Raw genomic sequence first — 144,179 nt, 5'->3', positions numbered from 1 at the left:
GGTTCTACATCTGAAAGTGCACACAGAAAACCTAGACTAAATTGTTAGTTGAAGGCAACCACAAATCCAGGGAAATCTTCAGATAAATTGTCTCATCTCATCTTCTTCAGCTAGCATGATCTGTGGCTGCAATGATGGGACTTACAAATTAATGCAACCAGGAAAGGACTTGATTGGGGAAGGCTGATGCTTATGTCCTCTTCCTGCTGACCCATCATGTAAAATATGCATTGTAGGAAAGTAGGGAATGGAAAGGAGAGCTTTGACTTTGACTTTCACTCCTACTTTCACGGACTGGCGAATGGGGTGGCTGCCTTTTATAACTATGTGTGCCACACAAATACTGTGGCTGAATCCTTTGCTCAGATATTAATCAACCACTATTTCTAGCCTTTAATGAGCTGCATTCTACACTGTAGACTCAGACTCCCAACCTTCACTGTTGTAGATCAAGACTAGGAAAACTTTGGATGGCTAAAATAGAGCCTTGGTGGAGCAGTGGGCTAATGCCTCCTTAAGTAACACCAGCTGCCTGCAATTAGTGCAGGTTCGCATCCCACCAGGCTCAAGGTTGACTCAACCTTCCATCCTTCCGAGCCGCTTGGGGGGGTGCAAAAAGCCCTAATAAGCAGGCATATACATAGAATGAAGGCCATTGCTAGGCACATTGATTTGTGCTTTAGTTTGTAAGCCGCCCTGAGTCTTCGGAGAAGCGTGGGATATAAATGGGATTAAAAAAAAATGTGCACCTTAGGGATGGTAGATGGTAGAATTGAGTGGGAAAGTAACATAAAGTGTGTACAACCAGGATTTTTGGAAGGGTCTTGCTTTGGGAGGGGTTTTTGGTAGTTAAACAATTCACTAAAGTATATTTTGAAATTTACGATAAACTTTGTTTTTAATTTCAAAATGGCAACAAGAACACCATTGACTTTCAGCAACTGAGATCAGATGAATTTCTGTCAGGGTTTGGGCAGGCACCCTGCATAGACCTAAAATCATATGCTGAGACCTCAGGGGCCCATCATCCTTGTCATTAGAGGTGCAATTCAAGCAGAAATGCAGGGCCTCATACAACAAGATGAGCTGAATAGCCTCCTTCCCATTGTCATATTTTGCAGTATGTAATATGCACTATTCACTTTCTACAAAGTTCTGTCAGACATAAATTGATCAGCATCTAGTCTACTGTTACCGTCCGGCCTGTTGGCTGCTCCTGCAGTACAAGATCAATCCCATCACTGGGCAGCCCTCATTATCATTCCGTGGCATCCCCTACCCAGGCCTTAGGGCCAAGATATTGACAGAGCTAACATGGATATTATTTAACTATTACTCTTTAAATAAAGCTTCAGTAAACAGAAGCACACACACACACACACACGAAAATATGTGGACAATACAATATGAGATAAAACATTAAATTAAGATAAAACCATAATAAAATCGTCATAATATGGAACCATAGTATTGCAGTGGGATCGATGTCATCACTTCTTATCTAAGGAAGCTAACCATCTAATTACTTCTGATGTGGTTGCAAGGAGATCATCCCAGGTGCCTTGAAATTTCCTGAGGAGACATTCCTGAACTATATGTGTTTATACCCAAAGGTGCTTTTTTCATGAGGTAACTGGACTTAGTTTTCTTTGAAGACGTTTCGCTTCTCATCCAAGAAGCTTCTTCAGCTTTGACTGGATGGTGGGAAATGGAAGTGGGGGATACATCATCCATTCAGAGCTGAAGAAACTTCTTGGATGAGAAGTGAAACATCTTCAAAGAAAAACAAGAAAGGCCAGTTGCCTCATGAAAAAGCATCTTTAGGACAACTATGATGTGGATGACTGAGAATCTCCATAGACATGTATGTGTTATATGAAAGAGCCTTGGTGGAGCAGTGGGCTAATGCCTCCTTAAGTAACACCAGCTGCCTGCAATTAGTGCAGGTTCGCATCCCACCAGGCTCAAGGTTGACTCAGCCTTCCATCCTTCCGAGGTAGGTAAAATGAGGACCCAGATTGTTGGGGGCAATAAGCTGACTTTGTAATAATGCCGCTTGGGGTGTGTGAAAGCCCTAATAAGCAGGCATATACATATAATGAAGGCTACTGCTAAGTTTGTAAAGCCGCCCTGAGTCTTCGGAGAAGGGCGGGATATAAATGGAATTAAAATAAATAAATAAAATAAATAAATATTTGTTCTGGTGCACCACAGTCATATTGCAAGCTCTCATTGTGGTACGAAGTGTAGATTACCTCCATGTTAGTATACCCAGGGCAACATTCTGTCTTAACAGAGTGGCTAAAAGTTCATACACACAGCAACCAAACTGGATATTACATCCCTCATGGTCAAAAACTACTGAGGCAGGTATTAGCTGGCATGGTATAGTTAATTTATAAATATGACTTGAATCAGGCCTCAATGCTATTTTTCATTTCTTTTTTTTAAATACATGTATTGTGTTCTTATTCTTGTTCATTACCCAAAGTTCCTGTGGATAGACAGGCACTCATATAAATCCACAAATAACCCATAGAGTCCCAGTCCTACCCAGGTAACCAGGAATTCCCGCCTTCTTCCCTCCCAACTCTGCAGTTGCCTGCCTGTCTTTCTGTGCTGGTATCTCCAAGTAACATGACCCAGCCCTGTTGCATCCACAGCCATGTCGGGTCGATAAGATGTCTTGTTGCTGCCAACATGAAGAATACTACTTCCATCCTGCAAAGTTTTCCTGTAACCTTCAAAGGAAGTTTTTTTGATTAATTGGCCTCTTTTTTACTTTATTTCTTTATATTCCACTTTTATTATTTTTACAAATAACTCAAGGAAGTGATTATATCCAACTCTTCTTTCTATTTTCCCCACAACCACAACTCTTGAGGTGGATTGAGCTGAGATAGAGCAACTAACCCAAAGTCACCCAGGCGGATTTCATGATTAAGGCAAGACTTGAACTCACAGTCTTCTGCTTTCTTGCCTGGAGCCTTTATCACTAGATCAAACTGAAAGTTAGGGCAGAATTTGAGAAAAATGATGGAATGACTGTAACCTTCCTTCTAACTTCTGCAGAATGCCCATTGAAATCATTAACAAAAATTGCAGGGGGCCGAGAGAGAGGGGCAGGTTGTTAAGATACTAAATACTTTCAGAGTATTGGAGCCAGGAATCTCAGAATTTTTGGAAAGAAGGAAAAGTAGAAGTAAGGCTTAACGAATAAAAGAAAGGCTCAGTGTTTAAAGATGGGTGAAGCCGACGATCTATCATCTGATAACCATCAAGGCACATGGGATGAGGATAATAGTCAACAGGTGCAGAAACCAAACTGCAGAAGGTGTGGTGAAATCTGCACCTTCAGGACCAGCGGGGAAGTTTTTGCTTCCCCAGAGAGAGACCGAATTAAGAGACTGCACAGTCCCAAAATGGACGAGGGAAGAAATTCAGAGTACTCTAGAAGAGGGGTCCCAAAACCCTGGCCACAGCCCTTTGGGAACCAGGGCGCACAAGCAGTGGGTAAGCCTGCAAAGCTTCATTTGCACATGCATGGAATTAGGTTGTGCAAGTGAAACATCCCCTCCCCCACTGGTCTGTGGTGCTGGAAAGGTTGGGGACCACTGCTTTAGAATCTCTCAGGAAATATCTAATAGGTTAGAAGGCTGTAGCTTTAGTTTGAGAAGACTTTGTCTATTAGGTGTAAGCAAATAAAAGATTGGACTTGACTGGACTTCAGAGTGTCATCACTGGGCTTAAACCTGGCAGAAGACTCCCTTAAAGCGGCTTAAAAATTAAATTATGGGGGAAGAGTAATCACAGGTTTCTCTGGCTGAAAAACATTTCTCGACTGCTTTAGAAAGTCTTGTTTCTTAAGATGGAAGCAAACAAAAACATCTACACCAAACTAGGCCTGATCCTCTTTCCACACATTTGTGTAGATGTGATACACTTTCAGGAAATGTTAGTGGAAATCATGCCTTATTTTCCTCCGGTTGGCACATCACACAACTTATCCACATACATGTACAAAGATATATTTGCATAGTTTGAGAGAGCTAACTCGGTTTATTGGTTAAGTCGTCAGGCTAAAATCTGGGAGACCGAATTCTAGACCCACCTTGCACAGGAAGTCAGCTGGGTAATCTCGAGCCAGACACTTTCTCTCAGCTCTAAGAAGGAGGCAGTGGCAAACCATTTCTGAAAACCTTGCTAAGAAAACTCTAGAGACTCGCCCAGGTAGTCTCCAAGAATTTTAATGATTGAATGAGAGAGAGAAAAAAATATTTGCACACAAACCAAAAAGGGTCCACAAATAATAGTAATATTATATTTTATGTGATAAATTTCCAGCAAGATATTATTTGGTAGAGAAACTTGTATTTCCTCAGCATGAGGAATACATGACAGATTATGTTCTCCAGGTGCACCACTGTCATAAATGCAGCCCATTTCTTTCACTAAAGTTAAATAAAAAAATTATTATCAAATAAACTTCATTTTATGCTACCTGTACCCAGATACCCAAACCTGGAACACACTCACTTATCTACATCTACTTAATTTTTGCATATATTTTAGCTGAGGAGGGACAGAGCTGAACTGAGGCACCGTAACCCTCACACGCATACAAGCACAAAGGGTGTTATTAGAATTCAATTTATTTCACACAGACAAACAGCTGTTCTATCACACTTGCACTTTTAATGTGTACACAAACCAAGTGTGAAACACAATGCTGTTACAAACAAACCTTCCCCTGGAAAGGCTGTTGATAGACAAGTTTCATGCCCGATGTCAGAAGCAAATGTGATCTCCCAGTAAGTATAGTAGATTAATATGAATTGCACTGTTCTATGCCTGTTACAAAATCAATCCATCTGCCTATGCCATGCTGAAGCATATCAGCAGGTCTGCGCACAAACAGCATGCTCTTTCTCTTCGGGGTACATTTATTCCCCTTGGAAGATACCCCATTCTTTCCAAAGTCCTCAAGGCTCTCATTTGCCAAAGGAGGCACGGCCTTCTCTGGCGTTGCTACCCGCCCCCCCCCCCCCGCCTGCCATCTCTCTTTCCAAGCTGTTGCCTCCCCTCCTCTTGTACACTCACTGGCACACAGGAGGCCGGTGCTGGCTGCGATATGTGCCCCTAATCACATTAGCAGCGTGTTGGCACAACAGCCGCCCCGGGAGGCTGGCCTATTGTCTGCGCCCTGACGTGCTGAGCCCTGCCAGCCGCCTCCTAATTACACCCTCCGCCTGGCAAGGGTGTGTGGATGAGGAAAGCCCCATAGAGTCAAAATGTGCTGCCCCCATACCTGGCCTCTTCATTCCTGCCAGCAGCACAGCTCATTCTTTGAATGGATGCAGCTGTTGTACATCCCCCTCTCTCTCAAAAATGCAAATTAAAACACCTGCTGCCCCCCAAACTTGTTCCCTTCGTTCCATTGCATCCCGTGCATGTCCTCGATCTCTCTGTCCCACCTTGATTTCTTTTGCTTCTCCATCCTCGGGACCTTCCCCTCTCATCTTTTCCACCTGACTCTGAACTCATACTAGGGCCCCACCGGTGCCTGCCTCCCGGGCCTGGATCCCGACCTCCACCCCAATCTTCCAGCTGCACCCCATCGCACACCTCAGCTCTCAGCTCTTCTCAGTTCCACCTACATGCCATGAGAGCCCCCTTCACCAGCTCCATCCCCTTTCCTTCCCCCCCCCCAAGATCTCCTCTCCCCAGCCACCCAACCCGTACCGCTTCTCCCATCCTGCACCTTTTTTCTTTTCTCTACATGGCAGACAAGCCCCTCCGTCTACCCGCCTTCACCCATATGCAACCAAGCCCCACTTTTCCTCCCTTTCCCCCTCCAGGCTCGATCACATCAAGCAGTAGCCTCCCTGCTCAGCCGGAAGGCGCAGCAGCGGCAGCAAACGCTCTTTTGTCTGCCCATATTGCCTGTTCCTTACCTGCAGAAGCGAGACGCCGGAGAAGCCGGCTCTGGGCAAAGGACAAGCGGCTGATTGCGCTCCACGACTGTTGCCTGCCTCGCCGGCTGGCCGCCAAAGCTGGTGCTGGGAGCTGAAGTCAGACCGCTAGAGGGCGCACGCAGAAAAAAAGGGACGGAGGAGGGACGAAGGGGGCGGTGGAGACGCGAGCGAGGAGCTGCTGCAGCCCCTTCGCCGGACTAGATGCGGTGGGTCGGGGGGCGTCACCGCAAGGGCTGGCGGTGGGAGGGAGGGGAAAGGAGACCTAGGGCTGGCCAGGCTAAGCAGTAAGGTGCTGGTGGTAGCGGCGGCGGCGGCACAGTATGTGGTCCCCGCACAATCTGTGTGCAGAGGGATAAAGGATGCGTGCAGCGGCACACCCAGCGGCTCCCGTGCAGTTTCGTGGCTGTTAGGTTGGGGGGCGGGGAGAAGGGTACCTCTCGTTTGCCCAAGGCTATTCTGGGAGGCTCGCAAGCGGAAGGACGGAAGCCAGAAGGGTGCAGTATTGTCGTGATGTATTCAGATTCAGAAAGGCAACGCCGTGGCGAACTTTCGAACTTGTCTAGAAGGAGGCGTCCTTTCATGGACAGGATTTAGCAGATGACCGTATTTCATCCCAACCTTCCTTTTGCTGGACGTTGCTCCTTAAAGCACACACCCACGGCCAGCAAATGAAAAAGACCATGGAGCATCTTCCCCCCTCAGCCTCGGAATCGCCCAAGGGAAGAAAGGATTTCTTTCCTTGCCCCTGGGCGCCCCTTACCCGAGGCCCCAGTGGCAGCCTTTTAGCAGCCCAGCAGCTGGCTTCTTTCTGCTACCAGATGAGAAAACTCCACAGAGTTCAGTTTCGCTTGTCAGACCCAGCTCATCCTTCCTCAACTGGGAGTCATCTAGAGGTGTAATTCCCATAATCCCCTGCCAGTACTGCTCTGACTGAGCAGTGGGAGGGGTGGTTTAATCATGGAGATGCCAAAATGGGGATGGCTATTGTCTGAAAAGAACTGGCTCTGCAAATGTCCCTCTTGGGCTAGATCCCTATTGCTGGATCTCTATGATTCCTTAAAGAAGCTGTACTGTATGAATCTAAATTAGTACAGAATCATAAGTTGGGAATTTAAATTTAAAGCAGGCGTCAAAATTCTAAAATTCCTTAAAACTTACTGCCATAAAAATCAATAGGACTAGGTTTTGTCTAGTGTGGCAGCATGGTTACAGATGAAAATCAGTGTAGTATGCTCTACTTTTCAACAGAAAATATATTGTTCTTTCTCATTATATGAGACGCAGCCTACCCTTCTGAAATTCATTTTGCCTTTTTTTCCTTTCTGCTTGCTAAAAACAAACAAAAAAAGGGATGATCACATGTTGTACTCATCTATTTTCCATGACTTACAAAGTCACTGGATGATTTAGCAATTAAGTCAAACCAAATAAATTATATTATGGCTCATCAATGACTAGTAATTCAAACTAGGTAATAAAAACATCATTTAGCATTCTCACCAATTATAATTGGATGTTTAACACACAGTGTTTATCACACTTTTTTAAGTTAAATGTTCATCTTTATTAGAATTAAATCATTTGAAGTGCACTTAGTTATGTGATCAGGATTCTGATTGTGCAGTTATTCTGTCAATTGAAGCTGCCTTTTCCACAAAAATTCTAGTTTTCTAGGATACTAGATCTAGGCAGCAAAAATTCAAGTGGCAGCAAAGGATACACAATTGTATCTTTTTGCTGTCATCTCCTGGTTGTCTGGATTTTTTTTACACATCTTGGGTCAGAGGTTTCGGAGAATTGCCATATCTAAACTTCAAAAATCTGGACCACCACTAGATATGCAATTGAGTTTCTGTATCTCTTTGCTGCCATCTTGTGTAGACTAAATTATTGCGACCTACAGAAATCAGCACAGTATGTGTAAGATGTGTGACATTTCCCCATAAGATGTTTCCATGACTGCCCCATTATAGTCAAGAAGAAATACACCACATGCTGATATATATATGATTGAGCTTATACACACTAGTACACTACAATATTGTTTCCTTGGTTTTGGCTTTGATCCTGACTACTGTAATTTATAAACTGTAGTTTATAACATGCCATTTTGTCAATCTAATCACTTATTCTAAAACCAAAGCTAAACTTACTAGGAAATCCAAATGAATATCAAGAGAAGCTAGTTTCTGCAATGTGCATGCATTAAATCCCTTGGGCAAATTAAAATACTTTATCTTATTTTTTAAATTTTGCATTTAAAAATCCCCCATACTATATTGCATAAAGCATTAAATTGTAGGTCACTGCAGAGTATTGTGGTTTTGCTTAATGGCAACATCTTGTTCATTCAGGTGTTTAAAACTTGCAGTTTCAAGAAATCTTCCCTATGCACTTGCCTGTCAAATAATGCTAGACAATTCCTGAAAGAAAGAACATTGGGATCCTCAGAAATCTGAATTAAATGCTCAGTATGGCATTTGGTGTTTCACCCTCCTCCCCCTGCTGAAAGATAAACACTCCCTGGTAATAGATGGGCCAGAATTACTATAATAATTCTTATTAGAGTTTATGTGTGTGTTTATGTGTGTGTGTCTGTTACACTAAAGAGCCATCTGTGCAGGCACCACATGCTGCAGTTTGATGGTGCATTGGGAAACCATCTGGGTATCTTTGCTCTATGGAACAAGGTATTGCTAACATCACACTATGGAAGGTATTCTTGTCTATCTGATGAAAACACTCGAGGGGGGGAGAAAGCAACAACTGGAAATGCAGCATCTCTATTCACAGACTCTGAGAACTCATAGCACTGAGCATGGGAGAAATTTATTGTGCCTTTGCACAGACTGCATAAATTAAATGAAGCACCGTCCCTTTGTTCCATACATCCTTTGGTATATAGTGTGGTTGGGCTAATATACTAAGCTAGTGTTTCTCAACCTTGGCAAGTTTAAGATGCATGAATTCTTGCTGGGAAATACTTAGAATTGAAGTCCACACACAAATGGTTGAGAAATACTGTATTAGACTAAGCTAAAGAGGGCATGTTTGGTTCCAGGTGATGGCACATGTTTGACCTCTGTTTTCTCAACCAGCCTTCACAGCAAAGGGAAAATATTGTCGAATCCATCCTCTAATGGACACTTGTCCTAAACTGGACAAGAGAAATGGAACTGAGAGAAAATGGTGTCCCCTCTTGAAGTTTATTACTCCTCCATTTGCAGAAAGCTACATCTGAAGAAACATATTTATTTCCTAATGGGTAAGTCCTAAGTACTGTAAAAAAAAAAACTATCCTAGAAACTTTCAAAAGAGAGGAAAGGTGTAAAATAGGCTTAGAGATCAAAATCATTTGAGCACATTTAATTACCTAGGTTATATTTAAGAAGTAAGGAAAGGACCTTTAAACCTGTAATTGTTTCGTGGAAGGCCTGATTTTTGTGTAATGTTCCTTACCCTTGCAAAATCTCCAGGTGAAAAGATCTCTCCTCCTGTGAGAGGCATTGTTGACTCATCTAATCCATGTGACATTTGTGCAGCCCTATGTGCATTTTGTTTGGTCATGAAGAGATGATGTGCTTTTTCCCAGTCAAGGGCTAGGAGACTGTAAGTATACAAAGACTCTGTGAGTCTTTCCAAAAATATTCTTTGGGCAAATCAAAGTCTCTTTATGAGACTTTCTGAATGGTAGAGATCACTGTGTGGGGTATAGCCATCAATTTTTGCCTGTAGAGGAGAGCTATATCCAACAGCAATGAGTTCTTGAACCACCTGCACCTACTGATGATTTTTAGAATATATGAACTAGTTAAATGTAGGCCCTGTTGAGTTCCTTCAGTGGCAGGTCCAATGCTATCATTACTGAAAGCATTGGGACATAGATTTGCAGGTGATATGAAACTGAAAAGTTGGAAGAAGCCACTGTGGGAATATATGGGGAAAAAAATCAGGGCCAAGGAACCAACCCTATAGAGGTGATGGACATACCTTGGACACAAACTAGATACGTGAGTGATAGGCATGGAATTAAAATTTGAGTGCTTCCAGGAGTTTAACTTAAACCTTCCAGTATGGCTTTCAGTTGGCTACTTAGACTTTGAAAACATAATATTCCTGGTTCCCCAGCTCAACCCTGCTAAGTAGAGTATCATAAATTGAAAGGACCAGCCAGCTTGATCTGACCAGTTAGATTCAGGATCAGACAATAGAGCAATATAAGGTAAAGGTAAAGGTTCCCCCGCACATGTGTGCTAGTCGTTTCCAACTCTAGGGGCCGGTGCTCATCTCCATTTCAAAGCCAAAGAGCCAGCGCTTGTCCGAGGACGTCTCCATGGTCATGTGGCCGGCATGACTAGACGCCAAAGGCGCACAGAGCGCTGTTACCTTCCCACCGGAGTGGTCCCTGTTTTTCTACTTGCATTTTTACGTGCTTTCGAACTGCTAGGTTGGCAGAAGCTGGGACGCATAACAGGCGCTCACTCTGTTACGCGGCACTCGGGATTCGACCCGCCAAACTGCCGACCTTCTGATCGACAAACTCAGCATCCTAACCCACTGAGCCACCGCGTCCCTTATAGAGCAATATACTGTACCAATACTCTTCTAGATTATCTGACTTGCCGGTCTAGGAGAACTATGGCAGACAGACCCAGCCAAAGAGTATAGATCATCCTTGACTAATAACCACTCATTTAATGACTATTCAAATTTATGATGGTGCTGAAAAAAGTGACTTATGACTGGTCCTCATATTTACAACTGTTGCAGTGTCTCCATGATCATGTGATCAGAATTTGGGTACTTGACAACTAGTATACATTTATAATGGTTGCAGCATCCTGCGGTCATAGGATCATCCTCTGTGACCTTCCCAGGAGGCCTCTGACAAGTATAGTCAATAGAGGAAGCCAGATTTATTCACTTAATGACTGCATCACTTAGTGATGGAAGTTTCAGTTCTAATTGTGTTTTTTTTATTTTTAAATTTTTTTATTTATTTTAATCCCATTTATATCCCGCCCTTCTCCGAAGACTCAGGGCAGCTTACAATTTAAAGCACAAATCAATGTGCTTAGCAATAGCCTTCATTCTATGTATATGCCTGCTTATTCGGGGGGCCCCCAAGCGGCATTAGGTTGAGGGCTACCTATACTAGCAAAAGCAATCATTGGTAGAGATCCCTTATTTTCTCTATTTCAGTTGCCATTCCCAAGTAAAGCAGTGCCTGTGCCAGGTGTGCCTTTTGTACATGTGTGAGCCTGTGGGAATGCTACCTCATATAAATTTCTCCCCCTCTTTGCTATGGCAAGCAGCTTCAAAATTCTGGGTTTCTGTCTTCTGGTAAGAACCTATATATTACTCTTACCTTCTGTAGCTGAACCCTGTGTAAAATGAATCACTTCTGGAAAAGTCTTGCTTCATCTCTTATCTCATTGAACTGAATGTGTTATTCTCTATACTCCTTGACTTTTTCTCCTTGAATTAGATAATTAAATTCATTATTGATTAAATGCTGCTTATTTGATTGCTTTGCATGCTAACCTCAACTTTTCTTTGTGCTGCACTCCTAAACATTTTAACTGTTTATTACTGTATTATCCTATATACTATTGGACTAGAATGTTATTTAATAAATTGTATTGATAGGTGTCTAATTATAGTTTTATTTCCAAACTTCCAGAAAATATTGCAGAATGCCCACCATCATACATATGTGCATAAACAGTCATGTTATTTTTGCATATACCCATTCTCTCTCTCTCTCTCCCTCCCTCCCTCCCTCCTTCCCTCTCTCTCTCTCTCTCTCTCTCTCTCTCTCTCGTTCATCTATCATAGTAAGCTATAGATCTTGGTTTACAGTCATAGTGGATGGAATCACACAATAGGTTAAAAACCAGGCAAATCTTTATGGCTTTGCACATAATCTTTGCAACTAGATTGTAATCAGCCTTCTCTATGAGTTTTCATGCATGCAGTTGTCACAGAGAACGTGAATATTAAATATGTATACTTGATCACACCCAAAGCTACTTTTGAAGGAAGCATCCTTTCTTGGATGAAGCCAAAAGCCAGAGCCTGTGCTTTATACAACTTTTCTTATTTTGAATTCATCGGCACCATACCTTGTTGCCCTTATTAGTTCTTTCTTCTTCCCTGCTGTCTTATTCCATAAAACTGGGAATAGATAAACATTTGGTGTATTGAATTGCAATTCTGGTCTTTCTTGTCCCTGGATCCCAATAACATCTGATTGTGCCCTGTGTTCATTGGAGTGAGAATTAGCCTTTTTTAAAAAAAATCAGCAAAAATGGAAATCCTGCTCATTATCCCCCCAACCACACTTTTTTTTGGTTCTTTTGTAGAATCCCATATGGTGGTTATTATTATTATTATTATTATTATTATTATTATTATTATTATTATTATTATTATTATTATTTATTAAATTTGTATACCGCCCTTCTCCCGAGGGACTCAGGGCGGTGAACAGGGCACATATAAATAGAAAATACAAAAATTAAAAAAGAATTAAATAATCGCCCAGATAAAACAATAACAATATAAAAACCCATTAAAAACCCTAACATTCCCCCATCAGGCCAGGCCAGCTTGTTCAAATAAATGGGTCTTCAGACCGCGTCGGAAGGAGCGAAGGTCCGGTGCCATCCGGAGCTCAACCGGCAGCTGGTTCCATAAAGCCGGAGCGCCCACAGAGAAGGCCCTCCCCCTGGGGGCCACCAGCCGACATTCTCTGACTGGAGGCACCCTGAGGAGGCCCTCTCTGTGGGAACGCACAGGGCGGAGGGAAGTTGACGCCGGCAGCAGGTGGTCCCCGAGGTACTCCGGACCCATGCCATGTAGGGACTTAAAGACCATTACCAGAACCTTGAATCTCACCCGGAAGACAACTGGTAACCAATGCAGCTCGCGGAGCAAAGGTGTAACATGGGAGTACCGGGAAACTCCCAAGACAACTCTCGCGGCCACATTCTGTACCAGTTGGAGCCTCCGAGTGGTCTTCAAGGGAAGCCCCATGTAAAGAGCATTGCAGTAGTCCAGACGAGAGGTCACGAGCACATGAGTGACCGTACACAGGGCATCCCGGTCCAGATAGGGCCGCAACTGACGCACCAGGCGAACCTGGGCGAAAGCCCCCCTAGTCACGGCTACTATATGGTCTTCCAGAGTAAGCCGTGAATCTAGGAGGACTCCCAAGTTGCGAGCCCTATCCACGATATGAGATATGAAATGAGTTTTTCTCCTATTTGTGCTTGTGATGCTGAAAGCTACAGCAGATAGAGATCTGTACATCTGAAGGTTCCTAGGCCAGAGAAGGCTACCTATAAAAATATATGACACTAGAATAGTAGCTGGTTGCATATTTAGTACAGAATTCATTGTTTCTGTAATATATATGTACAACGTTAATAACAAATTAGAACCTTTTATTCCGTTTATTTCTATGAGGTAAACACCACTGACAGGGAAACACGTGGGAACTTTGACAGCTGTCAAAGTTCCCCGCCAGGGCGCAGGTGCAACCATTTGACAGCTCGCGGCTGTCAAAACACCGAAGCCGGCTCACCATGCGGAAAGAAGAACTGTCAAGACGCGACGGCGGTGATTGGTCCAGCTAGAAACCTGGACCAATCGTCCCAAGTGGTCCTTCGGCTACTTCAGTTTCAAATTCATTTTCTCCTAAACACTGCATGATTTTCAAGGGGATCATTGCAACACAACCTTAAAGATTGTTTCTGCATTGCATAGTGCAGATATGCAATTAACTCTGCATTTGGAATACTTTGATAAAATTGAAAATGTATGTCACAAAATGAATAGAGAGTCACTATGGTGCAGCTACCAGATGAACCTAACTATATCAATGTTAATATTTTTCCCTCTTATTCCAATGCCACTGTCCAGGGCAGCCTCAAAGTGTAGAAAAATTGTTAGAACACAAGACATTTCAGTAAATTTCATGCTGGGAAAGATCCTTACCATCTCAAGAGCGAGCGAATAGTATTTCAAATCAACAGTGAGGAAAGGCTACTGATGGATTCCAACTTCAAAGTTAGAAGTTCAAGAAAAGAAATTTTATGACCTTTCCCCTTGGAATGTACAGTTTGCAGCTTGTAACCTTTATTTACGTATTGGTTGGCTTGATTGGTTTCTATAGTTGCTCTTCTCAACCAGTGATGCTGGATAGCATACATAAGACATAAAAGCAATTAAAATCATTTAAACAATTCAAACTAAATATATATGGCACCTAGTAAAGCTGTTACTGTGGGTGTTCATATGGCCAGGAAAAGGGGCACTTAATGCACACAGGGCCTCAGGCCCAGGCATACAACTAAGTCTTCATAGCCTTACTAAAGGCTGGCAGGCTTGGGATCATCGTGATTTCTGGAGGGAGAATATTCCAGAGGGCAGGGGCTATGGTAGAGAAGACATGTCTTCTGGTTCCTGCCAGCTAATGTTCCTTGGAACCTGCAGCAATCCCATCCTGCCTGACTCAAGTGGGTTTTAACTTTTTGGGTGTCTTTCAGTACACACAACACAATATACTTTTTGGGAGAATCCAACTTTAAAGAAATTGGTGTTATGTATATATGTATATAGGGGATGTTACACAGAGATAGCCATTGACACCACCAGATGGCAGGGTGCCCTGTCAGGATTGGCAGGGTAGTCTTTGGTGGGAAATCCGGACAATGGGATTGGTTCCTGGCTAGGTATATAAGAGGGGCAGTTGCCCCTTTGTTTGCCAAGTCTGTGCTTCATCAATAAAGAATGTTATGCTGAACCCGGTTGTCCTGAGTCCTCCATCTTGGCCATGCGGTCCAGAGCCCACAACATAATAATTGGCATCCATTCCATCATTTGTCAGCATGTTGGGTCTCATCAGAGATATTTCTCCTGATGCTCATTTTGCTGTCCCTTTTTGTGTGATTTGCTAAGTACAGCAACTGCCCTTGAGCTTTCTGCTGATTTACAGCATAAGGTTTTACTTTTATTTCACCATTTTCCAAAGCCCTGTGCTTTATGACACCCAGGGGACAGCAATTAATAGGAAGCAGGGTGACTGGGAAAGGCGGCACTGTGATCAGTTACATCCCCATAGGCCAACTACTTTGCACATGTGTGTGTGTGTGTGTGTGTGTGTGTGTGTGATTTCCAAAATGCAAGGGACAATGACATATGCTTGCTTAGAAGCCATCATTTTTAATCTAAAATATCACACACCTAACATCAGACATCTTAAAAGGCTTGTTATGGCTATTTTTTCAAAGCACTGGTTAATGAAAACACCTATTGGCTGATTTTGTACATTGCATTATGCAATGTTCCTGGCTTTATAATTTATTATTATTAAGCATGGCCTGATACATATTACTTTATGTTTATCCAATATAACCAGCTATCATGATCTGTAAACCATGATGTCTGGTTGAACATAATATGTAAATTTAGTTAATTTAGTAAATTTGCAATATTCAATAAACCTGGTTAAAACAAAACATGGTTAAATGTGTTGGACAAACCCAGTAAGTGACTGCTCCGAACTCCCCTGGTAGGTTTCTTAGCTGAGTAAGGATGTGAATTCAACATTGCATAAAGCTTCATTGCCTAGATGAACTTGTTATACTGCGGGTGGGATTCTGCTAGTACTAGAACTTCCAGAACTTCTCACTTGCATAGTCATAATATTAAAGATGTTGAGAGTTTGGAAAAAATTCAGAGAAGAGCAACTAAGATGATCAAAGGCCTGAAGACTAAAACATATGAAGAACAGCTGCAGGGCTTGGGTTTGGCTAGTCTAAAGAAAAAAAGAAATAGGGGAGACATAATAGCAGTATTCCAGTATTTGAGGGGCTGCCATCAAGAAGAAGGGGTCACGTTATTCTCCAAAGCACCGAGGGCAGGACAAGAAACAATGGTTGGAAACTGATCGAAGAGAGAAGTAACCTGGAATTAAGGAGAAACTTCCTGACAGTGAGGACAATCAACCAGTGGAACAGATTGCCTCCAGAAATCATGAGCACTCCATCACTGGAGATTTTTAAGAAGAGGCTAGACAGTCACTTGTCTGAGATGGTGTAGGTCCTCCTGCTTGAGCAGGGGGCTGGACTAGAAAACTTCCAAGGTCCCTTCCAGACCTATTCTATTCTAACAAGGACACAAGTTTGGAAACTGTTGGCTTAAAGGGATGCATGAAAATATTTATACTCTTAATCAATTATGCAATAGCAACAAAGCCTAGACTACTAGTGTTATGTATTGGGCTCAACTGTAGCACCACGTGGTAAGCTGGAGCAGCTAACGGCTCTCCAGCAACCCAGACTCCAGGTCTCCAGTGCTGCTATTGGCTGCCCCTAGGCGGCAATGGGTTGCTTCAAATCTATTGGCTGCTGCCTAGGGGCCTGGCTATAAATTGCTGTAAGCTGCAGCCCAATTCTCAGTTCAGATCCTGCAAGCAATAAACCATGAGCTTTGTTGAACTCACTTGACTCGTCTCCTTTCCTGCATGAAGAACTCACTACACAATACTGGTGACGAGGATGGAATCCTGCTTCTCCAAAAGAGCTGAAGTTCACTAGGGGAGAGGCAGCTCATGCCCGGAGGGAAAAGGCATTTCCCCCCCCCCTACGGTCGGCTAGCAAGCCACACTAGCGACCACATGCTCAGCAGATTCAGTCCCTGGGCCTTGGAGAAGCAGGATCGAAAACTGCAGGAACCAGCCGAAGACAGAATGCCGAAAGTTGGAAGACTACGCGAATTTGATGTCAAGCATCCAGGCATTGTCAGAATGAAAGCTTTAGCAAGAATCTACCTTTGGTGGCCTGGCCTTGACAAGGACATTGAGGCACAGGTACATGGTTGTTATACATGCCAGCAATTTAGGCCTAAGATGCCACACGCCCCAGTTTACAGGTGGGAGGAAACGCACACTCCCTGGTCTAGAATTCACATAGACTATGCTGGGCCCTTTCAGGGACAGCTCTTCCTCATAGTGGTTGACAGCCACTCCAAATGGCTGGAAGTAATCCCAGTTGCAAACATGACTACTGCTAGGACCATCCAGGTGCTGAGAAAACTGTTTGCCACACATGGGTTGCCAGATGTCTTAGTTTCACACAATGGGGCCCAATTCACTGCTGCTGAATTTCAGGCCTTCCTAATCAGACATGCAATGTCTGCCACTTTTCACCCATCCTCTAATGGTCAAGCTGAACGAATGGTGAGGACCACAAAGGAATCACTCAAATGCATCGTAACAGGTGACTGGCATCACAGACTGTCAGATTTTTTACTCTGCCAACATTCTACACCCTGCAATGCTACAGGCAAAAGTCCTGCAGAACTTCATTGGGGGAGGTGACTGATCACTAAACTGGACAGGTTGCATCCAGATAGAGTGGCAGCAGAAGCCTCTCAACCAAAACCCCCAAGGGGGCTGCAAGTGGGCGATTGGGTATGGGCCAGAAACTATGGACATGGGAATCTGTGGGTTCCTGGTAAAATTACCAAATCATCTGGTCCCTTTTTTATGAAGTGGGGCTGGAGGGAGGGCAAGTTGTCAGATACCACATTGATCAACTCAGAAAACGGTTTCCAGAACGGCCACTAAGCGAGGACTGCATCATAAGTCCCTCCCAAAGTCCCCAAGCTTGCAGCCAAGCCAGCCCATACATGGACTCTCAAGACTCTTCCTTCTTAAGCAATGAGGAACTGGGCGTTGAGGAGGGGAGTCCAGAAATGCAACATGGATCCCCTGAAGGAGCAAGCCAACCAGACTTTAACCGCTGTGCCAACTCTGCTGATCAGTCTGACTCTGGGGTGGGCCAACCTAGAGAGGCCAGCCAGAGAGCATCTAATTCATCAAATTTGCAGACGACACCAAGCTGGCAGGAATAGCCAATACTCCAGAAGATAGGCTTAAGATACAGGAGGATCTGGACAGACTGGAACACTGGGCACTATCTAACAAAATGAAATTCAATTGTGAAAAAGTAAGGTTCTACATTTAGGCAGGAAAAATCAAATGCAGAGCTATAGTATAGGTCAGGGGTCGGCAACCGGAAAAAGGCAAAGAGCCACTCAGAACCGGTTCCGTCACAAACACAAAAAAGTGGGAGCCGCAAAATGTGCACGCGCGTGCATGCACGCACGCGCATGCGCAAAACAAGGCAAAACGTGCACCAGCCCTGCCCCCATCCACCTCCAGTATGGATGGCTCTGCCAAAAGAAAAGCAGCCGAAGCAAGCCTCCCATTGAGAGAATGGGGCGGCGGAGGCTTGCAAAAGGCGGATCCAGCCTCTGCCGGCAGACACGCTTGCAGCTTGCAGAATGGCGGATCGAGCCTCTGCTGGCGGCAGAGGCTTGCAGAGCGCGGATCCAGCCTCTGCCGCCGGCAGAGGCTGGATCCGCCGTTTTGCAAGCCGCCGCCGCCCCATTCTCTCAATGGGAGACTTGCTTCGGCTGCTTTTCTTTTGGCAGAGCCATCCATACTGGAGGTGGATGGGGGCAGGGCTGGTCCCGTGACAGCCAGTCGGGCAAGCAACGCGAAGAGCGGCAGGGCTTTATTTTTGCACCGTGGAGCTCCCCCTCCCCCCAAACTCCCCCTCCCTCCCACTTCCCAGAGCTGAATACAGGGTATTAACCGGCGGCGGAGGCTTGCAGAACGGCAGATCGAGCCTCTGCCGGCGGAGTTTGGAGTTGGGTAAGGAAGCGCAAAATTCAGGAAGGAAAGCGGGGCGGCGGGCGAACGGGAGACCTGCCGACGTTTGGGGAGGTTTGGGGAGGTGCACGCCGGGGAAAAGGCTGGGAGAGGAGGGGGTCCGGGCTGGGGGGGAGGGATGGGGTGGGGGAGAAGGAGGCTTCCCGGGCTGGGGGGGAAGCAGAAGTGAGGGATCAGGACTCCTCCCGCTTGGCTGCTGCCGCCGCCGCCACCACTCCTACGGCCGCCGCCACCTGCTCTCTCGGCTGGTTGCTTTCTGCTTCTCTCACCTGCCCTGCCCCCCCCCCCCGCCTGCCCTCCTTCCTGCCTTCCTTCCCTCCGCCTCGCCTTCCCCGCTCCCGCGTTTTCCCTCTCCCCGCCTCGGATTCGGGGTGATTCCCCGGGAGAGGGCGATGGGATTCCAGCAAGCTTTCAAGCCTTCTCGGCGGTCTCCGGCACGGCTCAGGAAGCGTTTCTGTGCCGCCCGGCCGGAGCCTTTGCCTCCTTCCCTCCCCCAAGCGAGGCGTCCTTTTTCAAGTTGCAAAACCAAGCGGGGTGAAGCGGGCTGTCGGGAAAGACATTCAGGAGGGTCATCCTGGAGAGGAGAGGGAGCGGGAGAAGGAGGAGGAGGAGGTGATCGACTCGCCCGACCCAGTCCGGGCCGGCCAGCCCCGTAACATCCGAGCTTGCACCGCGGGCGGAGAGGCAGGAAGCCAAGAGGAAGAAGACCGCCAGGAAGCTGCCTCTGCAGCCGCCGCCGCCTCCTCCTCCTCCTCCTCCGCCGCCGCCTCTGTCTCTGCCGCTGCTAGGAAGGCTGCCGGTGCTGCGGCCGCCTCTGCCACTGCCTCCTCCGCCACCAGGGCCCGACCGGAGGTGTCGCCGCTGGAGGAGGAGGAGGCGGCAATGTCTTTCCCGACAGCCCGCTTCACCCCGCTTGGTTTTGCAACTTGAAAAAGGACGCCTCGCTTGGGGGAGGGAAGGAGGCAAAGGCTCCGGCCGGGCGGCACAGAAACGCTTCCTGAGCCGTGCCGGAGACCGCCGAGAAGGCTTGAAAGCTTGCTGGAATCCCATCCCCCTCTCCCGGGGAATCACCCCGAATCCGAGGCGGGGAGAGGGAAAACGCGGGAGCGGGGAAGGCGAGGCGGAGGGAAGGAAGGCAGGAAGGAGGGCAGGCGGGGGGGGGCAGGGCAGGTGAGAGAAGCAGAAAGCAACCAGCCGAGAGAGCAGGTGGCGGCGGCCGTAGGAGTGGTGGCGGCGGCGGCAGCAGCCAAGCGGGAGGAGTCCTGATCCCTCGCTTCTGCTTCCCCCCCAGCCCGGGAAGCCTCCTTCTCCCCCACCCCATCCCTCCCCCCCAGCCCGGACCCCCTCCTCTCCCAGCCTTTTCCCCGGCGTGCACCTCCCCAAACCTCCCCAAACGTCGGCAGGTCTCCCGTTCGCCCGCCGCCCCGCTTTCCTTCCTGAATTTTGCGCTTCCTTACCCAACTCCAAACTTTCTCTAGCGCCCCTGTGCTTTAGGAGGGGGAACCAAAGGCGGAGCCGTTTCTCTCTCTCCCCCCCCCCGCTTTTGCCGCTCCCCCACCCAACCAGTATCCCGCTTCTCCTTCCTCGGCAGCTTTGCAGATGGGCCACACACACACACACACACACACACACACGCACACACAAAAGCAGAGAGTTCCCCTTCCCCCTTGTACAGGAATGAAAGGCCCCCCGAAGGAAGCCCAGCCTCTTCACCGCACCGATCCGCTGAGGAGGAAAAAAGCTTATTTCTATTGCCACGTGCAAACTAAATTAAAACAACTTGGGAAGCTCGCCCGTGGGCTGCATTTAGAAGGATTTGGGGGCTTTTGTGATTTGCTTCGCCTACAAGTGCCTTAACCACGACTAGCCCATGGCTCCAATTCAACAAATTCCCCAAACAACGCAATTCCTTGCAGCGATGTGGACAAGAGGGAAAGGAAGCCCAGCGGCCGGACCGCGCTCCCGCCCTGCCTCCCCAAGGGCTCGTGCGCGTCCTAATGGCTTGCGCACGGCCTCTCGCAAGGTTGCTGCCCCTCGTGAGCCCGCTGGCTCCGTCTCTCTCTCTCTCTCTTCCTTCCTCCCTCCCTCGGTCTCCCCATCCCCTATTCCGGCTCAGCCCCACTTCACAAGGAGACCAAAACGGGGACATCATGGCAGAGCGGAGGAGACACAGGAAGCGGATCCAGGTACCGGGCTGGCTTATCTCCTCCCTCTTTTCGCAACCGCTCTGCGGGATGAGTTTCCCTTTTCCTTCTGGCTCACCCCCCCCCCCCGCCGGGTCACCCTTCCCTCCTCCCCCTCCGCCTCCTCCGAGGCCGCCGCCAGTCAGCATCTCTCCTACCGTTTCTGCAGCTTTTCCGTCGCCCCCGCCGCCGCTCCCCCTTCCCCGCGGAGCCGGCCGCATCCAGCGCCTTCTTCCTCTGGAGGGGAAATCGTGGCCCCTCCAGTTCCCGCTTCTTTGGGGGCCTTGAAAGTTTGGAGAGCTGCGCGCGCACCTCCACCCGTTCAGAGAGGTGCGCGCGCAGCAGGCGACTGGGAGCCGCAGGAGACGGCTCAAAGAGCCGCATGCGGCTCCGGAGCCGCGGGTTGCCGACCCGTGGTATAGGTGGTACCTCGCTCAATAGTAGTAACTGTGAGAGAGATCTCGGAGTCCTAGTGGACAATCACTTCAGCAGTGTGCGGCAGCTGCCAAAAAAGCCAACACAGTGCTAGGCTGCATTAACAGAGGGATAGAATCAAGATCACATGAAGTACTAATACCACTTTATAATGCCTTGGTAAGACCACACCTGGAATACTGCATCCAGTTTTGGTCACACTGATGTAAAAAAGATGTTGAGACTAGAAAGAGTACAGAGAAGAGCAACAAAGATGATTGGGGGACTGGAGGCTAAAACATATAGGGAACGGTTGCTGGAATTGGGTATGTGTAGTTTAATGAAGAGAAGGGTGAGGGGGTTGACATGATAGCAGTGTTCCAATATCTCAGGGGCTGCCACAAAGAAGAGGGAGTCAAGCTATTCTCCAAAGCACCTGAAAGCAGGACAAGAAGCAACGGATGGAAACTAGTCAAGGAGAGATGCAACCTAGAAATTTCCTGACAGTTAGAACAACTAACCAGTGGAACAACCTGCCTCCAGAAGTGGTGAATGCTCCAACACTGGAAGTTTTTAAGAAGAGATTGGCCAGCCATTTGTCTGAAATGGTATAGGGTTTCCTGCCTGAGCAGGGGGTTGGACTAGATGACCTCCAAGGTACCTTCCAACTTATTATTATTATTAATTCCTTTGACTCATGTGCATCAAGGGACAATGGTCTACCTGGCCCGATGGGTAAGCTGGTAGACCAGAAAGTGACTGGAACCCCAAGGCGTTCCACAAGGGCACGCAAGCCTCCTTATCTAGCTGATTGTGTTGTAAAATAAAAGAACTATAATGTTGTCTGTACTGTTAACTTGTCACTGTACTGAAACAGTATTGAAGCTATGATGTTAACTGTCCTGTGTGCTATGATGGAAGTCTACTCATTCTGGCTAACTGATGCTATAATGTTAACTTGTATTGTTTTACAAAAAGTTGCTATGATGTTAAGTCTTGTAACTTGTATTGTTTGCCAATTATTGCTATGATATTTGCCTGATCTAAGAGGGGAGGGGTGTTATGTATTGGGCTCAACTGTAGCACCATGTGGTAAGCTGGAGCAGCTAACGGCTCTCCAGCAACCCAGACTCCAGGTCTCCAGTGCTGCTATTGGCTGCCCCTAGGCGGCAATGGGTTGCTTCAAACCTATTGGCTGCTGCCTAGGGGCCTGGCTATAAATTGCTGCAAGCTGCAGCCCAATTCTCAGTTCAGATCCTGCAAGCAAAAAACCATGAGCTTTGTTGAACTCACTTGCCTCATCTCCTTTCCTGCGTGAAGAACTCACTACACAACAACTAGGTACCAATGATTCTTTAACTCCTGCTAGGCATTCACTGGCCAATGATAGGCAAGCCATTCTCTCTTGGCCTCATTATACCATCCGTAGTATGGAATAACTGATAATGGTCTGAGCTACTTTATAGCAAAGTCTCTCAAACTGGGTCACGCCCCTGGGGAGTTGTAAACATCTTTGTGTGTTTTGGAGCTTGTGCATTCAGAGCTGGAACATTGGCAAAACTTATTCCAGCTTTGCCTGGGCAATCCAGAATGTCCAAACAATATGGAGAATAATGCCCAAAGCAACTTCTGAGTGGCTTTACGTACCGACATCTCGTTTAGTCCAAGAGGTTCCATCTTTGATTATAGGAGGAGAGATGTTGATAGAGCACGCAACCTGGGCGTCCTCCTGGATTCACGACTCAGTTTTGAAGATCATATTGGAATCGTGGCTAGGGGGGCATTTGCCCAGATTCGCCTGATACACCAGTTGCGCCCCTTTCTGGACCGAGATGCCCTACGTACAGTCACCCACGCACTCGTTACCTCCCGTATAGACTACTGCAATGCTCTCTACATGGGGCTGCCCTTGAAGACCACCCGGAAGCTCCAACTGGTGCAGAGTGCAGCTGCACGGGTAGTGATGGGAGCACCCCGATACTCCCATATTACACCCCTCCTATGTGAGCTGCATTGGCTACCGGTTGCCCTCCGGGTGAGATTTAAGGTGCTGGTACTTACCTTTAAAGCCCTACATGGCTTAGGCCCGGGATACTTGCAGGACCATCTGCTGCCGGGAACAAATTCCCATCGCCCAGTACGCTCACACAGAGAAGGCCTCCTCAGGGTACCGTCGGCTAGACAATGTCGGCTTGCGACCCCCAGGGGAAGAGCCTTCTCTGTGGGAGCGCCAGCCCTGTGGAACCAGCTCCCCCCTGAGCTTCGGATGACCCAAGATCTCCAGTCCTTTCGCCGCGGCCTCAAAACACTCCTTTTCCACCTGGCTGACCTGGACTGACAGGGATTTTAATTATGTTTACAATTTTAACTCTAATCGTTAATTTATTTCAATTTTTAATTTTAATTTACTGTACATAGACCTTTAATTTTTGTTGTTGTTAGCCGCCCTGAGTCCCTCGGGAGATAGGGCGGGATATAAGTCCCATTAATAAATAAATAATAATAAATAAATAAATAAATAAATAAATAAATAAATAAATAAATAAACAAACAAACTTCTGTCAGTGCCATTTCTTCTAGAGCCCAGGACAGGAAGAGCACTATGTCTACCAGTGAGCCCTTGGCAAATATAGTGAAAATGTGCTCAGCCTGATCTTCTATTTGACCAGAAGCAGCCCTGGAGGTGCCACTGATGTCAGAGGAATATCTAGGGGCCAAATTGCTGCTGTGGGACCTCCAGCTTCCCTTTGCAGCAGCCACCCAGCTCCTGTGATTTCTAAGTCAGCCTCTGGATCACCTGCATCACACTCACTTAAGGCAGGCTTTTGTTAGTGAAGATGAATTGCCCCAACCTGTCAGGAGAGCCACTGGTGAAGACAACTGATAGGCTAGTATCTGTTTCTCCTAGTAATGCATCTTTGCCTACTGGAATGGGCAATTGTAAGGTCAGGCAACTTTTTTTTCCATTTATGCCCCAGCAGAATGTTGGGAAGCCCTCTGTGAAGCTACAAGTCAAGATCTAAAGCAGTGTTCCTCAATTTTGGCCATTTTAACATGCATGGACTTCAGTTCCCAGAATTCCCATCCAGCATGCTGGTCTACTCACTGATCTAAAGGCTCTTCTTTAACTTAAAGAGCAGCAAATTTCTTGTGTGGGCCTTGATCGGATGCTGAAATTGCTACCAACAAATAGCATCAGGAAATGCATAAAGAGGGAAGATGGGGCCAAGGAGATGAGATACTTTTTCCTGGATCACAAAGGTTTTGGCATTATTGTCAGTCAAATCTCACTACCTCCACCCTCAGACCATACATTTGGCAATGCTTTAAATGCCAAATTGCTTAGTTACAGTCACTGGTTAAGGAAAATATGTTGAATTCACCTTTAGTCTTAAACATAATTTTTAAAAAGGATTTGGAGAAACTGGTACAAGGTTGTCTGTGCAAAACTGGAAAGCTGTCAGAAGTAACTGCCACTTTGCTCCCTGCTTTACCTGGATAAACTGACAACTGTTTTACCAAGTAAAATGGTAGACAAAGCCTCATTAAACCTATCCATGATAAAGTGAGTAGTGAAGTAGGAACTCTGTCAAAACTTGTCACAGGTTTGTCTGGCCAAGCTTGCAATGAACTTCATCACACAAAGAGCCCCAGCAAGTATTGAAAGATGGCTAACCCTCCCGAGTATAGCTATCTGTCAAAACCATTTGCCAAGCATAGCCATTCCATTATTTATGACTCCGTTATTTATTTAGTTTTATATACGAATGGGGTCACCAAATGTACTTATCATTTAAGAGATAATGGTATCAGAAAAGTTTGAGAATTTCTGCAGAACTCAGTAAAATGCTTTGAGCCTTCCAAAATGAAATCAAATACTAAGGGTTGTAATTCTTGAAGGGCGCTGGGCTCACCTCCCTGTGTGAGGCAACTCATTTTAATATGCAAACTGGGTACAGATGATCTAGTTCTGTGGTGGCGAACCTATGGCACGCGTGCCCCAGTCCTAGGCCTTCAGTCCCGTCCATGAGCAATCTGAATCAATACCTGCACAGGGAAAAGTTGCCACGCCTGCCCCTGCCTCCCCCAAGCATTTTTTTACTAACCTGCCTTTCAGCTGCATTTCATTTCTCCGTTCACTTCTCAGCCTTCGGCGTGTGTTTGTGGGAATATCTGTAAAAAAAAAAAAGTTCCATCACTTTCTAACTTCTCGTGAGATCTCAAGAAGTTAGAAAGTCTGATGGAAGGTGTTTTTTTTACTGATAGTCCCACAAACACATGCTGAAGGCTGAGAAGCAAACAGAGAAATGGAATGCAGCTGAAAGGCAGGTTAGTAAAAAAAAAATGCTTGGGGGAGGTGAGAGCATCTGGGCAGGGGTGGGCATGGCAACCTTACCCTGCATGGTGGTGGGTGGGTGCATGCCCTTCCCATGCCATGCTAGCCTCTGGAGCCCCAGGGTGGCCATGCTAGGCAGCGGTGGGCAGGGTGTTGTGGTAGAGGCTGACAGGCTGGCCAAAGCAGCAGGTAGAGTGCAGAGGCTCAGGGAGGGAGGGTGCTGAAATGGGTGGTCAGGCCATTGGCAAGTGCAGTGCATCTGAGCCGAAAGCGGCCTCAGAACAAGTGGAGCAGGTAAGGAAAGAAATCCTCACTCCCTCCAGAAATTGCCTTTCTTTCCTTACCTGACTCCCATCCCGTTTCTCCTTCGCGATTCACCACCGCTGCCCATGCAAGGAAACAAAGGAAGTTTTTTTGGGGGGGAAAGGTTAATCAATCAATCAATTCCAACTTCTCATGAAAGAATTGGAATTGATTGACTGACCTTCCCCCCCCCCCAAAAAAAAAACCCCTTTGTTTCCTTGCATGCAGCGGCAGTGGCAGATCGCAAAGAAGAAACGGCACAGGGCTGGGAATCAGGTAAGGAAAGAAAAACAATTCTGGGGAGAGCGATGATTTCTTTCCTTACCTGCTCCGCTTGTTCTGAGGCTGCTTTCCACTCAACTGCATTGTTGTTGCCAATGGCCTGACCGCCCACTTCAGCACCCTCTCCCCCCCCCCAAGCCTCTGGCGTTCCACCTTCTGCTATGGTATCAGAGAAGAGAACTTTGCAACTCTGCCTACAAAGCCACCAAAGCTGTAGCTCAGAGGTCCTCAAATTATGGCTCAACCTGTCTTTTTATCCAGCCTGTCTCAACCTCCTGGGCAAGCTGTCCAGTTGCGAGGAAAGGGTGGGTGGATAGTGGCGAGAGCCCCAGCCAGTGGCAGGATGGCAAGTTGGTGGGAGAGGATGTTTTTCTCCCGGTTTCTCCCTCGTGCGCCCAAGGACATGCTTGCGCATTGGCCATGCCCCCTTCCTCTCCTCCTCTCGCCTATTCATGTTTTTACCTCAGGGCCATGCCCCATTCCTTTCCTTCTCTCCCCTATTCATGTTTTTACCTCAGGGCCATGCCCCTTCCTCTCCTCCTCTCGCCTATTCATGTTTTTACCTCAGAGCTGGGCTGAGAGGTTTAGACCACGCTTGCAGCCTCGACCTCACTTAGGGCAGCCAAGCCTGGAGTTGATGATGCCACTGCTGCTGCTGTTTCTGAGGCAGGTCCCTCCCTAGGTGCTACGGAATGTGAGCCCCAGCTGCTGCCACTGCTGCTGCTGCTGCCATGCTGGCCAAAAGGAAACTGGTGCCACTGGCCCTCCACATCACCCCCACCATTGCTGAGGGACCCAGCCACACTGGTGGTTGGAGTGGGGCTGCTGGAGTGGGGCGCCGGTTATGGGTCTGAGGGGAGCAGACGAAGGGCGAGGTATTTGTGAGGGGTGGCCAGGGTGAGCGAGAAAAAGAGCCTTGGTGGAGCAGTGGGCTAATGCCTCCTTAAGTAACACCAGCTGCCTGCAATTAGTGCAGGTTCGCGTCCCACCAGGCTCAAGGTTGACTCAGCCTTCCATCCTTCCGAGGTAGGTAAAATGAGGACCCAGATTGTTGGGGGCAATAAGCTGACTTTGTAATAATGCCGCTTGGGTGTGTGTGTGAAAGCCCTAATAAGCAGGCACATACATAGAATGAAGGCTATTGCTAAGCTTGTAAGCCGCCCTGAGTCTTCGGAGAAGGGCGGGATATAAATGGAATTAATTAAAAAAATAATAATAATAAAAAAGGAGAATTTGCTTCTGGAAGGATATTTCAGGTTTATGAGGGGTTGTGTGGAACTGAGGCGATGAAAGGTCGGGGGAGCCACTACAAGGGAGGATGTGGTTAGCCATTGGAGGAGCATCCTGATCCACAAATGGGGGAGGTGGTGCCGCATCCAGGTAAAGCCCCAAGAGGTAGGCAAAGCTGGAGGTGGTAGAGCAGCTCAGAGGAACTGGGAGTGCCGGTGGTTGAGAGAAACTTCATTGGCCTTTAGGGTCCAGGAAATGGTGGAGGAAGGATGGGGGCATTGGGATGTGCCCCATGGGAAAGAGGAATGAGGTCCTGCCAGGCAGGTTCTTCTGCCTTGAGACGGTCTGGAATGCCAATCAAGGAGAATATTTCTGGCTCAGAGTTAAAATGAAGGATCCTTGGGGAGGGATGTCTCTGAGGATGGTGGTCTTCTTGCAGACGTTTCAGGACCCAAAGTGGGATAATAAGTGAACTAATGATGTTACCTAGTTTGGGCCATGAGATGTCTACAAGAAAGCCACAAAGCTCAGAGAGGACTGAGGAACCTACAACCGCCCCTCCCTCCTCTTCTTATCTTCTCCACTCCACAAACCCCATACTTTTCTGGCACTGCTGATGTTACCTAGTTTGGGTCATGAGACATCTACAAGAAATGGGGAATGGAAATGGCACACCTGCCCTGCCCCCTGCCTCGCCTTGCCTCATCCTGCAGGACGAGCCTCGCCCCCAACCATGCCTGGTCCCCACAGGCATCCCTTCCCATGAGCAACATCAAGGTGGCCATGCCCACCCCGGCTACACCCACCCAGTCTGCCATGACCACTGTAGCCACACTCACCCAGTGGGCCACGCCCACCCAGCACCCGACAATAAATAAATGGAGTTTGGGTTGCAGTTTGGGCACTCAGTCTCTAAAAGGTTCGCCATCACTGATCTAGTCCCTAAGGAGCATATGCATGTTTCCTTCCAAATGTTTAGCTGTACTTTTGTCAATAGAAGTATGAGGTACATAATAAATGTATATGTTATAATTTTTCATAATATAGATTAGTTTATATTTTATAAAACTATTTGGAGCCAGTATTTTAAGGTATAATCATATAGCTAAAGTCCAGCCATATTTAACTTTGCTAAAGTGATGACATACACAACTTTTGGTTTGAAGCAAGCATCTAACTTAGACAAACAGGCTACTGTTGTGAACTGAGTTAGCTGAATTCATGATCACGAAAAGGGAAAGATAAAGGTAAAACAAAGGAGAATTATTAATTGCTGCAATGTCTAATAATTTTACTAGGCAGTCGGAAAGCATGGGACCAGAATGGACCTATTAACTGCATCTGGAAAAGAATGATGTGGCGTATTCTACGGGACAGGTATAAATATTTATGCTGAACTAATCTGGGTGTGGCCCTTTCCTGGCAAGTAGAAGGGTCCACCAGCCTTTGCAAACACTTCAATAAAACTTATTTTGTTTTCCAACATCTTTGAAATGGAATTCATTTCATTCCTAACAGAAGCACAAGAGGATAACGTTTTTCTAGAGGCACTTCTCTGTCATTCCTGTTGGTGATATGTTGCTATCTGAATGGCACCAGTAAATAATAGGCTAATCCAGGCTGACAAACAAGCCCGAAGGGTGAGGCTGCCATCAGAAAGGGCAATTATTCAGGGCATGAGGGGAAAATCCAGGAGAGGCACAAAGAAGACAGTTGAACCAAACTGGTTGTTTTCAAAAAGGGAAGCCTAGGGTTCTCCCCATCCCTGCTTTTACTCGAGGGAAGGTTGGAATTGGGAAGAAAAATAAATTTACGTCCCATTCAGTGGAAAGTATAATACTGTTGAGGGCCGGCAATTTTTAATCCTTTTGACAGCTAAATAATTTTGAAGCTGGAATTTTTGAGCCATATCTTGGCTGCAGCACCAGATTATCCATCTTACTATAGGAATTCTGATCTCTGACCCCTTTTATTTATTTATTTTATTTATCTCATTTATTATTATAAATAATTCAAGATGGCAAACATACTCCTTTCTACTTCTATTTTCCCCACAACGAGAACCCAGTGAGATGAATTGGGCTGAGAATGACTGGTCCAAAGTCATCCAGCCAGCTTTTCATGCCTAAGGCAAACTAGAATTCACAATTTCCTGGTTTCTAATCTGGTGCTTTAAACACTAGACCAAACTGGCTCTCTTTCTTATAATTTTCACCATTTCTCCGCCTTCCCCCATCCTCCAATCCACTTCTCTAGTTTTGTATCCCAAGTTTGCCTTTCTTTCCCAGGAGAAAACTTAGCAATTGTGGCTTTTTAAAAACTCTTCTTATGACCCAAGGCACCATTAGGAAAAGGTGGGGCTTTCTTCCTCAGCCCTCTCCCTCAACACACAATCTCTCATTTGCCCCCCTCCCACCCTTGGGAGACAAAGTCCTTGCTTGAAAGAATTCAGAAGTAAGACAGAAGGGCAGGAATACGGCCCTTATTTCCACAGCAACCATAACCATGGCAACAGGCCAGCCAATCAGTCACTTCCCCTCCAGTTTGGATAGCTCTTTGGATGGAAACAGAAAAAAGAAGGGAATCTGGTTACCAATATATAGGTCTCCCCAAGTGCTTTTTATTGTAAAAAAAAAAAGGTGCCAGAACTCACACACATCATACAACCCACCTTGCCTACCCTACAAGGTTCCATGAAAACATCCTGAGCTTGCAGCAGACAGGTTTGATTTCCCTTGCAAGGAGGCTTCCTGCATTTCACAATATGAATTTTATTTACATATACATTTTATAAGCAGTGATATAGGTTAAGAGGGGTGGAGCTTTGACATGACTGCTTCAACAATAAATCAAAATCCCCAGTTTCCATTTCTCCATGGGGACAAAGAGTATCCCAAAATTCAATGGACTCCTCAGAAACCAAAAACCCAACTTCTAGTTCTTCCTGATTCAGCACTTGGACTTCAGCCTTTTATTATAATGATTTGCAAACCATCATTAAAGCTGGCTCTTAGCAGCAACCAACCAGTCTAGTTTCCATGGTAACATATAGATTCTAGTTTACCTGATATCAAGAAGACACTTGCCTAGCCTAGTCAAGATTAATAAGGTAATCTTTGGCCAGTATTTATCCTACAGTACTATGGTCTCTGGAAATCATGTGATCCACCATCATAATTACTTGATACTTCTCAGAACTTGCAGCGGCATGTTCATCTCTCTGATAGAGGAAAGGGACCGTGAAAGGATGTATATGTCAGAGCAGGTGTATATATTTGGGTGCTTGACAACCCCTTACAACCTGAGCACAACAATGTGCTCCTTAACTGGGCATCATGGGGAAAGAGGTTAGAGGCAATGATGAAAGCAATATCAGGGCAACAGTTCCCATTCTTTTGTCCAGACGTGATGACATTGCCTATACATATGAGAAGCTGAAGATGATAGCAGTGTTGAATCTGTCTTTTGATGAAAGTGTTAAGCCCCTGCAGATGCCTTTGGTACTCCCTCAAGTAACCAAGAATTGAATTGAACTTTGGTTTCTGAAAATGAGCCTGTTTTCTTCAGTCCCATTTAAATAGCCAAGAGCTATGCCACCAAGCATTATTAGAAATGTAGATATTACTATTAGATAATTTCTGATTTGCTCAAAAAATCTAGGACTTCAGAAACAGAGCATGCCTTAATTGTATAAAGCAGTCTTCTTCCCATCAGGGTATCATTAAAAAAAAAGCAAGATGGTGATTGCAAAAATACAATCAAAACTCCACATGGTTTTTGTGCAGTTATCACAGAGCCCATTGCTCTGAGCAGCAATCATCTTGTCTCCTACATGTGGAAATTGAACTCAGAAGAAAAGGAGAACTCTCCATGTGTGCTAGCTATTGGCAATGATTTATATCTATTGCATCAAAGATATTGGTTATGGAAGAGAAATGACTAAGTAGATTTTGGTGGATGATTTTGGACTAGAAGTGGCTAAGACAGAAGTGTTTGCTCTCCCTCTAGGTGAGAAATGAGTAGTGGAAGAAGGCAATGGTAAATTTAATTGCTCCAGTCTTAGGCCTAGAGAATTCTTTTATGCCATTGTAGGGAGTCAGTACGTCCCCCCAGAGAATGAAATATTTTAGGGAACATTAAAAAGGCAGAATAGAATATTTTTCCTGAAGGAGAAATGGAGGAAAAAAATCTTAAGCAGAAACTGAGCAGGGCAGCTCTTTAGAAATGCAGATTTGGTAATTCATTCAGGAAGACTGGGGGCAGGAAGCCTGGAATTGAGGGGATTAGAAAAACAAAGACTCCTAAAATTTACATTCCCCCACCCAAATTCTAAGGACAGGACATGACCTTTAGGACATAATAGGATTAACCCACCACCATTAGAATACCAAAAGGGCACACTCAAGCTCAGGTCAAAGTACATTGCACAGGAACAAGTACCCCAAATACAAAGCCAAAAGAACGTATAAAAACCAACCCTCTCTCGACTCCATTTGGTCAGCTCTCCCAGAACCACATGCTGTTGCAGGTTCTGCTCATCAATAAATAAGAACCTTCTTTCTTAAGGAGCCTCCATTTTTATTTCCAGCATCTTAGCCTCCATTTTATTTGCTCCCGGCTTGGAATTGGACCTGATGATTTTTCATTCAACACCATAGTGACAGCTGGAATAAACTGAGGCTGTGGAGCAGCATTTCTAAATTTGGCAACTTCAAGATGTGCGGACTTCAACTCCCAGAAGCCTACATATCTTCAAGCTGACAAACTTAATTCCCTCATGCTGGCTGGGGAATTTTGGGAGTTGAAGCCCACACACTTTAAAGTTGCAAGCTGTAGAGTAATATGTGTTTTGTACTGCTAACTCAATTTGGGATCACCGAGTATTGAGACAGAAGCAATCTGCAAAGCAGATTGACCAGGAGGACTTTATTGAGATGTTTAATTGCATCTTCCTTGTTTTGCATATGATATGAACCAGGCCATCTTGTTAAACTGTAATATGATGTATTTGTTCAGGGACAGAATATTCTGTAAACCCAGTAGCTGGGTAATCTTGAGCTAATGTACTCAGAAATGGAATGCAATCTGTGAAAGCTTATCCGTTAGCTTTCCTAGATGTCCTAAGGCTCTTAGGGAACTTTGCTGCAAAAGAGTGAGACAACTATGCCTATGATGTGGTCCTCTGAAACCAGTTTAAGGTTGCTTATTTATTAGTGCTGGCCCTTGATCTAATCTGATAATAACAAATGGCAAAAAACAGGATAATGGTTTATTCACACATCATTGTAATTCTGAGAATACTTCTTGTTTCTCTTGCATTGCGGAAAAGCTACCATTTATTATACCAGGCAATCTGAGCTGTAGCCAGACAAGAACAAGACCTGGTACACCATTGATTTCAATCTCATGTGAGCTACTGTACAGCTCTAGAAATCCACAGTAGCTCATGCTGGATATGTAAGCTGGCTCAGAAACAGAGGGGTGAGAGAGAAAACTTGGCAGCAGGAAAAGCATCCAGTTACAGGCAATAATACTTCTCCAATAGACAAGCTATTGCTTTCTGGAGGATGAAAGAAAAAGTTTTATGGAATAAGAGGTGGTGGTGTGTCTCATCCATCCAGGAAAATATTTTTTCAGGTTTCCCTGACAGAAATGGACTTTTTTTGCTACCATGTTCCCTATCAGTCTTCTTGTGTTCCAGTGTATAGTTAGGTCTGCTCGAGGCTTAATTCCTAAATACTTTCCCCTCAACCTGGGAGAATAGCAAGAACTCTAGTTAAAAGGTAAAGGTAAAGGTTCCCCCGCACATGCGTGCTAGTCGTTTCCAACTCTAGGGGCCAGTGCTCATCTCTGTTTCAAAGCCAAAGAGCCAGCACTTGTCCGAGGACGTCTTCGTGGTCATGTAGCCGGCATGACTAGATGCCAAAGGCGCACGGAACGCTGTTACCTTCCCACCATAGTGGTCCCTATTTTTCTACTTGCATTTTTACGTGCTTTCGAACTGCTAGGTTGGCAGAAGCTGGGACGAGTAACAGGCGCTCACTCTGTTACGCGGCACTCGGGATTTGACCCGCCAAACTGCCGACCTTCTGATTGACGAGCTCAGCGTCCTAACCCACTGAGCCAAGTTAGTTCTCACCCAAATATCAGAGAGAGAAGATATTCTCCCTTTCCTGTCTCATAATACTTGCTAAAGAAGTCAACTATTTTTTATTGAAAAGTTTTATAAAAGTTACAATATTATCCCATCCCCACCCCACCCCTAAACCCCCCTCCCCCACTTCCCAAAGCTGATTACAGGGTTACAAATATATAATAATCATAATCTAACTAACATTAACCAACTATATAAATAACCAAATACAAGAGCCTTGGTGGAGCAGTGGGCTAATGCCTCCTTAAGTAACACCAGCTGCCTGCAATTAGTGCAGGTTCGCATCCCACCAGGCTCAAGGTTGACTCAGCCTTCCATCCTTCCGAGGTAGGTAAAATGAGGACCCAGATTGTTGGGGGCAATTAAGCTGACTTTGTAATAATGCCGCTTGGGGTGTGTGTGAAAGCCCTAATAAGCAGGCATATACATAGAATGAAGGCTACTGCTAAGCTTGTAAGCCGCCCTGAGTCTTCGGAGAAGGGCGGGATATAAATGGAATTAAAATAAAAAATAAAATAAAAATAATGCACTTTAACCCATCTATAACATAATTACAAACAATCTAAAAGTATCCAACTTATACTAATACAATAATAATACCGTATAATATGTATATTATTATAACTAATGATAATAATAAAAAGGTTTAAGTTATAACAATCTAGAATTTACTCATAAGCTAAATGGAACTTTTTGGTCCCATATTTTTTCTGAATATAATCTATCCATCTTCTCCAAACCGAAATGTATCTTTCTTGTGAATGATCCTTCAAGTAAGCAGAAATTTTAGCCATTTCTGCTAAATTTGACACTTTAAGTGTCCATTCCTCTATAGTAGGCAGGCAATCCTTCTTCCAATATTGCCCTACCAATAACCTCGCAGCTGTTATCAAATTCAACATCAAGTTAATTTCTTTAGTATCACCATCTGTAATAACACCCAATAAAAATAATTGTGGGGTAAACTTTATCTTTCTCTTAAAAATCTTTTGAATGTTCCACCAAATTTTAATCCAAAAAGCTTGTTCTGTGGTTACTAAATGCTGTTGAGAGAAGGAATGGTATGGAGTATCCTAAAAGAAGGCATGACTGGCTGGGAGAGCAGGCTTGCTCTGTGCAGCAACTCACTTATAAATATCAGATGACTGAGATGAATAAAACAGGGAGAAGAACATGATTTTGAAACCCTACATATGAATTAATAAAAATATCTAATAAGCTATAACTGGTTGCTTTTTATACCATAAGGAAAAAAGCTATTTTATGCTAGCAGCTGCGCTCTTTTTAATTAAACTAAAAAAAATTGACCACTATAACATTAAAATTAATTTTTTTCCAAGTGCAGCATATGTCATGGCTACTGATGCCATGATATTCTTGAAGTAGGCTGGGGTAAACCTTTCACCCATTTGTTGAGTTTTTCTTGCTAGGGCCAACTTTAGGGTTTTCAAGGTTGAAAATTCCTGGAAATCTGCTCTGCAAAGCTTAAAACATTTTGACTCTTAAAAATTCCCCAGTTCTTCCACAAACTGAATTGAGCATGTTGATCCCATTCCATTTGAGGTTGCAAAAAATGTGGAGGTTGCTATGGCACAGGAGCTGTCTGTCGTGCCTGATTCTAGTCTATGTCTTTGATACAGTTCGAATAGGGCTACTACATCAGGTTATTTAGGTCCAGTGCTGAAGAGATCCGGAATTCTTTCACTCTTTTGCTACTCAGTGGCCCCCACACATTTGCTAATGAGCTGTGGTAGCCTCCTGCGGGTGTCAGATATTCAAATGAAACCTTTACTGAGATTAAATTTATCGTTTATTATACCGTAGGTAGTGCTCAATGTATAACCATAAATGGAAACAGAATTTCCATTACAAAACAGGATAATTCTTAGGTGAATTGTGTCCAATTTAAAATCTTTTTCCATGGTTGTTAAGTGAATCATTACAATTGTTAAGTGAATCATGTGGCTGTTAAGTTTATTTGGCTTCTGTTAACTTTGTCAAACGTTGGGTGGGAAGATTGCAAATGGAAATTACATGACCCTGAGATGCTGCAATAGTTGGAAATATATGCCGGTTGTCACGTAACCTTGAGGAAGAGGTCTGCACTAGTCTTAAATGTGAGGAGTGGTCACATGCTATTCTTTCAGGGCCATTGTAACTTTTAATAGTTAGTAGACAAATGGTTTTAAGTTGAGGACAATTTATACTGAATTTCCATTCTTATAGTTCAAAATAGAATGCTTGGTTAGTTATAGGTAAAACCAGAAGTGAGGCTAGACATGAGCCTGTTGTCATGGTTCCGATAGATGAGACCAGTAAAAACAGAACTGCAAGGCAATTTATTTCCTTAAAGAACATATTTATTTGGCTACAAAGTATCTGCACGATCAAAAGTGAAACCAAGACTGAAGTTCCCTCCCAAAGGTTAAACTTCCCACCCTGTAATATGTCATAAATTACATTCCCAAATTAACTACTTTGGCGGTCTTTCTAATGGAAGCTTCAGCCCACCCAAATGCAAGCAGCAATGACCTTGATTCCCACAGGACAAATTATTGTTTTGTCTAAAGTTCAAAAGTACACATCCCCCCTCCCAATTCTGTGGCAACCGAAAATGAAGTGGAAATGGCTTCAGCCAAATTCTTTTGTAATATTGACACCTGTTTTGTTTACTTGAAGATCTAATAACTGACTGGAAATGAAAATGAGTCTGCAGGCTGAGATATCCTTGACCAAAAGTTTATTCCAAGATCAACAGAGTTTGTCAGAACAAATATATTTATGATGGGCTTACTTCCTATGGCTGCCTGGGATTGATTGATAGGCTACTGGTGTTTCACCCAGGTAATTATTCTGTCTCCCCAGCCACCTCGGTGCAATTCAGAAACCATTTGAAGGACTCATTTTTGTTGGTTGGTTGGCATTTTGATCCCTATATTTTGATGTGGTATACATAATCAATCATTTTTGTTTTAAATCAGGAAGCCTATACATCTGCAAGGTATAGGCTTTCTCTGACTCTGTGGGCTTCAAAGGTGTCATTCTCAATTCAAGCTTGTATTGTAACTTGAATTTCAGATGCAAACTGGCAGGTTTTAGTAAATATTTAAAGAAAACTAGTCTGTTAGGCATGAATGGATATCTTTATTCAACTCAAATAGTTTATGCATTTATCACTAGTTGCAGGAAGAAGAAAGAAAATCTTTCCTTGTAACATCTTCATAATGTGGTCCTCAGCAAGGAATTGTCACTTCAAGTTTCTCATCTCAATGTAATTAATGAGTTGTTCCAAGTACCATTTTGAAATCTGTAATGTTTTAATGCTTTTTTGATGTGGTCATTTTTAGCAGTTCTTGGCACTTCTAATTTTTTTGGCCCAGATAAGTGAGAGTAACTGGAAAACCCAGCCACAAATATTAAAAGGATCTCCAAATGAATCGCTATATATTTAATAACACAGCAATGAAAGCCATATCTTTTTTTTTTTTTTAAAAAGAGCCAACTTAATTAAAACCTTTGCAGTCTTAGTTCATAGTGGGGCAGGGGAGCAGTTATTGCCTTGGCTATGGTGCTGTCTGGAATTTATTTGATTTTCATGAATGTTTCAAAATGGATGGGATGGTGATTTATGCAACCATAAACAGTGACAGCAAATCAAGTAATATTTTTATGTGCTACCTTTATATCCCTTCTTTCCTTCAGAAGCTCAAGATATCCCTATAGCATTACTGCTTCCAAATTATTCCATTTTATGGAGGAAAATGGACCTAAACCTGATTCTGTCCAATTCAAACCAAAATCAGAATCTCTACTCCATCTGATTTAAAATTTCTATCAGGTAATTTGAAGATTAATAAGCTATGTCCACACATATGCTAATTATTTATAAACTATGCTAAGCCATTCTCAGACAACACACTTTGTTGTTTAGCAAGTGTTTTCACCCTACTCTGGTCAAAGGTGGCACATAAGATGTCTCATTCTGATGATGAAAATTATGGGAAGGCAGTCTGTGGTCTATTCAGTCTATTGATATGTGCTTTTCTATTGGTGGGTCTACTCTAAAGGATTATCTTCCTCCTTAAAAGTCTTTCTCCAATCAGTTCTTGCTGAATTCATGGATACTTACATGTAATTTTCTTGATGATCAGACAGATGTGGTCAACCACTCTTTTTGTAGAATGCTTTTTCAACTTTCCTAGAACTGTAGGGTGTTTTTTTAAGATCTCTCATTCAAATGCTAATCAGATTTAACTTTTAGTTTTTCAAGACAGGCTATGTGGTACCATGCGTTGAGGCACGCTTTCTTCTTATCACCCATTTGTCAAATGTGCACAGCAAATGTCACAAGTATCATGACATCATTATGTAAATGATGTAAATTTTATAATGTGTGTCATTGGTACTTGACAGCATGGCATGTGTGACACCATTGTAATTTACACCTTGTAAGATTATCATTTATAAAGTAGGAGTCATGGCCACCAAGGACCAGCAAAATGGAACTTCCCCTCCCAAGAAGGGGATTCAGAATTCTGGAATCCTGAGATTTGAATGTCTACAGTTGCCTTCCTGTGAAGTTGAATCTCTTGAAACCAGCATGAGGTAAGATCAGCTGGCAGAAAAGCATTAGTTTTGGGTAAACCTTGGATTGGAATCAGAGGAAAGAGATCAGGAACAGGCATCAGTATTTGTAGTTGCTGTACTGAATGATTGATATGCTGCCATGGCTAAGCTCATAGATTTGGGAGATCTTAGAAATGAAATGGGTAACAATAAAATATTAATGTATACATTTTCCTGATTATTTTATTTCCCAGGAATTTATATCTCATTCCATAAGAAGCTATCTTTTACCAGATTAAAATGTCTGCACATCAAATCTGAATTGCTTATTCTGACTAGTGTAAAAGGGGCTACTGAATTAGTCCTTAAATCTTATTTTTCCCCCATGTCTTTAAATCACTGGTGACCCCTGGTAACTGCTGGAAGTCATCCCTGCAGTTTTCTTGGCAAGATGTTTGGAGGTGACTTTGCCACTGCTTCCTTCCTAGAGCTGAGAGAGAGAGTGACTATCCTAAGCTCATCCAGTTGGTTTTGTGCTTAATATGGAATCGAACCTACAGTCTCCCTATTTCTAGCCTGGTGCCTTGATAATTATGCCAAACTGGCTCTCCTTAATCTGGAGGGTCCCAAATTATTCTACATATACTTTTCTACAAATCAGCATGCATGTCCTCTTACCCTATCTCAACATCTCTCTGGAAACATGAGCATATGTAACATGTTTGTCACACAAGCAAGCAAAAGCTACAGAAAAAAGCAGTGCCACAATTTGTCTGCTGAGAGACAAGAGGAGAGAGAAAATACTGTGGGAGGAAGAGAGAGAAAGAAAGTGAAATAAGAGTCAATGCCAAGAATAAAGAATAGGAGCAAGAGAGCAAGAGTCTGCCTGCTCAGACACTCAGGCTAGCTGAGAGTGGATTTCTGGCTTACCACGCAGGGGCTGGTTTTCTTCTCTACAATCTGCTGCCCAAAGTTACTTTAACTGGGGCTGTCTGGCATTGAATCTGGCACTATCGATGTGCAAATCATGTGCCCAATATTGTGCTGTGATTGCACTTCTCAACTGAAGTTTCAGACCAGGAATACATTTTCAAGAAGGACGCAAGGGGATGAAAGTGACTGTCTTGGTTGGTTGCAACTATAAAGGATTTCTGAATACTTCATTTATTTAATTTAGCAATCAATAGAAGTAGTATATCCAAATGATTCCTGCTGAAAAAGATACCTATTTTCTTTCCAGTCAAATGGAAATATGTCTAGAATAAAGAATATTTTGTTCATCTGTTTTCTTTCTGTGCTCTAAATGGTTTTTCTGGACAATCAGTTCTGGTGGTTGTAATATTGGAAATACTGGTTATCTGAATCAGGGCTGTCCCCTTGCCAGTCCCTACATTGTATGCACAGTGTGATGACTTTGGATTCAGATCCTGGAAAAAAAGATGGGAAAGTTACATTATTTTGAAGGGGGGGAAACCCTGGCTTCAATATTTTCATGTCATATATAATATATGGTGGCATATATTCATTTCATGTGACAGTTGATTCATGGGCCTCCCTGCCAACTGATGTGGGGATAATCTGCAACTAAGATGATTTTCAAGGATGACTTCAGATAACCTTTATCACTGGAGGTTTTTAAGAAGGGACTGGACAGCTACCGTGTTTCCCAAAATTAAGACCTGGTCTTAATTTTTTTTTGCCTCCAAAACAGGCACTAGTTCTTAATTTTGGGGAATGTCTTACCTTAGGACCACCACAGCCAGGCCTCCCACACCCTGACACGTGTCGCGCCTCTGCTTGACTTCTTCTGCAGCCACTTGCCGCTGCTTGCGGTCGGACACCATGTGGCGCATTGTGCCGTTGCCACTCCTCCCTGCTCACAGCAGGACGCTGCCTGGCTCTTTGGAATGGCCCAAAGAGCCACTCAGTGTCCTGCCGTGAGCAGCAGTGGAAACAGCCCGAAGCCCCATGTGGCCTCCTGCCGCAAGCAATAGAAGCAGCCTGAAGTGTGCAAGCAGCAGAAGTGGCCCAAAGCACTGTGCAAGTAGTGGAAGCGGCCCGAAGCGCGCAAGCGGCAGAAGTGGCCTGAAGTGCCATGTGGCGTCCTGCCTGGAGGAGAGGAATTGGTGCAATACGCAACATGGTGGCTGGCCACAAGTGGTGTCAAGCGGCCGCAGAAGTCAAGTAGCGGCGCAACAAGTGTCGGAGTGTGGGAGGCCTGGCTGTGGTGGTCCTATCAGTAAGGTAAGGTAAGCAGGTGTGGGGCACATAGGGCAGCTTCACCCCCTACCCCCATCCTAGTTTGAGTTTTAGGGATGCGCCTCGCCCCCAAACTAGGGCTTGGTTTTGGGGCAAGGCTTATATTAGATCCACCCCCAAAAATCAAGCTAGGGCTTAATATTGGGCTAGGTCTAACTTTTGGGGAAACACAGTACTTACCTGAAACGGTATAGGGATTCCTGCTTGAGCAGGGGACTGGACTAGAAGACCTCTAAGGTCCCTTCCAGCTGTATTCTATTCTGCTTTTAATCCCCTTTCTCAGTGGTAATCAAGGGAAATAAATTCCCATCTCAAGGGACTATGAAGTGCATGGAAAAACCTACCAAGTCCGGTCACTTGTTGCCAGAGGGTTAACCAGATTCTATGGGAAACTCACAAGACATTGAGGGCACTAGTAGCTTTCTACTATTGCTTGCTAGCAAATCATATCCAGGGTCTTTTGATCATGAAAACACAATACTTTTATCAGTTCTGGATAGCCAGCAATCATCTTCTCCTCTCTGAATTTGTCTAATGAGCCTTGAAAGTCATTTAAGTTGCACAACAGCCCCACATCTTTGGCAGGGAAGTTCATGAATCAAGTATTAGTATCGTATGAAATGAGTTTAGTTTATTAGAAGAAATAGGCAGTTTTACTTCTGATAGAATCTGAAAATTGTTTTTTCCCTTTGTGGGGGAGATATCTGAAGTTTGGATCAGGAGGGGGGCAGGCAACAATGCATCATGTTGCAAGAGGAAATGAGTAGGCAGAAGTCAAGTTTCATTCTTACTGGTTTTTTCTACCTCAAGAATGCAGGAGGAAGAGAACGAAGGACCCAGGTGTCAATCTTGTTCCAGCAGCCAAGGAGAATGTGGTGAGAACACAAGTACTCTTCTGACTCTTGAGCACCTGGAAGGAGCTTCAGATGGCCAGTTCCTCCTCATTTCCATCTCCATCTTTTATTGTGCTGTGCCAGTTAATAACATAATGATCTATTCCCTCTTGAATCTACATAATCAAAAAATTACGAGGAAAGCCATGGTTTGGAAGCAGGGGAGTAAGGTCTAACCAAGAAAGCAGGAGACAGATCAAACTAATGCTTATGGGTGGTGTTGCTAGGTCATTAAGGCTATGGATAACATAGCCTTAGAAAGATAGAGCTCCCCCTAAACATGCCAAGTTACCTGATTCTCTAATGATGCCAAATGTGGCTCTAGGTTCATGCCTTGGTATGCTGGACCCCAATTGCAGACAAGCTAATGGTGTTCTTCTTGTTCACTAATCACCTTTCTATAGTTCAGGGATATCCATAAGGTATACAACAGTTCAGATGATAGAACTGGAAGGGATCTTGGAGGTCTTCTAGTCCAGCCCCCTGCTCAAGAAGGAGAACCTATATGATGTCAGACAGGTGACTAGCTTCTTCTTAAAAATCTCCAGTGATGGAGCACCCATGATTTCTGGAGGCAAGCTGTTCCACTGGTTGATTGTCCTCACTGTCAGGAAGTTTCTCCTTAATTCCAGGTTGCTTGTCTCTTTGATCAGCTTCCAACCATTGTTTCTCATCCTTCCCTTGGTGCACTGATGAATATGACCCCCTCTTCCTTGTGGCAGTCTCTCAGAGACTGGAATACTGCTATCATGTCTCCTCTATTTCTTCTTTTATTTAGACTAGCTAAACTCACGTCCCGCAGCCATTCTTTGTATGATTTAGTCTCCAGGCCTTTGATCATCTTAGTTGCTCTTCTCTGAATTTTTTTTCCAAACTCTCAACATCTTTTTTGTGATATGGTGGCTGCAGTATTCCAGGTGTGGTCTTACTAGGGTTTTATGAAGCGGTACTAATACTTCGTGTGATCTTGATTCTATGCCTCTGTTTATACAACCCAGGATTGTATTAGCTTTTTTGGTTGCTGCTGCACACTGATGGCTCATAGTCAAATGATCGTCCACTATGACTCCAAGGTCCCTCACACAGTTACTGTTTTTAAACTAGGTCTCACCCAATCGGTACTTTTACCTTTGATTTTTCCTGCCTAAATGTAAAACTTTGCTTTTCTCCACATTGAAACTCATTTTGTTGGATAGGGCCCATTGTTCAAGTTTGTCTAGATATTTTTGGATCCTGAGTTTGTCTTCTGGAGTGTTGGCTACTCCTGTCAGTTTGGTATCATCTGCAAATTTGATGACTTCCCCTTCAATTCCCTCATCTAAGTCATTTATGAAGATATTGAAAAGTACTGGGCCTAAGATGGAACCTTGTGGTATCCGGCTGCTTACTTCTCTCCATGTGGGTGTAGTGCCATTGAGGACTACTCGTTGAGTACGGTTTGTCAGCCAGCTACAAATCCATCTGGTGGTGATGTTGTCTATTCTACTTTTTTCTAGTTTACCAAGGAGTAGGTTGTGGCATACTTTATCAGATACCCTACTGAAATCTAAGTATACTATGTCCACAGCATTTCGGTGGTCTACTAGTTTAGTCACTTTATCAAAGAATGAAATAAGATTGGTTTGGCATGATCTGTTTTTAATAAACCTGTGCTGGCTACTGGTTATGACTTTGTTTGCTTCTAGTTGTTCGTAGTTTTATGATTATCTTTTCTAGGATCTTCCCAGGTATTGATGTTAAACTGATTGGTCTGTAGTATCCTGGGTCCATTTCCCCCCCCCCTTTCTTGAAGATGGGAACCACATCAGCCCTTTTCCAATCCTCAGGTACTTCCCCAGTGCTCCAGGATTTATGAAAGATGTGGTGCAATGGTTCTGAGATAACATCTGCCACCTCTTTCAGAATTCTGGGATGTAATCTGTTAGGCCCTGGTAATTTAAATTTGTCAAGGTTGGATGGGTGTTCTCTTACCATTTTCTTGCTTATTTTAATTTTTGTTTCTAATATATCTTTTGCAGTGGCTTTTTTGGTATGTTGGGATCTAGTTTCTTTTTGTCTGAATATTGATGCAAAGTATGAGTTAAGCAGCTCTGCTTTCTCCCTGTTGCATTATTTCCTTGCCATCTTTATCTGTATTTATTATTTATTTAAATATTTATTATTAAATATTTATTATTTCCTTACTATCTTCTCTTTTTAGTGGGCCTACAGTTCCCTTGACTTTTTTCTTGTTGATTTGTTGGAAGAAACTTTATTATCCTTGATTTATGTTGCAAGTCTTTGTTTGTTCTGAGCCTTTGCTTTCCTGACTTCATCTCTGCTGATAATCCGCCTTAGTGCCCCTGTTTCCATTTTTTGTATTTGTCCTTTTTGTCTTTCAGTTTGTCAGAGAGATCTTTGTGCAGCCATGTTGGTTTCTTCTTGAAATTCTTGTTTTTCTTTTTCAGTGGTATTGTGCTGGTCTGGGCTTTTATGATTGCATTTTTCAGGGTTTCCCATGCTTCTCGGGTTGTTTTCCTCTTTAGGATTTTCATCCATGGGATCTTTCCTGGGTTTTCTCTGAGTTTGTTAAAGTCAGCTCTTTTGAAGTTTAAGACACTGGTTGGATTGTTTTCTATTGCTAGTGTTTTCATTATATTAAATTCCAGTATGATGTGGTCACTTTCACCCAAGGTTCCAACAATTAAAATTGCCTATCACTTTTTCTCTATTTGTAGGAATTAAGTCCAGTATAGCTTTATGTCTAGTTCCCTCCTGCACCTTTTGGATGACAAAGTTGTTGGTTAGGTTGGTTAGGAATCTGTTTGATCTCCCGCTCACTGCAAAGTTTATTTCCCAGTTGATATCTGGATAGTTGAAGTCTCCTCTTACTGCTGTGGTATGCCTCCTACATACGTTTATTAACTAGTTGGCAGAGTTCATCTATTTCTTCTGATTGGTTGGGTGGTCTGTAATATACACCTATGGCAATGTCACTTTTTTTCTCTTTTATATTGACCCATATACATTCTGGATAAATTTTATCTTTGATAATGTGCATTTCTGTAGATATGTAGTGTTCTCTTACATATAGTGCAACTCCCCTTCCTCTTTTTATAGACTTGTTTCTTTTGAACAATTTGTATCCATCCATCAGTCCATTCCATTCATGGGTTTCGTTCCACCAGGTTTCTGTTATGCCAAGTATGTCATATCCTCCCTCATGTACTATTGCTTCTAGTTCACCTTTTTAATTCCCCAAGCTTTGGGCATTTATATATAAGCATTTAAGACTTTTATGCCTGTCCATGGGTATGTTTCCTGCATCTCTTGATTGTTGTTTGAGGTTTTTTTTCTCATCACTGCCTAGCTCATTGTTTGATTTGTTTTCTTGGGATTTGTAATTGGTTTTGTGTTTTAGAGATTCTAGAGATTGGTCACCCTTCCCCCTCAGTTTTGGTTTAAAGCCCTCCTGATGAGTAGGGCCAGTCTTTTTCCAAGTACATTTTTGCCTGTTTTTGTGAGGTGCAGTCCATTCTTTGCCAAGAATCCTTCATGTAGGAAATGCAATCCGTGAACCAGGAAACCAAAGTTTTCATGGTGACACCAACCCTTTAGCCAATGGTTTATTTCTAAAATTCTTTTCCCCCTCAATGGGTATTGGCCTTTCATTGAGAGTACTGATGAGAACACTACTTGTACTCCTAGCTTTTTAACTTTATTGCCTAGTTGTTTGTAACTTCTCACTATTGTATTCAGGTTGTTTGTTGTGTCATTCGTCCCAATGTGGAGGAGGAGGAAAGGATAGTAATCTGTAGGCCTAATTATTCTGGTTAGGTTCTCAGACAAATCTTTGGTTTTTGCTCCAGGGAGACAACATACCTCCCTGGATTGTATGTCTGGTCTGTAGATGGACGATTCTGTTCCTTTGAGGATAGAATCTCCTATTACCAACACTCACATTTTTGCGGGGGCTGCAGTCTGGGGTGCTTTTCTGTTTATCTCAGGTGTGTTTGTTGATGTGGCTTTTTTAGGGATATCTGAAGTGACTTTTGGGGGGATATTTGAATTTGTTTCTTTGCTAGGTGTCTGCATGCTTTCTTTGAGGGGGAGGTTGCGGGTCTGTGTGTTTCCATCTAAGGGGAGAAATTGATTGCTCAGTTTTAATGGGGCTGCTTCTGTTTGGGTAGGATTGGGCAGTAGGGGTTTGTTTGTTACATACTGTTTCTTTCGAGTATTGTGTTTCCTTCTGTGTGTGACATACCTCCATTTGTCTTCCTCCAAGGATTTATCAGTGTGTCAAATCCTCTGGGAGTTATTTGTTCATTATTTGGTTCAGTTTGGGTGGAGCTTTCTTTCGTGATGTCTGTGATGATGTAATGGAAGCACTGCTATTTTTTATGTATCCTGTGGACAATCCTGCCATTGGTCTTTATATTTTTTATAACTGCCTGGAATCCACCAAATGAAGAACTGGCAAAGGTTTGCACCAAATAAATAAACCAATGGAAAAGGTGTGTCCATGTCTCTGTGTGCACATGCTAATGGTTTATTTAGACTCAGTTTAATCATACCTCCATTATGATAGACACCAACTCTCTGGCTGTGTTAGCATCATACATTTAAACCAGGACTGATAGTTACCTAATAGACATGTTCATGCAAGACATGAAGTGTAACTATGGTTGATTTTTACCAGGTTTTTATGTTTTATTTTTTGTGTGAATGATTCATAAACTGAATTCCCCAAATGACTTCATTTAGTAACATATTCAAACCATGCTGAATACACTTAGATTTTCTCCCTTTTTTAAAAAAAAGGCCTGAGCTTTTTAAAAAATGAGGTTGTTTTTTCCTAAGACTACCATTTCTATTTAACTGTACTTTCCATTTGCCTAATGTTCAGTAGCTTGTTAGAAAGGGTGGTAGAACTGTTAAAAATGGCAAGTTATTCAGCCTTGTATTAAAGGGAAAAAGCAGATATGATTAGAAGGGCTCCCATGTAGAAAATGAAGTTGACTCGTCCTCTGCGATGGAAAAGATGAATTCTCTGTTGCTCAAGGGGCCTGGAGCAAATCCAAGGAGTAGAAATTACAGGGAAAGTTATTTATTATGAAACAGCTCTTTGAAGTAAGATTCATAACAAATCAAATTGGTCACAGAAAGCGATAGGCTATTTCTTATTGGAGTAACTTATACAGAGCCTGTCTGTCAGGATTGCTGTAGTTGTAGAGTATTAAGCATTGAAGATAAGATATAGAATTCAAGATTGAGCTTGAGTATCCTTCCAACTCTGTTGTAACATAGCGCCTACGGAAAATATTTATCCCTCTGTACCAGGAGCATAACATGACAGATTCCCACCAAGGAGACAAGGAATCTACTTTCTAGACTCTACGTTGCTAGTCCCTGCAGGGCAGCAGTATGGCTGTCACTTCCTATATTTTATTTTTCAAATCAGCTTTTTGATTTAAAATCTACCTGACTGTGATTGATACAGAGGGAGCTGGGATAGGCTTACTACCTCTTGGAAAGAAAAGGGGTGAAATATTAAACAATGAGATTGAGTTCCTAATGCAAGTCTATTTTTGTAGGTTTGCTAAGGAATTTCTGTGCTGGGAATCATATGAAATGGTTAATCCCAAACTCTTCCCCAGAACCAGTTTGGTCTAATGGTTAAGATACCAGGCTAGACACCAGGAGACTGTCAGTTCTAGTCTTGCCTTGGACATGAAAGCTGTCTGGGTGACTTTGGTCCAGTCACTTTCTCTCAGCCCAAATTCTCTCAAGATTGTTGTTGTGGGGGAAAATAGGAGGAAGGAACATTAATTTGTTTGCTGCCTTGAGTTAGTTTATACAAAATAATATAGGTGGGATATAAATAAATACATGGATAAAATAATTGGATGGCCTAGTCAACTCAGGGTTATGAAAAACTAAACTCTCTCTAATCCTATAACTGACTAGATTTTTCTATCCCATCCTATAACCAGTTAAATATGGGCAAATAGAGCCTATGTTGGGTTTGTTTATGTTGCCAAACCTGAATAGCTTAGCATATGTTATATGAATCCTATCCTTGTAGTTCAAGATCTGAAGTTTATGACTTTAGTGCAATATGTGGATCAGGTCAGCTAAGCTAGAAGTCACACACAAGAGACAAATCTTTGATTCAAATTCAGACAATTTAAAGGAATATTTGTGCAACTGTTTAGATAGTTTTAGCCAGAAATACTGTACCATGTTATGTTTCATTTATTTATTAGATTTATATCCCACTTAGGTAATATATTCAGAGATTTCTACTTTCATTTATCCCGAAAAATACAACTCTGAAAGTGGTAGGCCCACCATTTTTGTGTGTGTGTAAAATGAAAGTGTGAATCCAAAAGAACCCCTGAATGGTCTTATTTTCTGTGCTTCCCAGAGCAGCTGGTTTAGTGGTGGGATTCAAATATGTGAACAATCAGTTCTCTGTGTGGATGCCGCTTCCGGAAGTCCATTCCGGGCCTGAGCAACAAAAAAATTAGCTACTAGTTCTGCCGAAGTGGTGTGAACTGGCTGAATCCCACCACTGAGCTGGTTCACCAGTATATATATAAAAAATCATGTTGGACATGGAGGGCTTTTGATTGGGCCCAGAAGATTCTTCTTATGTTTTGATTTTGTGTGTGTGTGGAAGAAGTATATATTAAATTGTAAACATTAACTAACCATTTTGCTTTCAGTTCCAGAAACTGAGAGTGAAGGGGTATCTTCCCTTTTTCTTGAACTGGAGCAACCTTGCCCACCTCCTCGAAAAACTTCGTGAGTATGACTTTGAAATGATAAGGAGTCAACATTAGAGAGAGTTATTTCAGAGGCAGGGGTTGGGTTGCAGCAGTATCCCTTGTTCCTTCTGATAGGAACGGAATATTCTCTATCCTCCTGCAATCCTTCAGAGCCTCTGAAGATTTATCATTGGTCTGTAAATTGTAATGTAATTTCCTGAGCAGCAACATTATCAAGAGAGCAATGTCTCAGTAAGACAGGGTATTAGTAGAGATATTAAGATACTATAGTAGGACCTCATATTTCTTCCCAAGTCTTGAAAGGGAGCCTCTCTGAAAATTGCCACTGAATTCTAATTTTTAATGGGACACAAGAGAAAATTATTAAATACAGATAATTTACGACTGTAATAGAGTCTGCTGATTACAATAAAAAATAGTGGTAGTTGTTAAGTGAAACACTCGTGTGATTGCCTCTCTTAACAATCACAATTCCTGGCTTCTGGTTTGTGTGCACGGCACCGGCAGACGCGCAGGAAGGATGCTCTCCCCACTGTCCAATCTTTCTTCCTTGGAGGACCCTGAAAAGGGTCAAAAGTCACCCTGGAGGGGTGACCACTGGGAGGAGGCTCTCCCTGAGATCACAGAAGGGCAGCAGCCCTCCATTTGATCCAGAGAAGCTCCTCTGGCCCAAAGAAGAAGAGATCAGCCATCAACATGGCCGATCACTAAGCCGCTCCCTGCCGAAAGCCAAAAACACCATCAAGCACAACGAAGCAATCTGGAGGATTTGGGTGAGACCTTACCTTTCTTACTTCCCTAATTACTTCCCTGTGAGACTTTCCTGAAAATCTTCTCCCCACCTCTTGAAAGATCGGCGACTGCTTACTTGAGGAACTAAAATCTTAAAGCCTCAAAAGAAATCAAATGATAAGCTAAATAATTAAGCAACCCTATTTGTACTTCTGGAATTTCTGGGGCACTAAAAAGTTCTTATTTCTGCGGGGACCTACTACCCTATTTACTGGTAAAAAATGGATTAATTGGATAAAAGCCTCCTATTAGTCTGGAAAAAGATTTTACATGCTACTGAGGACATCTTGTGGTGAAACCTGGTATAGCAAGTAAACCTTTCTTTTTTTACTGTGAGATCTGGCTGTAATAGATTTGTCCTTGACATTATCTTTAAAGATAAGAATTGGGAACACCTGGCACTGAAAACAATCTTTAGGAATAGTGGAGGTGGACATTCACTGACTTTTATCAAAATAGCCTCCACTAAAGACCTATCTGTACAAAGAAATGGAGGAATATATACCACCACTTGACAATAAAATTATACTTGAAACAATCCTGGCAATGACTGAACAAATGAAAGCCAGGCTTAAAGACAAATCTGACAGCACAAACTCACCAAATGAGACTCTGACTTCAATTGATGAACTGACAACCCAAAAACTAACAGAAGAGGAGGAAATCAACAACAAAATAGGGGACTCTAAAGAACAACAAGTACAATCTACTGAGAACCTTGATGCCCAAACTTTGATTTCAACTATAAAATCTACAATTCAACAAACTACAGAAGCTGAAGAAAGCAATACTAAGATGGAGGATGCCAAAGGCCTTCAAATACAGTACATTAAGAATCTAACCAACCAAACAATAATACCAGACATGACTCTTACCTAAGCCAGATGGGATTGAAAGAAGAAGACAACCAGACTGAATTAATGACAACTATACTATGCCAAACATGGAGATTTGATCTATTAGAATGACAATTTAATGACTATAAAGGGGTCGCTCTCTTTGAAAAATTGACAACTGGATGGTCTCCCTGGACTCAAACGTGTGTAGCAACAAAGGGAGACACATTTGAGAAGCTAAACGCAATGATATGGAAGCCTGCCTGGCACAAAAAGAAAGCTAGAGTTAGATTTAAAAAATGGTTTTTTTTAAAATGTTGGGATTTGTAATAATAAAGTTTAAAATTTCTTTTAATGGGGAACTGTTAAAAGATATAAACTGATTTTACATTTAAGACCTAGATTTCTAAGGGAATGAAAATTAGCTACTAGAGTATAACTTTGAATTATATTATAGAACTTGGAATGACACAACAAAAGATACTTTGTTAATTATTGATGAATTACAAAGATGACAAATAGAATGTTTTTGAAATATAATAAGAATGCACTTAAATGAAGAATGTATGTATTTCAGATAGATAATTACTATATAATAAAATAGGGGAAATGTAGGTTACCCGGAAATTAAGTTTTTTAGATATTATAGGCTAATTTGGAGTATTGAAATTAGACAAAACTTAAAAACAGGACGTGGATAAGTATATGTGAAAATGTATTGATAATTGTTCTAATTGACTTTGTATTAATTTGATCTTGATATTGTGACTAGGGGAATTGGAGAGGGAATTTTTGTTGATGGACCTTGAGCTATGTACAAAAAGATTTTGTTATTGGATTTTTGATTATCCAATCACCACATTGCTTCATAAATATTTGGATGTAAAATTAGAAAATTAATAAAACTTGTTTTTTTTTAAAAAAACCACAATCACAATTCCTGTTCTCCCAGTTGCAAGTGTTAAGTGCCTCGGGGTGGGGCAGACTCTGGGAGGCTTGGTGCAGGCCCAAGTCCAAGCCCGCATGGCAGCACTTCTCCAGTTCACAAGTGGCCTACTGCTGACCTCTGAAGGTCTCCCCCATCCTCAGGCACCCCATGCCCCACTTTCCATCCTGCTGGATCCCACAGTCTTAGGCCTCCTCCCCCAGTCCCATCTGTCACATCTCTGTCCACTTATCTTTTCTGAAGATCGCTTTTGGGAAGGAGAAATAGCTGATACACCACATGGCCTTCCTACGTGGAGGCCTTACAGTGCTGTTCTGGAAGTGGGGGCCATTTTGGCAGTGACCACAGCTCTTTGACTGAGGTTTCCAATATGCCTCTTAATCAATACAGAGGCTATAGGTGAGCATGAAAAATAATATCCATACTTTACCACAATACTGTCCACTCCCTTAGATTTAGGAGGTCAGCTTGGGGCAGGCAAAGTCCTATCCAGATCACTATCTTGTATCTTCAACGGCCAACTAGAGGCTTCTGAAAAAAGCACAAGCAGGCAATGGGATCAAGAGCTGCATTTCTATGTCAAGCTGTCTCTGACATAGGAATGAGTCCTTCTGCTTTATCAGGAAGTACTTTCTCAGCTTCTCCTGAAGAGAGAGGCAGGATCAAGAGATGACTCTGAAGCATAACACTCTGTACTATTAATGGGGCCTTCAGCTGTCTTTCTCTCCACTTAGGCGTCAGTATCTGAAGAAGATCATTGCTGAATATGAAGCTTTGGACATGGAAATGCCTTGCATCCGCAAGTTTCCTCGGCCGCCTGCTGCCCGGCCCCTTTGCCTTTGCTTGGAGAACCCGGTAAGTCCTCCTTCAGTGGGAGAAACAGGCTCAGGGCTGTTTTAAGTTGTCTGAGAAGAGCTGTTCTGTACCAGCCTGCTACCGGCCCTGCAGATAAGGCAGGGACAACCCCTTTTACAAGAAGGCAAGAGGCTGGAACTAAGCCTACCAAATTTATGGATACAAAAGCAAACAGAGCAAAAACAAGACACGAACCACGAAACAGGAGCTATTCAAACGGTTGCCTTCAGCAAACCAGCCCTCCCACGCATTCCCCTTTTATACAGTTCAGGGCGTGGCTTCTCTCTGCCTCCTTCCGAGGTGCCCCATTGCCTTCCTCTGTTTACTCCTGACTGACTGCCTCCTGCGTCAGGCGTCCTTGAACAGGGCCAGCTGTGGGTCATCTTCATCCACGCTGTCAGGCTCACACAGCTGGGTCTGCGTCGTGACCAGGTGGGAGGGGCCTGGCTGAGGGCTGTCATCAGCAAGCTCTCCAACCCCCTCAGACAGCTCCTCCTCTGAGTCGTCCGACTCAACTGCCGAACCCACAGGCTGACCCTGAATCACAACAAGAGCTGAGATCTGAGAGATAAAATCAGTTGCTATTTAATTTTTTCCCCATGTCCCAGAGAGAAGTTAGATATGGTGGCATTGTGAGAAATTCATCTTTTATGGGCTAGCTGGGGCAGATTATTATTTTTTTTAAATAAAAGAAATCCCAGACAGATGTCATTGTTGTGCACTGCTGTGCATGAGGCCTGAGAGGGACACACAGACCCACCCAGAAGTGCTGCAATTTCAGAAATGATCAATTTTTCCCCATTCACTTGTATACTCAGACTTAATTCGTGGCACCTATTCACTTCCATAACATGTGTTTATGAAAGTATAATTAATTGTGATCATAATGTGCAACCATAACATCACAGTCAATACTGTCTGAGGGTACATTAGGAACTCTGGCAGTTTTAGTGACAACCTGTCTAGACAAGACTATATTAGGGCTCAGCAGGGCTTTTTTTCTCATAGAACGCTCAGAACGGAGTTCCGGCACCTTTTTTGGATGGAACCTTGTAGGGTAGGCAAGGCGGGTTGTATGACATGTGTGAGTTCCGGCACCTTTTTCTTTTACAAAAAAAAGCACTGGGGCTCAGCTATACCAACTAAGAGATTTTACAGAGGACAACAAAATTTTTGGACATCTGTTATACACCCAGCAAATTTAATTTCTCAGAGTGAATAGAGAAGTTTGTTAGCTATTTGTAATTCACTCATGGGTAACTTAGGCTTAACTTTGGATATTTTTCAATGCAATAATATAGCAATAGCAGTAGCACTTACACTTATATACCTCTCCATAATGGTACAGCACTCTCTTGGAACGGTTTAAAAATGACAACATATTGGCCCCAACAATCAGATTCTTCAATTTTACCGATCTTGGAAGGATGGAAGGCTGAGTCAATCATGAGCCAGGATGGAAGGCTGAGTCAACCACGACGCAGCCTACTGGGATAAGCGGTTGCTTTTGTGGTGCAGAGACATTAATTTGGTTCTCAACACCACTAAGACCAAGGAGCCTATAGTAGATCATAGGAGGAATACATCAGACATTTATCTCCTGATCATCAGTGGAGACATGTAGAGCGGGTGGCCAGCTTTAGTTCAATAAAGATATTCTATTGAACTCCTGGCTTTGGGCAAGTTAGCCTATAATGCTGTATTTTAACCACTGTGCCACGACGGCTCATATTCAGATATTCACTATGATATTAGTTGAGAGCTTGGCTGGTTTAGAAAAGAAAAAAGAGATGGGGTGGGAGAGGAGGAAGTCGACTTATTTGTGGGAAGGAGCCTGAACAACCCGAGTGGAGAAATCAGTGAAACTTACATATTCAAACATACAGGTAGTCCTCCATTTACAACCACATTTTTCATCATTTTTATTTATCAAATTTATTTGTTGCCCATCTCGTAGCAAACAACTCTGGGTGGCTTCCAGCATTCAAATATTAAAAATCTAACAAATAAATATTTTTAAAAGAATAAAAATAGAAATCCCAATCAAGGTATAGTTAAAAGATAGGGAGGGAAAAAACAGGATGCATGTGAACAGGGGGAGGTGGGATTGGCTCTTAATTTAACCACCACCTCCAATGCAATGTTGCCCCATTAGGGCCCCAGGTCATCTGGCAGAACCAGGTCCTCAGACTCTTGCAGATGTACAGAAGGGGGGGGAGTCAATCTCACATCAGGAGATAAGATGTTTCATAGGGCAGGAGCCAAGGCAAAGAAGGCCCTTCCTTGCAGCCCACCAGCTGGAACTCTTTGAGCAATGGGGCCTGCAGCATGCTTTTTCTGATGATGCGGGGGAGTGGGCCAGCCCAGTGGGGTTAGACAGTTCCTCAAGTAGCCTGGAACCATGCCATGCAGGGCTTAAAATATAATAACCAATACCTTAAATTGCATCTGGAAGCAGACTGGCAGCCAGTGCAATTTTCGGAGCAAGTGGTTTAATATGTCATCCTAGGGACCCCAAGAAGTGTTTACGTGCTGTCTGCACTAGTCGAAGCTTCCAAATATTCTTCAGTAGTAGTCCCATATAAAGCACATTGCAGTAGTCCAGACATGAGATGACCAGGGCTTGAATGATTTAGCGCAGGGACTCTTGATCCAGGAAAGGCCACAATTGGTGCACAAACCAAACTTGTGGAAAGACTGTCCTAGCCACAACTGCCAACTGCTCTTTGAGCAGGATTCACGAGTCCAGGAGAATCCATAAGTTGTAAACCAGGTCTGTCTGGATTAGTGCAACCTGAATCTTGAAATTCTGTGCATCCAAAGCCACTTGGTCTTACCAGGGTTCAGCTGTAGTCTGTTGTCCCCCATCCTGGCCCTCACAGCCTCCAATCACAAATGAGAGGGTGGCAATATCATCATTTGGATCACCAGGGCTGGATAGATATATTGATGATACCTCAAGCCCCCATGGCGAATGATCTCACCCAGTGACTTCGTATAGATATTAAAAAGGAGTGGACACAGTGCCGAGCCCTATGACATTCCACAGAGGAGTGGCTGTGGGCTGAACCTCTCAGTCCCTATCAACACTGATTGGGACCAACCTTGGAGAAAAGAGCCAAACAAACACAAAACTGTGCCACCCAGCCTCAAACCCCGCAGCTGGCACAAAAGGATACCATGGTCGATGGTATCAAAGGATGCTGAGAGATCAAGAAGAGCAAGGATGGTTGCATTATCCCTACATCCCGCTCTTGCCAGAGATCATCAACAAGTATGACCAATGCTGTTTCTGTCCCACAACTGAATCATAAATCAGTGCAGTTGTAAAATGTCATCATGTGACTGGACTCAATTGTATAATCAGTTTTATCACGGTTGTAAAGTAAATCTGACTTCCTCAGCTGATTTTGCTTGTCAGAAGCCAGCTAGGAAGATCCACAAATCATGATCATATGACTGCAAGATGCTGACACAGTCACGAATGTGAACCAGTTGCCAATCGTCCAATTGTGATCACTTGGCATGGAAGTTGTGTGACAGTCATAACTTTGAGGATGGTTTGTAAGTTATTTTTTTGAGGCTGTTGTAACTTCTAATCATAGTTAAATGAATGGCTGTAAGTCAAGGACTACCTGTAGTTTGAAATTCAGAGGATGGTAAAGCGGTTTGCCATGTTTTCTGGAAATCCTGAGAGCAGTATTATAGTTTCATGATTGAAAAACACTAGCCATGCTTCTGACTTAGCGATCTTGAGTGATCCCAGTCTCTCAGTTTAACCTACCCTACAGGATGTTGTGAAGGAAAAATGAGGGAATAGCAGAAAAACAGAACTCAGAGAACCAAGAAAGGTTAGAACTATAATACACAGACCATAACAACTTAAAAGGCTCTTAGCAGGTGTATCTGAAGGAGGGAGGAGATGGACTCCAATGGTTGAGCATCTCTTTTGACTTTTAGCCTGAAAAGGAGATGAAGCATGCTGAAATCCTAGCAGCCATAGAAGCTGTCATTCCCAATGCCTTTGAAGCAGGCCTCCTATGCAGCATCCAATTTGAAAACATCAATGTAATTTGTGGAACTGCTGGGCGGAAGAACAGGTTGGTATAGACAGATATTCAACTACTCTATTCCCCATTCCTCTGGACTAAGGGAATGTCTAAGGGACTCCAGAAGATGGTAGAGGACAGAAAGGCCTGGAGGAATGTTGTCCATAGGGTCGCGATGGGTCGGACACGACTTCGCAGCTAACAACAACAACATTTGACCACTCAGCTTTACTTGGCTAGCTTGGCCCATGGCATAATAAAAACAAACAAACAAAAAACAACAACACTTAGCCGAGACCATGTGTAGTTTCCTTCACTGACTAGCAGTCTAATCAGTGTTCATCGTCTTTGATAACTTTAAGATGTATGGACTTCAACTCCCCGAATTCTTCAACCAACATCCAGGCTGTAGAATTCTGAAAGTTGAAGTCCATACTTCTTAAAACTGCCAAGGTTGAGAAACACCAGCTAATCAAGGAAATCTGCCTGCTTGCCCACCTGGTCACTCTCTCTCTCTCTCCCCCTCCCTCCTCTGTCTGTCTGTCTGTCTGTCTGTCTATCATATGTCATCCATTTCAGTCTAGTGACTCTAGACAGCTAACAGTGCATAAAACCTGGAAGCTATCATTTGATTCCCTACTTGTTTAGTCCTGACTCTTATGAAACACCCTAAAGTTTAGGGTCCCATTTTAGCTGTGTTTGCATAAATGTCTGTGCAGACTAGCAAAAGCTTGGGTGAAAACATTGACAAAACATAGTAAGCTTGCTTAATTTTACCCCTAATTCTTTTTTAAAAAAATACCGCATTGTATGAAAGCATGCTGTTTGGTTAATCTATAACCAAATATGCTGTGCAAATTGGAAAAACAAGTTAATTCAGTAACAAAACTAAATATGGTATACTAACCCAGCCTTGTGTACTCGAGCAGTTATTTTAGTAAAATACAGGTGAAACTCAAAAAATTAGAATATTGTGCAAAAGTTCATTTCAGTAATGCAACTTAAAAGGGAAAACTAATATATGAGATAGACTCATTACATGCAAAGCAAGATAGTTCAAGCCGTGATTTGTCATAATTGTGATGATTATGGCGTACAGCTCATGAAAACCCCAAATCCACAATCTCAGAAATAGAATATTACATGCAATCAATAAAACAAGGAGTGTACATAGAACAATATCGGACCTCTGAAAAGTATAAGCATGCATATATACTCCCTTGGGCCCTTTTGCAGCAATTACTGCCTCAATGCGGTGTGGCATGGAAGCTATAAGCCTGTGGCACTTGAGGTGTTATGGAAGACCAGGATGCTTCAATAGCAGCCTTCAGCTCTTCTGCATTGTTCAGTTCCATGTCTCTCATCTTTCTCTTGGCAATGCCCCATAGATTCTCTATGGGGTTCAGGTCAGGCGAGTTTGCTAGCCAATCAAGCACAGTAATCCCACGGTCATTGAACCAGGTTTTGGTGCTTTTGGCAGTGTGGGCAGGTGCCAAGTCCTGCTGGAAAATGAAGTCAGCATCCCCATAAAGCTCATCTCCGGAAGGAAGCATGAAGTGCTCCAAAATCTCCTGTAGACGGCTGTGTTGACCCTGGACTTAATGAAGCACAGTGGACCAACACCAGCAGATGACATGGCTCCCCAAATCAACACAGACTGTGAAAACTTCACACTGGACTTCAAGCATCTTACAGTGTGTGCCTCTCCATTCTTCCTCCAGACTCTGGGTCCTTGGTTTCCAAATGAGATGCAAAAGTTGCTCTCATCAGAAAAGAGGACTTTGGACCACTGAGCAACAGACCAGGTCTGTTTTTCTTTAGTCCAGGTAAGACGCTTCTGACGTTGTTTGTTGTTCAGGAGCGGCTTGACAAGAGGAATACGACATTTGAAGCCCATGTCCAGGATCCGTCTGTGTGTGGTGGCTCTTGATGCACTGACTCCAGCAGTCTTCCCCATGATTTTGATTCCTACTGAACCAGACTGAGAGACCATTTAAAGGCTCAGGAACCCTTTGCAGGTGTTATGGCTTAATTAGCTGATTAGAGCGGGACACTTTGAGCCTAGAATATTGCACCTTTTCACAATATTCTAATTTTCTGAGATTGTGGATTTGGGGTTTTCATGAGCTGTAAGCCATAATCATCACAATTATGACAAATCAGGGCTTGAACTATCTTGCTTTGCATGTAATGGGTCTATCTCATATATTAGTTTCCCCTTTTAAGTTGCATTACTGAAATAAATGAACTTTTGCACAATATTCTAATTTTTTGAGTTTCACCTGTAAGTCTTGGCATGTGTTCATTTTTGCTCTTTACAATTTTGCAATTCAATTGAAGGCACGAGAGTTCAGGACACAATCTAGCTCAATGTTCTGCAAACCTGACAACTTTTAAGAGGTGGATTTCAACTCCCAGAATTCCCTGGATAGCACTGGAAATTTCTGAGAGTTGAAGTCCACACTTCTTAATGTTACTAAGTTTCAAAAATATTGATCTAGCAGATGAATAATGCATAATCTGGGCCAGGCCAGGCCAATTACCATTTTTCTGTGTATTTATCAGTTTTTTTCTGTTGCACTCATCATGCCTGTTGAATGGCAACTTTTGGATGGTTGGTATAAATTATGCAGCCCTGCCATAAAGAAAACTTCTGATCTAGGCAAAAGGCACAGGTCTCCAGGACACACAGTCTCTGTCTCCAGCAGGCAGCCCTTGGGAGGGGATGTAAAATTGGATACTATAAAAGCCGAATATGCAAACCAGAAACAGGCAGTTTTTCTGACAAACCAGAGACCTGAGTGCTTTTGCTTAACTGGGGAAGTTAGCCTTCCAATATTTGGGAATTTTGTTTGGCTCTGCTTCCGAGAACAGCCATATCTACTTCACACACACACTCCATTGTTTGTCTCTGTGCCATTTACGCCATTGGCTCCTGCCATTTTTGCCTACTGCACTGGGCCCCGTGAAAGGGATCATTCTTAAATTGTTGAGCCATGGGGTCCTGGGAAGAAGCAGTGAAAACTTCCCCCATCATTTAATGAAGCTTGATGAAACCATCAGTAAGCCATCTCTCTTGTCTTCCCATGTAGGTGGCTGATCACAGTATCAGATTTCCGAACTCGGAATCAGCTCTTGTGTTCTGGATTAACCTTGGATGAAAACCATTTTGTGCTGCGACGCTGGGATAACCTGGTAATGGAGGACTATCGCATGCACCTTCGAAGGTCCTTAGCCCGTCAGCGTCTGCTGGACACGCTCAGTGACTCCTGGGAGGCCAGCCATTTGGATGGTATCTGAACTCCAGGAAGGATATGAATCCAAAGCCAAGCAAAACATGATGATGATGTCCTGCTTGTGGATCTAAATAATCTTTCTTTCTTTAAGTTACCCTAATGCTTCCTCTGAACTTACATTTCTGGTTTTTATTCTTTGTCCTTCTAATCACACATTTGGAAAGAGGGTGCCCCCTAGAGGACCTCTGAAGTACATCTTTTCTGCTTTGAAGTAAGCAACCTTGGGAGGAACTGTCACACTTTTGTAGGTGAAGTCTGCAGGAAGATTTATTTTCCAAAAGGCTGTTACTACTTCCCAATGAAACTGAGGAGCAAGACAGTCCTTCTAATTGTGTGAAAAGCAGAAAAGTCAATGTTTCTCAACCATGTCAACTTAAGAAGTGCGCACGTCAGCTCCCAGAATTCTGGGAGATGAAGTCCATGTATCCCCAAGAGTTATCAGGGTTAAGGAACAGTGCTCTAGAAAGGTCATGCATTTGTAGCATTTCTTGCAGCTTAAATTTCCAATTGCTGCCAAGTTTGTGTTAGTCCACTATCTTTTCTGTCATGAAAAAATTGTATAGATTGAAACCATCATTCCTTCATTTCTGTTTGATATAGTTTTTATTTATTTTTAATTTTTAAAAACCACTGAATCCTTTCATGCATGCAAACTGCTGGAAAAATTGAAACAGGTTATGTTTTCTCCCTCCCATCCACGCCTGGTGCCTGACCTATTCTGAGTAAATGTTAACATCTGAAATTTATCAGAGGACCCTCATCTGGTTAATTTCATAACCCCTTAATTTTAGAATCTTCATAGAAAGTTAATTACTGAATGTTCTACTTTACAATTTACATATAGCTTACCCAAGTAGTGTGTGCCCCCTCCCCCAAACTCTCCTTATCCAGTTATATGGTTCAGCTGTTACTGGGCAAGAAGTTCATGGCTGCAAGACAGGCAGCTAAATAATTTTATACACAAATGTAATCATAATGTTAATAATAGATTGCTTTAGGCAATCATTTTCTTATTTGAGAATAAGCACCATTTGGTTTTAGACAATAATAAATTACATTTTAAAGTAAAAATTACAACACAAGTGTCTTAACTGTACAACTGCTTACTATGTATAATAAATTTGAAATATTATATTAAACTATAGTCAATAATGATATGGATGTTGTATTGGCCTTTGCCATCCTGGTCATCTGCCATATTCTGAATCCCCCCCCCACCCGCCATTAGCAATGGAGCCAAAGACTTCAACCTTGATGTCCACCTGCTTTGGAGTGCCCAGAGTTACATTCAACATGGTATAATTAATGTCTATGGGAGCTATGGTTCAACCCATTTATACCTTTTACAGAGTTGTAACTGGGAAAATCAAAGCGAGCTGAAATGCTTGGCGCTGTGTTCTGCTGATTCTCTTCCAAAATGTTATTAAAAATAATGCTTTCCCACTGGAGTCATGATTGCATGTTCCCTCTGCATCTTAAAAGCTATGCACTGGTTAACTGAAAGGGGGTGAGCTGTAGGGAATGGCAGCCTCTAACCTGGAAGAACTGGACAACGGAAATAAAATGTCCTCTCTTCCAAGCCTACTTTTTTGGCAATGGGAAACAGCACCCAAAAGTAGACAAATAGTTAATGTACCAGGGCAGCTCTTGGGATTCTTCCAAATGCTCTATTTTACTAGCTTTGTATTAAGCAAAATTACTCCAAGGATCATACCAAAAATCACCACAGGGCCGCACTGCTCCGAACTACTAGCTTACCTACTATAGGCATGTTGTCCATCTTACCAAGCTAGGTGATTCTTGTTGCTTGTCTTCTTGCTCCTGGGCTAAATTTCCGAGTCTGAAGAACAGTAATCTCCAGCCATGAACTCTTCTGTAGTGAAATTATCTGCATTGGATTTGCTATAAAAGATATTTCATTCACTGTTCCACCCAATCTTTTCTTCTGTATTCAAATTCAGTCTATATTATACTTCAGTATTTCCCATTCAGAACACTAGACAATTCCCAATGCTTAATGTGAACAGGTTACTACAGGTAGTCTTGACTTACAACCATTTGTTTAGTGACCAAAGTTGCAGTGGCACTGAAAAAAGTGGCTTACAACTGTTTTTCACACATACAACTGTTGCAGCATCCCCCCGTGATCAAAATCACACTAATTAGGCATGTATTTATGATAATTGCAGTATCCCAGAATCATTAGACCACCTTTTGCAATCTTCTGAAAGCGAAGTCAATGGGGAAGCCAGATTCACTTAACAATTGTGCTATTAACTTAACAACTGCAGTGATTTTCTTAACAACTGTGGCAAGAAAGGTCATAAAATGGGGCAAAAGTCACTTAACAACTGTCTTGCTTAGCAATGGAAATTTTGGGCTCAGTTGTAGTTGTAAGTCAAGGACTACCTGCACATCTAATGATTTCCAATGTTGATAAGGGACATTACTAATGGGCGTGGTGGAGACTTTGAACAAGGAAATCGTGCCAAGGGTTGATAAATCCTTTGATAGAACTGGCCTATCAGATGCTCTCGTCCTAGTCAAAGTATTTGGGGAAGGAACTCTTAAGCTCTGCAATCTAATCATTGGGTTCCTTAGCAAGTGTTCTTTCAGTAATGGTCTGATCATATAAGCTGCCTGGTGCCTAAACAGGCCATTGGGAGATCTTTCGAGCCCCCTAAGTCAGGCATAGGCAAGTTTCTGGCACAAAGCAGCTTATTTGTTCCTAGTAGAACCCAGAAGTCAAGTAATTGGTGTAAAATACTGGCATGGCAACGGAACCAATTACCAACTTCACTAGACAAGCTAGAATGATTTGTAGTATGATTTGTATTGAAATTCATCTCAACTGTGCAGAACTAATTAACTGAAGGAGAAGAAAGCCCACCCCAGCCCACTTTGCTTGTTCTGATTCAACAATTCTAAGCTGAATGTTCTCATCAATCTGTTGCAAATAATCCAGGACATTCAATATTTATCTTCTACCAATTTAGGGATGGGTTCATATTTAAGAATAGCCTGGACAAATTGGCCACTGGTTGCTTTCCCCCTACACTGACCTATCAGTGGCATAAAGTGCTTTTTCCAATTTTCTGCAATGGTCTGTAGTGATCCCAACTCAGAAAAGTTGGAGAATGGTGGGAAATAGAAAATTATGACTGTAAGCCAGGAATCAGAGCCAAAAACATTAGGGCAAATGAACCCTGGGAGTCACTGAAGAGAATGCGGGATAGTATAAAGCTCAGCATACAGCAAATCATTTGCTTCTTATCCCCATCACCAGGGACCTGGTCTGCGTCCTCTATCCCCTTCCCCTCCACTCAAAGACAGAATTATATTCTCCAGCCAGAATTTGGGGATCCTGGATTTTAATGATTTTCTCATTTTTCCCCAAATTGCACAGTAATTTGTGTCCCCCACTTGGTTAGCACTAAATTTTAAGTTGTGTTTTTAGGTAGGGTTGTCTATGGGCAGTGGGTGGGCTGGTGTTATTTCAAAAAAGTCAAAATAATGGCCATATCCATGCAATCAGAACCCCTCCCCCCTTTTGTTTTTAAAGATGTGTAAAAAGGTCAGGGCATTGATCACATATGACTACCATTTTGACTTTGCTTTTTACTCCCCTGCAAACAGGCCTGCAAGGTTGAAGAGAGAGAGAATAACTCTACCTCTTTTTTCATGAGTGAGAGAAAACCCATCTTTGAACAAGAGGAATTCTATCAAGATACCTAGCTTTTGAAAAAGTTTACAATATGGCTTTGTTAAATAAGGTGAGTTTTGCTTTTAAGTCCAGTATTAGTGCTGCTACTGAACTAAGTTGGTGAATGAGTTGCCAGCATTAAAAGAAGTGGAATACAGTGCAAAGGGTAGGCAAAACTAACCCCACTGCTCCTCTTCTTCACTAGAGCATTCAGAAGCTATAACCAAACTACTAGGATGGGTACGCAACCTTGGCTCTTTTATGACTCGTGGACTTCAACTCCCAGAATTCCTGAGCATGGCTGGCTCAGGAATTCTGGGAGTTGAAGTCCACGAGTCATAAAAGAGCCAAGGTTGCCTACCCCTGTCCTAGGAGAACCAGTTAGCAAAACTCTGCCATTGTTTCCCCAAATCCCCAATTCAGGGCATTGCTTTTTATCTCTGCCTGGTTTTCTGTGTTACTGTTCCACGTATCAGTAGTGAAGAACATTGCAAATAGTAGTTGGTTATAGCCAAGGGTCTTCCTCTTGTCTCAAAACACACATTAATGGATGCAAAGACACCTACAGAGAACCTCTGTATCCCATAGAGTTTATATTTGCAAATAAAACCAGTAAATTACATTAATTGCTCTGCACAGGCATTGAAGGCAGAGACAGGACCTCCAGCCCAGGATAATGGATTTGGTAGAGGAAGGTTTAAAGGAAGTTCTGTGTGTGTGTGTGTGTGTGTGTGAGAGAGAGAGAGGGAGGGAAGGAGAGGAAGAGGGAGAGAGAGAACATGTGAGGCAGATCTGCCTGAATGCCATAAGGTAATCTTAGGCAGCACAGGATTAAATACATTCATTTCAAAAGATTCTGCCCACAGCATGAGGTACAGTTCCTTTGGGGGTGGGGGGTACCGAAGAGGAAGGTCTAGGAATCCTAGGTTCAAAAGAGATAGAATGAAGGTGGCACAAAATGCCAGTTTTCCCAGGGTAGGTGGAATTAAGTCAAAACAAACTTCAAATGCCAACCCAAGCTAGATTCTAAAGTATGAATCTAGTACCTCCGTGCTCTAGGTGATGGAGGAGCCAAGAGAAGCATCTAACAGGACAGGAACCCATCCTCCCAGCATGGGAAGAAGGGTGAATAGATTCAATGGAAATGAGGAAACTTTAGGTGTTGGATGCCCTCTTAGAACCATTTTTGTAGCTTCCAGACTTGGGAATCGAGCTGAACCTTGCAAAGTAGAGCCCAGCAGGAATCTCAAGCATGTGGTGGAATTCTGGTAGAATTGGAAGACACCCCTCTGCACTCAAGAGCCAAAATAGGTTCTTACCCCAGTGTTCTTGTAGGTTGAAGTTGAATCATTGACCCTGGATCATGTGGCCTCTCTCCAGTAATAACAAAAAATGAAGATGTGTATGTATATATGTGTATATATGTATGTGTGTATATACACACACACACACTTAACACAAACACACACATTTGCATGTGTGTGGGGATGGATTGTATGTTGGAGAAATCTATTATACATTACACCTGGATGCTACAAGGCCAGGTGCAGACTTGTGGGAAGGAGAGAATGATCACCATGGACATTTACAGGAGAAGATTAAGAAAGATAGAGGGGAACAAACCGACTCTCCTCTCCACAGCCTCTGTCTCCACCCAGCAATCACAATAACATTCAAAACACAACCCTGTCAAATGCAGGCATTACCACCACTCCCACCCCCACCCCCACTCCCAATAATCATCCCAGGGAATGGATCCCTGAACCACAAAGTCAACATCACATATTTCATTTCAATACATTAAGGCAAAAGGACTCAATGCTGTAGTTCTCAATGCTTCTAGGACCAGTCCAACAGCCCCTTCTTCCCCCACTCTCAGAGAACCATAAGTCCTGCCGCCCTGCTCCACCCACAGCAAAACCCAAATAACATTTGGAGGAAATAAAAGATTTCCTAGGCAGTTCCTTAACCAACATTTTTCAATGTGGGAGGCCTTCTTATACGAGGACTAGAATCCTGACTAGTAGCGACATCCTCTAATTTTGTCTTAATGAAATAGTCAGACTTTTCAAAATCTGGGGAAGCTTGTCCTGTCCCCCTAAAGAAACCCCATCTCCCACTTTCAAGAATACCTCATGTTTTAAGCTACTGCCCCCATAAGAACACATCCCACAGTCTGGGAGATGAGAGACATCTTTTATGAAGTTCCACTGATTCTAGAGAAAAAAAAACCCTGGAAACTGTGGTGAACTTGGAATGAAGGGAGCAATGTTCTTAGTCTTTGCCCAAAGATGTTCGTATGAAAGCCACGAATAGGTTGGCCTGTAATTCTTTCTGCCCTTCTTTCTAGGCAGTGCAGAAAATTCCTTATTTCCCCAAGAAGAGAAGAATGGCTACTTCATCCTTCTAAAACAGGAGTCCTCTGATCCCACGTTTAGCCCATTCAACCCCCATTCACATACTCCAGAGCAGATGCCTTTTTCTAGCTTCTCCCCATCTTTAAAATTCTTCACTAGACATCTATTCCCCTACATTACCCAGCATTCATTTTCCTACAAAACCACACGCTCCACATTTCCAGCTACCAGCGCTCTTTCCCATGAATCTGAGTTTGACCCATCCTCAGATTCTTCATCCCTTCCCCACTCTTAGCAAACCCAAGAACCTTGCCCCCAAACCATCACCCCATAATTCCATGCTTTTCAGAGTATAACTCTCTTTCCCAGAGCTGAACTGTGAGCCCATGAGGGCTGCCCATGCAAGAAGCTGAGAACAGCAGCATAGACTCCTTGCCTGACGCTGAGGAGACCAGTGCTTTCCTGTCTCTCAGTAACATCATTTATGGAAGACATTCTAAAATTTGTTTCGTTTTGCTCCCTCAGTGGGGCCTGTGAATGAGAAGGGCCGGTGCGACCAGTCCGACAAGAGCCCTTTACTTTTGAGAAGAGTAAGAAAAGATGGCCGCATAAAGGTGCAATGCCGGCAGCACGTCATTAGCCACACAGTGGGGGCGGGGGGGGGGGAGGGAGAGGGAGCTATCACCACATGGCACTGAAGTGTGGCATCAGTGGCTGCTGGACTGTGGAGGGACAGGCAACTACATGCCTGAACCCAAGCGATGAGGCCACGAAATGGAGCTGTGGCTTTTGGAGGCACAATAGAAATAGCCACATGGCATGTTCAAAATGTGGCAGCAAAAGGGTGACCCACAGGAGGTGCACGTGGGTGGGACAGTGATGTGGCAAGAGGCATCCTGAGAGGGAGGCACAAAGAGTTACAGGGCAGTACCCTGGCATCAGAAGGGTTAACCCAGCCATGCAAATTGGTTGATGCCTCCACTCAAAATATCCTGCAGACCAGTCCAACATCACTCAGTATTGTTGGTATATCTTTGCCTAAATAGACAAGGCCATTATTTTGTCGGTATGAGTTTCACCCCTTTCATCTTGTCTCTCATATCAACATGGGGGCTGACTCCTTCCCACCTCATTCCATGATCTAGCTATTCCTATTGGTGGTTTCTAGTCTTTCCAGGGATTTCTGCCACCCCTTTACATACATTTTAGGCCTTCAGAGTCCAGACCCAGCCTCCTTCTCCTTTTTAGGCTGCAGGGAGCCACACAGTATCTCAGAAAAATTGCTCATGTAGATTTCGTGATCCTGTATTTTCTCAAGCTAGGCACAGGGCAAGAGTGCTTGCTGAAAACAGGTGCTTCCTCCTGGAGATACAAGCACTTGCAACCTTGGCTGCACTTTTTGAGCATCATCCTTGCCCTGCATTTTCCAACAAGGGCCACAAGTTTCCCTTGTTTAATAAAAGCAAAGCTGAAACTTTTAAGGTTTGGTGAATATCCTGGCTGCCCATGTAAAACTTTATTTGCAGAGGGGGCCTACCACAAGTTATTTTTTTTTTTGCATGCCTGGGTTAATTGTGTGATCATGAACAGAAAAGGGTACATTGCTGGTCTCAACAGGTGTCAGATGTGCAAGTTACCCAACATCATGGAAATGGGTATGTGCCAAGATCCACATTACACAAATATGGCGTGGCTACGCCATGTTCTTAATGATGGTGGAAACAGGACTTTGCTATCTGACACAAAATGTTTTCAAGGAGCAAGAATAGGCCAACTACATGGCCCAAATGTGCCAGGGTGGTGGTAGTGGCAGCTAGTGGTAGAGTCACAGCATTGGTGAGGTGATGAAATGGGGCTGCCACAAGGCCTACAGCCATGGAATGAGTCCTGCAGACTTCTCCATAGCTCACAATCTCCAGTATAAAGATTGGGAAGGTAAGCAAGTGAAGAGGTACACCTGCTCCCATTCAGCAACCTCCTTAGATCCCAGCAAAGGGCAGGAGCAAGAACTCTCTTTATCTGAATCGTATCTTGCAAAAAAGCTGCCTGCTGAGGTCTGGCACTGTCTCTCTGTGTATGGGGGGAGGGGACAATTTATGGAACACCCTCCCCCTCATACATTGGAGTCTTTTTCTTTGGCAGCTCAGCATATGGGAGGGGGAAGGAATACTCCAACCACAGCACAGATGTGGTTAATATCTAAGATTCCCACCCCACTCCCACTCCAAGTATGGGCTGGTAGTAGGAAAACATGATAATACGGAAGGAGACCAGAATGAGAGAATTTATCCCTATCCTACATTCTGCCCCTTTCCGGCTTGTCTTTGCTACAATCTGGAGCTAGAATGTTGCCACAGATACTCCATAGGTAGAAGAACATAAGAGATGTCCCGCTTCAAACTTTGTTGGGGAAATACTCAAATGCACATCTCCGTATTTGGAAGTACAGAAATATGAGTCATGTGAAAATGAAAGCGATTCTGAAATGAAAGTAATATGAAGCCTGTTGCTGAACCTGAGAATGCAAGGAGTGGAGCAAGAGCACAAGAGCATGGAAGTACAACATGCATGGACCAAACCACAAGATATATGAAGGAACAGTATTTGTATACTGCTATGGTCAGGATTGTGTGTACTCTGTGGTAGAAAGAGATCGGGAAAGGAAGAGCCATTTATTCAGCTTAATATTATGCACTCCGAGTGTCCTAGGCTTGTTCATTAATGAGCCCAACAACACACAAGCATCAAATACAATCAAATTTCCTAAGGGTATAGACTTGAGATTCAAGTGGTCTCTATGAAAAGTACTAATCATATTAACAGGAAGTGATTGGTAGTGTCTGAGATTATTATAGGCAAACCAACACCTTTGATTAGTGATCACCACACCAAGTATCAAGAACAGCTTGAAATGCAGACTACATTCTATCTTTATACTGTAGTGAAGATCTAGGATGCTGTCCTTTAGCTGAAACATAGCTAGGTCTACATGCAGGTCATTTAAATGCACATTTTATGGGAACCAGCCCACCTGCTTTGGCTCCACTATAGGATTAAGCCACACACAATCCATTGCTTAAATTGATTGTCTAATCGGAATCAATTATTACAATGAAAATAATTTCACAAGGTTTTGGCTACATTAGCAGAGGAATGTGCCATTTCCTTTTATGTAGCTTTTACCCACAAACTTTTTTGTAGGCTCAACACATTCAATCTCTTCTCGACAGGATCAGAACACAAAGGACCATCCCACCCATTTGATGTGTCTTGCAAATGGCCCTGTTTATGGAATATTAAGATGTGCTGTTTCATGACTGCTCTTTTTATCCAACTGAAATAACTTGGGACAGGTGGATCACAGGGAATACCCCATGCTAGTGTTGCTCAGATCCATCCTTCAAGATAATGCTGGCATCAGTCCCTACCATGCTGTCAATTCTAAGCAACCCTAACTTCTGAATTTCATTAGTGCTGATGTAGGGTACAGCCTCTCAAAAAGGACAAACCCACTTTCTTTTGTCAACGTAGTGACAGCCTTGATTTATAGACAGTACATGCCCAGCATACAAGAGCTATACTCTTATGCTTAGGTTTAGTACTATCAAAAATGTTTTCTGTCTTCCTAAAAAGGTCATATGCAATGGGAGTCAGAACTGTGCAACCATGGAGTACAAGACGTGCCATGGATTAGTCACAGCAGTGTGCCTACTTTGAATAAGTATATCATCTTATTTTAAGTCAAGCTTGATTCTTGGTGACTTCATGGACATTGTCTATGCCATTTTCTTGGCAACAGTAGCATTGTGACATTTCTTTCTTCTGGGATGGGTGATGTCCCAGTGTAGCCTACTACTGTGGTATCTGCTGAAGGAGCCCCATCTATGTACCAATGTGCCTTATCTTCCTATTACAAAGTCAGCCAGGTGTTGTTATTAAGGCTCATAATCCCACATCCTTTCTCTATTTCCACGGAAAATTCAGAAAGCAAGTTTCTAGCAGTATTTATCAAAAAAAGGAGACGTTAAATTTAAGACATTCTTCCTGAACAACGGTAGGTAGGTAGATAGGTAGGTATGTAGATGGAGAGGGGGAGGGACAGAGAAAAACCTATGCAATGCCCATCTTCCCCATCTTGTAAATCTAGGCTGTTCCCCCATCCACCAATAAATGCCTGCATATGACAAATTTGTATATGCACATGCATGTATGACTGTAGAAATTATATAAATATCTGCAGAAGCCACATCCCCAAAATGGCCAGGACAGGACACAACACTGTTAACTTACACTCGATCTGCATAAACCAAATACTTTCACACAGAAACACAGATCCCCTTTCCTTCTTCCAGCAGAAACAGTCAAAATGAAAATAACAGCAACACAGAAGAGGATAAGAATAAATTTGATGGAGAAGGCAAAAGAGGAAAAGGTAACTGAACCAGAAAAAGGTGAAAAGAGAAAAGTAGGAACAAAAACAATTGGAAATAAGGCAATAATTGAACAGAGATGGAAAAAAAGAGAAAAGCCCAATTTTGGCATCACCCAATGAAAACAAGTGTTGGCTTATCTTCCAAGGCACCCATGCTTTTCAGTAGCTATTTCTAAAAATTCTGCTTAGCTAATATTAAGAGCTCATTCCAATTCACGGGTAATGATTGGGAGGAGGAACCCAATATTCCTATCAGGTAACGACGGCACTTGAACGATCTGAGGTTCTCCCTAGAGAATGTTTTGCAAAGTTAAGGAAATATATGCAAATTTCAGTTTCTTGTAGCAGGTTTTTTTTCCTTTTCAACGGCAGAGTACTTAACAATCCTGGTAATTGTGGAGATGTACAGAGCAAGCTGTTACATGGTTGAATGAACTGATGTGTAAATAGCAGCCGCTACATAAGGACCATCAGCAACAACAGAAAGGATGAGGGATGGGGGCAGGTACTAATGGATGGCTAGTACCAACCATCTGATTGGCAAAGCTGGTGGCTATATTGATGGAGAATGAAGAGCAAGTGTATGTGTACAACTATAGACACACACACTGGGAAGTGATGATACACGGGTTAAGTGTTCATACACTGTCGGTGCTGTTGGGTTGGATATATGAAATGGGTAAAATGTTACATGGCAATGCAACAGAGAAAAGTGCACACCCATGTGGGTGCCCAGGCAGGCTTTGGTGAGCTTCTCCAAGATCCCCCACTCTACCCTCACCCCCACAGGGTCTCTCTTCACCGCTTCCCCTGTGCCCGGCCCCGCAGCTGCAACCCCCCCACCTCTTTGTTCTCCCCATGGTGGAGGTCCATTGTACATTCAGGCAAGAGGCTCCCCGGGGCAGGGCAGTTTCCCCCATCACCTCTCCAGAAAGAACTTGAGGGCACGGGCGATGTTCATGCGATGCCCAACTCGCGTCACGCCCAGGTCAATGAAATCTTCTTTAGTGAGGGAAGGCAGGTGAGATCCATCGATTTCGTTGTCCAGGAATCGATCACGGTGTTCCCCCAGCTTCAGGTACTCCAGCCAGTCAGCCACATCGTACTTAGTCCAGAAAGGCAGCGGCTTGGAGCCAAACGGCTTGTCCGTGGCTGGAGGAAGGAAGTGGGTTGGGGACAGAGAACGGCTGCCTGAAGGAAAGCTGGGGAAGGGATGTTCACCCCCAGAAGTGGGTGAACCACGGAGGTCAAAGACGCCAGTATAGATGGGCACAGAAGGCAGGATGGGAAGAGAGGAAGGCCTTGGGGTGGGGCTAATCTTGTGCTCACTGGGCAGGGCGGCTGGACTCGGGGCCCGTCGCAGGGCAGGACGGATGTCAAAGTCCACACTTTTGGGATGCTTGCCCTGGGGGGACTTAGGCCAGTTGTGGAAAAGGCTGCTTACAGGCTTGGAGGAAATCAATGATGGGGATGTGTCATCTGGGAGCCTGCAGGGAAAGAAGAGGAGGAAAATGAGATAGTTATCATCTACCAAGTTCTCTGCTGGAAGAGAATTAACTAGGAATCCTTAAGTCTAGCAGGTGCTTCCTATTAATTTATTTCAATGATCTTTTACTAACATATTTCTCCAAGGTACAGACTTCAGGTTATAGTAGACATAATGTTTCAATGCATTAATACTCAGTAACAGTAATAGATCCATTAATATTAATCTTTATATTATCTCAAAGATGGGGCACTCAGTTCCAATGCTGGAATTATTACTGAAGAAATCTGAATTGAGTGTTAGTGGTTAGGAATACTAGGAATCAAATTCCAACACACCCGAAGGATACCATTATGAAGGAAACCCTTCCTTGTTGCTAACTTGGGAGAAATCTGTGGGAAAATCAGGAATAAGTGGCAGATACACAGCACTGCTGGAAAAAAAATGTAAGGTGATCATACATTACTGGAATAAGTGCTTTATAGTCCTTGATGGATTAAGGAATACCATTACAATGGAAAAAAAATTCACTGAGGCAAGAAACTCATATGAAGCATGCCTCAACTGTAATACAGGAAATAATATGATATTGGAGGAACTTCATTGTATTTTCCCAGCACTGATGTGATTGTGGATGAATGAAATAATGGAGCAAATGAAATGTTATAATTGTGTTGAATGGGAAGATGCTACGAGTGCCCACATCAATCATGTGCGTTGATAGGTGTACGCAGCATGCATGCAGAAACTACAGCAGTGTTTCTCAACCTTGACAGCTTTCAGATATGTGGACTTCAACTCTTAGAATTCTCAAGCCAGCTATGTTAGCCAGGGAATCCTGGGAGATGAAGTCCAGACATCTGAAAGCTGCCATAGTTGAGAAAAACTGACCTACAGCATAACAGCTTCTACTTTAAATGAGCAGAAAAAGTTACAAGCAGCTTTAATAACAACAGAGATGAACCAGGGGTAGGAAATTCCATGATACAAAAGGGCAAAGATGTCAGGGCAAGTCCATAATCAGCATGTAAGTGATAGAAAAACTGCTTACTGGTTTTCTTCCATTACCCATTCCTTTTCTTAAAAAACCAAAAAGGTGAAGAACTTGACCATCCAAAATTCACTAGGATTTATGAATCTGAGGCTGTGCAGGAAAGACCAAAAGCCTGTTATCTTCTATCAGTCTAGGACAGCAATGGTTATCATCCTTCCTTGGAAGTTGGGGGCAATATATCAAGTACCACCAGTATGGGCCTTCCTTCCTAGGAATCCTTCAACTGAAACAGCTGGCTTGCACCTTCTTAGTTTTCCTCTAAGCTTTAGCTTCAGTTCAGAATAGAGAGTTCATAAGTTTTTTTAAAAAAATATTTTTTCCTAAAATCCATTTGGGGTAGTTAAGGACTTTTCCTTTTGTGTTCATGCACAATACAATTCCCCCCTTCAGCTCTCCCAACTGTTAGGTTGACTGAAATTACAGAAGTATCTCTTTTCCCCTTCCCCTGGACTATTGGGCTGACTGAGCAGTCCAAATAAAGAGAAAGACGAAAGTAAAATATCTTGCATGAAACATGGAGTTGGGTCTGATGGTAGTGCTTGGCCCACTTCAGACCTGGAATTGACACTTTAGAACGTGGTCTAATTCTTTGCAAGTTTCATGGCAAGCAAAAAAAAAAGATTCAGCAGGCACATGTGGTGGAATGGAGTTCAGTTAACTTGTGAAATTCACTAATGCAATGGATATCTATTTGGACTGCCTTAAAGTGTATTAGACAAATCCCTGAAGTCTAAGTTTAGCAAAGGCTAGGAGTCACACTGGTTAAACATTGGGGAGCGATAGTATCCTCAATTCCTATCTAACAGCATTTCCCAATCTTGGCAATTTTAAGATAGGCGGATTTCCGGAACTTTGGAAGTTAAACTTGAATTTCACACCTTAACTGAACTCCATTTCACCAGCTGGGCCGAATAGATTTTTGCTTTTACAAGATAATATTCCTCCCAAACAAATGTGAAAATTACTACTCTGGAAATCATCTTCTTGCAGACTTTCAGTTCGAAATGGGAAATCTCACAGCTACTGACACATGCATGCAAATATTTGTTTGTAGCACACAGCCCGTATATATCTTCTGATTCACTACAGCTAATGCAGCTATGTATACAACTGATTAGGATTGCAATATATTGTCTAAGTTACATATACGCAGAAAACAGAGGTAATTTGTGAGACAATAGATGACTTTCAGTTTTGGTGCTCAAGAAGCTGCAGGTTGTGGCATACCTGACCAGTTTCAAAAACCACGAATTTGGAAAAAAAGCTTTGCACTTTATCAAGGACTACCAGTATCAGGCATAATAAGCTTGCTCCTTTCACCAATGTAAATGACTGAACCATGGAATTAATTATATACCTTTTCAAAAGTATACACATACAAAAATGAATTCTGCTTCACTGCAAGACATCTGGTATATTTGTTTATATCTACAGTTATTTATGCCACATACCTAGTTTTTAAGGGTATGCCACAGAGTTTGTATCTTCATTATCTGTAGATGGTTAGCACATTGCAAATTCTAAAACTTTTAACTTTTGTGGGAAATTCTTGATTACTGTCAGTCAGAAGGCACCTTTGCCTAAATATGTCTACGTGCAGACAATAAAAAAGCTGCAGCCACATACATATAGGGGGACTTTATAAATACATACACACATTTTTGTAATCAAGCCATTTTGTGCTTGACTGTGCACATAATGGCCATGTGTGTGTTATCTATTCTGCCTGAGCGTAAGAGCAATCAGAGGAATGCACAAAATGTAGAGCATGTGCACATAACTGTAAGCCAGAGTTGTACAGCAAACATATGTACAAGGTACCATAAATACGCACTGCTATTTGGATATGAAGTATGAATTGCTTTGTATGTGGCACAACCTTGCCTTGTGCTGCTAGCATTTCAAATGATGTAATGGTAGTCAAAAAAAAGCAAAAAAAGAAAACAACAGAAATCATAACCAAGCAAGCACTGACGGGAGAATGAGAAAAGGAGACAAACCCAACTGAAACACGAGATGCAGCATGCACGGAGCTGGCTTCCTGCTTCCTGTTCCTCCTCCTCCTCCTCCTGTTCCAGTCGACTAATACCTTTGCCTCTGCAGGGAGCTGGGTCTCTCGGAACCAAAGGAAGCCACAGCATCAGGTGGTCGTGACCACGACACCCCGCCCATCTGCTGCAACTTGGTGCTCAGCTCACTAATGATGCTAGCTTTCACGGTGGACATGGGCGATGCCTTAGGCTCTTCCCACGGCAGTGAAGATTTCTGCGGCAACTCTTTGCCAGGCTCAACAGCTGCTGGCTGCTGGTGGTATGGAGGAGCAGGTGTGAGGGCAAACATATTTTCAGTACAGGCCGAAACTGAGATGGTGGAGCTAGTAGGGGTAGCCACCGGCAAGCGGCCGGGAAATGGCCGGGAGCGTAGTTTGGTCTGCAGTGGACTCTTGTCTATGCTGCCACCACCACCACCTACTCCACTACCACTGCTGCTGCTCCCCCCAAAAGCCTGACCATCCAAGTAGGTGATGTAGGTGTCCAAGAGTTCTGTGCCCTCCCCAGACATGCTGGACAGCGTTGAGACGCTGCTGATAGTCTCTAAGTGATGATCACTGCTACTTCGACTGTCCACCTCCTCAATTCCCGAGTCGGTTACTGCTTCAGATGCTTCTGCTGCAGGAATGGCAATGGAGGAGACAACAGAAGAAAAGTTGACATGAGGAGATTCCTTGGTTTCTGCTGTACCAGCTTGGGTCAAGGTGGCCACCTCACTGTCATAGGAGGTCAGGCTGGATGCTGTAGAATCTAAGGTGGCAGGGGCAGGTGGAGCGGCTGAAGGGGCTACTGCTGGGGGCAGTTCACCAGCAGCTTTGGGGGGAGATTCAGGTTTATCAAAGCTATTGGAGAACTCAAGGGGTGGAGGAAGTGGTTCTGTGAAGACAAATTCATCATCCACATCAATGGAAGGGGCGGGTGGGGGCAGCACCAACAGCGGGAGTCCATTCTCTTCTGCCGCTCGCTCCATCGGGGGAGCAGCCACCTCATTTTTCCCACTCTCCTGGCTGCTCTCCTCCTCCTCCTCCTCCTCCTCCTCCTCCTCCTCTGCTGCTGGGCGGCAGTTCTCCACAAAGCGCACATGTAGCTCCAGCTTCTCTCCTTCTTCAGGCCTTTTTTCCCAAGGAGTTGCTCTAGTTGAGGTTGGATGGGGCTGTTGCTCAGGTTGGGGGCTCTCCTGCTCCTTTCGGGGTGATGCAGGCCGCTGATGATGAGTCTGCTGCTCTGATGTCTCCCAGAGGCGCAAGATGGAACTGCTGGGAGACTCAGGAGTTTTAAGGGCTTCCCCAAACCGGGGAGAGGATGGGCGTGAGTGCCTCTCTTCTTGGCTCTCTTGTTGAGACTGGGACTCCTTTAAAGCCCGCTCACGTGCGACTAATGCGAGTCCCAAGGGGGATCCAGGATCTAAAATCTTGCCAGTCAGTGGGTGAATGAGAGGAGTTGAATGGGGCTGGAGTTGTGGCAAGAAAGTGAAGGCACTAGTAGTGCTGGCTCCATACGTTTTAGCACTGCGAGACTGAAGATAACCAGGGCTGCTCCCACCACCACTGCTACTGCCAAAGCCAGAAGCCATGTTTAGCTGAATGTATGGCTCACTGGAAAACATACCTTCATCAATGGATTTGGAATGGCGGAGACGGGGAACAGGCATCTGCTGAGACTCATCATCTGGTTGCTCAGTGGAGAGGAAGAGGGCAGACTTGCGGCGAGCCTCACTGTACCATTCACGGTCTCGTCGGGCTGCCCCAACTAGGGCAGCCCCAAACTGACTAGTAAAATCCATGCTGTTATGAAGCTGGAGTGATGGGACAGGCACCACAGGCTCTGGTTGGGTCTCTGCCTCCATGCTGCTTCCCTGGCTACTACGCCCACTGCTGCTGGTTGAAGGAGCTTTAATTATAATGGTGGGTATTGGGATGGAGCTCTTTTCGGACTGTGTGGATGACTGAGATGGTAAAGACGATGCTTGCATCTGGGAAGAGGGGGTACCCTGCTGCTGGCGCTGCTCATCCTCTACTTTGGTCTGCTTGACCAGCGGACCTTTGCGGCGCATGGGCTTGGTGGGAACATACATGGCGGTGCTAGTTGCCCGAGGGGGCAAATTATAATATCGCAGGTCAGGGGTGTGGCCCCTCCATCCACGTGCTGTGGACCCTTCGGCCCCTTGCTCAGACTCTTGGCGGTAAAGAGACATTTTGTCACGGACACGAGGAGGCGGCTCATATGATGGATCCTGATGAAGAGAAGTGGAGTACAGCTTGGCCTCAGTGCTGGGATTGAAGGTTGAGCGGGCTGAGGGAGTAACTCGACCAGACGCCGAAGGTGATGTACTGCTGTAGGGTGGATCAGGAGGGGAGGTGGTTGGAGGTGGGGGAATGTCTTCAGAACCAGGGACTGAAAGGCTGCGGCTGAATTTCATAACAGGGGGAGCCAGATAGGGCTTCTCGTCCTCAGCTGCTCCTGTGGAGGGAAGGAATATTACCATCACTGCATCCAGCTACCAGGTTATTTCTTCCCTCCTCTCTCAGCTGTTCCTTATTTATTTAGATGTGATGTTGGCATATTTTTTACAATTACTATAACTTAACCCCACAGGGATGTTTTTTTTTACTGTTATTGCCCCCAAGCCATCAAAAGCTTTTTCACACCAGCCCACCACATGATAAATGCTTCAAGTAGTTAAGACTATTCTGTGAAAGTTACTGTTTCATAATTAGACTGCAGCAGCTGCAGCAGCAGATCGTTGGGTTCACTGTGGCCACAGATGAGAATTGGTTGGTGAGTCTTCGTCAAACATATGCACGGCTTACATTTACATATTACCTATGTACACCTGTACATGAATCCATAAGCGCATACAAAGAAAAATTGCCCCTTTCCCCTCTTTTGTAGTGATGTCTGTGTTTCTAAGGAAAATGCCTATTAATTAATGAGTCTGGAGCTGCTGATTTTCTAGAAAGCCCTGTTTCTGCAAGGCCAGTGACTACAGAATTCTTTCATTACCAAAACCAGTGTCATATGGTCTAGCTTCTGTCTGAGAGGGCTCCATGGACACCAAACCTTTAGGAAGAGACTAATTTCCTGAGTTCTAGGTTCCTGCAAGGCCTAATAAGCGCACCAACTCAGTACAAATAAACCCACTCATTACAAGGGGAAGAACGTCAGGCAATCTGTCCTCCGCACAGAGAGGACTCTGGCTACTAACACACACACACACCCCGTTCCCCAAAAAGGAAGTTCCAGGAAATTGGCAGCAGATGAAATATTGTTAAATCAGACAAATACTAAAAGGGTGAATGGCTGGGGTGTTTGTGGCAAGCGAAAAGACGTTAAGAGATCTTCCTAAATTTCTTCTCCAGGCTCAAATGCAGTGTTCTGTACCAGCCTGCTACTGGCCCTGCAGATAAGGCAGGGACAACCCCTTTTACAAGAAGGCAAGAGGCTGGAACTAAGCCTGCCAAATTTATGGACACAAAAGCAAACAGAGCAAAAACAAGACACGAACCACGAAACAGGAGCTATTCAAACGGTTGCCTTCAGCAAACCAGCCCTCCCACGGATTCCCCCTTTTAAACAGTTCAGGGCGTGGCTTCTCTCTGCCTCCTTCCGAGGTGCCCCGTTGCCTTCCTCTGTTTACTCCTGATTGACTGCCTCCTGCGTCGGGCATCCTTGAACAGGGCCAGCTGTGGGTCATCTTCATCCACGCTGTCAGGCTCACACAGCTGGGTCTGCGTCGTAACCAGGTGGGAGGGGCCTGGCTGAGGGCTCCCATCAGCAAGCTCTCCAACACCCTCAGCAACCTCTCCAACACCCCCCTCCTCCTCCTCTGAATCGTCCGACCCAACTGCCGAACCCACAGGCTGACCCTGAATCACAACATGCAGTTCCTATTTCACACCTTCTAGACCCAATCTCACCAATAGATTTCTGGCGAAGCATCATGCCAGGGGGATGGCTACTTGGCAAATATGATGGACGCTCATAACTGGCCTGACCAAGACGGTGTTGTTCAAAACTGGGCTGAAAGAAAAGAAAAAACAAGAGAAAAAAAAGCCAAGAACTGGTAAGATGAAATGATAAAATATTTACAGGCATTAGGAAACACCATGGTCATAATTTCTTTTATTAGTAGTGAATTCAGTTGGCAAATGTTGCAGACATAAACCTTGCCCCCTCCCTGGATGTCAGTCTCAAAAAGCAAGAGTAGTAAAGTTTAATAGCCTGTTTGGAAACAATGCCTAAATTCTTAAACAAGAGTGCTGTCATTAGGAGAATGAATACAACGCAATGCTTTCTTACACATCCCCAATATAAAATAATTGCAATAATGCTTTTAAATAATAGGTCAACAATTCTAACTTTCATTAGCATTGCTTACTAACATTAACAACAAATTTACATATTTATAACATCCTTTCCAAGATGTCAGAGCCTTGTATATGGTTCTCCTTCTTCTCTATCTTATTTTCATAGCCGATTGTTGAAGCAGACTTGACCAAGAGAATGTGAGTAATAGAGGTCCATAGTCATCGAATACATTTTGTGACTGAATAGAGATCAGAATTTCTGTAACAAAGATAGTTCAACAAGTTAACAGTTACTAAATTCAGGTTCTGTGTTAAATGGTCAATCTTCCATCTAAAAGAGATTCTAATTTGGAGAACTGAACTAGACCTCACAACTTCCTCATGAATACAGTTGTATTATCTTCAGTACCAAATAATCTCTTTCTAAAACTAAAGAGGATTTTACTACCTTTTTTGGGATAATCTGGATGGCGAACTGAAGCCTCAAGTTGAAATACTTTCAGATGAACAAGATTTTGGACTTAACTAATTAAAAGCAATGAGCCCTATCCTTTTTAATGCTTTTTCCCCCTTTGTTTTTGCATATTGCAGAACTTGGACTAACATGCACATAATCCTCTGGCTTTCTCTAACAGCAATTTCTCACACACCTTTCCAATTATAGATAGTAAATTTAACATCTGAAATAATTCATGTTAGAAATACAAACTGTTCTTTAAGATGAAGCAGCAAACATTGACATCCCATTCTATGTTCAATGGAATCTAGTCAGGGTTTCTTCAACCCAGTAAAGATCCCAAATAACTTTTTAGAGACCCAATGACATTAAAAACCATTACTGCATCATAGCATTTGCAAATAAAGAATTCCTCAAAATGTAAGCATTAAGTAGCAGCAACTAATCAGATGCTGCTTCCAGGGGCATTCAACCAATAATGAGAGTGAATGGTAATGGGCGGAACTTTTGTTGCTCACTTTGAACACTTCTCAAAACAAAGTGTCAGCAAGTTGAACTAATCTTTATTTCTCAAGAAGGCTACTTGAGAAATCACAGGCCTGTCGTGTTGTCACACAACACTTCCTTTGGTTGAGATATTACTTGATGGTTCAATGCCTGGAGCTTGTAAGTTGAAGATTTATATTTGAACATACCTTCCACTCTTAATTTTTAATCAAGATATTGACAAATGGAGAAGAAAGAGGGGACAAGCCATGGTAGAAAAGGAACTGTGGAAGCAACAGAACAGCAAGTAATAGATGGTGGTGCTACCAAATAAAAACATGAGTGTTGGAGAAAACATGCTGAAAGAGGAGCAGACTGATGGCCACCTCAAATCTCACAGGGCTGTTGTCTATGTTATATTAAAAATAAATATATTTAGTATGTTTCATTTGAAGTTTAAACCTTTGCTCTGAAGAAAAGAAAAATATTAGCAACTGCATTAAAAGTAATATGTTTTATCTCTATTTTTCTCACTCATCATAGCAGAATTTCAAAGCAATTAAAAAACCCCCAAAGCAATACAAGATCTCATCTTCTTCAGGTCCATGTTCTTGAATAAGACAGACAGCAGATAATTAAATGCTTCAAATATGATTTAGGAATGGTTTGGATTTCATATGAACACATAACTTTCTTCTATTTATTTAAGCATGCAGTTTTTTCCAGCTTCTATACAAATGTACATGCTGCTGCATTAAATGTTATATTAAAGGTGTGCTGCTTAAATCCAAAGCAACCCTCTGAAACATTTTTAAAATGCCTGTAACCATTTCCACCACATCCCTCCAATGGAAAACACCTCATGGCCTAGTGAAAACCTGGTATCCTCCACAGTCGTATCATCTGAGTGTCCATCTTACCTCAGAGGAGAAATAATTTTTCGCAGTGCCCCGCGTCTTCCCCAAGGAAGGAAGTCCTCCACTGCCACACCCATCCCCCACACTAATTGTCTGTTGAGCTGCTGCCAGAATCTCATCTAATTTATCTGCAAAAGAGAGTGAGGAAACAAGAGGAAATGCCATCATAAAAGACAGCAACATTATAGTCAGTGCTCTAACCATCATTCCTCTTTTTATAAGCTGCTACTTAACAGAATCTATACAACTTTAGTTCCTTTTCTCCATCTAAAAATTTAAGTCTATGCTAAAGTAAGCAGATTTCACTTCCATGTGATCTGTTATTATTTATAATTACTATTCACTAGAATCCCCAAGTCCTGTTGATATATTTTAAATGTTGAAGGAAAAAGTACATATTCAAGATAATTTTTTTAAAAAATCTGGCTAAATTTAAGTTAGGGGCTAAACAAACAATGCTGTTTGTCTCAACCATTGTTTAGTAAAATTAGGGCTATGAGTGGCTCCTAGCTATGGAGCTCTACTTGCCTTCCTTTACTAACCAAATGATCAGCTGTCAGGTAGGTAGCAGAAAATAACTGTTTCCTGGAGCACTCATGGATTCATGGAAGAAGACTATTTGCCTTCACCTCTGAATACTTGCAGGAAAAATGGCTGTTTACTAACAGCTATTAGTAGTAGAGAACATGGTGATTCTACGGCTGGGAAGTGAAGGAAGGAAGCAGGAGGATCAGGTTAAAAGCTCTCTGTTCTCTTCAGCAATCCCACACTGTATGTACAAAAGCATACAACAGAATGGATATACAAGAATGAAAGAGAACACGCAAGGACATTTAAGGTAGAAGATGTGGGGGGAGAGGTGTCCCAGACTCATTCACCTTTTTGGTTCCTGAAATGTTAATGGGAAAATGGTGTGGCCTCCAACATGCCACCCATCCCTGGTATAAATAAAAAGGATTACAGTATTAGAAATCTAGTTTATGTCCAAAGGAACAATAAAATAGACCATAAATATTCCTAGTACAGGATGACAGATATTACATGGACACAACTGACATATCTGACTAAAAGAACTCTAAACATGGCCAAACCCTTATAACATCTTGCCCAATAAGACTTCCCATACTAAAAGTATTTATACAAGAATTGTGTTTGCTATACAAACTACTGTGTTCTAGAAAGCACCAATGATGAACTCATTTCCTGTCAGCCCACCTTGTAATTATTTTTTATTTTTCCCAAGTCCTCTCTGTGAATCTTTGAAAAAATGTGTATTCTTGCCTATAGTTCTCGAATGCATTTGTAGTGTTGCCATATCAAGGAAAGCTCCCTGCTTGGTTCCTATTGTATTTTTCAAATTTGTTCTTGAGAAATGGCAAGCAATACAGGGGACTGCTTGCAGGGGTGTCGTAGGTGTTACCATTGGGGTTCAGATATTTTGGGCTGCATTTTTGTACAGAGAATGAAATCCTGCAATCCCTGGGAAATAGAGGCCCAAACAGTTCTTAACTCCATGGACTGAACCAAATGCTGCTTGCTCTGTAGCATTATTACAGTCCATATGAGCATCTAAGCCAGAAATAAATCAAATTTAGGTCCTGAATTGATCTGCTTTTTCAGCATGTAACTCTTAGGCAATTTACTCCAAAGCCAAATGTAGCCTCAATTCATAGCAAGTAGGTAAATAGTAAGAATCTAGTTGCTGTGATTTATTTAACAGTCTTATTTAACAGTCAAAATGAATTATTTAAAAATAAAAACTGCTAAAATCTTATGAGGCAGCCTAATATTGAAAAATCTCATATGAAATCTCATTAGATTTAGGTAGTATTTTGGCCCTTGTGACACTGCATGACACACCACACAGGGATGTCTCATACTTTAAAAAGTTACGGATCCTTGGCCCGCAATAATAACTGAACATAAATGGTCACCAAATACTAAAGTGACATGTACATCTTATACAAGTCAACAGATTATATGAAGTTTTTTGTGAGCATGCACCCCGGAATCTCTACAGATATCCCCTCCCCCACCCTTTCCATGTACAGGTTACTGTGCTGAGGTAAGTTTGCGACTCACTCAAAGCCATCTGATAGACAGTCCGCTTCTTATCAGTGCTCATCGCTGGTTCATAATCTGTAGAGACGACAGGAGGGAAGGACAGTGGGAGTGCGAGATGCAGACTGGTGTTGACGTGTCACAGAAAACCGGCTTCTGGAGCTCTGTGCATGGAAGTGGGTGGCAGCGATGGATAAGAGCATGGGGCAGGGAAGTGTAGAGAGCAGGATTGGGTGTAGGAGTTAATGAGAGAGAGGCAGGTGGGTCAGGGTGCGTGTGGAGTGGTGGGAAATGTGTGACACTCACCTGCTTTCTTCTTCCAAGGGGAGACTGAATGATGGGAGGGAGATAGCAAGAGGGGAAAAAAATTAGCATTTTCACTTGGGCAGGCCAGATAACTGGGAAGGAGGCCTGAAGCTCCATTACATTTTGATAAAATTGACAGAAATTTCCTGGCAGCAGGAAGAATATGTAGGGGGAGAGATGGAACTGAAGCTTTAAGTAGTCTACCGCTCAGGAAGGAGGTTAGGATTTCTGCTATTCAGGGTTGTAGTCAGAAGCCTAGTTTTAATTAAAAATAAAACCAAGTATAGAAAAGGAAGCATTCTTAGCCACTTGAGCGGAGGGAGTTGAAAAAAAAAGAAAAGCTTGCAGTGTGCCAAATGAAAAATAAAAAGTAAAACTGTTAAATAATTGTAAATATATTAGACTATCTACATAGACATATGTTCTGATTAGTTCGCAATGTTTCTCTAGCACTTTAGATTTCCCCATTACAAAATAATTTCCTGTGGGCTATCTTTCGACTGTTTCTTTTCCCAAGCCAAAAACATTAATGACAGCAATGGGTGGAACCAAGATGTGATCAAACTGGAGATAATAATGTTTCAAAAGTGACAGGCTGAAGCGTGTGAGTATGTATGTAATATGTACATGTATAATCCACTTAATATTTCTGCTATGGCTGGAGCAAAATTCTGGAGGGCAAGGGGGCAGAAGCTCACCTTTCTCCACTGTGACAGACCAAGATTTTGGAAGTTCCAGGCAGCAGTGGATGAACAAAAATAAAGAGGAAGGTGACAAAAGAGAAGCAAAAAATACTGCTCCTGTCCAGCTCACAGCATGACCCTCTCTATGTGGAAGATCTACCAGAATAGTCTCCCATGTTTTTAAGAAAGAAATCTCCATCTCTCTCTCTGCCCCACGATTACCCTTCCACAATGTGTCAAAACAAACTCCCACTACACAGATAATGGTTGAATATCTGTCTGGCCGTCTGGAAGGTACCATATGGGAAAAGGATGGCTAAGCACCTATACAGGATAGCCTTCAAACAGTCCCTATGGGATGCTAAGTGGGATATCAAAAAACTATAGTATGAAAGAATCGTCTGTGTGAATCTTCTCAAAAGGATATTATGACATAATATATTCCCCAAATGAACAAAGAAGGTTCTCCTAGACCTAGACTGATTTGTTTACTGATTTGTCCAGATTACTTCTATTCTGTAGTTTTTGTCATCTATACAGAATTCCTGTGAGCATTTTTAGGTTACCGCACCTGTCCTCTTGAATGCTCTGAGGCATCTGTTCTCTATGAAAAGGAATTTCAAAATCCGTTTAGATGAACAGCATGTATAGGAATAACACTCATGAACTTTGAACCATGCTAAATTTCTCCCAGAACTTGAATATAGCATGTCATGACTGAATGCCCATCAAAGCTCAGTAAAAATCCACTGGGAATCTTCCCTAGGTCCTCCACCTTGCTAGTCTTTTTTCCTTTGTAAATATATGAGAGAAAAAAGTAACAGCTTCCATTCCCTTGCTCTCTTCTTCTGGGCAGCTTTGTAAAGTTTACCTGTAGAGAAGGGGCTTGTGAATCAAGGAAAATGTGGGTATTTGCCCAGGGGAGGTGGCACTGAATTCTGTAGTTACAAGGGTGGGAAACCTATTGTTATATATAAGCTTGGCATGCATTAATTCCAGTAAATAGTAAAGGTATGTTGAATGTAAAAGATTCAAAATGATTCAAAAGCCTTTTCTGGCCAATTATATTTAGTGTTCACACCAAAGCATAATTATTATTTTTTACAAAAGTTACAGAAGAATACAAGTTCACAGATTATATTGCATAATCAGTATGATGCAGCTTCCCCTCCTATAATGGATGTGTGTGTATCATCAGTTTGGGATGGGAAGCACTAGAAGACAATCCCCCCCCCCCTACTTTTGGTACTGAAAATGGCAAATCACTGGCATCCTTACCCATTTCCTCCAATTCCGATGTCATAGATTTGGAACGCAAGGAGATGGCTGGAGGGGGTAATCGTCTTGTCTGCTGTGGTGCAGCTAAAGTAAAAAAAACAAAGCAGTAGGTCTGGGATTTTGTCCGATGATCCAAACTTGCTCCAACTCTCACCGCTAACCTTTTTCCCCAACCCACTTGCCTCTTTGCTTTTGAAAAGAATTCTTGGTTCGGTTCACAACGCTTGCTTAACCTGGTTCTTGAATAAATTTATTTGGGGAGTTTACACAATATATTAAAGTACAAAACCATCGAATGGCCTTAATTCACATAACATGGCTAAGTCATTAAAGCCACAAAATTTGGCACATGGTGTGACTGTATGTACTTGGTTTGCTACGTTGTGTGAATATAAATTCATGTTTTTATCTCAGCACTCTTCTTAAAGGTAATGAAGTCTATTCATTTTTCAAAGAATGCAAATACTACTTGCTAACAATTACAATCCAGAAGATGCCATAATTAATCCTAAATCTTTCTGCATGCAAAACAGATCTCTCCCCTGCTTCCATATCCAGCCCCCTCAGGATAACACACACTCATCAAGACTCCTTTCCCCACTCAAGACAACTGGAATAATCTCAGAATGGTACCTTTCTTCCTCATGGCTTCCTCCATCTCAGGATTCCGTGTTACCATGACAACCTTTACCATCAAGTTGTTACCCCCTTGTCGAATCATATTGACAACTTGCCTATGACCAACTTTTACCACATTCTGTCCATTTACCTGAAACAAAAACTGACATTATCCATGTGGGTGTGGAGTTTTGGGGACAGCACAGAATATCTCAAAATTTTTGGATCATGTGCCCTTGTTACCTTATTTCTCTTTACGGCAAGCATGCTCCAACTATCTTCTTGCATGTATTCAAATGACTACACAGAACAAAGTGAATTAATCTATGCAACCTTTTCCCCTGATATGCAATTAACTTGATAGGATTAATTTTTTAAAAAACACCAGCAGCTACTTTTGGTTTAGGTTATCTTAAATAAGCTATACGCCGATTCACAGAAGGAAAATCCGTCAAACAATGCTATTCATGGAAGTCTTTTGAAACGTCCATGTTACAGAGCAGTCTACCACTGGTACTATCTCCTAAGGGGAGAACAAATGGCTGCACACTTTGAGAAAAGAAAGGGCTGCAAATAGACAGAATGAAATTCTATTGTCTGACCCAACAGAATTCTTCTTTTTGATCTGTTCTTGTTGGTTGGAGGATCATGCATGAGTGTGTAGGAAGGATGTAATGAAAATCATGAATTTTCAGAATGCACTGATTAATTCATATCCCTCATGAAGCACTATAATCCTCCCCAAAACACACCTCACTAGTAGCTATCATGCAAATGTATACTTTCAGGGAGGTAAACAGAAACCACACCAGGGAAATAGCAACCAAAGAATAACAGGATTTTTTTTTAATTTGGGATCCAATATAGTTGATTAAATAAGCACTGATGTATGTCCATATATCTTTGTCAACACAATACTACTGTAGTGAGACCTGGAAAGCACCTGTACTGTTATATATTGCTTTTTTATATACAGAGCAGCATTTCTTAACCTTATGAACTCTAAGAAACATGGACTTCAGTTCCCAGAATTCTCCAGCCAGTATGTCTATATTGAGTCACATAGAAACAAATGCAGGTGTATAACTTCATTTCTCTATACGTTCACACAGCCATGCAAAGTCTGAGTGACCAGGTGCAAACTTGAGAGAAATTCAGATAGGATTCCCATATGGTACCTCTTTCCCTGTGATGCTCCAAATGATTACAGTTCCCACACCTTAAAATATCACTTCATCAGTTATACCTTTTTTAACAGTACTTGACCAATCCATCAAAGCTTAGCCAATCTCATTTTTTCTCAAATATCCTGGCATTTTTCTCCCAGTGTGCTACTGCCTCATCCATTTCATATGAGAACCATCTGTTGTTTGGGGAATTATCTTTTGTTGTGAGATCCACATTTTGTTGTTTCTTCCAAATTCTGGGACAATTCCAAATGCTTTGTAAGCTTAACCAGAACAAACCTTTCTGCATTTTTCATACATATCCATTCCAACATATACACAGCATAAAACTGCATGACACTTTATACTGGCTAGCAACCATATTCTGACATTACCTTACTGAAAATTTGTAGGTCATTTTCTAACAGTGCTAAGATATTGTACGAAGAAATCCAAAGAGGAGTATCAGCACTGTACCAAGCCATTACCTCAATGAGAAAATCACCCATGCGGAGACCAGCTCGCCAAGCCACACCTCCTTCATCCACTGATTCCAGGTACTGAAGAGCAGGAAAAGCAGGTGTGGGAGTGAACTCCTCAATTGGGGTCTGCGCTGTAAACAGAGAGAGGTGTGAAAGGATGCATCTGGAAATGAGTCCTTAGGAAGCTGGGGAAGACTTACAGCCAATAAAAGTGCATGGATTTGGAACCTGGCTTTGGAATTCTGTCATACCAACCTTCTAGGAAATGAAATCAAATTTGTCTCAAGCATACAAATCAGTTTCTACTGCCTCAGAGCATAGGCACGACTCCTTTGTCCCCTCATTTTGAGCATCCAACCTTGAACTCCACATGCTATCTGGGAGAAAAGGAAAGGTTCTAGCCAACCACCAACTTGGACTTCTTTGTTAGAAAACCAAGTTCCATACAGTCACATTTTCCACCCATTTCTGTTGATCCTGATGCATCTGCTGACAGCTCCACAATACCTAGGGGAAAAGGACATGGTTCCAATGGGAACTATTTATTCTTTATTGACTCTTCCTAGAAGCATCCACAATTGCTGTAAGCGTTGTAGATTGGTGGGGAATCACTGTGAATGTCCATCTGCATAATCAGTCAAAACAGCTAGGGACAGCCCTAGTTTCCATGGATGACCTTAACTCCCCCTCTCACCCTTAGCCCCTCTTAGCACAAAGCCAAATCCTTCGTTGTCCTTCTTCTGAAGCAGCACTGTCTTCTCTTTAATGATGTAATCACTGTGAAAGAAAAAGATGATAGGACAGGTTAGGAGTCATCTAGATGTTAAAGCAGACACGTCAAACACAAGGCCAAGGGGCCGGATCCAGCCCATGAAGTAATTTCATGTGGCTCACGAACCCATCCTGGAAACAGTGAGGGAACGGCCCCTGCTGCCTTGGCCCTGGCCCAGGCCGGCCGGGAGCCAATGTACAATTTTGTGGTGGCCATCTATGCTGAAACGCATTCAGTCTTAGCTCCACAAGGCCGTCTGGAAACAGCGAGGGACCAGCCCCTGCCGCATTGGCCCCACCAACTGCGTGCGCGCTGGGGAGGTATCACCCTTTGTGAGGAATGAAGAAACGCATCATTGCCTGGAAATGGCCAGCACATGGCCCTGCCTACTTCAGGCAAGCTAGGGGCTGGGCAGTGTTGTGCTTCTCTTCAGATTCATGTCACCCGGCTCAGCCTCTCAGCACTTTGAGAAGAACATCCCGCTGCCTGCCAAAACTGGGGAGGTTGGGGGCTGGGCAGCATTGCGCACGTAACATCGACTCTCATGCTGCTCGTGGCATCCCCTCCCCCAGAGCCCACCAAGCGGGATATGTGAAGTAGGCGAGGGCCATGTGCTGGCCACTTCCAGGCGATGGTGCATTTCTTCATTCCTCACGAAGGATGACACTTTCCCAGCTGCGTTTCTTGCCTGTTTTTCTCCCTCCCTCATCTCAAATATTTTCCCACCATTCTAAGGAAGGAAGGAAGGAAGAACAGGGAGAGTCTGAGGGAAGTCCTGCCTTAGTCCTGTCCTGCTGCCCTTTCACCATCCCCTTGCCCCCTCCTCTTGGCCTATCCTGGGGGGTCTCCCATCCTATTGCTAAGGAAGCTTTGGATACAAAGCCAGGTTTCCTCACATGGAGAGGGACTGGGCCTCTCTTTTGACTTTGCTCTCGTACCCATCATGAGCAACCTGGCTAAGGAGAGCAAGCACAGGAGCAGCAGTCTTGAGGAGGAGATAAGTGCAGCTGGGCGCCCCCTTGGGGAAGTGGGGCTGGGCTTAGTGCCATGGGTGCTTGAGGGCCAGGCTGGGCATTTGACCTCCGTGTCACCATCCAGCCCCCTCTCCCCGCATGACTTGAGAGGAACAGTGAGGCTCCTCCAGTAGACCATGCCTTGGCACTTACCCCGCTCCCTTTTTGCCAGAGACCCTCAGATCTGTCCCACTCTTGCCCAGGCCCCTATAGGTACCCTTGACGCGGATGATGTAGAGCTGGCCATGCCCACCCAGTAGGCTGCACCCACCCTGGCCACACCCACCCGGCCCCCTGAGGGCAACCGCAATGCTGATGCAGCCCTCAATGAAATTGAGTTTGACACCCCTGTGTTAAAGGGAACTCCCAATTCAGACTTGCCCAGTGCATAAAGAATCAGAAGAGCCCTGTGGGCCCTGTGTTACTCATATGTTGCCAACGTAGAATCATTTGTGCAGGTATGTAATTTGTAGTATACCAGGTCTGCAAAGCTTGCAGGCTCTAATCCTCTCTTCTTCCTCTTCCCTACACTGAGCCCTGACAGTGCAAACATAGCAGGCACCTGCTCTCTGTAAAACAATAGCATTGGTGAGCCAGAGCCAATGAAGACAGCATTGCTTTGGCCAGAATTCCAAAGACACTGCACAGAATTTTGGCTGCACTAAGCCCCACACTACAAATGCAAATAGTCTACTCGTTCACTAGCCAGGGATGAAACACTAGAAGGCGCAAAGGGTCACTGCAAAACAAGATGCATACATTATACCTCACTGCAAAAATATCTAGCATCATACAGGAGTGTCTCTGTTACTGCCTACTTGAGACATACTGTACCAGATTTATAGATGTAAGATTTAGCAATACAGGTAATCCTCAACTTATGGCCACAATGCCCCAAAATTTCTGTTGTTAAGTGAGACACTTAAGCGAATATTGCCCCATTTTGCAACCTTTCTTGCCACAGTTGTTAAGTGAATCACTGCAGTTGATAAGTTAGTAACCTAGTTGTTAAGTGAATCTGGCTTCCCCACTGACTTTGCTTGTCAGAAGGTCACAAAAGGTGATCACATGACCTTGGGACACAGCAAGAGTCATAAATATGAACCAGTTGCCAAGCATCTGAATTTTGATCACATGGTGCTACAAAGGTCGTAACTTTGAAAAACAAGAAGTCACTTTTTTCAATGCTGTTATAACTTTGAAGTGAACTGTTGTAAATCGAAGACTATCTGTACACGTATAACAAATTACCACAATCTCCTACTGCAAATATATTTTGCATGAGACTTCACCACTAAAATAAGTAGGATGGCTAATATAAAAATTGCAAGACAATGCATTTATAATGTGACGTCACTCTATAGAGGAAACCTAGTCTGCTGCTCCAGGAAACAACTGTAGAACATTGAATATAACTGTGTATATTCATGGTACTGCACTCCCTTTATTCTCAATTTTGCAGAAGCAATGCAATCAGTTCAGGCTGCAGATATAGCTTTTACAAACATTGCACATCCCCTACCCTTTTACAGGGCTCCAAGCCTTCAAACAAAATGTGCATTGCTCCATGTGAAAGCATTAAGTACAGCAAAAAAAAAAAAAAGCTGAAAGTCACAGATGAACTCCACAGCACAGAACAAAAGTATTGTACTTGGTTGTCTCATTGTGTGGTCAAAGCTGGTATTCTCCCAAATAAGAAAAAAAATACTCCTCAGCATAGAACAGACTGACAGGAATTCAGACAACGGGCACAAGTTGCTTAAGTGCCAATTCTACAATTGGAGTGGTAATGATCTTCAACACTGCTAAATTTTTCAAGACATCAGATTTCCTTCCAAGTCCATAAAGTTTTCTTCCGCCAGTGTGAACTCCAGCTGCTAGTTATGTTATACATGCTATACTATTTTTCTTATAACAACTATGGTATATCTGACATCCCCTATCAGCACGTCACCCACTGAAATCCCCTATAAGGTAAAGGTAAAGGTTCCCCCGCACATGCGTGCTAGTCGTTTCCGACTCTAGGGGCCGGTGCTCATCTCCGTTTCAAAGCCAAAGAGCCAGCGCTTGTCCGAGGACATCTCCGTGGTCATGTGGCCGGCATGACTAGACGCCAAAGGCGCACGGAACGCTGTTACCTTCCCACCGTAGTGGTCCCTATTTTTCTACTTGCATTTTTACGTGCTTTCAAACTGCTAGGTTGGCACAAGCTGGGACGAGTAACAGGCGCTCACTCTGTTACGCGGCACTCGGGATTCGACCCGCCAAACTGCCGACCTTCCGATCGACAAGCTCAGCGTCCTAACCCACTGAGCCACCGCGTCCCTTTGAAATCCCCTATATCAGCATGTTAAATAACTCATCAGTATTTTTGCTTTTTTTTTCTTCTTCTTCTGCCCCCCCTCCTACGCCTGATGTTATCTAAATGAATAACATCAAACACCTTACAGGCCATAGATAGGATTGTAAATTACCCATGCTATACTTCTTTCTGCTCACGTTTATTCATATTATTAATGCATTATTTTTTCAAATTATTTAATTCTTTATATACAACAATATGTAACAAAAGCATGGAAGATAAGAAATTTTACAGAACAACAGACAAGAGAAAGAGGTCAGAAAGGTAAAAACCAAATTGTGGATAAATAGGATTAACTGGAAAAGTAAGAAAAAAGAACTTCAAGCTGCCAAGTAGGAGTTAAAGAAACAGGGCAATCTCTGTGAATTAAATAAATGTGATGAGAGTTAGAAAAGGCTTAAGACTAAGTAGCAACTGAATTATATCTCAAGAGTGGTAAGATGACCAAAACCAGGAGATTAAATCACCAAATCTCTGATTTCTAAAAAAAAAAAAATTACTCTTATGGAAGGCTTCTTTTGCTCTACTAATGCACTTTGATTGTGTGTATCACTAGGGAAACTAATTAATCTCTTTAATACATATACAGTAAATTGTATTAAACTTAAATGTTGGTCTCAAGACTTGGGTTGGTCAATAATTCTCCCTAAGATCCTATACTGAAGGACTGATTATTTTGGCCTATAAAGGGAAGTAAGGTCAATTAAACAGAATTTCTCAACATTATGCGTAACAAACCCATACCCGCCAGACTGTATTTGCTTTGGTGGATCACAAGTATTGGGGCAAACAAAAGATTAAAAAAGCTCATATATATGAGGTGAACATGAAGTGGAAGGATGCAGACTTCCTAATTTATGCAGATATGCACATATGTCCTTCTTCTCAAATAAATTTCACTTACAGAAATATTTCTAAAAAGGGTCTAACACTGTCTCACATAGGCAACAACTGTTGCAAAGAAATGAGATTTCCTGGACAGAGAGCATTAGTTGTAGTGAACACATATAACCCAATCTGGCACCTCCAAAAATATTACATTGTAACTCCCATAGTTTTCAACGGTACCAGGTTGATATGTACACCAATATATATAACAGCATAGCTCACTATGCTCAGAAATGAACATACGATCTGTCAAGTGCCTTAAAACCTTGCACAAATCCAGACTCATCCAATATTTACTAATGCTTAGCATTCCCCAAGTATTTCCAGAATTTAAAAAGAAACAAACGAGAACTCCAGCCTCTACTTCTATATGGGTTTCCATGAGATCTTTCTCGGAGTCAGAAAGGATCTTTCTTACAGTGAAGATCAATTCTTTGAGCTTCTATAAAAACGGGAGGAAAAAGCAAGTGACTATGAAGTTCTGGCGATAAGCATGGAACATGAGTATGAAGGCAAACCTTTTCCTTTTGCACCATAATCAATTTTATAATGGGGAATTTTAGGACTTTCTGGTGTCTCTAAACCATAATTCATTGTATTCTCACTGCAGGCCTACTGGCTCATAGTTGCCGAGATCTAAAGCTCAGCAACCTCTGGAGAATCACAGTTTTGAAGGAGGTGTATCGTCGAACTAGAGTACTTTTGCAAATAGATTGGTGAGTTTTCATTAAAAAGTCCTCCAGGCCACATGTATTTAGACACACCACCTCGGTATCCTGATATAGCAAACTGTAACTGATAGACTAGCTTTCCATTTCTGACAGAATCATATGCAGTGAACCCTTGTTGAACAAGGCCTTAGAAACTCTCCATTCTCAAGAGTCCAATCTAAGATACAACCAGATGAGCTTCCCGCCACTGCAGTCTTCAACAATGCAGTCTAAATGTAAAAGGATCTGAAATCTCAACCTTCTAATTAAAATGGGAAAGTGCTATCTTCCATCATTAGATGAAAAATGTGAAAAAGTTGGTTTATGTATTCAAAGAGTAACATGAATGTACTATAAATCTGAGCAGGTATGGATTGTGTCATATTCAAATGTCAATGCAGGCCTGCATTAAGTTGCATATTAAGTTATGTGGTGTTAGAGAAACATCTGAATTAAAATATACATGCAAGAATCGGCACTAACATCTGACCAAATACAACAAAGCATCAAAAAGGTATCATCCAATTGTATATATACATAAGCTTTGTGTATTTCAAATATTTTTCCATTATCACTCAGCACGTCTTCAGGTGCCCACATAGAAGAGAACATACACATAAAACTGTATAAAAGAACACATTAACATGATACCTTGCAGGATGATGTCGAAACTGGATGGAAATGTGCTGCCTTAATGTACACATATACACAATAAAAAACATATTTTAGTTTAGCACATCATGCTTTACAGGTTTGCTGTTTAAGCTTTTATGTCCCACTATAGAGGTTAAAACAAGCTATAATACAGAGAGTATGCAGAGAGAGAGATATAATGCATGACTATCAGATACGTGCATATTTTCATTTCTTGTCCACAATAGTCTCAGAATGTTAAATAGTTTAGACAACAGCATAAATCAACAGCAAACCTGCATACAGCGAACGATACCCATGCATGCCCAGTTGCAGATACACACCCACAGATGTACATACACATACACAAAGCCTTCACAGGAATATATGGATTCATGGCCACACCACGGCAAACACCCAGAATCGGTTATTGGATTGCTTTCCAGCTTCCTAAGTCTTCATGCACAAAGCACACCTCCACACAGACACCATGCCAGCCATTCCCACACATTTTTAAGCATCCTCTACAGAAGCAAAAATTCTAAGCAACTGAAAACACCCAACAATCCTTATCCATATGCAGAGCTGCATCTGTACATGCAAGCATTCTTACTGACGCACACCCTGAACACACCGACTCCTTTCCAGAAGAGGCATATTAATACCCACACAGTATGAACGCGCGCTCACATACCTAACGTCTCTGGCAGGCACCTTCAACCCATCACACACCGCCAGCATCTCTCCTGCACCCCCAGCCCGCGGGTCCCACTCGTTATCCATCCATCCGGGCGGGCACGCGCAGGTTGAATGGCCGGATGCATAGAGTAGGTTGGGGGAGGGGGAGCGCTCTGCGTGGAGGGCGCGAGCTGGGAGCCGAGCCGGCAGCTGCGCTGGATGGCTGACTGAATGGCTGCATGAATGGCGGGCGGGCGGGCGCGCGGGCGTCAATGGGCTGCGGAGGGCGGGCGCGAGGCGAAGGAATGAATGGGGCGCAGGCGAGGGGCCCGCGAAGCGTGAATGGCAATCATCTTGGGAAGGAAAGGGGGAGGAGAGGAAGCATTCGCCGCTGCGGCCGTCGCGCAAGCCCGGGCCCCACGGCCGGGTGCTCGCCGATCGGCGTGCTCCTCTGTGTCCTTCTACCGTACCTGTAGATGTACCAGACGCTCCGGCGCCGGGGCCCCAAAGCCGGCCAGCTTGACGAGAGGGCCGGCTGTTGCTGCTGGTTCCCGCCGCCGTCGTAGCGGGCCATGGTTCTGGTGCCGCCGCCGATATCAGGCTCCCAGCCGCCGCTGCGGGGCCCAGCCACATTCTAGGGGCGCGCGGTGGAATGGGGAGGCGGGCGGGGGGCGCAACAGCGGCAGTAGCAGCAGTAGCAGCGGCGGCGGGAGGGCTGCACCATACTCACATCATGGCACCGCGGGTAAGAGGAAGATGAGACAACGACGGAGAAGAATAGGCGACAGACAGGCCAACCGGCCGGCCTTGTTCATTGGCAGCAGAAACCTAGTCCAACGCCGCCGCTGGAGCGAGCGGGAGAGCGCACGCCGACTAGCCGGCACGCTTGCTTAACCCCTTGCGCACAAGAGCACCCGGCGACGCCACGGCACTGCAGGAAGCGGGCGGGCAGGCCAGCCAGATGGTTGGGCCAGCCAGTAAAACTCTGGGCTGTGAGAAGGGGTTGTGAGTTCCTCGGAGCACGTGCAGAGCACTTCGTTCGGACTAGTCGCACGTGCACAGTCCAACTCTTGTTCCACAGTACTAACTTGCAGGCAAGAATTGATTCCACCATAAATTTCCACTTTTGCGATAGGTTAAAAAAACACCACAAGTGCAGTCTCCTCCTCTCCTACATTCAGATGTGCACTAAGCTAGGTAAATGTTCCTAGAACAAAAGAAGTTTTGTTTCTGGTCAGTTTGATGGTATTTCACTACAAAGATGGAATAGGACAGACAAATGAAGTATTCAGGTGACACAGAATTGATAAGATATATTTTCTGTATCTGCATCTCTTGTGCAATTAAATTATTTATTCTGGGTTCTAAACATGCTGAACTATACTGTCCCTAGTTCAACCAGTGATGGCAAAAGCTGCCCAGGTTCAACACATTTGGTTGGGGAAACTGCTTCAGCTACGGTTGCAAGTACCTGCCCTGCTGTGGATTTCTCAGAAGCATCTACTGGGCAGTTGCGAAGCCAGAATGCTAATCTACCTTTTTCAGTCTAATTCAGCAGAGATCAACCAATCATATGTCTCCAACAAAGCTGCTCCTGGCAAAAAAAAAAGAGTAAGAATCTTTTACTGTATCTAAATTCTCCTTTGGATCACCATCAACTGGTAACAATTTCCATTTCCAGCCTGCATTTATAAGCTTTCATCCATGCACTCCCCAACCTTGACCTTGCCAAGCATCTGAGTTCAAGTAAGGTCAAATGCAAACACCTGCTGAGGTCCTTCTGCCTAAGTTCTGTGGGAAAAGAAGCCTTGCTCCCAACTCTGGAAATCTTACATCACACCAAAAAAGAGTTTGTTATAAAGTCTCTTTTTATGAACAGGAACTATGGTTGTCTGACTTCTGTTGAGAGACCTAAATCTAGTCTAGCAGTCAAGGCTCTTTCCTGTGAAGCAACTGTGCCAATTCTGGCAGCAGATTTATCCAGATGGATAGCTAGCATCTTGTACTACTGACTGAAAGACATTGTGGATGTATTTCATCTTTTCCTTCTTAATCGTTTTTTTTCCTGGTAAGAGAAAAATCAAAGACGGTTATAAATGAAAGTGCTGTCATCCAGACACCTTATAAAATTTTGTTAATGGGGCAGAGTGATAAAACTCTAGTCTTCCTTGGAGCGAAGGGAGTTAGTATCAAAATCTCCACTGAATGCAATAAAAGCCAGCTTGTGAATGTTCTTATTCCACTTTACTATTTTCAGAATAAGGTCTGATAGTTGCTTAGCATTATCTGGAAATATTGGATCTTGTTGCGCTTATTATACCTTGACAGATTCTATGGAGATGTTTTCTGCAAACATCCTGGTACATAGGTCAGGACTGACAATGCTCTTACTTCTGAGCAATGTGGCTTATAATTATGTTGCCTATATGGTGCTATAGCCTAGCTCTACGTTTTTGATTTCAGAAGTTGATAGCAGGTTTGTGGAATGAGATTTATCTTCAAGCACAAAGGTATATTAAATTGTTAACCTGAGTTGCAGTTCTATGAAGATATATTTGGGTGTAAGTTACTCTGAAATCAGTGGGGTTTATGAACCACCTCTATTAGCAGGATCCTTACCTTCCTTAATCACATATGATTTTCCTATTCTCAAAGAACAATCTTCATATACAATTACATATACATACAAATATGTAATTCTTACTCCTGGAAAGATATGTCTACGTACATCATTCATACATATAAGCAGACAGGTTCCTAAAAGAATTTTTGCTCATCTGAATGGATTTTCTTCTGGAAACCTTCATGCAAGGTTTTTTTTTTTAAAGGAACAGCATTTTTGGCAAAGTCACAGAATGCTAAGCTAGGTACATATGAGCTGGGATGAGGAAAACATTAAATGCTTGATGAGCCGATAACTTAAACTTCCTTGTAAGGCTACAAAAAAATGATTTATACATTTTGATTCAAAGTTCTTGATTTGCAGTTAGAGAACAAAATGAGAAAAGATACCTTCAAAATATACATTCTCAGAGAAACAGAATAGAAAAGATAGTTCAGGTACCCTTGTCCTAAATGCAAGCATTTAAAATCAAACCTCTCTAAAATTCTTTATACAGATGTTTTAGAAGCAGCTGTGCTGCTTCTTAAATTAAAACAGCTTCTTAAATTAAAACAGCTTTCCCCAGAATTGGGTTCTGAGAGCTGAAGCTAACTAAATGCATTGGCTTGGAGAAAGATGCACTAGAGATATTTCCCAGCGGTCTTGTGCAATTTCTTTGGAACAATGTAGATTTTTATAAATCTGTGAGGAAACATACATTATCATTTCTACAATACTGAAAGCATAAATGTTGCATACTGTTATGGATGAGCACATGAAATGTATGTAATATATACACACAGTAATGTGTACAGAATCTTGTATGGGGACACAGATATATAGACAGTGAAGTCACAGAAAGAGCTGATACATTCATTAGCAAAGATGATTATCACTCAGGTTAAACTGTATATTTCATACAAATGTAGATAATGAATCTCTAATAATTAAGAAAAAAAGAACTTTAGAGAGGGGACTTATTGTGCCTAATAATAGAGTCAGCACTGGCTTAATACTTCCTTCTCTGGACAATTTTCTGCAGGAACTACGAACTACACATGCACACCATCCCAACTGTTCTTCCTCTGCAGCATATCAGGTAAGTATTTATTCTCACAAAGCCAGAGCTTATCTTTAAATAGTAGCAGCCAGCTAGAAACATTCCAGGAAGAGAACAAATGAAAGCAAATGTGTGTATTGGTTAAAAAGCTGGAGTAGGAAGGGACAAAGGTTCAAGTCTACTCTCAACCTCAGATGCTCCTGAGGTGACCCTGGGCCATTCACTGTCTCTCAACTAAGACTGCTTTACAGGGCTACTGATGTGTGAAAACTGGAGGTGTGACCAGCTATATATATATATATCATCTTCAGCTGCTACAATATATGCCAGACTATAAATCTAACTCATAAAAGTGAATTGAAATCTTCATCTGACATACTACAGAGGTGGAGAAACAACTGCTGTGTTTCAATACTATTTTACAACTGAACTGATATATGGGGAAAAACAAAAAAATGTGCACTGTATTTGCATTCATCATACTCACATAATGCTCAATAATCTTGTATTGTGAAGAATTAATGCACAGTCCTTAATCATATAAGATGCACAAGCTGTCAAAAATGCTCATTCTCATCTTATCCCCTTTCTCACACACAAGCAACTTTCTGGAGTTCCTGATTTGCCCTCGTTACATTTTTAGTTCATTTCTTCTCATTTCCAGATTACTATAACATCCTCCCCTAACATGCAAGACACCCCCCCTTCCTCCCAATTTTGTTCACACTGATTACGGGCTAAGATAAGAACACTTAAGAAAAATTAGTCAGTACTGAAGGGGGAAATGTCTCCCACTACTTCACCCCTTCTCCAAAGCACTTACTGCATTCCTCTCTCCCCCCACTCTTGCATTTTCCCCTCCCCACTGGCTTCAAACCCTGCCCACTCACCCAGCCTCCTCTGGCCCCATGGTGCTGCCCAAATGGCTCAAGGGGCTGCTGGCCCCCTGGTATGTTCCATCTTCACTGTTTGGCTGAGGGCAAAGGTTGTTGCCTTGGAAAGTTCTGGGATCACTTGGCCCTGGTAGGTAACCCCACAGGCAGTAATCATGCAAGCCCTGTGTTGAAATGCTGTAGGGATGTGCTTGCGTAGCATGTGCAGACCCTGAAGCATCGCAAGGGAAAGCTCTGGCTGAAGTGATCCTGCTCTCAGACTGAGAGCCAGCTGAGTCTGGGACATACTTCCTGCTTGAGGAGCTCAAGGACATTTGCCAAAAGGATCGAATGCAGCACAGCCAAATTGGAGCATCAGAGACTTAGTGGCTCGGAATAACTGAGTTCACTAGGGAGCTAGTGCAGAACAGAAGGGCCCAGCAGGACAGGAAGGGGCGGGAGTGTGGTGGTGGAGTCCAAGCTGAACTGTGGAAGACTGTGAATTGAAACTGAGAGTCACAGTTGGGAATCAAAGGCTGTTAAGAGGGAAAAGAAGCTGCTGGTGATGGGAAACGGCACCAGAACATGTTTCTAACAGCATGTGGTCACAAAGGAGAATACTAGTGGCAATAGGGTAGGTGGCGTTAGCACCAGAGTTTCATAGTCAAGTACGAAATATGGGGTTGAGAGGGAACCTTTTGGAGGCTGAAGACTGCCAGGAAGAGAATTGGGTGATGGATGATGCAAAGTGGGCAGGATTTCTTGAGACAGACAGATGTGGGGATGGTGGGGAATTGGAGAAAGTTTTCATTTGTCTTAATTACTGTATTTACCCAAAATATTTAGTCACTCGGCTGTTTCAAAACTTGTTTGGGTTAAAGTGACATATAAATTACATAGTAAATAAATAAAAGGAAGACAGGGTTTCTCCCATTCAGTTATCTCTGAAGTAGGAAAAATCATTTTGTATTTGGAGAAATGAGGCACTTATAGGGAGCAAGCTAGAAAATGCATACAAAGGCCATGGCTTTGGAGGGTAGAGACCGCATGTATCCACATCAGTACTTATGTTTATGTTTGTATGATTTGTGTGCATAGGAGGTCTATTAACGGTGTGAGAGACTGTTTTATATACAATTTAATTAGTAGTTATTAACCCCAATTAATATTAATTTATCATGTGGGAATGTGGCTTCTGACCAGTGTTTATCCATACATGCATTTGCATATGTGTCCCATTATACCCAAACACACATACTGTTACTCATCTTGTTTTATTCTTTTATAATGTTTGGGAATCACAAATCCTCCTTGATTCACTGCAGAATTATGCTGTATTACAGACAGGATTAGATCATTTGCCTTCCTCTGGTCAGCATGTAGGAGCCCAGAATAAGGGGAAGAACACAAAATGCCAATTTTCCCTAAGATACTAATTTCATTTAAATAGGTAAATTTCTTGATACCTAAGCTGCTAATGTAGCTTGCATAACTTTAAAAAAAGAGTATTACATCTTGGGTAGATGCCTCCGTGTATTTGAAGACAAACTATAGTTTACACAAAAAGTTATAATAGTCCTTTGAGGATTATTATTGGGTGAGAACAGCATAAAGCCTTTTTTTAATTTGTTCCCCCATATAGGCGTAAGATGCATGCTTGTCCATGTAAGTACAAGATTCCTTGTAAAAAGCTGTATGGCCACTTAAACCGGTTAAAGTTTGTCCGATAAATAAAGATTTGGCTACAGGGAACTTGTGTAATCAGAGTCTGCATCCGACTTCAACCTCTGGAAATTCTGCCCCTGCTGCTTGGCTCTTTTTGTGTACTGGCATAAGGTCTATAAACTTAGATTGGAGTGTTTCTACAGGACTTTTAGTTTTAGGGCAAGGGTCTTCAAACTTGGCCCTTTTATGACTTGTGGACTTCAACTCCCAGAATTCCTCAGCCAACATGCCTGGCTGAGGAATTCTGGGAGTTGAAGTCCACAAGTCATAAAAGGGCCAAGTTTGAAGACCCCTGTTTTAGGGTAACTGAATCCTACAACAACCTTTTCAAGTAGGAGTGACAGTAAAATTAGCATTGTTTGCCCTAGAGCAGGCAGCATAATTAGCATCTGATTTATGCTGTGGAACCAGCTTCAAGCTTAAAGGAGCCTTTTGTGTTTATAACTGCCATTCCCTATGTCTCTTAATGAAGTGGGACCAGATAGTTGATACCCTGCAATTTCAACCTGCACCACTGTAAGGTGATGCTGTAAGGAATTTAGATTGTCTGCATGGGAGGCAGGGAGAAAATCGATAATTATTATCAAGGGTCCCTTTCCAGAATTCTCGAACCCTTGCAGTTATCTGGGGATGCCCACCATTGGTCCCATCCCTGCTATATGTACAAAGAAACAGCATTATCGAACACGGTGGAACAAGTTGTATGACTCCAGCTTGCAGGTATGCAGACTCACTTTTCTGAGTGTTGTGTCTCAAATCTAGTATCCTCCACATGTGTTGGGAATTCTGAGAGCTATAGTCCCAGAACACTGGAAAGACATGAAATGGGGGAAAGCTATTTCTTTCTTCCTTCATCAATTAATTGGATTGAGTTTGTTGACTGGTGTCAAGGTAGAGGAAAAGAGCCTAGTCTTTTAGGGGTCAGAGAGGGTCCACCCCAAAATGCTTTCTGCTAACATCCCACCTATGGATTTAACTTAGTAACAGCATCTGATTCACTGAGTCAACATCTTAAGCATCCCTGGATGCCCTAAAACACCTGATATAGCATTGTTCCTGGGACATTTGAAATAAGGAGCCGCTGAGTCAGCAGCTTGAGACAAGAGGGATTAGCCCAGAAGTACTGATGCCAGGTCTGTTTGTTGTTGTTGTTGTTGTTGTTGTTGTTCTTTGGAGTTTGAAAAGGACAAAGAATCTAAAGCCAGAATTTTTGAGCTGCCTGGAAACAAAGTGACAATGTCTTTGCTTAGGCAAGTGAGCAGGGGTTGGAATGGGGTAGTCGTGGTCTACAATATATAAAATTATTAAAAGGAATCTTTTTCCTTTTTCTTAATTTTTTTTCTTTTTTACCCTTCTACTGGTTTCTAAGGTGAGAGGTCCACCTGGGAAATATGAAAACCTTGCCAGAGTGGCAGAACAGCTACCAAACCCAATATGCAGGCTATCAGGATGCTGAAGATGGAGTTGGAGGCCCACACTCAAGTGTTGAGCCAGTCTATTCTTCTTTAATTCCCAAGCTTCTGGTGAGACTAATCAAGATACAAATAAAGCACTTTCTAAATTACAAGTGCTGTGTCAACGATTCACATAACTCAATCTGGAAGTAGTGGGTGCTCTTGTAATTAGTCTAATAACAGAGATAAAAAAACTGGCTGCCTCCTCCACATGTAAGCAAAACAGAGCAGATATTATTTTGCTAGTCTTCTGTGCAGCAGAGAAAGTGACCTTTTGCATGTTCTGAGAAATACACAGGGGGAAATAGGATCATCTTCCATGGCAGTTATTAAAACTTTTTCTGAGTTATCAGCTATGATCATAATAGATGGGCCAAAAAAAAGAAATAGGAATGGTTAAGATAAGAACTGAATTTATAATTGCTTCATATGCATTTACTAATTGAAATAATGCCTGTAACTCTCACATCACATTAAAAACACATCTGAATAGCAATTTTGGACCTGGGGGCCACATTTAAGCAGGAAGAGACAGGAAAAACTCAAGATGGTAACTATGAATGTGCAATTCAAACCTGGGCTCTTTTTTACATATATCACATGTACGCTGTATCACTCTGCAGTGACACTATGAATACACACAGTATACTGTAACTTGAGCCCTGGTTCCCATGTTTTGAGTAATCACTTAACTATCACGTCAGCTGCCAGTTAATTTAGCTCCTTTGATAAGCTACCGAGAAACCTTGTCCAGTTAGCAACAAGATTTCTACTATTAGCAATAGCTAGTGTTTAGTAAATGTAAGCCCTTAGCTAGTAAATGTAAGCTTAGCTATAAAATTTAGCATGTGAACAACTGACAGCATTTACTTGCATTCTAACTTATTTCACAGAGTTTTGGGAAGGGTGAAAAAGTGAGCATCTATGTGTGAAGAGCTCTGTTGCTTTCACCATTTTAGGAGAAATGGGAAAGGGAACCTGGACCTTGATTATTGTTCAGAAATGTTATTTATTTTAGTCATTCTTCATTATAGCTTAGAATGTTTTAAGGAAAGGGAGCTGAAAGAAAAAAAAACCCTTCTCAGGAAATCAAAAGAAAAAGCCTCACTTTTCCATAGGCTCTATATCAGGGGTAGGCAACCTTGGCTGTTTTATGACTCGTGGACTTCAACTCCCAGAATTCCTGAGCCAGCATGGCTGGCTCAGGAATCCTGGGAATTGAAGTCCACAAGTCATAAAAGAGCCAAGGTTGCCTATCCCTGCTCTATATCATATGGCAAGGTGAGTTGTTCTACATTATACCAACATTAAACTCATAATGTTTTAAGATTCTAACACAAGACTGCCATTTTGTAGCAATAGCTAACCCACTAGTACTTGGGCTCTGAAAGAGATAATCAGTCACTGGTTATCATACATATTTCTCTTTTTTAAACGTTACTCATAATTCAATTTATGATGCTTTCAAAGATTTAATATAATCACCAGACTAGAAAGGACCTGAACTATCCTGTGCAGTCCCATTTCACCACTATATATTTTCTCTGTCCGCCCCCTCCCCTTCCCATGTTCACACAATTCATACCATCAGAACAAACTAGATACATCACAGTACTACTCATGTGAACAGATCATGTGAGATGACTCATGCCAGTGACCAGACTATATTCTGCAAAAGTACAAGTAAGTAGTATAAGACCATTTTCTCTTAATCCTTAAATATGGTCATTTTTCAAGCATAAATCAAATCCTCCTGACAAGGGAAATCCTATACAAATGTATTAAGCACACTACTGCTATGCTCAGTGTGGCATTCTGACAAGAAATGGGTGTAGGTTTGCAAACTTCCTTGAACATTTTATAGAAGTGCATCAACTCCATGGAATATCCTGATTCAACCTGTGGTTGTTTCAGATTTACTGAATTACTAAATACACAAACAGTAATTCTTGAGCCACTAGACCACGGGCGTCAAACTCGATCGTGTCATGTGATGTATCGTGACATTTTTTGCCGTTGTGGAGCTGGGGTGGGCATAGCCACCAGTTTGACACCCCTGTACTAGAATAAAAATCACATGGTAGCCTTAAAAATGCATTGGATAATGAGAATTGAAGTCCAACATATTTAGAAGACATCAGAGCAGGGAAAAATACATTAGAAGGAGTCTGAAGTTCAATACAAAAGAACTGATGAGATCTGGATATGTGTACAATGGCATCATAAGGAAATAAACCCTTATGATCTCAATATGCCATACCAGCCCTCTTCAAACTGGCTCTCTTAAAAGATGTTGGTATTGCAACAGCTAGAAATCATCAGCCAGCTTTCTGAAAGTTATAGAGTTATATAGAGAATGTCAAGGTGGGGGAGCTGTTGCAATTAACATTTATATTCTTTTGCATAGCTGCATATCCACACACTTGTATTCTGTATATCCTCCCAGATGGTCTAACCTTTGTGGATCATTCACTCACCTAGGGGCATCAAAGCTGTCATAGGAACCAACTGTGTAGTGTCTGAAGAGTCGTTTGGCTTTATCGCTGCGGCTCTCTGCAAAGCAAAGTAGAGAGAAGACGGGATTAGGGCAGAGGGGCATATGAAACCAAGGCAGCATTTTCTCTGGGTTCAGGACACTTTTCCTCCAGTAGCTGCTCAGTGGCAGCACAGATTTAGGGCAGCTAATGGTGGCAGAGTGAAAAAAGATGTCCATGGAAAAAGGTCATGTTAAAGAAAAGGAATAAAGGAAATCAAATGCATACTTTCCAACTTTCCTGTAAACTGCTGCATTTTCTCCTAATAGTTATACAGTATTAGTTACCAGCATACATCTGTATTTTGTAAAACATCATGGGTGATTAGTATTAATGATAATGCATACTTGAATTTAGGCCAAAGATGGCTCATTAGAGCCAGTTCTTTTCTTGGGCTTTGCTAATTTTCAGTTTCCTGCTAAAGTAGAAAACATAGGAAAACCAGTATATAACTTCCAATAGACTTATATAATTTAATCCCTCCAGACCCTCAGATATTAGTTCATACCCTTTACATCAAAAGCTTCCATGCTATGGTGTTGTCACTCCTCAAACAACTAACTGTGGACTTCAACCACAAAATCTTGTCCATTCTTGTCCAAGTTCTCACTAATAGCTATTATTTATGATAAGAAAGTGTGTCCGTGCTTGGAAAATGGAAGATTAAATTCCCTGTGTCTTTCTTTAGTCCAGCAAAGAAAATAAACTATCACCGGCAAGATATACTCCAAAAGGAAGACAAAAAGGGACACTGATCTATTTATGCACATCTTGAGATAATGGCTATACATTTAAATATAAATCACTTTAAATTACTCAAGATATAGTATGTTTAACTATAAGCAGAAGACCACTCTTCTAGTTTTAAGTTAGCCTTCCCTGGTCCTTTTTTAAGGTTCTTTTTTTTTAAAAAAAAATCCCACCTTTTATTTTATTTTTATAAATAACTCAAGGTGGTGAACATACCTAATTTTACTTCCTTCTACTATTTTCCCCACAACAACCCTGTGAGCTCAGTTGGCTGAGAGAATAATTGGGCCAAAGTTATCTAGTGGCTTTCCATTCTAAGGCGGGACAAGAAACTCTAGCATAGCTATTGTTCCTATTGGCCAAGGATACTGGGAGTTGAAATCCAACACATCTGGAGGATACATGGCCACAGCAATCTATAAAAAGTAATCATGCAAAACTTTAAAGTCCATAATTCTTGTCTTGCCTTCAGTTTCTTGACCTTTTAACTATTCTCCGAGTAAGCACATCTCAAAATAGGGCAGGAATGGGAAACCTGTAACTTTCCAGATATTGCTATACATCAGGTTCCTTCACCAATAAAGTCTGGATGGTCTGCTGAAAATTATGATTCATGACATTTGAAGGGTCACAATTTCTCAATTTACGAGAGAGAGGTTTCTTCATATAAATCACTCTCCCCTCCTACTATTAGCAATGCTTAACATGCATCTGTCTGAAATTCTCCAGCTGTAAAACTGTATTCTTTCTATAATGAGCCTTAAGGCACAATCTTTGTATAGATTGCCACTTCACACACTGCAGCTGGTGCAGCTCAAGTGTTAAGTGTAATCACATATTGGATAAATACTATTTTATTATTTTAAGTATTCTCTCCAGATCTAGGCTGTCGAAAATTTTAAAAATATCATTGTCTGGATTTCAATGAAATCCCATGACTGGGGCACAACAACTACATAATAAAACATTTTGTCTGGAAACTTTTATATGAGAAGATGTGAAACAACAAACTGAGAAATATTTCAGTATGAAATATTATGCATTGGAAGCTCATATGGGTTGCATGTGTTATTTTTGTTTGTAAAATGTTCCTGTGCTTATGACTGACAGAAACAATACTATGCTGCATTACAGGGGTGTCAAACTCAATTTCATTGAGGGCCGCATCAGCATTGCGGTTGCCCTCAGGGGGCCGGGTGGGTGTGGCCTGGGTGGGTGTGGCCTACTGGGTGGGCGTGGCCAGAGTGCATACGGCTTACTGGGTGGGCGTGGCCAGCTCTATATCATTGGCATCAAGGGTGCCTATGGGGGCCTGGGCAGGAGTGGGACAGATCTGAGGGTCTCTGGCAGAAGGAGGGTCTCTGGGCCAGGGCCAAGGCAGTGGGGGCCGCTCCCTCACTGTTTCCAGGATGGCTTCACGGGCCACATGGAACCACTTCGCGGGCCGGATCTGGCCCCCGGGCCTTGTGTTTGACATGTCTTCTGTATTACAACAAGTAAGGCAGCATTCTTCAAGAACGCATCACTGCAAAGGACTGCAACTGAAAGCAATTTTTGTTCCTGTCTTCTTTCTTTTCATCAAGCTGCTATTGTGGAAAAAAGGAACTGATGTTGGTCCTATTAGGAACTGCTCATGTCAAACAACTGTTTTTATTTTTTATTTTATAAAACCCAGCATTTTGAAAGAGAATCTATAGTTGAAAGATAAATAGATCTGAGCAAAACTACATTTTGCATATATGCATTTCACTATATTGTAATCTACCCATTTGTTTTCCATATATCTGGGAGATGCATAACGTCATGAGTCCTGAAGGCTTCGGAGGGCATTAAATACCAGTGTAATATTTTTAATTGGGGATTAGTTAATGCCAATTTAAAGTGATGGGGGGGAGGGGAGGAGAGAAATTTTTAAAAACTTAACAAAATAAAAGACACCACCAGCATGCTGCCTGGACAATTCTGGGAGCTGAAGTTCACACATCTTGAAGTTGCTATGGTTGAAAAATACTAATTTAGCACCTTACAATGAAGGCTGCTTTGCCATTTCTCCCTCCCCTCTCTTTTTTTGTGATTACAATAAAGTAATGGGAGTATTCCCAAAGGTGCATTTTTTCATGAGGCAACCATGACCTGGATAACTGAGAATCTCCATAGACATTAATGGGAATATTCTGGAACATTTTTCTCACATAATACCTCCGTGAAAGGCAGCTCCATTTTGATGTGCTTTATTTGGAGAGATATAAACCTATTTTATATCATAGCTGCCCATTTCCCCCCAGCATTGCCATGGAAATAAACTATGTCAGGTGTTTTCAAACTTCTCCTGGACTTGGAAAGTACTGAAAACAGTGCCCAGAATGTCTGATCAAGAACAAAAAAAAAAAATAATATAATTGAATAAACCTTTTTTTTTAAAAAAAAATGCGGTAATCCTCAAATTCTCATGGAATCCTGGAGTTCTGTGAAACACAATTTGAAACCATCCACGAAAATGCTTACAGGGGTGGTAAAATAGCTCCAGAGTCGCTATGAGTGCAAAAAAGAAAGAAAGAAAGAAAGAAAGAAAGAAAGAAAGAAGAAAGAAAGAAAGAAAGAAAGAAAGAAAGAAAGAAAGAAAGAAAGAAAGAAAGAAAGAAAGAAAGAAAGAAAGAAAGAAAAGAAAAGAAGAAGGGGAGGGTGGAGGGCAAAGAAAGACAAGGTTTCCTTCTCCGTTAGTGCTAAATCTAATCCAAGAAATTTCTAAGAATTTTGTTAATCTACTTTCTCAAAGTGATGGAAGTGTGTGTCCATGTCATAGGTAAGAAATGGAGCAGTAGTGGCAAACTGGTCTTTTGCTCAAATAAATAGTGAAAGTTCCAGTAAGCTATTTATGTCCTTTTCTATGTTACTCCATTTTATTACCTTTCCCCACCAAGCACAGCTTTTAAAAAAATTAAATAAAATCAATAGTCAGTGCTCACCAGACTTGCTTAATTTTTTCTTCTTAGATTTTTCTTTCTTAAAGACTTCTTATATGCTTGCAAACTATTTTCCCCTATCCTGTTGTTACCTATTCTTGGTCCATTGAGTGGTGTATTGTTCTGGCTACACTAAGGTTCACTCTTGAAAAAACTGAACTTGTTATTATGTCTAATAAAAATGTCGTGGAAATTGCCCTTGAAATGATATGAAACTATTTAGCATCATAATGTTTTCTGATTAGTAATGAGACAAAATTTTACCCCATTTCATGAAAAGGGATACATATTTTCATTGAATAAAGTATTCAGAAACAGCAGAAAGTGAGTTGTCATGGCTGTGTGTGTGTGTGTGTGTGTGTGTGTACACAAACAAGGGAACAGTTCAGGGTGCTGGTGATCACTTTTAAAGTCCTACCTAGTTTGACTTTGCTGAGGCCACATACTCCAAGCAGAATCTGCCCATTCAAAACACTGGCTGCGCAAGAAGATCGTGGCGAGTCCTCATTGCTTGCAGGGTGTAGGGGATTCAGAGGCAGGCATTCCCTGTGGAAGGTTCCTTCCTATAAAGCATCCTCCCATCAGACATGAGAACTAAACCTCCTCTTTTAATATTCGGGAAGGTTTTTTTCAACAGGGAGTAAGGTGAGAGTATAGAGGTATCTGAGTTTGGGATGAATATTTGTTGTCTGATGTTGCATAGTACATGTTGCATTATGACTGTTAATACTGTAATTGCTTGTATTTCTGACATATTGATAAATTTTGATTATGTGGACGGTACTGCAACAGATTTCTATCTTCTAAATCTAACTTAAGAGTCAGATGATTGAAGCGGCATGAAAGCACTTGTAACAAATAAATAAAGGCATGATCTGGAATACCTACCTTGCTTCCCTTCCTGGAACTTGTTGGGCACTTCCTCCACGCAGTCTGAGGGGAACCAGCCTACACGACCCTTTACCTGTCCCTCCCAGAAGCCGCCTTCCCCAACACTCAGCACTGCAAAGGAGATAGGCATGGTTAGGGGCATAAAGAAACTAGGGATTGTATGAGGGTAGGCCAGCGGTTTGTCATTTCCCTATAGCCGGTTTGGTGCAAGAGCCAAGCCCAAATCTACACCTAGCAACATCTATCATCCTTAGGTGATCCACAGTCTTTTGGTCTAGATTTCCCTAGAAGATTGTCATCTGCAGAATAACCAACTGAGTTTAATTTGCTGAATTTTTATTTTTTTAAGCAAGGATTATTTTTGAAGCCTACACTAAAATCTTGCCTGGAAATTTCCCAGAGATTCCCAGATTCCAGCACTTTCTGTTGAACAACAATTTGACTATCCGTTGTATCTTACCTACCTGTTGATATAAGAATACAGTCCCCCACCATACCTTAGAAAACCAAACCTTCAGTGGGCCAAGAACCCATTAGCTCTGTTCTCTAAGGAAAGGAAACGCCTGATGAATTCAGCAGATATGGCTGAGGGGTGGGAAGAGGATAGCATTGCTGCTCTTATTCTGCCACCTGAGTTCCAGTGCATTGAAACAAGAGCGCATTAAATGAAATTGACTCTTTTTCCTATTTGCTTTTTCAGATACTGTAGACATCCATCATCTTCCCCATATATTTTTAATTTTGTTCTACAAAATAGCATAGGGGATTTGCAATAGTTCGCACTCATGGGAGGGAAGGAGGAGGAAAGGTTAACTGCAATGGAAGTCTCCTGGTATTAAACTCACCCATATATGGCCAGTGCCATAGTTGTGCTGCTTCTAAATCTTTGCTTATATTTCCCTCAACTGTAAATAAATTGGATAACAAAAGAAAGGAATATCTCATGGCATGAAAGTCCCACCAACTATACCTGTTGAGATTCCTCTTTCTGTATATTAAAGCTGCAGGAGGCCTTTGGTCTTCTGCATCTGATCACCACTCTCTTCTACTCTACATGAAAACCCGAAATCAGGCCTCTTATCTTAGGATGTGTAGTATCCCGCCGCTCCAGTAATTTCATAAATTATCTGCATACCCAGGGCTTTTTTTCTCATAGAATGCTCAGAACGGAGTTCCAGCACCTTTTTGGGATGGAACCTTGTAGGCAAGGCGGGTTGTATGACATGTGTGAGTTCCGGCACCTTTTTCTTTTACAAAAAAAGCACTGTGCATAACCATCAATTTAGGGAAGAGCCAAGAGCACCAAGCAGCTCTTAACTAAACAAGAGATCAATTTGGATATTTGTAAAGGCAATCTGGCAGCTCACTAAGCAGAGAGCAGGAAACTGAAAGGGACTGAGAAAGATAAATAAATTTGGTTCCTGTAATATCCATTCTGCAATTTGACCATGACTGTTATTGTCATGTCAGCTTTTATATCTGAAGCAATGTAATCGTTCACAGGGAAAAAAAGTATCTTCCATTCCTGATTTAGAGTAGCAGTAGATTTCTGGCTTATAAGATCTACTGTATTTTTAAATTTTAACCTCAGATTTAGTGAACCTTACTGCAAGAGACACAATCTTAAAATGAAAGAATTCTGAGTGTAGATATTCAACCTGAACACAAATAAAAATGGAACATGGTTTTTCAGGGGTGGGGTGGGGATAGCACCATGCATGAGAAATGCAACAAATACTGTAAGCAATATAGAGGGTTGGTTTTTTTTAAAAAAAGATATAAACTGAAGCTATGACTTGCATTTCTCTCAGAGTGCTACATACTTTCAAAGAATCAGTTAAGTCAGAACTGGGGTCCATTAGGCATTATTTAAGCATCTCTTTCATTGAACATCACAGTCTCTGAGAGTGAAAAGGCCGCTTTTAGGTTTTTTTTTTACCTCCAACATTAAAGGATAGAAAGAACCATGCCATTATTTTACCAGCCAAAACCTCAAAATTCAATCTCTTTATCTCCATCTAAGTGATCAAGATTATGCAAAAAACCCTCTGGCCTAAAGACCCTAGAGATCTACTTCCAATTAGGTTAGAAAGTTCTGGGTTAAGAGGACAAATAATATGAATTTGAATAACAAAACTTCCCATCTTTCATTAGAATAATGTAGATTATCTTTTTGATATCAAACACTTGCTCATTTTACAAAATTCTAATCCTGCTACTATTCTCTAGGCACAGATACACACAAAGGAAAAGGCCATGAACCACTCACATGTAGCTGGCTGATATACACCAAGACATTGTAGACACGAACAAGAAACCATGTACACAAACACAAGCCAAGCCTCACAAATAGCCCGGCTTTTAAGCTGAGCCGAACACAAGGTTCTCAAAGCATGAAGTAGGAAGCAGCCCCCCCCCCAATTTAGAGAGATCTAAAGTCCATCCTACCCTCAATCCCACCTCCATTTATGTGTGTGTGTGTGTGTGTGTGTGTGTGTGTGTGTATCACTCTTTGTTTCCATGTTCTGTTAAGAATTAAGTATGGTTTTCCTTACTTGGGTGGGATGAATTGTATGCATGTTTATCAAAAAACACGTGGAGCAACTTCTGTTTTTTTAATGTCCTAATTTTCCCCACTTTTCTCTCCATTAAGTCTTCACCTGACCTACTTCCCTTAGTAGAACATCTCTAGATGGTGAAAATCAATAAGGCTTGAAGGATTCAAAAGAACTGAAAGGGATGGATTAAAGATTCTTTCCTGCTGCCCTTCTCCGCACTTTAAAGAAAGTGAAGGAGATTTTGAGAGGTCAAGTCAAAGTGTCCTGGACACAGGAATCTTGCCCAGACATCTTCCACCAGGTGATTCTCAGGAATCAGGTCTCCTAATTTTTTAAAAAAGGGTCTTTTTTGGAGAGGACCAAGTTTCTTACTCCTTTAGTTCAAGGAGGCTCACTACAACAGAGTTTGAGAACCTCTGTGCTAAGCCGAATGATTTCTCCCAAAGAAGCTGAACAATACTGTAGACTCATGAAGAATCCCTGGACAATCCAAGGGCGTGCACAAAGATCAACATACCCTTGATCTTCTCGCCCTTGCTGATGGAGAGCTCACCCTCACCCTGGGCCTGGTAGGGTTTCACAGCCATGAATGTGCGGCCAGGCACAGCCGAATAAAGTTTCCGCTTCACACCTCGACTACTCAGTGTACTGCTTCCAGCAGATTCTTTCTGGTAGCCACTGGAACTGCCAGGAGACGGAGGGAAAAAGAGGCCAAGATAAAAGCAAGTACAATACAATGAATTACTTTGGGCTCCTCTTCACTTTTACATGAGAAACTATATTTTTTGACTTATTCTATTATTTTTCTAGTAGTTCTCTTACAGGTAAACTATAAGTTAGATTAAAAAGATGCAATTTTCATCTTTGCCTTAGTTTGAAATAAGTGCATGCTGAGTATCAGAAATGGGATTATAGTCTCTTTCCACGACATCTGCTGGGAAGTTAAAAATGCACGGTAGTGTTTGCAGCAGCACAATGAATCCTTTGCATATGTATGTGACGATGATGACGTTCCGCCGTTGCAGATCCCTGTGCATTTTCCTCCTGATGAAGAATATCAATAGCAATAATTCTTAGACTTATATACTGCCCACAGTGCTTTACAGCACTCTCTGGGCAATTTACAACGTCAGCATATTTCCCCCAACAATCTGGGTCCTCAATTTACTGACCTGGAAGGATGGAATGCTGAGTCACCTTGAGCTTCGCCAGGATCGAATTCCAGGTGGTGGGCAGAGTTTGCCTGAAATACTGTATTCTAATCATTGTGCCACCAGGGTGAGTTCTGCCACCTAGGTTTCTTTAAATGTTGCTGCACTACAACTCCCAGTAGACTTAGTCAATTTAGGCAGTGGTGAAAGATGTTAGAAATATAGTTCAGCAACATCTGGTGAGCTATTTACAGGTAGTCCTTGACCGTTATGTAACCTGGAATTTCTTTTTCTTTTTTGTAATTTTTTATTTTATTAAAAAAGTTAAAATATAAAACTCCAAAATATAAATAAAAACAAACAAAATACACAGCAAACAAGACATTAAAAATGATAAGAAAGACGAAGTTAAAAGTTTTAGAATCCTCTTTTAACAAACTATTGTTGTAATCAGCTCATGGGAAATTTTCCATGGCATCTTATCATCCCAAATCATCCCAAAAGTTAACATTAATTCATTCTCGATCAAATAGCCATGTTTGTTTTTAATTCCATCTCTTATCAATTGTTGTCTGATTAAATATAATAAATTCAATCTCCAACATCGTTTTATCTTCCCAATCCAGATAAAATAATGTGTGATTCCCAATAATGTGTGATAAATCCATTCACCCATCTCCTTCAGTCCTCCTATATTATTACTTTTACTGTGAAATTTTAATAGCTGATGTATGATCGTAAATCCCCAGGTACTCTTAGCAAAGGCAACTGAAATAATCAAATAAATAAATAACAAATATAAATAAATTTTAGCTCAAGATGCTCTCTCTCTGTTAAGAATCCAGAATCTTGGCTCCATGAGAATTCTTTATTCTCTTGCCACACAACCTCTGATGATTTTTTTTTACATCACAACTTTTCCAAAACAGCAAATCACAGTTCACCTTAGAGAATCTTTAGATTATGATCTTGTGGGCCTAACTGTCTTCAGACCGTCTTTAAGTCATGTGCTGAGCCACCACTCTAAAAACTAGATGAAGAGAGCCTAAAAAAAAGCAGCTGGACCCAGAACTAAAAATAATTCTAATTTCATTTCATTTTAATTCAATTAAACAACTTTTAAGTTGAACATACAGGTTCCCTTTTACTTAATAATTTCTTCCATTTACTACATCAGAATTAACAATTTAGACCTCTTAGGGTGTTCAGGTGGAATATTTTGGTCTTAAAATCTAGTTCCCTGCCAAAAACAAAAACAAAAACCTAAGAGCAGATATTACCGCTGGGGAAAGGCTTCAGGAAAATCATCGGGCCTTCCTTAACAAAATAAGCAGGAAGAAATTAAACAGCTTAACCTATTTTGAAATACCGTAAATAATTACATGAAGTGGGGGCAGACAAATATTTTACAGAAAGAGAACATACTTTTTAAAAGCTATCCTATTTAAAAGTTTAAGATTTATATTTTGTTATGTTTTAGATTTTTGGGGGGGAGAGTGAGCTTTTAAGGCAATGAAGTTGAAAGAATTTCGGTTGGAATTTAACTTTCTTTTTATTGTTTGGGTCCCTCATTCAGCACAATGGGTATTGGAAGCTTATCATTGGTATTTGAGAATAGGGCAAGGAGGGAAAACCAGGTACGTTCTAAATCTGAACATGTGGTATGATTTTTGAGGACTTTTTTTTGGTTGGGGGTGCAATAAAATAATGAGGCTGAGAAACAATGGCTTGTGCTCCATGGATTTCCCACCCCTAATTGTTTTCTCTTGTATACATGCATCACTTAAGATCTTAAGCCCATGGTGAGTGGGTGTTAAATCCTTCCTTTCTTCTACCAAACCGATCAGATCACATCTATTTATCCAAACCAGTTCTAAATTTTCCAATATGGACCTCCAGTCTTACCTGGGTCGACCACGCTGTTTTTTGGCCTCATCTGTATGGCGTCCCCGTGATGGTGAGCGGCTGCGAGCACCACGGGGACTACTGGAGCTGCGCAATGTTCCTGTGGTGATCTTCTGGCCCTGGACTGCTACCGTGGCAGGTGGGATAGATGGCTGGGCATAAAGCATCCAGTCTGGGAGATTCATGCTAGTATCACTGTTGGCACGCAGCAAAGTATGTGGCACTGTAAGATTCTGATGGCCATCCCGGCGCCGGCTGGCATATTGTGGTGTCTCCTGGAAAGGGACTAAAAGGAATGATGATGTTAGTAAAAAGCTAAAAAGGAAAAACAGGGAGAGCTGATGATGACTAATGATGATGCTGCACTTTAAAATAAGCAGAAAATTCTCCTTTGAATCTGAGGAGCCAAAGCAGGGGCTTGAAAAGATTTTTGTTTTCATAGGTGAGGCTAAACTGTCTACCCTGACCCTTGCCTAACCCACTCATGAAGATACCCATTTGTTCAATGTGGATCCTGAGATCCTTCTGGCTCTTGGCTTTGCTGAGAGAGAAGAGAAGGAATTAGAGAAGAGTGAATACAACATTATGGGAGTAGCTCCTGATATGAAAGCTCTGAAAGTGGGGAATGTGAAAGGAAGACAACCCAAGGGCAAAGAGGTTGAACAGGTTTTTGCCAAAATGTCCTTTGCAGACTCTCTTTTCCCTTAGCAGGTCCCTACTCTAATTAGCTTGCAAGGTTATAGCTATGAATGGTGTACCGGCTGCATAGTAGTGCCAGTTGCAGGAGGAGGACACAAAGCTGGTTATATTCCAGCAGAAGAAGTTGACTGGAGGTGATGAATCTGCTAAATGGTACATAGGTCTGAACAGAGTGCAGAATCCTCTTAAACGGGCCCGAAGCAGGATTAATGGTAATTGGCTCTGGTGTTGCATGTTGAAAGTTTTGGTCACCAGGTTGCTGAACTTTGGTTTTACAAGGACTAGGGGGAAAAAACCTGGAAGACAGTTTGGTGAAGGCAAGGTAATTATTTGCTTGAGGAAAAACCGGTCAGGAACAACAGTGCAGCAACTAGGAACAAAGAGCTTTGCACTGAAACAATGCACTTTCTGAAATGAAAAGCACACTCTCTGTCACAGAGTCCAAAAGATGTCAAATTCCTGTCAGCAAGAAGAGCTAAGTCGCATACTAAAATCCCAGCAATACAAAACCTCAAAATAATAAGTGAAATTCCTAGCTGCTGCCATCACATTTCTTATTATTCTTGTCTCCCTAGAGATGAGGCAGCAAAAAAGAGGAACAGTACAATCCATATTTTATTATACTCATAAGGGTTTTTAATTGTGTTTATTTATGTGTGTTTATATGACTTCTAACCTATTTTACACCATAAAAATAATCCAAATACTGTATTGCCATATGCATTTAGAATGAGACAATAATTTTATAGAAAAACAAAAAGCAAGGTAAAAATCACTGGTACAAAAAGGCTTTAAGTTGCATTTAAACTGTTTCATTTCCCATTTCCCTATATCTCTCCACAAAGAACTTGGAAATGGTTAGTTTTGTCTAAGCTCTGAAAGGTTTGCTAATAATCCTTAGCTTCTCTGGAGAACTACATGCTCAGGGTTTTTATTTGTATATATAAGTTTAGAGATGTGGTGGATCAATAGCTGTAATATGTACAAAAGCAGGTAGTCCTTGTTTAGTAACCATACTTGGAACCAGCAACTCAGCTGTTAAACAAACCAGTTGCTAAGTGAAACCACAACTGCATTTGGGATCTCATTTCAACTTTCACAGACTGGATGTGAGGACTGACTGTAAAGTTACTTTTTCATTACCTTCATAACTCCAAATAGTTGCTAAATAACTCACTAAAAAGGATCACCTGTATTTTTGTAGAGCGTCCACATCAGTCTCCTTTCCTCAAATCAAACTTACCTACATCTGAATCCCGATGGCTTTTGATCAGCTCCCCCAACTCAAAATTTCCTGCAATGACTGCCACCTAAGATAGAAAGAAAATGTATCTGTGTAAACAAAGAACTTTCTTGCTCTACCTCTTTTTGTATATATTGGATAATGCGGAAGTTCAAGTGCCAAGATGCCTACCAACCCCTTCCCCTCCGAAGAGATGCACCAAGCTTCCCCAAACAGTACAACTTTAAAACCCCTGAAATCTTGTGAGATTTCAATATTCTTGCCCAAATATGAAAAGTGGCCTGAAAATGCTGCTATCTTATCTCTACATACAGGTAGTCTTTGACTTGTAACCACAATTGGGACCAGAAGGTGGTTGTAAGGTCACATGAGCATATTGCTTAGAGACAGCAATTCCAGCATTCCGTTGCTGTCATTAAACAAATTCCATTGCCCTTTAGCCAAGGATCCTCCCCAATCCAAGCCTGGGCTTGGTCCCACCCAACCCAAGATTTGGTAAGATAAGGGACTGCCTCCAACACCCCCCCCATCATCCTATCTCCCCCTCATCTCTGCTCTTTTGGCCACCCTGCACTCTGTCTTGGGACTTCTTGGTGTGTCATGGCTCTGGGACTACAAGAAGCCTGAGCACAATGCAAAGCCACATCCACCTCTGTAAGCCTCAGCTACCCCAGCAATGAGATGCAAAGCCACGTGCTTTGAGAAGCTCTAACAGCCCTGTGCAAATCCTCAGTAGCCTGGGAAGCCCCAACAGCAGCGGCCTAGGAAGCCAGCAGCATAGTGCAAACCAAAGCAGCCCAAACAGCTCCAGCAATGGGGTGCAAAGCCATAGCTATGCCAGGAAGACCCAACCACCCCAGCCTAGAGACCCTTGTTGCTCTGCATTTTGAGATGCCAGCTGACCTTTTCTATCTTCTTATTCCCACTTATTCCCATACCGCAGATGAGGTATGCCTGTTCTGACCTTACACCTGGAAGCTGCTGGACACATGAGGCAATCTTTTCCAGGTCTCATGAAGAAATTGCTGTACATGATCTTGGGAAGAAAGCCTCCTGTAGCCAGCAGTTGCCTTCTGAAGGGCCAGGCTGGGCCCAGCAGTTGGAGCAAGAAAATGGCGAAGGTCAGCTAGGGCGAGCAGGGCTTCTAGCGTGCAGGGAGTCCAAATGGCATAGATGGGGGTGAGGAGATAGGTGGGTAAAGGGAATTGAAGCCCTGCTGTAATCGTGTGATCAAATATCTAAATTTTGATCGTGTGACTGAGGTGGCTTTTGCAACAGCTGTAACTTCAGGGACCAGCTGTAAGTCCCTTTGTTCAGTTGCTGAACAAATAGTTGCTGAAGGAATGTAACTCAAGTGTCTACCTATATGAGAAATAAATACTGAAAAATCCCTAAGAAACTGGTTATTTCTCAAGAGTGGTCTTTAATTCAAGCTGGGGAAGATGACCATTCTACTTCAACACATCTGACTAATACCAGATTGGCAAAGGCTGGCAAAAGCAACATCCATGCTTACAAGGAAAGACTATATGCAGAATCTACCTTCTGATGTCTTCAATACCTTATTTTATTCCAATATCATCTGAGTCCGATGTTGAGCCAATGCTAGGGGGACATGAGTCTTTCTCAGTTTTGGAGATTTGAGACAAGGAGAGGATGGGGCTCTACTTCCTCCTCCCAATTATCTCCTAGGTCATATAGGTGGTGACACACTGGGACTGCAGTACTTGTGACAACTTTGGGGACTTTAGTGCCAAAATCAAGAATTTACAGAAACTGGCAAGATATATAATACAAATGAACCAATTTCCTTGAGGAAAAATATGAACTAAAATTGTACTGTGATGTCTGTAAATTGAGACACAGGAGTCATGACATAATTACTCCTTTTCCTAAAATATCAAATTAAATCTACAAACACCCACATTTATAGGCTCTAATGCAGAAGCACTAGAAAAGAGGGAAGGTCAGGGGCTCAGCCCTACGATGCCTGGGATCAAACTGCCAACATGCTCTGCTCTCATTCTCTCTTGGACCCAGCTCACTGCACACCTGGAAGGCAGTTTGACCATGGTTGTTCTTGATCTCTTTGTTAGCTCCTCGGTATAACAGGATTCGGGCACAGCTTTCCTGGGAGACAGAGAAGAGAGAGAGGAACAGAGCCTAAGGAGAAATACATAAGACACAGCTTCTACGTTTAGCAATTTCAGTGGACAAAGGGGAGAGTATTAGGAATGGACTTATTAGAGATGGCCTGACTTTGGTTCTTTTTACATTTCAATGCAGATTACACTTCTTAAATGTATATTATATGTATATTTTGTTATTATATTATATATTATATTTTTCTCAGAATGCTAAATGTGGCCCCCAAATTTGAACTTTTGGGGCCACATTTGGTATTCTGAGAAAAATAAAAGGCTGCCAAGGAGAGGAATCATCTGTCACAAAATGGTTGCCACAGAGAATGATGCATAGGTAAGTAAGGTAAAGGTTCCCCTGCACATGCGTGCTAGTCGTTTCCGACTCTAGGGGCCGGTGCTCATCTCCGTTTCAAAGCCGAAGAGCCAGCGCTTGTCCGAGGACGTCTCCGTGGTCATGTGGCCGGCATGACTAGACGCCAAAGGTGCACGGAACGCTGTTACCTTCCCACCGTAGTGGTCCCTATTTTTCTACTTGCATTTTTACGTGCTTTCGAACTGCTAGGTTGGCAGAAGCTGGGACGAGTAACAGGCGCTCACTCTGCTACGCGGCACTCGGGATTCGACCCGCCAAACTGCCGACCTTCTGATCGACAAGCTCAGCGTCCTAACCCACTGAGCCACCGCGTCCCACGAATGATGCATAGCCCATTACAATAGATTCATTTCATAGAAAATCACACTTAGCAAGCTAAAGACAATGGAAGGCACTGATTTCTAGTTATACCCTATATTTTACTTCCTAAAAATGTCTCTTAGTCCATCTGGGTTCAAAGACATTCAGGAAATAAACTCAGCATGGAGGTGGATTCCAATGATTCACTATGAATTACTCCCCATTAACTGAAATTAAAATTTAAAATGAAGCTGGCAAAATGAGAAGCAGAGCGTAAATGAAGTAGATTGATGATTTTGTCCCTTTTGACAATGGTAAATCCAAAGAGATCTAATTATTTTTTTCCTCTCCCTCTTCACTATTACATACCTACAATCCCTGCAATATATGAGAATTTCTCATTATATAGATAGGGCAGAGTGGGACGAGCATTTGGCAGAAGATCTTTGATCAAGGTGTGCAAGTTTTTGTAAGAAACTGCTGGTCACCTATGTGTGAGCTGGGCAGCTATATAAATTTGTTTAATAAATTAATAAATAAAATTTAAATAATCAAAATGATGGTTGTGCACATAAAAAGGCATGTTTTTCACATCGTGGCTGCCATGTTAACTTATTTGACTTCATCCCTGTGAACAGCTCTTCCTCGGATTACAATTCTGGACAGATCAGTATTTTTTCAAAGCTGAAACCTGGAAAGGAAAGCTGCATTTGGATGGAATGCAGTACTAATACTAATATTACTGGAATGCTTCCAAATTGGCCTTCACGCTGCTTTCAGTGTTCTCACCCTCACGAATATGGGAAGTGGAGGATGGGGGAGGGCAGAATCCTCTTTTGTGTTCCTCTAAACCAGGGGTCTTCAAACTCGGCCCTTTTATGACTTGGGGACTTCAATTCCCAGAATTCCTCAGCCATTCACGCTGGCTGAGGAATTCTCGGAGTTGAAGTCCACGAGTCATAAAAGGTCTTCAAACTCGGCCCTTTTATGACTTGGGGACTTCAATTCCCAGAATTCCTCAGCCAGGCATGCTGGCTGAGGAATTCTCGGAGTTGAAGTCCACGAGTCATAAAAGGGCCGAGTTTGAAGACCCCTGCTCTAAACAGTGCTTCTCAACTTGGCAGCTTTAACATGTATGAACTTCAACTCCCAGCATCCCCCTGGAGGCATGTTGACTGGAGGATTGTGGAAGCTGAAGTCCACACATTTTAAAGTTGCCAAATTGAGAAAGAACAGCTCTAAAACATAATTGTAAATGGTTGTTTCCTGTTTAGTTAAAGGAAATGTCTCATGTTAACAAATTCCAGAGCAAATGATCAATTTTACAGAAATAAATTTGGAGGTGTACACATTTAAAAGAGCCATTTGGTATAGCGGTTAAAGCATTGGACTACTAGAAACTGGAAGGCCTTGAGTTCTATCCTTCCTTAGGCACAAAGCCAGCTGGATGACCTTACAGTAGATCAGTCACTTCCTCTCAGCCTAGGAGAGAGGCAATGGCCATTTCCTTGCCAAGAAAACCATAGGGACTGGTCCAAACAATCTTTGAGAATTGGACACAACTAAATGGAAGGAAAAAAAATTAAAATAAATAAATGAACCTTCCTTTTCCATCTAACTGCAGAAAATCCCAAAGAAAGCAAATTTTTAATTTTGATCCTAGAGCCAAATAAATCCCATTCTTTAGGTGATGAATGGAAGATGATGGAAGTTAGAGAAGGAATTCACAAGGTTTCTGCTATCTACCTGATAAACTAATGAATTAAAAATATTTCTAAAACTTTGGAGGAAAGAAGATGGTATGCTGTGCATTGCACCGCTAAAGACATCAATATCTACCATGAACGTTGCTGTCATTGTTATTTTTATAATTAGCTGCTGTGTAAATGCTGCCATGACACAAAGGAAGATACAAAGAGTGGGGCTACTTAACCACAAGAGGACATACATTATAGTCACTCTTTGTAAATTATGCCTAGAATGAAAGGGTGGCTTAATTTTATATTGTCTGACATATGAGGGAAGATTGAGTGAAAAACTTTAGCAGATTTATTTTGGAGGGGAAAGAAAGCAAATGAGGAGGAGAGGAGGAGGAGGAAGAGGAGACACTGATGTTCAAATAACAGTTATAAAGTCAATCTAATTTAGTAGGTTTCATTTTATCTACTTGAATAGATTGTTGCACTTCACAATATGTGAAGAGTTATTTGCAGAAAAGATGGGCTAAGGGAATGTTAGTTTCTTGCAAAGTACTTCTGGGCACCTGACTGTATAATTCCAAAGACAATAGACAACCCACACACATTTATGGGGGTTTGACAACAATGATAGCTAGTCTTCTATCTGAGACAGAGTATAAGCTGGACCCATAGTAAAATAAGCTACCTATTTGATGCAGGTAGTCAAGGTAGCCTTTCAAATTGTACATAGAAAAATGGTTCCAACTTTACAATAATTTTTGTCTTCTATGAGACAAAATTGTCTCAGATATTTGGACAACCATTTGTCTGAAATGGTATAGGCTTTCCTGCTTAAACAAGGGGTTAGACTAGAAGACCTCAAAGATCCCTTCCAATTCTGTTATTCTGTTTATTTAAGGCGGGATGTAGGAAATTGTCCTAGCAGGTAGAAAATATGTGATTATTTCCCATGTGTGTAACCTACTGCTATATGCCATTCACAGTCATATTTTTGCAAGTTGGTGACAAAACATGTATATTGTATATTAATTAAAATATTAAACCCATTAGTTTAGAGATAAGAGGGAATTAAATTAGGAAAGTGAAGTACAAATATACACCTAGGATAATGATCAATGTGGGTATCAGCCCACTAGGTAGGAAAGACTCGGAAATCAATTCAATGTGAAGGCTAAAAATACTTGTATTGAGATTAGCTACCATAGAGAATCTTGCAAGTTTACTTGTATTCCCCCCCCCATTTCTTATACCCACTGAATTAGGGAGACCTTGGAGACAGTAAGGAGATCTGCTTGCCAATATCATCTCCAGAACATTGCTTCAGCCCCTTTTGCCTAGATAATGGTTCCTGCATATATCACTGTCATGATCATCATCCTTACTCTCTACAACAGGAGTCCTCAGCAGGAGTCCAGACTTTCAAATACTTTAAATCACTTTATTGATTAATGCTGGAGTGTAAAAATTAATCATTCTTACCTTGTTGTAGAGTGCACAGATGTGCAATGCTGTATTCCCGGATGCGTTCTGTGCACCTGGCTCAGCACCGTAAAAGAGCAGGTGTTCCAAATGCTGGGAGTTTCCATGTTGGCAGGCCTGGTACGTGGAGAAGCAGAGGTCAGGAATGGAACGTGGGGCTAGATGGTCAGATGGACAGGTGCAAGTCACAGCCACCCCCCTCAATCTTTAGACTTCGAGCCAGCCCTAGCAGGAAACACACACAGGGCATAAGATGGCTTGCTAGCTGTCTTGCCCATACAATTGAGTTACCACGCATGGAAATTTGGGATGGCTGGATTTTGAGTGGTATGTAGGACCTCACCTGGTGTATTTCTTGCCAGCCATTCTCATCAGTGGTGCCAATGTAGGCTCGATTGTACAGCAGAAGTTCACAGCAGTGTGGGTCACCTCCAACCATAGCTGTATGGTAGAGTGGGGTCAGCCCCCGGCGGTCCTTATAATTGGGGGAGCCACCCAGGTCCAAGAGCGCCTGTGTAAGCCAAGGAAAAAATATAGCTGAGCAATGGCAGCATCAGTCTTACTTTACTTCCTATCCTGAGTGAAGTCAAACTTGCTCTGTGGCAATTTTGGGGCATCAAGCAGCGTTTAGTGGTAACACATCAACCAGACCATGTTTTTCTTACTTTTATTTTTAAAATCCATTATTTCAACTCACAATGCCTCCAGAAGTTGTGGGTACTTCAACATTGGAGGTTTTTAAGAAAAGATGGGACCAACAGTTTGTCTGAAATGGTATAAGATTTGAACTAGAAGACCTCCAACACCCATTCCAACTCTGTTATTCTGTTAACTCTTTCCCTTTTGTGAAAGGATCCCAGGATGAAATCAAAAGTTTGCTTCCAAGGGTGTCTTCTGAAAAATGACCTATCATCTCAGCCATAGGCTTCTCTATCATTTCTCCAAAACTGCAATAAATAACTTTCACTTTCCCAAGTATATTAAACCCAGAATCTCTTGATTATTATCTCTTACCAAGTATGTTCTATCAATCTGCTGATGAAAAAAATTACCCATTATACTGGAGTATTATAATTGTTTTTTATCTTAATTTTGTGTGCTATCCACTTACCTGTTGAGTTAGGCAGAATTTATTATGCTTGCACCTTAAGCAGGCACCCAGCACCTTGGTATATCACACAAATCCTGACACATATTGTAAGTATGTCAACTAGGGATGTGTATTTAGAGCAAAAATGCTAGATCTTCAGGGTCTTTTTTAAAAAAATATATTCATATTATAAAAGGCTCAATATGCATTATTAACCGAGTATGCCAATAGACAGGAAATAAAAAGGTTGCTTTGGATCTTTATGTGCTCCTTTCACATTTGCCATAATTTCTGAGCACAAGTTAGCATTTGACTTTACCATGAGGGCCGAATAGTGGTGAGAACAGACAGCTTTGTGAACTGCTGTGGCTCCATCTCTTGCCCGGAAATCTATGTGGGCACCGCCAAGGCACAGTAGTCGGATCACATCAATGGTTCCATCTAACTGGGCAGCCAAGGTCAAAGGTGTTTCTGCAGAGAAAACCTTGCATTACTACTGTGGAGAAGGATGTTGTGTAGCTGGCATCCAAACTCATCCTTTCCTCCCTCTTTGTGACTCCCAGATAACACTTACCACCAGTATCAGAATCATGATAGTTTGGATCAAGTCCTTTGTCCAGGAGCCGTGCCACTTTTTCAGCTGCTCCATGTTGCACATATTCCAGGAACTTCTTCAAACCCGTCTGGGGAAAGATTTGTCAGGGATAACCAATGAGGATTGGGAGAGATGGGACGGAAAAGGGCAATGTAGGTTTAAAAGAGGAATAAGGCTGAGCTGGACCAAAAGCTCAAACCATTTATAACTTCTTGAGGCTGGATAAATTTTAGTTTAAAAAAGAACAACCTGTCCCCAACAATCTTCTCATCTATACTGGAGGCTAAAACAGATAGGGAATGGTTGCTGGAATTGGGTATGTCTAGTTTAACGAAGAGAAGGGTGAGGGGCTGCCACAAAGAAGAGGGAGTCAAGCTATTCTCCAAAGCACCTGAAGGCAGGACAAGAAGCAACGGATGGAAACTAGTTAAAGAGAGAAGCAACTTAGAACTAAGGAGAAACTCCCTGCCTCCAGAAGTGGTGAATGCTTCAACACTGGAAGTTTTTAAGAAGAGACTGGACAGCCATTTGTCTGAAATGGTATAGGGTCTCCTGCCTGAGCAGGGGATTGGACTAGATGACCTCCAAGGTCCCTTCCTACTACTACTACTTATTATTACTATTATTATTACTATTATTATTACTATTATTATTACTATTATTATTACTATTTATTATTATTATTATTATTATTATTATTATTATTATTATTATTATTATTATTATTATTATTATTATTATTATTGTTTGCGGAGTTCCTCAGGGGTCGGTCCTCTCGCCTCTCCTGTTCGACATCTATATGAAGCCTCTGGGTGAGATCATTTGTGGTTTTGGAGTTGGGTATCATCAGTATGCTGATGATACCCAGCTTTTTATTTCGACCCCAAACCACCCCAGTGATGCCCTTGACGTGATGTCCCGTTGCCTGGAGGCGGTCCGGGTCTGGATGGGGAGGAACAGGCTTCGGCTCAATCCTGACAAGACTGAGTGGCTGTGCGTGCCGGCATCTCGGGAAACTCAGATCATTCCATCTCTTACTATGGGGGGTGAGTCATTACCCCCCGTAGATAGGGCTCACAACTTGGGAGTCCTCCTAGATTCACAACTTTCTTTAGAAGATCATATAGTAACTGTGACTAGGGGGGCCTTCGCCCAGGTTCGCCAGTTGCGGCCCTATCTAGACTGGGATGCTTTGCGTACAGTCACTCATGCGCTCGTGACCTCTCTGTTAGACTACTGCAACGCTCTCTACATGGGGCTGCCCTTGAGGACCACTCGGAGGCTCCAACTGGTGCAGAATGCAGCCGCGAGAGTTGTGTTGGGGGTCTCCCGATACTCCCATGTTACACCTCTGCTCCGTGAGCTGCATTGGCTTCCAGTTGCCTTCCGGGTGAGTTTCAAGGTGCTGGTAATGACCTACAAAGCCCTACATGGCATGGGTCTGGAGTACCTTAGGGAGCACCTGCGGCCGGCATCAACTTCCCTCCGCCCAGTGCGCTCCCACAGAGAGGGCCTCCTCAGGGTGCCACCGGTCAGAGAATGCCAACTGGTGGCCCCCAGGGGGAGGGCGTTCTCTGTGGGTGCGCCTGACCTGTGGAACAGTTTACCGGTTGAGCTCCGGATGGCTCCCGACCTTCGCTCCTTCCGACATGATCTAAAAACCTATTTGTTTGAACAAGCCGGCCTGGTCTGATGGGTTTGGGTTTTAATTATTGTTTTTTAAGTAATTTATTTATTGTATTTGGGCACTGTGATTTAATCTGTTTTTAATTTTTGTATTTTTGTATTTTGGTATTTATTGCCCTGTTCACCGCCCTGAGTCCTTCGGGAGAAGGGCGGTATACAAATTAAATAAAATAAATAAATAAATAAATAAATTATTATTATTAATTATTATTATTAATTATTATTATTTATTATTATTATACACGTTAGAGCAAACAACTGTCTTCTACTAGAAGCTTCATTTTACTTTTTACCTGAATTATGTGTGTGTTTGCCTCCAACATTTACTAAAAAGCTTAGTAAAACTTGCCTTAAGATTAGTAAAGGTTTAACTCCTTTATTTTGGAATTTGTTAAAAATAAGAACATTTCAGAGCTCAAAACAGGCAATCTGCTGCAAAATTCTGGCAATATTTTGGGGATGTTCAAAGACGGTGCAGGAGCTATAGGTTGCTTGCCCCTTACTAAGCAGAAACATCTGCTAGCTGGTATTCTTCTTTGTATTAAGTCTTATTAATGCAGTCATGTCAATACAGAGACCAAATAACCAGCCTGATCTTTTCTTCTTATTAATCTGCCAGGAGGCTAGTACATCTTAAAAGGAGTAGGGAAGATTAAGTAAAAAGCAAGCTCTTTATACTTTGTCTTATTTGCATAATAGACACCTAAAAGGACACACCAACTTTGCATATTGGATGATAATTCAAAAAGTTGGGATTTTTACAGCCAATTTAGATTCTCTCCAGATCCTGACTTTTTTATTCTTACATAGAACTTTAGAAAACTCACTCTCTTTTCTCACCTTTGTGTGGAGTTTTGCTAGCTGCTTCTCATCTAGGTTAGTTTGCTTGTATACTCGAGTCTTGTAGCGGAACTGAAAAGAAGATGACAATAAGGGGACCATAGATGAGGGGGAGGGGGCATTTACTGCAGCTATACACAGAATGGATACATTTGCAGCCTCAGGTAAAACATTTGTTGTTGTTAGTTGCGAAGTCGTGTCCGACCCATCGCGACCCTATGTACAACGTTCCTCCAGGCCTTCCTGTCCTCTACCATCTTCTGGAGTCCATTTAAGCTCACGCCTACTGCTTCAGTGACTCCATCCAGCCACCTCATTCTCTGTCGTCCCCTTCTTCTCTTGCCCTCAATCTTTCCCAGCATTAGGCTCTTCTCCAGTGAGTCTCTACTTCTCATCAGGTGGCCAAAGTATTTGAGTTTTAGCTTCAGGATCTGGCCTTCCAAAGAGCAGTCAGGGTTGATCTCCTCTAGGACTGACCGGTTTGATTGCCTTGCAGTCCAAGGGACTCAAGGTAAAACATGAATTAATGTAAATACACCTGATGATTTCTTCCTCCTACACAGATGCTACCCATTCATGGCTTGTTTGAAAGCTAATATCTAATTCAACTGAATGGCACAATTCTGCAAATTTAAAACAAATCATGGATTCCTTCTCTGGCATCACAAGACAGCAGACACAAAAAACCTTGATGGATTGCTTACATGTGTGTAATCACAGTTGTTGCCTAAACATTTCCAGAATCCTCATAAGTATCTGTTTGATTTGGGCAGTTGCCACCTTTCTTCCCTGTACTGACGCTCTCCCTCCATACATTAATTTTCTTGGAGTGACACTTTTAATTGGCATCAAATGATCAGGTCCAATTTTTAATTTCCAATAATGTCCAACAAATAGTTCTGCCCTAAGGCAGAAAATCAAAAGCACAGCTGGATCCAGCAGGTCTGGGCTATTGGCTGTACATCCCTCCAGTATTTCTCGACTTTACCTAAGTCTAAAGCCATACCTGGTTTTTTTAGTTCAGAATTACACAACTTGTAGGCTGCATATAAACTCTGGTACACGTTTTGCAGCCCCCAAAGGCACCTCCACCACATCAATCCCAGAAAGAAATTTGGCCTGCTTTTGGGAGTGGCTGGGAGGCGGGGGGGGGGGGGTGCCTTAAGCTTAAGATTTTTTCAATCCATTCCATCCCTTTAACTATCACTGATACCCTCCCGTCCAATAAATTAGAGTATTTTTTCAGGTATGGGGTTTACCCACTAGAAAGAGGCATCTGCAGGGAAGGTCAAGAGTAGGCAAATGACAAAAGGCACATCGTACTAATCTGATGCAAATTCCACTGCATGCTGCTGAATGAATTCTGCAGGATGAAATGTGTGAGAAATACTGAATTCATAACACTATATGGGCTTTTAGCATTGTCAAACTCAATTTCATTGAGGGCCGCATCAGCACTGCGGTTGCCCTCAGAGGGCCAGGTGGCTATGGCCAGGGTGGGTGTGGCCTACTGGGTGGGCATGGTTAGAGTGCGTATGGCCTACTGGGTGGGTGTGGCCAGCTCTACATCGTTCGCATCAAGGGTGCCTATGGGGGCCTGGGCAGGAGTGGGACAGATCTGAGGGTCTCTGGCAGAAGAAGGGTCTCTGGGCCAGGGCCAAGGCAGTGGGGGCCGTTCCCTCACTGTTTCCAAGGTGGCTTCGCGAGCCACATGAAACCACTTTGCGGGCCATATCCGGGCCCCGGGCCTTGTGTTTGACATGTCTGATTTATGTACACATTTCTGTGAGTGCCTGTAGTTAGAAAAAAGAATCTCCAGTTCCAGTTCCTCTGAGCATTAAGCTTTAATTTCCATAGATCTGAAAGAAATACATCATCTTTGAATATTCATATGATTCAGTACCTCCCACCCTTCAAGAAATGACTCAAGACAACTCTATACTTCCAGACCTTACCTAATTTACCACTTTCCCTCTGTTGTTTTACCTTGTCCTTCCCACTCTCCTGCACTTCATGAATCTGATTAATCATATGGCAAGTTTACAGGCAAGGATTCCTTACTGTTAATTTGATTATGACCAGTCTTTCAATCTCATTGAAGGTCTTAACAGGACTTATGCATGACTAACTTCTAGATCCAAACCTTAATGGGCTATATTTCACTGTAGTTTAATAGAAGGCAGTTACAGTTCTGGAAAACACATCCAATTTTTATCCTATATTTCATAATTTTTCAAAACTCTTCCACACTGTAGATCAGTTTTTTTGTGGATCCAAGGATTGTCAGGATGATAGATACTGTACATAATCTTGGATATCCAGCTAAGGTTAGATATATTTAATGCATTGTTCTTTAATCTTGAAAAAGCTCTATTCCTATTATGGGTGTAAAGGAAATAGATAAATGCTTAACAGCATTGTGTTTTAGTTATTGTAATTATAAAAAAACAATGGCTGACATTAGGTCTGTGAAGCAACTGGCAAACAAGAGAAAATTTGCACATACAGGTTGTCCTCAACTTACAACAATTCATTTAGTGACCGTTTGAAGTTACAACAGTACTGGGAAAAGTAACTTATGACAGTTTTTCACACTTATGACACTTATGACAGTCATGTGATCAAAATTTGGACATCTGCCAATTGACTAATATTTATTATGGTTGCAGTGTCCCAAGGCCATGTGATCCTCTTTTGCGACCTTCTGCCAAGCAAAGACAATGGGGAAGCCAGATTCACTTAACAATCATGTTATTAACTTAACAACTGCGGTGATTCACTTAACAACTGTATCAAGAAAGGTTATAAAATGGGGCAAAACTCATGTAACTGTCTTGTTAGCAACAAAAATTTTGGGCTCACTAGTTAAGTCAAGGACTACTTATACAATGAAATATTTTTTAAAAAACTGCAGAGCCTGATGAAGGCTTAATGGACATAAAAGGTAAAGGTTCCCCCGCACATACGTGCTAGTCGTTTCCAACTCTAGGAGCCGGTGCTCATCTCCGTTTCAAAGCCGAAGAGCCAGCGCTTGTCCAAGGATGTCTCCGTGGTCATGTGGCCGGCATGACTAGACGCCATAGGCGCACAGAACACTGTTACCTTCCCACCGTAGTGGTCCCTATTTTTCTACTAGCATTTCTATGTGCTTTTGAACTGCTAGGTTGGCAGAAGCTGGGACGAGTAACAGGCGCTCACTCTGTTACGCGGCACTCGGGATTTGACCTGCCAAACTGCTGACCTTCTGATCGACAAGCTCAGCATCCTAACCCATTGAGCCACCGCGTCCCTTATTTAATGGACATATTATAATATAAAATCCTGTGTGAAGCCTTTCCTTTTCTACATGCTATTTAGAGATTATCATAGAGGAACGGGAAGGAAATCAGCTCACCCTGAGAATCCATGCCTCAGTAAGTCAAGCCAGATGGTTACAGATATAGATAGTCCTTGTTTAGTAACCCCAGTTGGGACTGGCAACTCGGTCATTAAATGAAGTAAATAAAACATCATTCTTTTACAATCTTGCTTCAGCTTTTCTTTGCAACAGACTTGTGAAGGTCATAAATGTGAGGACTTTTTCATTACCGTTATGTAACTGGAAACAGTTGCTAAACAAGACTTTTGCTAAATGAAGACTACCTGTATTTACATCACGGGTGTCAAACTTGCCGCATCACTTGATGTGACACGATGATGCAACCAGCTCATGGGCTGGCAGTTTGACACCCGATTTACATCTATAGGGGAAAAATGGATAACCTATAGCCAAAGTGCACATTTCTGACTTCTGCAAATTATACCAAATTTCAGCAATCTTCAGTTTTACTGAAACTTTTCTCATCAAGTTTCAGTAAAAATGGAAAAAGTGGAGTATAGTCCTTGATTTAGATTTTACAGATCATTTCTTCCCACATATCCCTTCCCCCCAAACACACACATACAAGTCCCAGGAAATACAAGTCCTGCCCATTTTGATGATAGTAAAAGACTGTTGCCTCAATTCTTACCACCTTTTATTTTATTGGCATAGTGGCCATGGCTACTAAAAAATTCCCCCAGGTTTGAAAGTTCTCAATCTGGTAAGTTTATCATTCTCCCCAAGACATGAATGCATTGGTGAGTAAGGAAATCTCTGGTGGAGAGCAAAAAAATCAGTGGGGCCTCCAGGACAGGCCCCCTATAAAAGAAAAATATGAGTTAGATGGCTGGAAAAAGTCGCTAATATGCTCCATTTAAAAGCCCTAATACAATTCCCTTTCATAGAAGCAAGCTGAACCAACTACCCATTATCTTGGGGATTCATAGCCAATAGGAGCAGTGGAACACAGAGACTTGTTCCACACTGACTTCACAGCTACATCGGTTCACTACAAGGCTAGGCAACGAAATACTCGGTACTTTAAAATCAACTTGGCTGGCCAGCACAGTGCTTTTATTTTATGTGCAATTATTGACTAGCTGTCAACAATCAACAAGGAGAAGAAATGATAGCTTCGCTCCTAGTAGTAGTAAGAATAATAAGAAACAAAGGTGAATCAAGTGATTGAAGCCTCGAGAGGAAGGAAACCAGAGCCAAAAATATCATCTTGCCTAGGAACTATTTAGATTAGAAATGCTTCTCAAGTTGGTGATGATGTAAGCAGCCTTTCCTAGTCTGGGATTTTGCAGATAGTGGACAACTGTATGCATATGGATGGCCCCCGACCTCCGCACCTTCCGGCGCGAATTAAAAACTTATCTGTTCCAGCAGTCCGGCCTGGCCTGAATAGATATTTATAGCTCTAATCTGGGGTCCCAGTTTGTATTTTACTATTGTTTGTTTTCACTATTGTTCATTCTGTATGCCTACCTTATTCTGTACACCGCCCCGAGTCCCTCGGGAGAAGGGCGGTTTATAAAAACAAATAAATAAATAAAATAAATAAATAAAATATATCGTTATTTGTTTTTTTAAAAAAATAAACTACCAGTTCTCTCCCATAATGCTCATTCCTCTCTGACAAAAGTGTGCTGTCAAATAAGCAGCAGCCTTACCTCAAGATAGGGTACCCCCTTTTCAAAACTCTGTGGGTACTCGCGCAAGAGTCGCTCTTCATCTAGGAATTTCGCATCCCGGCCATTGGTGGCTGGCTGGAAGAGTCCATAATTTAGAACATCTTTGAGGCTTTCGTTGAGGGTGCAGAGAATTTGTTGTTTTGCCACCCAAATGGCTGCATCAGGGTTGAAACGTAGGCATTTCTAAAGCAGAAACAGGCCATGCAGGAGAAGGGTGTGGATAGAAAGCAAAACAATTCTATCAAATTGGCCCCAAATAATAGATGATTCTGCCCCAATGGAGCACTGTGTGTCCTATAATAATACTTTTTAGCCTTTTTCTTTTCTGGGATACACTTAGCTAAACTTGCTTGATCTGAAGTAGCTAAGCTGGGCCAGTCTAGTTAGTAGGGCCACGGAGAGCTTTGGGTATGATTTCAAAAAGGCATTTTGGAGCATGTGGGAACATAAAAATAGAACCCATCTGCTGCACACACACAATCCAGGGAAAAGGCCCAGCTGCTTAAAACAGCTTGTGTCCCTGAACACTTAGAAGCACCTTTCTGAAACTCAACCTAAAGCACAAACAGCCCTACTGGTCTGTACTTAGATGGGAGACCTCTAGGCAATATCAAGATTAAAGGCTAGATTTTTGGAAGAAGCTATGGATGCATTCATGATATTATTAGGAATTCATCTCAATCTGGAAGAAATTTACTTTAATAACTTTAATAGATTGAGCAGGCCACACAGTCTCACTGATACAAAGAATTTCTGAATTCAATTAAGCCATTTTTAATGAGAAGGGCATCAAGCAGGGGAGAACTTAATCTTGGCCAGCCTCTGTCCATAGCCAGAAATGTTCCAATAAGGAGTCTGGGAATACTATATTGTGACAGAAAAACAATCCATGTCAGCTGTGGCTTAGAAGTAGTTTACATTTATACTGAACTTATTTAGGTGTATTAAATAAGAATTAATACAATGTTATTTTAATGCCACCACTTCTCAATTATTCTATTGTGTTTGCATTCAACCTTTGCTTCGGTCATTTTGCAGAATATGAACTTTTCCTCATATGTCCATAAACAAAACAGAAAAATTTGTATTCTTAATTGAAACTCATTGTTCAATTAAGGCACTTGCTGCCTTTCCCATGGAGGTCAACTCTTATGGATCTTCTAAAATGATGGCCTGGGGCAGCTCCAGCCGTCATTCTAATTTTTTAATATAGTCTTTAACACTGAGCAGTAGCCCATGGGTGGTACTATCAAAAGTGCCAGCATTTGTTCAGAAAAATTGCTATCACCCCTGTAGTGATATATCTACTGAGTTTCCCTCCGATGTCTCCATTTTGATGGAAGGTGTAGGCCAACATATAAAGAAAGGCTGCTGCGAACAGTGGTAGTTTAGACTTTAGATATAATGAAAATAGTGGGTCTGTCTTTAAATAGTTATTTGTTTTAATATTGCTTATATCAAAACATGAGCAATTCCAGGGCCTTTCCATTCATTTTGGGCACCAGGATTCTGCTCGTATTTTCCCATAATTTCCTCTCACTGTCCTACTGTATCAGCTTCTTTGTGTTAGTGTTTTCTATGTGTTCCATCATTTGTTTAGTGCTCATAGTAGATGTGAAAATGCAATAGTAGCAGTAGCTATGTAAGGGAAACTATGTCAGATCTATCTATCCCAGAGGTAGGCAACCTTGGCTCTTTTATGACTCGTGGACTTCAACTCCCAGAATTCCTGAGCCAGCTGTTGGCTCAGGAGTTCTGGGAGTTGAAGTCCACGAGTCATAAAAGAGCCAAGGTTGCCTACCCCTGATCTATCCCATCAGGACTAGCAAGAGAGGCATATTGCAGGTCCCATTTATGAAAGAGTATCATCTACTGGTAGTGGGACACAGGGAAAAAAGTCCTCCTCTATTGGGGCACCCAACCTGTACAACAAACTTTTGCCCTGGATCTTGGACTGGCCCTGGCTCTCCTAGCTTTTAGGAAGACCCTGAAGATATGGCTCTGCTGCCATGCTTGAAGGACCAGCAATGGTGGGGAGAACTCCTGTAATGGCTGTGTCGAACTGATGTAGGATGCATTCTACCACTGATCATGATTTTTTAAAAAATTGATTATGGATTGTTTTTATATGTTTGCATATGACTAGTCCATGGTTAACAACAATAAATTGCAATTAGAATTTCCACTGCTAAGTAATGCAGTTGCAAGGCGCAATGTCAAATGACTACAATGTCAAATGACTACATCGCTTAGCAATGGTATCCCAAGACTTCCAGTTGCTGTCATTAAGCAAGGATTGTGGGTCATTAAGCAAGTCCCAGGCTACTTGCAACACGCCAGAAGTCAGTTAAAGTGCAGTATGAGGCACAGCACGTGGTATGCTTGGAGATGATTGCTGCAAGGCAGGGGAGGGTGGTTGAAGGTTCACCAAGTTGCAGTGTGAGTATAGCAAAGGAATTGCTGCTGGGCAAATTATAGGAGTGATCTGTGACCTTTCCTGCCATCTTCCCCATTGACTTTGCTTATGAGAATCTGGCAAGGAAGATTGCTAATGGCGATCATGTCTGTGGGACAGAGCAGCCATTGCAAGTGTGAGTCAGTTGCCAAGTGTCCAAATCACAATCAAATGATCACAGCTTTGCTGGGACAGCTGGAACTTTGAAGAACAGTGAAAAGTATGAACGTAGCTTTGAGCAGTCACTAAATGAGTGGTTGTTAAATGAGGACAACCTGTACTGGTTTCTTACTTGGTTTTATTAGACTGTTTTTACCTGCTGGGGGCTGCCCAGAGTCACTTAGTTGAGGTGGGCAGCCATACAAATCAAACAAATGAATGAATAAAGCAGAAAAGTCTGAAGAATTCAGTCCTTCTGTCAAATGATAGAAGCATCAGTGAGCCATCATCACAAGCTCCACATCTTTTGTATATATATGCAGTGTCTTGGAGCTCCACCATGGTGGTACATTGCTGCTTTCATCACTCCCCCCTCCCCCTCCCCCCCCACGCAATTCCCTCCACTTCTGTGGATGCTTTCTGATCTGATTGTAGCAGGAAAAATAAGGGAAATTTTATGCTGTGAATGCATCCCTTATTTCAGGTACAGAAAATTAACTGCTATATTGCAGTTCTAACACAATCTTCCTCAAAATGGCATTTTCCTTATGTTTGCATGACAAATCTTACTCCCAGCAAAGATCTGCCTGTGGATGATTGATCTTTTGATGGTTTTGTATATCCAGAAGGTGCCTGATTGGGAAAGCCTGTTATGTATTATGAATTATAGGATTTAACCAAAATGTATACTTGAACCAAATAGGACTGGACATTTCTGCCTTTTGCTCCCTATACATTTTATTCATTCTGTCGATTTCTTGATGCACCTTAGTATCAAGAAGAGGTTTCTCTTTCCAACTTCCCTTGCAGTTTACATCTCCTTCTCTCAGTGCTAAGACATCCAGGGTCAGAACTGGGGAGCAGGGGAAGGTAAGAAGGGACAATCAGCAAGACACATGCTGGCAACTCTATCCTGGTTTCCATGGTCACAACAATTTGTGATCTCTAGCAACGGTTTCCATGGTTGCCCCATGAATAGAAGTGGGGCCCAAACTGAACATTGGCAGGGCATGGGTTTAAAGAGAGACTAAAAATTTCTGGATGGGTAGAGAGAATGTAACCAGCGGGTCTGTCTTCTCCAGAGTGATAATGATCAACCTACTTGGAAATTCTTTGTGACAACAACCTGGTGGATATGTTTATATTTTACAAACACACACACTGCTATATACTAGAGTAGGCAGGCATCCTGTATGTATGCACTATGAAGTCTATTTAGAACACAGTGTTAAAGAACAGAGAAATTAACTGGGTTAAATGAAAGAGAACAAGATTATTTTACACAGCTATTAATAAATTACAAAACAGAAGCCACAAATCTTCCATTTGTAAAACAGTTGATTGACCCTGTACTCTCTGAAACCAACCTGTATGTTCTTAGTTTTCAATGCCGAGGAAAATGACAATCTTTAATTACTAAGTTTACATGGCATGTTTGATAAATAGCAGTGGTATATAACTTTCTCCCCTGGTTTCATGTGGTATCTACTAGATGGACCCTCTTTGATGTTGGGTCTCCAACTATGGTGGCCAGCAGCAGCTGTGAATGACTAGGGATGGTAGCTTTCATGTAACGTCTCCAAATATCTCAAAGTGGCATTGCAGGAAATAAAAATAGTAGCTCTTAAAACTCAATTATGTTTATGAAGAAAAGCTAATGTGCTAAGGTTTGCTGGATAATTAGCATCCTGATAGCTGTCCAAGATCTCTGTCCAAAACAGCTGTCCGCCATGTGTTTCTTGTGCTTTATTTTCCAAAAGAGAACTCCAGATGATACTTATTCCAAATAGAAGAGGAAATTTGCTATGTTTACCCTATGTTAACAGAAAGGCATCCATATGTGCTTAGGCAGTTGTTATCTCTCATAATCTTAGTTTTGGTATTATACCTTTTGGGATTGAATCTTGGTTTAGATTCAAGACCCAATGCATATGGACCTTTGCATTGAGATTGAGGACTCAGAGAGATTAGAATTGATAGTAATTGATAGGCTGGAAGAGGAGACAGACTGAAAAAAAGGTCTGTAATATAATAGAGACTGATTTAAGGTTCTTTAAAGATTGTGTGATCAGCTCATTGCAATAAATTCCTTCTGAAAGTAATGAACATTACAGGCTCTTACCAAGTCTTCTCCAGCTTAACTCCTAATTTTGACTACAGCAAATTATAATTTCTGGAATTCAAATCAAACATATGCAGAGAGCACTACATTGAAAAAAACAACTCTAGGGTATAATTATATTTTTAAATTCTTAATAAAAAAATATAATGTGATTGAAAAAAAGGAAATGATAATTTGGATCTAATTGTCTCCTCCTGTTATATTTTTTTTCCACATGGTTCTGACTCTACCCCTAATTTCACTCAGCTAGCTTTTCTTGGGGCTTGTAACATCATTGTCACCTCACAATCTCCTGGAAGAAGATGAGATAATAAGCTAGAAAAATCTAGAATGTATACGTATATGGAATATGTGGAGAATTTCATAGCAGCTCACATCAGCACATGCAGTTGCACATAATAAAAGCAAAAGCATTTCTTAGATGCTCAGAGATGGTGAGGGCAGCTGTACAAAGAAACTGTAATGGGAGAGGAGGGGAAGGGAAGCATGTTTTGCCTAGATCTGCAGTTGTCTCTCCATATCAAAGGGCTGCTGGATGAAAGTACAGGCAGTTGTGGCAGTGTCCTTGTTTTATTGCTAATGAAGCAAAAAAGTAATATGTTTCTTTTATTGCTGAGTTCAGGGTGAATTCAGTCCTGTATTAATTACTTCTCAAAGGACAGTGTTGGACTTGGTAAGGGACTAAAAATGGAAGTTTAATCTTCTTTTATCTATCTATATTTCTTGTGCCACATTTCCCTATAGCAGAATCAATGATTTAAAGACAAGGTCACCTGATGCTACACACATTCTTGCCCCAAAACCCACTGCAGATTTTACCCACCCTTAATAAGTTCATGCTGTGCAGCAGCACTCTGAAGAATGAAGAAATATAGTGAGCTAGGTGCCCTGATTCAAATGGGATGTATTTGACTCAAGAAATAATTCCATAAAACTGGGCACAATTTCATAACATCATGATCTACTGGAATAAAAATTAGTTTCAGTAATTTGAAATAAAAATAGAGTCCTCCTTCCACTTCTACTCCCTTGTGAATTAGTAAACAGGTCCCTTGGGTTAGGGACCTGTTACTTTTATACTCCAAAGAGTGCCTACAAATGACATGAAATCATAAATGGTTGTAATAATATTTCAGCTGGCTCAAAAAGCAGAAAACCTAAATGTCATTTGAAATAGATTTGATTCAAGTGGCTTGCAGTTGCCTTCTTCCTTTTTTTAATTCTGCAATTGAATCTACAGATTGGTATTCCCTACCTTCATAGTCCCCATTCAAGTATCTACTGTGCTCAACCTTATTTAATTCCAAGACAGATAAAAATGGTTAAAAACAATCATAAATTGCTGGAAAAGAGCAGCAAATACATTTTTTTCAATGCACTTTCGAAGCTCAGCGTGCCTCCTACAGTGTTTCAGCTTTTGCCCTAACCCTCCCTCCTTTCCCTGTGGTTCCTTACCGTCTGGTGCAGATCAGGAATACCAATTCGGAAGACCATCATACTGAAGTGAGCGTCCTCAGGTACTGACATGGAGCAATTGTGGGCAGGGTTAGCAGGACTGGCCGGGGGGCTGGGCCCCTCGTGGGAGCTCTCTGAGCCCGACTCCCCTTCGGGGCACTGGGAGAAGTGCTCCTCCTCCTCCGCGCTCGATTCGGGGCTCTGGGGCATCATCAGAGGTGCTGGGCACCATCACTGGCTGCACTGCAAGGATGAGGAGAGAAGAAAGATACAAAGGTTTTTCCATGGAGGAGAGCAACAAGGGATATATTACAAACAGCAGGTGGGACCCAGGAACATATACAATGATAGCCTCCCCATCCCAGAGTTATAAGACGCCTTCTTCTAAAATACACCTACAGTGAGGGGAAAAATTATTTGATTCCCCCTGCTGATTTTGTACGTTTGCCCACCGACAAAGAAATGATCAGTCTATAATTGTAAGGGTAGGTTCACTTTAACAGTGAGAGACAGAATAACAACAAAAAGATCCAGAAAAAATGCATTTCAAAAAAGTTATCAATTGCATTTTAATGTGTGAAATAAGTATTTGATCCCCTATCAGTCAGCAAGATTTCTGGCTCCCAGGTGTCTTTTATACAGGTAACGAGCTGAGATTAGGAGCATTCCCTTAAAGCAGACATGTCAAACTCGCGATGTCATGTGACATCCCACGATATATCGGAGCTTTTTCCCCACTGCCGGCAATGGGGTGGGCGCAGTTTCGTTGCGACGCGTCTGGCCTGCGGGCCGGCAGTTTGACACCCCTGCCTTAAAGGGAGTGCTCCTAATCTCAGCTTGTTACCTGTATAAAAGACACCTGTCCACAGAAGCAATCAATCAATCAACCAGTTCCCAAACTTTCCACTATGGCCAAGACCAAAAAGCTATCCAAGGATGTCAGGGACAAGACTGTAGACCTACACAAGACTATCGCCAAGCAGCTTGGTGAGAAGGTGACAACAGTTGGTGTGATTATTCGCAAATGGAAGAAACAAAAATAACTGTCTATCTCCCTCAGTCTGGGGCTCCATGCAAGATCTCACCTTGTAGAGTTTCAATGATCATGAGAACGGTGAAGAATCAGCCCAGAACTACACGGGAGGATCTTGTCAATGATCTCAAGGCAGCTGGAACCGTAGTCACCAAGAAAACAATTGGTAACTACGCCGTGAAGGACTGAAATCCTGCAGCGCCTGCAAGGTCCCCCTGCTCAAGAAAGCACATGTAAAGACCCATCTGAAGTTTGCCAATGAACATCTGAATGATTCAGAGCAGAACTGGGGGGATGTGTTGTGGTCAGATGAGACCAAAATCGAGGTCTTTGGCATCAACTCAACTAGCCATGTTTGGAGAAGAAGGAATGTTGCCTATGACCCCAAGAACACCCTCCCCACTGTCAAACATGGAAACATTATGCTTTGGGGGTGTTTTTCTGCTAAGGAGACAGGACAACTTCACATATCAAAGGGATAATAGACGGGGCCATGTACCATCAAATCTTGGATGAGAAGCTCCTTCTCTCAGCCAGGGCATTGAAAATGGGTCATGGATGGCTATTCCAGCATGACAATGACCCAAAACATATGGCCAAGGCAACAAAGGAGCGGCTCAAGAAGCACATTAAGGTGCTAGAGTGGCCTAGCCAGTCTCCAGACCTTGAGCCACTCCCATAGAAAATCTGCGGAGGGAGATGAAGGTTCAAGCTGCCAAATGTCAGCCTTGAAACTTTAATGACTTGGAGGGGATCTGCAAAGAGGAGTGGGACAAAATCTCTCCTGAGATGTGTGCAAACCTGGTGGCCAACTACAAGAAATGTCTGGCCTCTGTGATTGCCAGCAAGAGTTTTTCCAAGTCTTGTTTTGCGAAGGGGTCAAATACTTATTTCACTCATTAAAATGCAAATCAATTTATAACTTTTTTGAAATGCGTTTTTGTGGAATTTTTTTGTTATTCTGTTTCTCACTGTTAAAATAAACCCGTCATTACAATTATAGACTGGTTATTTCTCTGTCAGTGGGCAAACACACAAAATCAGCAAGGGATCAAATAATTTTTTTCTCTCACTGTATGCACACTTACTTGTGACATCTTCATAGACTGCAGTGCTAATAAAGCATTTAAATCAAACAGGCCCAGAGCAAAACACCCATGCACACCCAAATAAAACCTCAGGCAAGTCTAGTACAAAGTCATCCTTTATGCTGTCGTAAATAAGCACAAATATTAAAGGTTATGTTGATTTAAAAAAAATAAAGGCACAGCAAGGTCATCCATGCTGTTTTGCTGGCCTAGGGTGAATGCTAATTGTGCCACCCACCCACATCTTATTCTGCGTAGGAGGCAGATTTGGTTTTCTCCTTAAGGAGTTTCCCAGATTGTGACTTGCTTTCTCTGCTCAGTACTAGGAAATGGGAATTTCCAGTTTTACAACTATGCAACAATGGGAGAAAAAAGATCTGAGATCAGTAAAACCTAATTTCTTCATTAATCGAGATAATGCCAAGTAACTAAATCAGCCTTTCACAGTGTGGTGCTTACCAGGTGTAACAGACTGCAAGGCCCATCAAATTCAGCCAACTAAGAAGTACATGACTGGGAGAAGGCTGACAAATGTGATGTGCTGAATACTGGAAAAGTTTCGAGGGAATGGTAGCAATTGCTACTTCAATATAGCAAGCTGTCAACATGTAATGTAATGCATGTAATGAGCTTTTCACACTGTGCAGGGTATGACTATCAGCACCTGGTCTCACAATAATGGATTCACACAAGCATATAGGAGGGGGGGAAAGTGGTTTGTATGTATTCAAGTATGCTTCCCAAGCAGTTTATAGAAAACTTGTTCAGACACAAAGTGCTATAATAAACATCACTCTGAAAAACATACAAAAATCTCACCTGATCAGTCTAGCACATCTCAGATTCAGTTATTAATTTTGATTTATAGCTTAGAAAGAAGTCATCCTGCCCTTCCATTCCCTTTTGTCTTTTAGATTTCTTCCTTTCGTTCTGATTGCACATCTGTTTTGTTCTGTGTCTACCAACTTTTTCCCCCCTGTGCTGTCCCCATAAGAGTGGCAAGTATAAAAACCCCATCACAAGCTATTCCCAATCACACGCCAATCAAATTCCCTCTCATATCTCTTCCACCTCCATCCCATTCTCCTTCTCTGACTTTTCATGCTCTGTGTCCCAGTTCCAGCTGGCCCCAAGGCCTATGTAATCTGGAAATAAGCAGCACGTAATGTCCCAGAAAGTGTAACAAGACCTGGAATGACTGCCCTACTTCTGACACTAGCCCAAAAGGCTATTAATTAGCCCAAAAGGACATTGTCATTCCTCCAATTTCAGACAGACAAATATACTACAAGGTGGAGGGAAACATAGCTCAAAGGATGAACGTGAAGTCTGAGAAAGTTCCAATTTTAAGCATTTCCAGGCACTTGCTTAAAATGATGGAGAAGTGTTGCCAATTGGAAAAAGAAAATTTGGGACTAAATGGGCAAATAATCTGAGTTAGAATAAGGCAATTTTGATATCTGATAAATTATTGCCCAAGAGAGAGTTCCTTGTTTGATAACACACATCAGATCACGCCCTCTGTGGCCATGACCTTAGAGACTCATAGATTACTAGCTGTTTCTGAAGCACCAGTGATTGCTGTGATTGAACAGAACACATCAAGAAAGAACAAAGAGAATAAACACCCTGACAGTCAAAGAAAAAAGAACTCTCCACAAAGCCAAGTGGAGAAAGACAGATGATTGAACAGTGCTAGTGTAGTGCTTCCTATTCTTTATACACTGTGTAAAGCTTTAATACCAAAGATGTTTTGGAGTATTAGTAACAGTGATGACCCATGATATCAGTGTAAGAACAGTAAACAATGTGTTTTAATAGCATCTAGGTCAGTGTTTCTCAATATCAGCAACTCTCAGATGTGTGGACTTCAACAACCAGAATTCTCCAGCCAGTACTAGTTGGAGAATTCTCAGAATTGAAGTCCACATATTTTAAAGATGTTGAGATTGAGAAACTCTGATGTGGGAAAGGTCTCAAATTTGTTCCATTACTGGTAGGTATGGAACAAAAAGGCACACAAGAATGTCAGACTCTCTTGGAAAGAAGTTGAGCGATTCTCTAGTTCAAAGTAAGGAACTGTACTGTTTGTTGCTTTTCCACTGAAGAAAAGGTAAAATGTATCCATGGCCTCCACATTCATATAAATTGAATGAATGTATAAATAAATACTTATATTTCAGAAGACATTTAAGAATTTTTTCTTTTAAATCCTTCAACTTTCACTGAACAAGGGCCATATTGCAGAAGATACTTTTTGGCAGAAGCTGTCATTTTAGCTGTGAACTGTCACAGCATGATAGCAGAGAGAGATCCAAGTAAAGAATCGAATAGATATATCAAACAAAAAACAACAACAAAAAAAGAAGACTTAAAGTACTTCTCTCTCTGCATGCTTTAGCAGGCTTTAGTAGGCTTTAGCACGTGATCACACACACACAAACACACACACACACACACAGAGAGCTATGTATAATTAAAAGAGTCATGGATCATGAAGGGAGCATTTAACATGTTTAGTTAGATTTTGCTCAATCTGATATGCTCCAAATATCTGGCTCTCAACTCCCATTAACTACTCAGTTCATACCAGTCATCTGTTAACAGATAAATAGGAAGAAAAAGAGAAACCCCAAAATGAATTCACAAACTATGCCATTATGAGGTTTATTTCTGGTTTAGGGCAAGAGTTGTCAAATTGCATGGAGCTGTTTGTTACACATTAATAAAGCTGATTTCATTATGTTTGGGTTATAAAACAAAACAACTATAGAACTCACAACTTTGTTAGGCACAATGCCACAAACCTTAGTTTTATTTTATTTTTAGACGGTCCTTTTCACTTTTTGTTTCACATTTTATTTGGATTAAATCAGCTATTTAAAATACCACCAATCTACAGAAAATCCTGGCTTGGCTGTCAGCTGTTCCAGGCAGCAGGTAAAGCCACAGTTGGGTTAGAATTCAACCTACATTTTGCTTGGACTGCCCAGCTGTTAGCACATCCAGATAGAGCAGAAGTTCTAATAACATTCCTGTTTTGTGTGTATAACATACCCTCTCCCCAATTTTGTGCTCGCCTGAAATTTATTGATGATCACTTGGAAGGTTGCAACCCACAGTTTGAGAACACATGGTGTGTTTTCAGCCCAGCTATTGTGGCTTAGCATTTATGAAAACAATCGCTTAGTCAATAAACCATGGATAAAAAGCTGCAACCTAAGAGTGATTTATGAGTACATCCCAAGACAATCATTTATATCTGTATATGTTATACTTCTATCTTTACAAAGAATAGCTTGGGAAACAGCTCGGGTCCCAGCAATCTATGGAATTTTTTAGTCTTATATTCCATTTCTACATATTTTAAAAGTCAGTTCATAAAAAGCAGTATATATTTTTTCTATATATCAGCATTTTTAAATTTTAGTTTCAGGTTTGCCATATATATATATATATATATATATATATATATATATATATATATATATGTGTGTGTGTGTGTGTGTGTGTGTGTGTGTGTGTGTGTGTGTGTGTGTATGTGTGTGTGTGTGTGTGTATATATATATATATATATATATATATATGTATATATATATACTTTTTAACAAAATACTTTTCTATTAGGAAATATTTTTGTGCACTTTTTCTTACTGTTTTACTGAAATGGTGTTCCTTAATCTGCAAAGCAGATCCTGCACCTGCAAAAAAAATGTAGGAAGAAGATGTTTTCTAACTGTTTTGCTTTTTGCATATCTCTTATTTAATGAACTGCATCACAAAAATCTCAGAAGTGCAATCAGTGAATGAGAAGTGCAATTACTGATGAAGAATTGCACTCCTCTTTGCATATTTATTTGGGAACAGCTAATTTAGTAAGTTCCTGCCAAAGTGCACTCTGAATCAAATTCTATTTCATGTTTGAGGTTAGTTTAAGATATTAAAGAGAAACACCATTTTCCTTATGAAACTGCCACTGCCTTATAGAAGAGTGCAATTTTTTTAAAAAATTACAGGACAATGAGTGGTTTAAGCAATATTTTCAGGAGGTGCTAAGAAAGTAATTCACTTCCATCATCTACCTCTCTGTACTATCCTACCAACTTGATAAGTTACTTTATTCCCACAAGTTACCTTACTCCCAGCAATCTTACATTAGTTAATTTAGCCCTCCCTATGCTATCTAATCCCCACATGTAGAGAACCCTTGTAAACCAAGGTTCACATGTGAATGGAAAATACTCATGACTCAACATGCAAGGCTAAGCAAAAATTCTTTGGTCCAATCGGTTGTCAGAATGCAGCCATTATTAGTAGCTATGGAAGCCATTAATATAGTGTGGGTTTTTTCCACTCTGCTCTGAATAACTGCAGGCTTCTGTGAGAATTTGATAGAATTACATGAGATGCC

At 42.3% G+C, this 144,179-nt stretch overlaps 2 protein-coding genes across 2 annotated transcripts; one reads left to right on the top strand and one right to left on the bottom strand.

Moving 5' to 3' along the window:
- Window positions 1-40,328: 40,328 nt before the first annotated feature.
- On the top strand, window positions 40,329-58,888 carry LOC308678932 (uncharacterized protein C19orf81; the record flags this gene model as incomplete). Its single annotated transcript, XM_081346161.1, has 6 exons — window positions 40,329-40,372; window positions 41,258-41,322; window positions 48,048-48,126; window positions 51,419-51,539; window positions 55,500-55,639; window positions 58,681-58,888. The coding sequence occupies 6 exons, from the start codon at window positions 40,329-40,331 to the stop codon at window positions 58,886-58,888; spliced, it is 657 nt and encodes a 218-aa protein (XP_081202287.1).
- Window positions 58,889-69,785: 10,897 nt separating this feature from the next.
- Window positions 69,786-137,857, bottom strand: SHANK1 (SH3 and multiple ankyrin repeat domains 1; the record flags this gene model as incomplete). Its single annotated transcript, XM_081344715.1, has 23 exons — window positions 69,786-70,863; window positions 74,006-76,427; window positions 77,885-77,987; window positions 80,138-80,262; window positions 82,217-82,273; window positions 82,502-82,525; window positions 84,463-84,546; window positions 85,096-85,231; window positions 86,735-86,859; window positions 87,423-87,505; window positions 103,975-104,050; window positions 108,633-108,746; window positions 111,711-111,877; window positions 114,250-114,535; window positions 116,192-116,258; window positions 118,244-118,321; window positions 122,188-122,304; window positions 122,531-122,698; window positions 123,597-123,748; window positions 123,852-123,960; window positions 126,399-126,470; window positions 131,436-131,639; window positions 137,648-137,857. The coding sequence occupies 23 exons, from the start codon at window positions 137,855-137,857 to the stop codon at window positions 70,296-70,298; spliced, it is 5,547 nt and encodes a 1,848-aa protein (XP_081200841.1). The 3' UTR covers window positions 69,786-70,295.
- Window positions 137,858-144,179: the final 6,322 nt, after the last annotated feature.

Source organism: Vipera berus (genome assembly GCF_964194415.1).
Source record: "Vipera berus genome assembly, chromosome: Z".
Classification (NCBI taxonomy): Eukaryota; Metazoa; Chordata; class Lepidosauria; order Squamata; family Viperidae; genus Vipera; species Vipera berus.
The sequence above is the reverse complement of the archived record's forward strand: the minus strand, read 5'-3'. Positions and strand labels throughout refer to the sequence as shown.